General features: G+C 39.3%; 1 protein-coding gene across 5 annotated transcripts; it reads right to left on the reverse strand.

Moving 5' to 3' along the window:
- Positions 1–2,461: 2,461 nt before the first annotated feature.
- NECTIN3 (nectin cell adhesion molecule 3) lies at positions 2,462–72,430 on the reverse strand. 5 transcript variants are annotated; one of them, XM_075034106.1, is made up of 9 exons: positions 72,187–72,430; positions 43,721–44,059; positions 36,262–36,558; positions 34,276–34,393; positions 31,255–31,406; positions 16,978–17,116; positions 15,498–15,579; positions 3,235–3,297; positions 2,462–2,686 (listed from the first exon to the last, which is right to left on the reverse strand). In XM_075034106.1, the coding sequence occupies exons 1-9, from the start codon at positions 72,395–72,397 to the stop codon at positions 2,681–2,683; spliced, it is 1,407 nt and encodes a 468-aa protein (XP_074890207.1). In that variant the 5' UTR covers positions 72,398–72,430; the 3' UTR covers positions 2,462–2,680. The 5 variants fall into 5 exon arrangements, with proteins under 5 accessions (XP_074890207.1, XP_074890206.1, XP_074890209.1 ...); XM_075034105.1 differs by having other exon boundaries at positions 2,462–2,690; XM_075034108.1 differs by lacking the exons at positions 2,462–2,686; positions 3,235–3,297 and adding an exon at positions 11,022–12,202.
- Positions 72,431–144,179: the final 71,749 nt, after the last annotated feature.

A 144,179-nucleotide genomic window follows, 5' to 3' on the forward strand; every position in this document is an offset into this window, starting at 1 on the left:
AAAACTACTGTTGATGGGTAGTTTGCAATTCAAGCTTTCTGTAGTTTGTTGATATATAACTTGAGCAACACAGTTGGACTCCATTTTTCTTTTTTAAGCTACTTTTACGAATTCAAAAAAGCAAGTATCTTTGTTGATAGCATTTTTCCTTTCTCCTTCCTTCCCCCAAATTTTCAACTTTTCAAACAAAAATGTATCTGCAAATAAGAATAAAAAGCGGTAGAACAGGTCTGAATCCAAAATAATTTGGTTTTACATCATCTGCCAACACAATAGGAACTGAAACGATCACCTGCTCAATATCACATTGTACTAATTAATGTAGTGGAAGCATTCTCACAATAACACTCTTTTGAACCACCCTATAAGGTATATCCGGGTATTTTTTGTATGAAGTTTTGCTCAGTGATATTGATCAAATTACCTCAAGCAGTACAGTTCTTCTCAATGCTCTGTCATTCCATTTGCTTTGACATTTGGCCAAGACACTGTTTGTTTGCTTTTCATGTTCTGGCAGTAGATGTATTTTGGAGCTGCAGTAATGTAAGAATAGGTGAGGCAATGCTTCTGGAAAGAGGTAGCTGCTTAAACTGACATTACTGGAAAATATATTTCGGGGGCACAGAAGCCCTTTTTTAGGTCTCAAATACAGCAGGAGACTTTAAAGTTGAAAACAGTTGCTCAATTTATATGAATGTGCTTAGCCCCTAAAAGAAAAGCAAGCTGACAGTGGTTCAAAAAAAGCTTGAAAAAACAGGTTCTCTCCAACATTTGTCTTTGCCATTCCTTCAGTTATCAACATCCAGATCACATAACAGAAAGTTGCTTAGCAAGAGAACAGTTAATGTCTACTTGTACAGTGTCCAGAACATGGGCACCTAAGCCATAATCTTCTAGCTGCTACCTGTAACAAACTAGAAATATTTACCTAGTCCTATTATGGATAGGGATCTCATTAACTGTTACTATGACGGAGATTAATGCAGGGTGAATAGAGGTTTTATATTGGCATCCTGCCTGCAGCACGCACAACTGTACTTGCAATTCTATTGCTTCTACAACTATGACTCTTCCCTCTGAAAAATCTTAACATTTGCAGAGAAAACACTAATATCACAGATGTTTAATTCTGTAATAGGTAGTTTAGTATGACATAGCCGTTATTGTGTCTTCAGGTCATCTGACTGAAAATCATTATTCTGTACTTATGTATATAGAACACACGCAAGTCGTTTAAGTTTCTCTAGCAATTTTTAATCAGTGTCTTATTTCCTGCTGTCTTAAAATATTTTAAGATTGTCCTGTGAGCTAGCTTCAGCACTAATACATTATATACATATTTTTACTTGCTAAATATTTATTTTTTACTCCAAAGGAAAACATTTTTCTAAAAAGATCCTGAGCACATTTTTTCAAGCATTACCCCACACGCAACATCTCATGGGATACTGTTAGGACTGGTAACATCAGGACATGCTCCAGTTACTTCACACTACTGGTTAGGATTAAAAGAAGGTGCTGAAAACTACTTGAAGTCTACTGAAGCTTTCCTTTTCTTGCCAAGATATAAGAACACCTCATAGGCAATTCTATTGCAAACTGAAAAAAAACCAAAGAACATGAAATATATTTATTACCAAGCAAGACAAACTCTGCAACACTTAACATGGGAGTCATACTTGGAAAAATGGCTAAATGGCGATTTGTAGATAAGATGCAGCTACACCTAAGACACTTTCAGGAAGTTTTGTTTGTCTAGTCATCTACTGCCTGCAACTAAGCTTGACATAAACCTACTGTGAAATTACAACCAGCAAGTACATCAACTGACAGCCAGGATCAATATAAAACAAAAAGTTTCTGATGCAAGGAAATTATTTCACTTCTAACAAGGCGGGAAAACACAGAACATATGTTATGAAACAGCAAGTCAGTATTTAAGAGGTAGTCTAGTTGCTCATTTGACTGGGCGAGGTAGAGCTAGTTGAGAAATCAATAGCTAAGGCCAGTCAAAATGATAGTTATCCCAAGTTTTGCAAGATGCAAAAAAAAAAAAAAGACTCTCAGCCTGCGACTGCTTATGTCACCAGGGATTCAGTTGTCTTCCTCATATTTACTCACTTTTACATAGGTAAGGTTATTGTAAAAAATCCGTTCAGGGAGAGAATGCTTCCAGAAATAACCAGGGAAACAGCTTAACTACATTTTGGCACAAGTCAACTGATTCGTCTAATTTACACATCTTATGACTACGAAGGTTAATAAAGCTAAACGTCTCTCCTCTTTTGGCAGGTTGATATAGCTACAAAAACAAATACATACCAAAGACTAGAAGCAAGTTAAGTCTTAAATTCCATAGGGTTTACCTATATAAAAGCCTCCATGCAAATTCTTCCCACAGGAAAAAAAACCACAATTATTTTAGAGATGAAAACCAATGAGACACATCAGTCATATAGTCAACAGGTATTAAAACCCTTTTATCTTAAAAGTTAAGACATCTGGGTACAGAATCATACATAATGCTCCCTTGGATTGATGTAGACTCTTCCAAGTCCTGAGTTTTGCGGGTATCTGCTGCTCCAATTTTTGTAGTATGTTTGCTGATAAACAGGATACATATGCTGAAGACCTTCTTGTTCCTGTGGCTCTTCAGTCTCGCAAGTAAGTTGCCTTCCATTCACAGCTTTCTAAACACACACAAGCAGTAATGAATTTCATAGTTCCTGTATAGAACCTGCAACTCCTATTCTTGTTAAAGCTTTAAGCAAGCTAAAGGTGCGTGATCTCCAAAATAGTCCTATGAATTAAGAAACATGAACTTCAAAATTCCAATCACTAACAGATATGACAGAAGTATTAGTAACTATCCAGAGTTAACCTCAAACTTTTGTTTCAAAGTAAGTTAGATTTTAAAGCTCAATAAATCTAAAAAGCAGATCGCAAACTATGAAAACACCTGTCAGCACTTCTGTGCTTTGTTATTTTATTCAACAAAAACTTCAAAGCTGTAGCATTGGTGTATTTAAATTAGTCAGCTAAACTACCTAGGAAATACAGGATATTAAAATGATATTGACACATTCTACTTCACGGATAGCAAACCCACACATCCAACAGTTTTGACTAGGATGGACAAATGTAATTTTTACACAAAAACCATCCTTATAAGCTTATTTTAAGGCACAAGATGAAATCAAAGCTTCAGTCAGGAATTCAAGCCATATTATTTACCATATGCTGCAAGTTTCCAGCATCCTTCTCTCTGTACTGGCTTTGCAAAGCAAAATGTTCTTTCTGAAAGAAAAGTTACAGCGGAAACAAGTCAAAATCCAACACTGCAGAACAGGTTTGGTTTATACAAAAAGTCATCACAAAATATACTCTGCCTTGTGAAGTGTCTTAACTGACTACCATTTAGAATACTTCTTACAAGCAGAAAAAGAGATGCTATTGTCAATTTAAGAAGTGTTATTTAGACATTTAATTTTTATTAATTTTTACTTTTTTATTTAAGCATAAGCATGTTTAAGATTAAAAAACCTTTCTTTTAACATGACATTGACTTTAGATAAGCCACAGGTTAAAAACAACGTAAAATCCAAAATCAGTTATAAAGTTTTCACAAGCATCATATGGATAAGTGCCCAGTCTGCTATTGCACAAAAAATATTTAACTGAAATGGAATTGTACAATACTGAGAGTAGAAGGCAGTACATGGTTGTTTCTTAATTTGATAGAGTTAAACAAAGTTACTTCCTACTGAAAAATAAAAAGCTTCTAATGAGACTACCCAAAACAAATGAAAGAAAATGCTTTTCAGTACAAATTAAACTAATTTTATTTTCCCCTTATTAATTAAAGCAGCATAAATATATTTACAACTTGCTACTCAAGTTTGCTTTGCTGACTGATTTTTCCAACTGACAGTCCACACTGCCTAGATGTTTTACCATTAGCTTTTTCTGTGAGGCCTAAAACCTGTTCCTCAAAGTATATCGCTCCAAAATATTATTTCAGAGGCCTACAGCAAGGCCTGATAGCTAGATGTACACAAGGAACTAATTGGCATTCTACTCACAGGACAAGAGCTAACAGCAACCACAATCCTACCAAACACGTATCACATGAATGCCCTACATCTCAATGTCAATTGTAGGTCTGCTCCTATTGTTCAGCATGGCTTGCTAATAAAAACAGCCATATACACAGTAAGTTCTTCTGCAACTCACATAAGAGTCGATTGCTTGATTCATTAAGTCCGTTAGTCCTTCGGAACACTGGCTATGCTAGAAGAGGAAAAAAACCTAAACCAACTTACCATCCAGCTGGGTCCTGCTACCTGATTTCCCTCTCCTACTTACAAAAGTAGTCTTAGAAAGTCAGTGTATTCTGCAGTTATTTGCCCTTTGTTGGTTCCCAAAGAACAGTCCCACTACCAAAATCAATATAGTTTTACAGACTGCTTAACATTAAGTTTCAAAATTCTTTAGCACCACATAGCTATTACAGTAACAAAAAAGTCTTAAAGCTGACGGTGATCTAGTGAACAAACCATTTGAGAGGTGCGGCTATCACTTCACTTTTCAGTTAGGTCTCATAAGCCCCATAATAAAAGCAGAGGTTCTCAGGTAGCAGCTGGCCATGGCTTTCTGCCCTACCTATACCTCTTACATTCCATAACAAAACTTCCCGTGCGTACTGGGACTCTGTGACAGGTTTATGAGCTAATGCATTGAGTCTGAACATGCATAGCAAACACGAACATTCCCAACAGTGTGACCACACTTTGGCCTGACAGAAGTGCTTACGTTAGCCTTCAATTTGAGAGAACAAACGCCTATCAATAAAATTACAAGTACACAAAAGATGTAACATCTGTACATTATGTACTCCTATCCATTAAAATATATAAAGCTTAAAGAGAGAAGACATAACTTCTAGGTAGAAAAAAATATCTTTGAAAACTTCTCTACCTTGTCAACTATATTACTTCTGAAACAGTTGGTCTTTATTAGTACTCCTGATATTTTAAGGAGTCCATAGCTGTGGCTTATTTAGTATACACTTATTAGTAGCAACTAAAACCATATTCAAGTACACAAATGCTTCATAACCAGCTAGGCTGAAATCATCTAACTTTAAGAAATAATACCAGATGGAAGTCTTGCTCATTGTACACATCTGAAAAGTGAGCTCCATATAGCTTATCTATACTTAAGAATGTATGGTTAACATGCACATATAAAAGTAGTAAAATTTATTGGTAAATGCTATTGTTAGAAAACCAGCACTACTGGCATATAGATCAGCACACTTGCTGTGCTCTTGGAAGTAAGCTAGAAAAACACAGCAGAAAGGAACTTCTTCCAGAGTTCACCCAGACATTTTGCTGAATTCGAATCACCCATACTGACACCTTGCCTGAACAGTGTTTGGAGAGACTATTCAAAAGCAGCTTGGACCACAAACAATTTTACCAATATCTTCTCTGCTCTTCTATTAGCAAGCTTTTCCAACACCTAACACAAAAATCTAATTTTTGCAAAGAAGGTTTTTTTTTTTGGTGGTGTGTGTTGTTGGATTTCTTTGTTTTGCTTGTTTATTTGGTTTTTTTGTCTTAGCCGAAGGAGAGCAAGTAGAATTTTGTTCTTTGTAATGGTCCTTCACTCAGTGGGAAGGACATCATGTCCTCCAAATACTTCTTTCAGAATGGCCAATTGTTTCCTTCAGTCAGTACTCATGTACCAATCATGATTAACACTGTTTAAGTGCTCTGCATACCTTCTGATATTCTCAGTGCTTAAAGTAGCAATTTGGTCCCATCTGAAAAGGCAGACTACTGCTAAATTTGGCAGCTGTTGGAAGACAAGAATAGATGTTTATCTGAGTAATTCACCACACTGACCCAATGGGAGACGGGAGGCATCTAGATTTTGCTTAGATCTCTCCCTCACAGGATCTTGGGACTTTTACCGCTTGACTCATGATCCACTAGCAGCATTTCTCAATGAAGTTGTTTCCCCTACCCTTTACTCTGTAAAGTTCAAGCCCTCCAATCCATTCTCGTTCCTCAGTCATCTTCCTTCTAGACAAAGAATCAACCTTCTACCAACCTCCGAGATTGTTTTGGAAAAGATAGCAAAACTCCTGGAAAACAAGTAATTCCCATTTATGCTGTGTAAAGAACGTAAGTAAAAGAAGCTTGCTTCATAGTAACATACAACTAAGTATATCTGGGTCAAGTATAGGGAGCCTTCAATGACTATGTATCAGATTTTTTCAGAAAACAGACAACTCCACAGCTTAATACTGCTTGTTTTAGCTTCAGTCTGTCACTAGCCACTTTCACAGCTTTACCATTGCTTTGCCATCAGCAACCTGAAGGTAGCCAAGCAGGCAAAAAGCTGAAATAACATGACAGCAGCTGAAGACAACAGGCTCAGGTATAGCTAAAGGGAACAAACAGGTACCTTGAGGTTAGGTAGTCACTGGTCTAAGAGATCAGAGTGATGACTTGAAAGGTGAAGCTTTATGGACAAGCAGAACACAGCCTTAACAGTTGTAAGAATATGACAAAATGGAAGACATTTTGGGACAGACATATGGTGCCTGTAACTGTCTCTAAAAAGAGAGGACAACCGCACTGCAGCAAGAGCAACAGCATGAAGAAAAATCATCAATCAAGGCTAGCAAAGAACCATCACATCAAGAAGAGTTCCTTTCTGCAATGGTTCATATCAGAACAGAATACTAACAGCCTACATTGTGTACAGTTCATAATAAACCTCTTCAGACTAACAATAGTTGGATATAACAACTTCTTCACTACTTAAGTCAAACAGGTCATTGTTTTTGACACCTGCCTACATACATGAAGTTGCTGAATATTTCCATGCAATTAGTAGTTACAGCACTGATCAGCTTATACACATCTTGAACATGCAAAATAAGTTAGAATTTGAGCTAAGCAGAAGAGCCCAGACCTAGAACTGCCTCACTGCACAAGAGCAGAGCACCATATCCTCAAGAGGACAGACAGTATAAGAACCTTCCAAACAGACCAAACAGCTAAACTCAATTAACTTACTTACAAAACCATTTTGTGGCTGTTTATATACTTACCTCTAATTTGACTGTATCTCGGAGGAAAAGTTCTACTCATTTTGGGAAGAAATGCTTCCTTGCCCTTTTTCTGGGCTCCAGCTAATAAATACACTGCACACACTACACAGAACACACTTGAATGTGTATTTTCAAATCCCAAGGAACTCAGTTCTTTGTTAGGCATTTATGGTTTCAAACTATCCAAAGTGGTAGAAAGTATCTAAATGCTGCATTTTTTTTTTCTTCTTAACCTTAATTTTGAAAAAGAAAAACTCTACTGCAACTATACATTTGCATCTCTGAATAAAGGTGTTGTTTTCCAGGTAAGATTTAGTACAACTGAACACAATTCCTCCTGAGTAGAAAACCTTCCTACAACTGAGTCAGCTCACTGTCAGAGGAGCCAGTTTTGATTCCAATCACTTTATCTGTTATTTAAACCTTTTCAGGAAGTAACGCTTCACTAAAAATAGCATAAACTCAGTATTTTTACAGTTACACTAATGTCTAATGGCACTATGGGAAAAAAAAGGATGAACAACTATAACTAGCTGTCCCTTCTAGACCTTCATACAAATGAGACATTGCAGACTAGGAATTTTTCCCCCTTCCTGTTCAGTAGCAAAAAAGTTTGATTAAGTAAGAGTTTAAAGTCTCATTGAAGACAAACATAAATAAACCTCTTCCTGAATATTAGATGCAATGTCTGAAAATCCCTACTGGTTAAATCTTCAATGTAAACAGAGGTCTGCATGTATTGAACTAATACTGTAGTAGATGACTTGATATGTTTATGAAATTATCAAGAGCCAATACAGTACAATCATTTCAGAAATCACACTTTGATTTGTTTGCTTTCAGTTTAATTAGGTGTTTCGTATCCTGTCCAGTTCAAAAGCTGACATTTAATATATGAATATGTGCTATCCCTATGGATTTTCCATGTAACAAAAAATTCCTATTGACACTGAGTGGAAACAAAGCCTCACAGAGGCACCACAGAATGAATCAAGAGGTGTGTGGTAAGAGATCAATCATTAGCCCAGTTCCACCAGTCAAGCTCACTTATCTCTTCATACCTTAAGTGGCTTTCAGACCTAAGGAACCATACTGGTTCCGTATCGAAATTCCATTTCATTTTGGATGTATTGGCATAAATTTTGGATAACTCCTCTGTTTCTAAAAATCACTTTAACTTTCAACAATAATTCTACATGAGCAGTAGCTTACTTATAAAAAGTTAATATAACACCACAATTTTTAGATTAGACGGAGTTATATATTGATTATAATGTCAGCTACTTAACACAGATTTGAAACCTCCCTTTCCAAAAAATTTTTTTTCTCACCATTATGTTGGAGTAACTTTGTAAGTGAAATGGGCTATTTCCAAACATGCAGTTAATCACCAACTGCCTTGGTTAAAGAACAGTCAATTTTAATTATACCAAGCAAAGCTACCTTATAATTATGATTTAGGATACAGCTTACACCATGGTATCATTGCTCCTAATTAAGTTCTTCCCTCTATGCTACACTTCACTAATAGTATAGGGGCAGAATAGGCTAAAGAAACAGTTTTTGCACAACTGCATATTTGTTTGTTTTGTAATTCCTGCTCTTCCCAACAGCCTCACGGCAGTAGCAACACCACAAAGTAGCTAAGTTGCATGTCTTACAGCAGAAACCCCACCACCCCCAACAAGTATTCATACAGGTAGGTTACATTTGCAGTGGTTACACACCCACGTTCTTACCTTCAAAAATGTTTTTGAAAAGAACCCCATCTCAGCAATGTTTCATTTTCTCCTCCTTCCCCTTAACTTTTTACTTTTCCACATTCATTATTTAGTTCAACTTCTGAAGTAATTTTGAGTTACTTAACTTTTAACATGACCTGCAAACGCATTGTGAAACAAGTTAAAAAACCATTGTCTAATGTTTTCTTCTTTCTCCACTCCTCCAGCAGTTCTTTTCCACCATGTCATGGGCTTATTTTTCCAACTGTTGTTTGTCATGTTTGCACTCTTGTAATTCCTTTTAAAAGAAGTTTTTTCCCCCCCTGCCCTTAAAGTCACACTGCTTTTGCTTCTCAAGTCCTAGACTGCAATCTGCAGACCAATTCTGAGAATATGCTATTAACCACTTACCAAAAGGAGACATTGCTCTTTCATACCTGAACTAAGAGCATGAATTTACCACACAAGGCGGCAAAACACACACAGGGAACAAGAACCCCCACATCATCACCAAAGGCTAATATTCTGTGAGCAACAAAAATATGCCTGCTCAATTTCTACCAACAGTGGATTTGGACAAACACTGGAAACGAGAACAGGAGATTCAATTTAAACTAGAGACAAAGGAAATCATCTCATATAGCATGAAAACACAACACCTCTGCTAGAGAAAGGAGTTGTACCTTTTACTGCAATGGAGCAAGTGATAGAACCAAAATCATCAGGTTCTGTCAAAGAAAACTGGTGCTGAGCTACAGTGTTTCTATGCAAGATGACACAGTGTATCTGGGGTTTTGTGCTTCGATACTTAAAATAGTTTGCATTGTCTTTACATTTTGCAGAGTTTCATAAAAGCATTGAGTTTTACTCTAAACATGGTCCTTCTCAAACACTCCTTTAAAAGCCTGAACCAATTATCTCAACATCTTCATCTTACATTTTCTCATCCTTTCCAATTTAGAAATCTCATTACAAAAGCGTCCACTAATAAAAAAAGCTTCTGCCTCATTCTAGTCACTATCCAGTTAATGGTTTTTATCTATTGTAAGATCCTTTATCAATACAGATGAGTTTACCTAGGCACATTTTGTACTTCCTTCCACTCAGTCTTGTTTGCCTAAACAGCTCTTCAGTCTAAGGCAAATTATTACAATAATGCTTCCTTTTTCATCAAGGAAGGGACATTCCCACCTCTATTAAGACCATTAGGAAAAGAACTAGACAAGTTCAAGAGAGCCAGAATCTATAAATGAATCAATATAATGCTATGTATACGAGTACTGTGCGTGATCTTTTCACATTTGATCCAGAAGTATCATCATTCAGTAAATGGTGTTATATGCTTTTATTGTGCTAATACAATTTCACCATCTTTTCTGTTTTGAATAGGAAAACAAATATTACCATTAAAGAACTTTAGCATTTGTCTGGGTTGCTTGACTAAATACAAGAGGTATTCTTTTAAGTTGCAAGTCTAAAGTCAGTCTTGTCATGGCTAGAATTACCTGCTGGGCTGTATTTCCCTTCTCTGCTTTTATTTCTGTTGCTACAGGAAAGCCTTATTGAATTCTGAATGTTTCAAGGACTCTGAACATTCATGCATCGCATTATACAACACAATTATTTTTCCTCTTTACTTCAGAAGCACCTGTCAAGCTAGACTTCAGTTCTTTCACAATGCCAAAGACTGTCCATCTCCGTCATGTTTCTAGGCAAGAACTTTTGCTTCTTAGCGACATATTTTTTGAAATACAGTGAAACTAATGATTCAAAGGATTGCCTGAATTAGCACTCCCTCTCCCACTTTTATAAATATTATGCAACAGAGGAATTTCTCTTTAAGCCACTGGAATTCTTCCATTGCTCAACTTTCTCTTGATCTGCCTCAAAACTTAGCTGCCAAGCAGAGCGCCCTCTCGCACCAAGGACGTAACCTTCAGGCTGCTCACTGCCCTTTCACAATACATGCAAAAAATAGTTCTGAGTAACAGAATAGTACTTCCGTGACAGTGATTATTAAAAAAACCACCCAGACAAAAGCAATAGCTATGTTGCTAAAAAAGCTGATAAAGGTGAACCTACAGTCTTTGCAATTATCGTGGTTGAAGCCCAGCCAGCAACTAAGCACCACGAGGCCACTCGCTCATTCCTCCCCGCTGGTGGGATGGAGAAGAGAAAATACAACAAAAGGCTAGTGGGTCAAGATGGGGACAGGGAGGGATCACTCACCAGTTATAGTCACAGGCAAAAACCAGACTCAAATTGGGGAAAAAAAGACAAAATCAATTTAATTTGTTACCAATCAAATCAAAACAAGATAATGAGAAGCAAACCCAAATCTTAAAAACACCTTCCGCCCACCCCTCCCTCCTTCCCAGGCTCAACTCCACTCCTGATTTTCTCTACCTCCTCCGCACCAGCAGTGCAGGGGGACAGGGAATGGGGGTTGCGGTCAGTTCATCACACATTGTCTCTGCTGCTCCTTCCTCCTCAGGGGGAGGACTCCTCACTCTTCCCCTGCTCCAGCGTGGGGTCCCTCCCTCGGGAGACAGTCCTCCATAAACTTCTCCAACGTGAGTCCTTCCCGCAGGCTGCAGTCCTTCACTAACTGCTCCAGCGTGGGTCCCTTCCACGGGCTGCAGTCCTTCAGGAGCAGACTGCTCCAGCGTGGGTCCCCCACGGGGTCACAACTCCTGCCAGAAAACCTGCTCCATGGGCTCCTTGCTCCATGGGTCCACAGGTCCTGCCAGAGCCTGCTCCAGCGCAGGCTTCACAGCCTCCTTCGGGAACCCACCTGCTCCGGCGTGGGGTCCTCTCTCCCTGGGCTGCAGGTGGAGATCTGCTCCACCGTGGACCTCCCTGGGCTGCAGAGGGCCAGCCTGCCTCACCATGGTCTTCCTCACGGGCTGCAGGGGAATCTCTGCTCCGGTGCCTGGAGCATCTCCTCCCCCTCCTTCTTCACCGACCTGGGGATCTGCACAGGTGTTTGTTTCATTCCAATCTCCTCCCCTGCCGCAGGTTCCCCTTCTTGAATATGTTATTGCAGTGGTGCTGCCGCCATCACTGAAGGGGTTGGCCTGGGCCAGAGGCAGGTCTGACTTGGAGCCGAGGAAGCTTCTAGCAGCTTCTCACAGGAGCCACCCCTGTAGCACTGCCCCTCTCCCCCCCGGCCCACTACCAAAACCCCACCACACAAACCCAATACAACAGTAAATAAAACTATTTACACCACCATTTTTTCATTGTTCCACTTAATACTCCTATGTTTTGGACTTCTGCCTTGCTCTTTTAGGGCCATAAGTGAACAGTTCTTCTCAATTCTTCATGTGAATCACATGAATACATAAATTGGTATCTGCAAACACCAGTACAGAGAAGTTATGAGTACTCAGTTACATAGTACTTCTATATACACGTAGCTTATTATTTAACATTAGCACGTAAACACTAATGCAAACTTAAAGTATACTTAAAGCTTCCAAGTCTGAAGGAGTAACTACGAAAGACATTGGCTATCCAGTATTATCAAGTGTCTGCAACATCCCCCTTCATTTTAATACCAACACCCATCTACTCAAATATGGGTAAAATCTAGTTAAATATTGACTGCTGGGACACAAACAGGAGAGTTTCAGCTTATTCAGTTGCATCTGGAATACTTCACAAGATCCAAAAAAACCTACTGTGCATGATTTGAACAATAACTGTACAGATGATTGAAAAATGCACATTACATATAACAACCAGAATCAGCTTAAATTGAATCAATCCACTTACAATCCTCAATTACTGTATTCAGAAGACATCATTTAAGTTCATTCCCTCTTAACTTTACCTTGCACCTTCGTGCAGCCTATCATTTCCACTCAGATTGAATTTGATCATCTATTGCTGTTGACAATGCAGTGACACTTCACCTACAGTTCTTTTCAGTGTAACCAGAAGCTTACATCTGCACTATTTAGAGGCTCACCAGCATGCTTCTCATTTATGACTAGACAACGCAGTTCAAACAGCATTTAGAACATAAATCGTGTGGCTAGTACAGACTTTTAGTCTAACAGGACAAGACATAGTGACAGGCTGCTAACTTGCTTCTTTTACCTTTTTAAAGCTATTCAAGAGTTGGCTTATTACACCACAAGAATGCAACCAATCACTTCTTGGCTAAAGCTAGTATTTTGACACTTATTTCTATTAGATAAAGCAGAAGCTCTTGCCTCAAGCATAAGAAAAAGTACATGTTGATTATAGGTAGTATCAGCTAGGAAAACAGCCTCCAGCTCCAGTTCTTTTCAGTTTTGGACTTCCACAGAAGAGAAAAAGAACAGGTACACTAACAATGTTATGCCAACGCCATTATTTTTAAATAAAGCATAGTAAACATGTAGCCTGAAAAAGAACTAGATCTTTCTCTTCCCTTTCCCAAAACAACTTAAAACTGTATTTATCCAGCTTGAGGGAAATGAGTATTAGATTCAGTCTGTTTAGTGTCTTTTCTTTATTTACAAAATATATTTACATAAAGCATTTTATTATATGTTCAATAAAGACTACAGTCAGCTTCAGCTTTTCTTAGTTCTTCAGTATTCACTAAGGGAAGCCACAGTAAGCAAAACCAAGAAAGAATTCAGACAGAAGAGTTCTGAAGAAAACAATAAAGTATGCACTTTGAGTAGCCCTGTAAAGGATAAATAATTGCATTTCTTTTTGTTGTCATTTTGCTATCTAGCAGCACTACAGATGCACAAATAACACAGTAATCCGAATAACACAATAGTCCATATCTTCTGATTCTACAAGATGATCTTTTACTGTAATATGTAAAGCATAGGATTGTATTAACAGAAGCATGATTCAATCTTGCATTTGTTGAGTATTTTAGTGACAGAAGAAAGAGTTAGCAGAAGATGCCCAACCTGAGCATAGAAAAAGCAGCGTCTTCACTATCATCTTAGGTGTTATACCACCTTCGAGATCAGAAGACAAAAACCTATTATGCTTTTTGCCAACTAAATGTTTTATAACTTCATAATATTATAATCATCAGGCTGCTACTAAAAGTAGCAATGGATCTCAGAAAATTTTCTTGCTTCATTCAGCAACAATATTAGCAAGTATTACTCAATGGAGTATTTGTAACACAATATTCTTTTCATGTGTTACTTTCATGAGAAAAAGGAAAGCTTTTATCAGCAACTCATATTTGGTGAGCTTTAGTAACCAGCAATTACATTAAGAAAATCTACAACAATATTTTCAGCATTACTAAGAACTCTATCAAAATCTGTCTTGAAGGTGAATGGATAGGGCATCCCTCTATCAGAAAAAAAGGCTTCTACAGGTCCTTAAAGCTGCAAAGGTATACCAGAGCATTGGAAAAACAGTATTGCCTGAATTACCTCAGTCTTATCATTCAGCACATCAGTGGTTAGAATCACATTATTGATACAAAGTACTGAAGACAGAACAAAAATCCCATTAAGAACAATTACAATCTAATTATCAGTAATAGTGATAGGTGATGCAAGTTTTCTTCAGTGCAAGCAGAAATTTAAAAATCAGACTGATCTAATGTATACACCCCCCCCCCCCCCCCCCCCCCGCCAAATTATCACTTTAGGGGCTGCAGTCATGTTCTATAGTTTTCAGGAACAGACTCGTTTATTCTATGAAGTGTAATAATCGATGCTGTTAACTGAAGCCCTCTGCCATGAACAGGTCCCTTCTGTGTTGCCTAGTGCAAAAGAAACCTTCTGAATTCATCTGGAGTTTCACAAGCAGTTCAATCCAGTACAACGCCATGCTGTAGCTAAGGTCAGTCCTATCCTTCCTTGTTCCTCACTTATTTTAACTGTCTCATTTGCTAGAATTAACTTTCCAGTATATCACCTCTATGATGCTGTAATATCAGACTACACCCACACAAACACTAAATGCTGGTAAGGAACTTCATTGCCTATTGTTGTCTTGTTGGGACAGCATTACTTTAGATCACATGAAGCTACCCCTGAAAGCATACTAAAAATTCAAGTAACTGTCACAGAGTTAGTACAGAGTCTTTTGTTGCTGATAAAGATAAATTCAAGAAAAAGTATCAAATTAGAAGGTATATAATTGCAAGCATTTAAAAGTGATTTAGTGATCTTCACTGGGAATCAAAACCATACTTTGGTAGATGAGCTATGCCAAAGCCCAAATTCCAGTATATCCCCACCACTCAAACCTTAACAGCTTAAAAGAAGAATGGCAGTTGTTACTAGCAAGGAAGGTGATGATGCTAAAGTCACTTAAGTTTAGCAAGTATATTTGTTCCCCCATATGAAGATTGTTTTATAAAGCTATATATATTCTCTTAATCACCACACAATTTCAGCTATAGCTTTTTCTACTTCAAGAGGAGCAGAGTCTGTCAAACACTGAGACACAAAAAGGATCTATTTACCCATTTCCTGACCTTTAAGGATGACTTTAACACCAAGGATGTAAGATTCAGATATCGCATATGTAGGGAAACTTCTGGCTTGTGAACCAACAATTGAGAAACTCCATACATCACCAGAAAAGCAAAATCAGACTAAATTAACATAATAAAGGAAAGTTAACACTTCTCCTACCTTAATTTGAGATGTATATAACCTCTTACTCACCTGAAGCATAGCTTCTTTCTGTGGTACAGGGAATGCTCTCTCCTCACAGGAGGATGGTTTATGAGTGGGTGGAAGATCAATCCTGTAGTAAAGAAAGAATGAAATATGACATGCTATGTTTGTGAAGTCCAATTGAATGGTCAGATATTATTTATTTTAGCTGCCAAATCATCCAACAGTCAACATTCAGGGACACACACATTTCAGTCAGCAATGACACATATATGAAATATTGTAATGTTAACACATCCACCCCCGGCAATAATTCAGCCACACACTTTTCGTAGAAAAGCACCACCTATAACTTGTTTTTTAATGTGTAAGGTGTTAAGTAGACTGAACTCTACCACACACACTCCAACTAAGTAGGATTAGGGACTATTGGTATCTATCATCATTTCTATGTTATGAGATACAGCTTGAGCAACATTTGCTACTAGAGTCTTTCTTTGAAGAGATTTTGAGAAAGCCTTACAATGAATTATGACATGCAAGATTTCTCTATTGTAACTTTCTCAGTGAAAGCAAATGGTTATAAAAGAATTAAAATGCTTAAGACTATTCATATAAATTCTGTAGCTGAAGCATTTCAGAGAAACAAACAAGAAAACAATATTTCTAACCATGTTAGAAATTACTCAGTTGTAGGAAAACACTTGACTCATCTCGCTAGCTCAAGAGATTCGAATGCTGAAACTTATTTTATGCTAAACACTAAGTTATTTTATTCTACTCCTCATTAAGTATATGCAGACACGACAGACACTTTCATTTCTCATTCAGTTTCAGTGTTAACTATATATGGCATGTGTGAAAAGACTTGTATTTACAGATACTCAAAGCTATCATCACTCCTTATGCATGTTCCAAGCAGAGTCTAGACACCATTTACTTGAACTAGAAAATTTTTTTCAGACTTATTTTGTTTGCTTGTTTTTGTTTGACCATATTGGATGCTTAAAAAAGTAAACCACATGTCTGCACCAGAGACTTGAAGAAGCAACCAACATTCCAGAAAGCACATTAAGTCAATCATTTCCAAGCACACGTCTGTGGGTGCTTGCTTCATTTTACACATATATCAGGATAAGCCTTAGAGAACCTTCACTTCTGCAAAGCGTGGTCAATTTGTTCTCAGGTTAGACCTACAGTTACGATAAACTAGTAGTCTCTGGCATCAGTCAAGATGGACCTCTCCCCTGCCCTCCAATTCAATCAATGAGCATCATCTTCCAAAGAAAACCACCAAACCCTTCTGAAGAGATAAAGAACCATATTACCTCTGAAGTCATTCTTAGCTTCCTTTTTTTTTTTTTAGAAATGCAAGTGATTTTACATTTGTCTACTCTGAAAATACAGCCCTGAAATTATGACAGCTGAACAGCTGCTAAGGAAACTCAGACATTTAAATTCCTGTATAGAACAAATGCTTTTTGCATATTGCTTTCAATTAAAAAAAAAAAATCCAACACATACTCACACTTTGTCAAGATAGGATGGCCTTTTTTTCCTTGGGGTCAGCAGCACTGTCACAAAGATGGTAATGATAAAAAGAGCAAGGACTGCTCCAATCACAGCCCCTGCTACAGCAACAGAAGATGTCTGCTTAAATGGCACATCTGCAATGTGATAGCATAGATTACACCTTTAAGAAGTTCACATACTTTCAATACTCAGATAAGCTATTTCAGCATTGCTCTGAGAAGTGTTTCTTCCTTCCATGACCAAAGAGAAAGCCTCGTCCTGCACTAGCACTCTTGCAGTATTTGCTCCAGTCACCCAATTAAAAAACTGGTCAAACTGAGAGCTCATGAATCACTAATATGACTTAAAAAATTTCATTGACTACTTTTAATAAATACTAGCTGCATACTTTTATTTTTGATTTCAAGGCAAGACGAAGTTACAGAACACATGCGTTGCACTTACATGAGCAAATGAGGTGTTAATTCAAAAAGCTAGACAACTATGGCTTTACTAGCAATCTTTCTTTAAAGCCACTACAGTCTGCAGAAAGGAAAAAGGGAAACTTAAAAGCAGGGGAAAAAAGATATACTACTATGAGCAATGAACACGCCAACTCACTAATACTTTGCTTACATTTATCAAAGCAACCCCTAAGACCACCTATCACCTCTAGGACTTCACACTTCAATCTACAAGAAAGTCATTTTTATAAATAAGTTTTATCAAGGCGGGAGAAAAGCTTTTTTTTCTCCTTTTTTAAATAATTTTTCTTTTGACCTCAGCATTATCAAATCTGATGTTTAAGAACTCATACTAAATTAACACACTTGTCAGTCTTTGAAGGTCACCCATTTCACTATGCTACAAATTCAGTAAGTTTTAAGTCTCACAACACTGAAACCTGCTAGCATACTTGAATTCAGTAACATCACTGTTTCAAACTTGCACCAATAGGCCTATCAAAAAGTTGTACAATTAAAATAATTCATGTTACCTTCACTAAAATGTTTTCCTGTAAAATATAGGTAGCATATAGAAATAATGCTCTGATCTACATTGATTACTGGATCAGGAAGGTAACAACAAAGTAGTTTAAAATTAACACAGCTCTATACTTGTAACATATTTCTAAATGCAGTTTACTTCAGCTATTTTCCTTCAGAAATAATCATATGCTGCGTTTCTCCAAATACCACACAACCATCCTCTATTTAATATCTTACCAGAAGAAATTTTAAGAGCTTCTTAAGCTATATATTCTATCCACAGGTCAAAAAGCCAAAACTATGCAATATGTTTTATCAATTACTCATAACTCTAATGCTGTTCTGCCTGTATACTGGAAATCTGGACAAAGTCATCTTTTTCTCATCCCTCATTTAAAAAAAAAAAAAACACAACAAAAAAATCCCAAACCAACCACCTTACTTCCAATCTGATAAAGGGATTCCTGTCCTCTCACTGCACATGAAAGACCTGACAGCAATACTCCCCTGGGATCACTCATGCACGTATGTTTAAGTAGCTTGAACAAAACTGAAATAAGCATTTTTTGCGACTGTCTTAAAGTTAAGGGATAAAGTCATAGAATAACAACTTGCAGGAAGCTAATTCACTCCAGAAGACTAACGTAACACCTTCAGTGGTCATTGTTCTATTTCACAAAACAGCTTTCTTGGCATAAGCTCTATTTGTCCATCAGATAGCAGTCTATATACATAAGAACCATAATTTTCATTTTCTCCTGAAGAATGGGCACATGAATCAGTGAAAGGCTCACTTAACCACTGCATTTTAATTGGTTTAACTTTAGTTTACACTGGGTGTCCTCTTCTTGAAGTGAGAAAGTTGCAGGTAACTAGTACACACTGTTAGGTCCCAAATTCATGAAGATGCTTCAGTCTTGTGATTACAAGAGAAGAGTTTGACTGTTTCATACTGTACTAACTTTATAGTGCCTTTTTTTCTGGTGAATTCTGCTATAACATTAAAACACCATGAAGTATTATACTTTCAATGAAAGTTCAGCCATTGAATCCCATTTTGGGTGAGATGACAATAGCCACCTATTGACCTCTGAACACCAGGAAAAACAGCAAGATCCCAGCAAATGTAGCAATATACACAAACTGAACTGAAGTGCAATTATCACAGGGCTCACTTAATTTGCTTTTTTGACTTTGGTAAAAAAAGTAGGCATGAAAACTCTATCAAACCAGCGGAATGATCAGAAACCCAGACTACCATGCCAAGCTGAACAAGCCAAAGAGCACCTAAGATGCATGGTGCCAGCTAAGCAGCATTTTAACCACCAGTTGGTCAGAAATAGATGGGAATTGATTCACTCCAAGAAATATGGTTAAAGCAGAGCTACAGCAACTGAAAACAAAAAATGAAAAATTTTTTTTCTTTTTTTAAAGAATGTGAATCCTAGATAGTGTATCAGCTGTGGTTAAAGTGAAACTGGACAGCAACTATCCCTATTTATCATTCTCAGGGTTCATACTTCTTAAAATAGTTTCTAAAGACACTTGTTTAGGGTCTCCAAGAGGAAATGCTAAAAAGCCCATAAAGCCCATCTTAAACAGCTCAAATACTTTAGTTCCTTCTACCCAGCCTCTGGTTTTATCTTTTATCATGCTTTTTCATCTCCAATTTTAAGAACATACCTGTCAAACATTTTTGAACACTACCTACGTCCAGAACATAACAAAAAGTTTATTCACACAACAGCCATTTGTACTTACAATCAATTCTTTTTACAGCAGACATAATGTACAAAACATTGCAACACGCGTAAGCCCTATCCCTATTATCAACTTCAACTCCAAAACATTTCAACTTATTAACCCATAGGAATTAAATATATATATATTTTTAAAAATCAAACCAAAAAATCCACAGAGACAAAAGCAAGATATCCCATGTGGAGAACAGGTTTATGGTTACGTTTATTTCCAAGTAACACCATCTTTTAAAGATGATATATCAAATATTTTTTATTTGAAGAGAGGTATGATCTCTTTACTCCAGAAATAATTTGGATCAGAACCTTCTGCTCAAAATTTAACTCCTTCCCTTGTGTTTGCACTCAAACTACAGATACACACAATATCGTTTGCCATTGCTCTTGAGACTTTGGTCAATTCTATACCAGTACTTCATTAATCCAAACATGAACTTCAATTTAGGGATGCTATTCTAGTTGAATTTCAAATAAAGCCGTTGTTTTAATTTTGAAGACATGCAGTCATAGGCAATCACAGTGTATTGCCTACAATGCTCAATACAACTACTTTTGTGAAGCTCTAAATAGTGTAAGCTACCAAAGATCACGAGGATAGAAAAGAACTTCCAGCATGAATGCTCATGAAGCAGCCATAATTATGCGGCCTATTTCATTTTAAAGGTAGCAGAGATTTTTCCCTTTTCAGGTTTCAAATACTAATAGCCTCATCAGCTTCATTTTCTTGAGCTAAACACTTTAAAATGCCACTTCAAAGGATCTACCATTCTAATTATGAATTTATCATTGTTCTGTAATTATTTAAAGTTATTTCATTCCTCCCTACATAAATCAGCAGAATTAGTTTGGTGAACCTGCTCAAGACAAAGTAGAACTACTTTGGGTGTCAAATGAGATGTCCCACATACAATGCATACAATGTCATTTGACAGAACAAGAACGTGAACATGTTGTTAAACCAGTATCAATTATTTGCAGGGGAAAGAAATCCACTGCGGTACAGAGACTGTACAATTTATCTAAACTCACATTTCATAGATTCTGTAGTTCCACCATCAGAAAGTGTGTTTTCACTATATGAAGTAGCAATGCAAGTGCCCACTGCCCTACTAATAATCTGAAATTCTAGTAACCCTCTTCAAAGCAAGCATTGTAACTTATTCAGAAGCAGCGTAAAACCGCTGTTTTAACTTCTGGTCATAAAAATTCTAGCAAATGCTTTGACACCTCTTAGCATGCTTGATGTTTATTGGCACCCAGGAAAATAAGCAAATTCACATTAGCCTCCAGCTGCGAAATCTATTAGTTTTCTTCTTAGTTGTGTCCAATTCTCCAGCTTTCAAGTTCAATAGTAAGATTCCCACAAAGCCTCAGAAACAGGTCTCTAATATTGTACCCTGTATACTTGCAAAAAACAGTTTTGTATTCATTAATGAGTCTTGACATCCTGCCTAACAGGCCTAACAAAATATCCTACTGTATGTATATATACAGACACTAGCATAAGCTTTAGAAATCAATCACTATAAAAAATAATTTTTTATCTTATTCGAAGACAAGCCTTTGACCTGTTTACACAGTTACTCCTCAAAATTTTGTTCATAAGTTAGTTTCAGTGCAATGACTTCTTTTAAGTACATAGTTACAAGAAGGCTCATTAAAATGCTAAGAGGTATTTATTTTTGTGCAGAAAAACCTAAAAATAAAGCTTTGATTCTGCTGTAACTCATTTTAATTGGTAAAGTATTTGCTATACAGAAGCATTAAGTTTACCATGGATGGTATCTAGATTGGAGTAATTCACATAATCTGCGAAGTAGAAGCCCCCGAAGATTATATGTGATCATTGCCTTAGGTAAACTTCTTTTTAAATCAGAGAGCCAAGACAGCCACTTTGTATTCTTGAACAATTTTGAATGGCAACTTTAATTTAGCATTTTTTACCTCTGACATAGACCAATATAAGCACTCTGCATTAAAACTCAAATCTTAAACAGTAGTACAGCATTGGGAAAAAAAGCAGCTCAAATACATTTTCCCCAGATTCAGTATTTCCATTGTGTCAAGTCACAATATAAAAACCTTCAAAAAAAAATCAGTTTCAAAAAGTTTATTCCTCCTCTTGTGTAAGTATAAACAATCTGAAAGTGATCAGCCAATGAAATGAACTGTAGGTACACGTTTAGTTTTCAGTGGATACTACACATACCACTCCCTCCGAGATATTACCGAGCCATCTATGTGAGAAACAAAGTCTTCTTCATTGTCATCGTAACATTCACCACCCATATACTTCATTCCCAGTGTTCCTCCTTCATAGTAATCCATTGGTCTTTCATAACGTTCCTGGTACCTGTTAATATTGTCTATATTGTTCCACTCTGGTTTTTCAGGGTCTTCTAAATAATCTTTAGATATTAAGCTGTTCATTGGATGCTTTATTTCTTTTTTTATACTGTCAGGGTAAGAATCCACATCATCTGACTGAAGAACATCTATTTGAGACTCTTTTTGCATATCTGATGGCGGAATGTAGTTCTTAGCAAAGTAGTCACCACGAAACGTCCGTCTTCTCCTATAGCAGATAATTCCAACCAGAACACTGACAAGTATGAGGAAGAGCGCCCCACCCACCGCACTACCGATGACGGTACCCCAAGTGTCTTCCTGCATTGCTGGCAAGGTTGATGTTGGGAAATCTATTATTCTAGGTTCTGTTGCTAAACCTGTGATGCCATCAGTCGAAGGATGCCAGGGAATCGTGGGCAGTCGAGTGGTAGTAGTAGGAGGATCTAATGGAAAGAGCAAAGAAGTAGACAAGACACAGAAAAGGCACAGAATGTCAATGCAAGCTAAATCAGTTAAGGGTTTATAAGAAAGCAAAGTTGATGGGTATGTTCTACAAGAATAGTTTTTCATTCTCAAGTTCATGGCACTACAAAAAGTCTTGTACTTTCCACAGGCTTTAAACTAGCTTCATTGCATGTGGTTTTGAGCTACGCTGCAGCAGGATAGGAACTATGGGGAGAAAATAAAATAAAAATAATCTTTTAAGTAGGCATTGGGCCCTCCTCAAAGGAAGGAGATGCAGCTTTTCTGCTCACATGTTCACTGTTCTTAGCACGTTATTTACCTCCCCGTGGAAGAAAGCTGTCTATTAGGAAAAAACCAAGCACTCCTCTGTCTTTCCAGCTAGCAGTTAGAAATACTGGATCACATTAATTGCTTATGCCAGAGTCAATTATTCCACATTAAGTTCCCACTTCAGAAATTGTTCAGGGCACCAAGTATAAGAATGAAAAACTATGAGTTGTGTGCTCAGTCAGCAGCACGTGAACTACTGATTTTTAAGCTATTCTCTCCAAAAAACATTTGTTGCATTAATACAACTTACTCAGCTTCACCTTGGGATTAGTGAAAGAAGCATAGTTAAAAATGGCATGTATTAATCTCTAAATAACACTTATGTTGAACAAGGAGCTTTCAGGATTTTAGAATAAAACAACTGGAACATTTGAAGTAGAAATGGTTTCTATGCATTCCTCCTAAAAGCAATTTGATCCCTCATGCACAAAGAAATTTCCATATTCATTCTTCAATATAAAGTATCAGCTGATTTCATGTCAGGTCATGCAAATAAACAAGAGCTTGCCAGATACCAAGCTTCTCCAGCATTCAGCTTTTTCCTTTGTTCTTTAGGTCTACTGGAGATGTATGCGTCTGTATTGAAAATGAGGTTGCAAGTGGTGGGCTGATGACACTGAGAAAGCCTCCTGAGATTATCCCAGTCAATCACAATGTTACATGCAACTCCAGTTTCTATTTCTGTGCTGCAGTGAATAAAACCGGCTTTTTGCCTTGCCCAATGCAAGGTAGGTTTAAAATCAGTAAAGCAACAAACACTAAACATGTCATTATAGCTTGAATCTTTTAGAGAGAATATTACATGGATAGCCAAGTAGCTCATTATGTCATGTTATTTAGTTAAATGCCCATAAGCAAGATCCATGGAACTACCACTACCATATTACAGAGGCACCCTAAATTTACCACCACAAAAAGTAAAATAGATAGAACTGGAAATTTGTCAAATTCCCAGTTATTTGACGAATCATAACTTTAAAGATTCATAAATATGATCTTTAATTAATCTTACTACTCAGACGGCCATACAATTCTCTCATACTAGACAGAATTGCCACATTTGTCATGATCACTACAAATCATACTTCAGACTGCACCTCACTGCTGAAGACATTTTAAGCTTGACATAATAAGCAAACTGTTACACAGATTTTCAAAGCACATAATTATATTACTTGACTATGTAAAAGTGGTGATTTGTTAGGGAGCTATACATAAATGAAATTAATTTGACAGAAGATAGGAAACTGAACAAGGAAGATGCACTATCAAAATGAACAAGAGGAATTCAGATTATGATTTTTAGTAAAAACTGATTTAAAGTGAGTTTAATAATTTAACAAAGAAGTAGAGTTTGAGGAATCCAAGTTCCCATGTCCCACAAATCCTTAGGTCAAGAAGTTAAACTCAAAACCCTCTTCCTTGAAAACGTATTTGCTTTAGACACAAGATTTGTTAGCTTATTTCAGACAGTACCAGCAATATCTTCTGCCAGGCTATACATACTTTGTTTTTTTTTTTTAAACTGGCTTTGTAATTGTTCAACTATTTCCCTCTGATACTGAGGTCTTAAGTCCCATCCTCCACATCCACAATATAAAATACACATTCACAAGTATGCAGTATTTGCATCCTGGCAAGTTTAACCATAACATATGTGAAATAAACACAGTGGCATTTACACTATTATTAATATATTAAAATACCAGTGTTTTACAAAAAGCTTTTCCTGCAAAACTTGATTCATCCACCAGTTGTCAGGTTGTCCAGTCGCATTATCTACAAGCACTAATTAACATATTAATCTTAAATTCATTGCAAATGTAATTCTTCAGTGTTTGTTTACATGTATTCCTAGATTCTACAACCATGAATTCTTCTACTATCTGTGTCAGTAACTTTCATTGTTGAAGAATGACAAACTTAAAATCATCCCTCCTTGTTCATAAGGCCAATTATGACTAAGAACATGTGAATTTAACTTCTGATGTCACCCAGAGCTTTCTGAATGCAAAACTAGATTCCCCCCACCCCCTCCCTTCCTGCACCAAGCAAGTTGCCCAAATAGAAAACAACATTAAAGACCAGGAATGCCAGAGTTCCTTACCTCTAGTCCATAACTTTTTGCTTGCACATCACATCTTAAACGTTATCTCCAAATTAATAAAGTGCCATTCTTCATGTGTTGGTATGAAATACTATATTCTTTCATACCAACAAGCTGTTTAATTATAACTTTTCACATCATTGCCAATACCCATTTCTTTGAGTTCTTAATGCTTTCCACAAAACATTAAGCACATTGATTTTAAGTTGTTTCAAATGACACTTTATTCAAAAGTATCAATTTCTGACTTTTCTTTAACACTTTACTTATGACCCAATGTTTAACAGCTTTCATCACTTTCAGTGATGTAGGCTTCTGTTGTTGCACAAACCCCAACAACTTAAAGTACCCATGCAGGCCAGGGAGCTGAAACTGGCAGAAATTCTGAAAAATTTTGGATTTAGGTTAAATGCATTACAATTTCCATTTTTTTGTCTCTTATTATGTTCTGGGCCCTATTCAAACCCTTATTACACCTACCCTGTAGTAAGGATGAGGACAAGCGAAGACCCACAAAAAATTTCTTCTACTATTAGATAGCTATTGCCCTCATTAAAGCAGGATAGGAGATATAACTGAAGAAAGCAAAAACCTGTTTTCTGGTATGAAAGAGTAAACCCATCAGGTCCCACCATACATAAAAAGAAGCCAAGTTTTCCTAGTTTGTTTCAAAGCCTTTGATAATTTTCTGTCAAGAAAAGCAAGATTTGCTTTTTACTTCAAATGAAGCTCTAATAGCTTCTCAAACAAAGCACCACAGTCCTTGCACAATATGCTTAGTTTTCCATCTATTACTTATTTTGAGATGTTTCCCATGAAAGTCAGTACCAACTTTCAACAGCTTCAGTCTGATATTTTTACTTTTCCCTTAAATGACTATTCTGGATACAGTTTTCCCAGCTCTAGAAATAGAAACAACTTACCTTGGGCAGACGAGTTTCTACAATTAAGTTTAGTAGAGACACCTGACTACATGATGTGTCTTATGTCCCTAAACATCTTCCCCCCTGGATCCCCCTGCAGTACATCTTCATTCAAATGTCCAGGACCCATCTTTGCTTCCGTGGGAATTCAAAGCCAACAAGAAGTGTCAGAAAGATGAATGGGCAAAGATATAGACGGATCATCCTTAGAACCAGACCATTAGCTTCAAAAAATCTTAGTTTAAGTCCTGTCTTGGTATCAACAAGCACACCATTGTAAAAATCAACTAGAGCGCACAGTATTTTAAAACTGCAAACCATTTTGGATTTAGCCCACTGTGAAGTATTTAAGAGCTAAGGTGAACAGCTCTATAATAAGGAAGAAGAAAATTCAATACTGGCACACATCATCTTTGGCTAAAATTTATCACTTAACCATTACAGAAGCAAAGTTTTAGAAGGGAAGGTGCCTTGGCTAGTTGTTGTGTATTAATACAGACAAAGTCTGTCTAGTTTCAAAAACAATGATGAAGTCTAGTTCTCCCCATTTAAAAAACAAATGACAAACCCCACACGATTCAAGATCCACACTTTGACTCCCACATCCCTTTCTTTGCCATCTGCAAGACAAGGACCTGCTATCAATTACTTATAATCCAAAAGTGAGTTGGCTTTGCACAAATTACAAGATTTTTCTCTTCGCAGTTCTCATTTTACAGAGTGGAAAGTGTCTGCCTGTATATGTATTATATGTATTTTTGCACAGAGACATTTACCTCTGCTTCTTAAACTGCCGTTATTGCTATATTTCTCTTAGATGCTCAGTACCTAAAAATTTAAATAGTTGATAACTCCGTGTAGCTGGGCATTTTAAGAAAAGCCCTTGCAACTATTGAAAAACTAATGTTGCAACTCCCTTGTAACAACAGGGAAAGTAGCCTTTCCATGAAAGAAGGCTTTTTGAATGCCTGAGATTGAATGATTTTGAAATTTATCATTGTTTCTCCAACCATTCTCACTCCAAAGTCAAGTAGTGGGTAAGGACATTGGGTAACCCTCTCCCCACAACGCATCTTGTGTACACAGATTCCGCATTGGACTTAAACATTTTTCCATAGCATTATCTTCAGTTTGTTCCTCCACATTTTGGCAGCATGACAGATATGAAGATTGGTATTAGACTAAAGCAACTGACAATTTCTTTCACCAATCATCCACTTTCAAAGTTCAGTGTACTTCTGCAGTTTCTAGCTGGGATTTCCATGCATCAAGTAGACCATTTTGGCATTTCTTTGGGACTCAAGGAAAAAGCTGTTATTAACGTAACCTCAAGCTTGCAAGGAATATTCAGAAACAATATTGAAAGTTCAAAACCTGCTCTATGAGGCAACATACAAGTTAGCACTTAGGATATCCTGGGACTCACTTTTCTATACAGCAGAAAAGCAGTTTATCAATACCCCTTCTAATATACTTTAGAAAATACAAGAGTGCCTGTATTCACAATGTTCTCTTGGAATAGTGGCCTATATTTGAAAAAACAAAAGCAAAAACGACGATCAGCCTCTGTTACATTAACCCTGACGATATCTAATCTACAGGAAGGTGACTGTACTTACAAGTCACATCTTGCTAGAATTGCTGGATTGCTGGCTAACAAAGGCTGGGTTTACTTTTAACAAAATGTAGCCTCTTCCAAAGGCAGTCATTTGACAAGATGACAGAGGAAGCAAGTATTTTCCTATCTGAATGTGAGTCTTGCAGGTCACCTCTCTCTTGCAAACAGAGAAAGCAAAAGCCTCAGTAAAGAGTATGAAGGCGAATGAACACAAAGCCAAGAAAATAAAAGTTCAATTCCTTTTGCAAACAACCTGAATAGATCTATATTACAAGATGAAGTGCTTTACATATCAAGCTATCAGCTTGTTTTGGAAAACCTGTTGCTGTAGGGCTATGTCAGGAACTTCAACAATACTTGATCACCTCTGAAGTCCATGAGGAGCATGACTTGCTTTTGGCTGGACAGCTATACAAACCAAGTTTAACTTTACATCACTGAACAAGTAAGAAACAGCAAAGATAACTGTGCCCTGAAACCAGTATTAAAAGAATTCTTTAACTTCAAACACCATTTTAGTCTTTCCCTGATGTATCATCTCCTTTAACTAAAAGCTGGTGAACCTACCATTTAGTCCCTGTCAACTACTTCTCTTATATTTCCCTATTCCACTTCAAAAGTATCATCAGAAACGTTAGGAGCACAACAGAATTTATTAAAAATACAGTTTTATTTTTTAACAATACATATTAGGACCAAAAGCATTTTTTTGTTCAGCTTCCATTCCAATCCTACAACACATTTCAACTTAATAGTTTTTTCTAACAGTTAAAAAGCTTTACAACTACCAGCATCATGACTGTCCAGAAACATTAACTTCATAAATCCTCTGACAGCTTCATAATTAAAATTTGAAAGATGGCACGATCATACAGCTTTGTCTGCTAGCTTCTAAGTTTCACTTTATGGTTTTGCCAAGTTTTATACAGTGGAAAATACCTAACAGAAAAATAGGCTAACTAAAAATTATTCCTTCCAGTACAGCAGTGCCATGTTCACCATTACTAGATAATATCTGCTCAGTTAAGTCAAATATTGAGATAGTAAGCAGTTTGACTTAAAAGTTTACTACTTCCGTCTTATTTTCTGTACTCCTGACATGAGTCTATGTTCCCTCTGAATGATTACTATTTAAGATAGACATTTTTGCCATTTCATCACCCATCTTGCATCATTTTAAGGGCATTTCATTTAAAGAGCCAGTCACAATAAAAAGTTCAAGTCACAATAAAGTGTGCTTAATATTAATTTCTGAAAACAATACAAGTACTATACTTTGATTGCCTCACCTCTCATTTTAATCAAGTCTCCTATATACTAAAAGTTAATACACAGTGCTTTTAATCAGTTTGGTATATTCTTCTCTCAGGTATCTAGAGCAGAGTGCTGGAAGCTTGTCTCATCATTAAATTGATGTGTATGACTTTTCTGAGCATTAGTTTTAGTAATACAGCACCTGAGTTATTCTAGAGTTGCCTAAAAATGACCTGTATTTTCTTAGATGTTGATCATGCTACACACTCCCAAGATTAATGCTAAGTTTTTAAAAACTGAAATTAATTTAATGTCATGTGAAGTATTTGTTTGTAGAACGATGACCCTGTACGATCTCTAGCTAGCTGAGGTTCAGTTTTGGCACTCCCTAAAACCAGCTAAGTTTTGCTATTTGCAATTAAGTTGCTGCCGCAAAACAAAGTTGCTGAACAAAGCTGAAAAGCAGCACACATGTAAACAGCATCCATCAGTCCCCACCAAAGACCAACTACTACAGCTTAACTATCTCTACAGTAAGCTAGTTTAAGCTATGTTGCATCTGCCATAGGCTAGAACATATGCCATCGCCACAGCTCAATTAGCATCTACATCTATTCTGCTTTTTCAAAAACTTGATGTGTTCTTCTCCATAAAGGAGGCATTAGAACCAAGCACCCAGAAGTAACTTCTCATAGAAGTGACTTTCATATTCGTTTGCAACACTTAGGAGTTTTTTAATAGCTAGAATTTTATATAAATTTAAGTTGTTTACAAGTAATTCCACTGTCTCAAGCTCTTTAGAAGTTTCCAGTTAACTAGCTCATTAACTAGTCAGTTAATTAGAACTGACTAGTTTTCCACAATGGCCTGCAGTGTAGCTATGTCAGTCTGACTGAAACACCATCCTTTGTTCTAAAGAGGCAAATAACTCTCAAATATGAATTCTGACAGATGTGGCTTCAAAGATCCTGGACCTTCAATTTTAGTCTTAACTTCTCATTCTCATCTCAATCCTTAAGTGTTTGTATGTAGTTTTAAGTTTTTAGAAAGAAATCACAGAATCACTGAATCATTCATAGAATGTTTTGGGTTGGAATGGACCTTAAAGATCATCTAGTTCCACCCCCCCTGCCATGGGCAGGGACACCTTCCACCAGACCAGGGTGCTCAAAGTCCCATCCATCCTGGCCTTGAACACTTCCAAGGGATGGGGCATCCACAGCTTCTCTGGGCAACCTGTTCCAGTGCCTCACCACCCTCACAGTGAAGAGCTTCTTCCTTACATCTAATCTAAATCTATTCTCTTTCAGTTGAAAGCCATTGCCCCTTGTCCTATCACTACCTGCCCTTGTAAAAAGTCCCTCTATGGCTTTCTTTTAGGCCCCCTTTAGGTGCTGGAAGGGTGCTAAAAGGTCTCCCCAGAGCCTTCTCTTCTCCAGGCTGGGCAACCCCAACTCTCTCAGCCTGTCTTCCTAGGAGAGGTGCTCCAGCCCTCTGACCATGTTCATGGCCCTCCTCTGGACTTGCTCCAACTGGTCCATGTCCTTAAATCTATGGAATCTTATCTTAAATCATCTATGTCTGTATCCTGTAACTGGCCAACATGCACTCAGACACTTAGTTTACATTGTGGAATAACTAATGTCAAGAACTTACTGAAGAGCAGCAACACCGTACGACAGAATTAAGTTTTAATTTCCCCATCTGTATTATTTTCCTTAAAAAATGATAATATATTAGCACTTACTGATCAAGCTAGCTATTAGGTAATTTAGCTAATCCATTATGAAAACCTGGAGAGCTTTTTCACACTTGTACAGCACTATTCACATATACCCCTTTAAGTCACGCTGTTCTTTCACAAAGAAGGTGTCATAGTAAAACGTTAATTACATTTTATTAATAGATACGAGGATGTTTCCCAACAGCAGTGGGGCTAAACAGACACACAAATTTGTCATATTATACTAAGGAGATCAGCAAGACTTCTGCATGATATACTTAACTTTATGATTACTGGATATCTGCATCCTGAGAAAAGGAGACAATGAGTAACGAGTACAACGCACATATTCAGAACATAACCCTAACTTCCATAAAGCAGAGCATCTTTCACTTTTCTAAACGTAGTTGTTTCCCTCCCACTAACATCTGCTTTTTCAATTACAGACAAGATACTTTTTATTGCAGTCAGTATGTCTTGCCAAATACAAGTTAACACTAGAAAAAAACCAAAGTTCACTTAGGAAGAGAAAGCAACAATCTCAGAACCACTATGGGAACTACCTCAACCTTAAAAATTTCCACTGTATGTTGCTGTTACTGAAGAATCAGTTTAATCCCAAGTTTTACTGTAGCTCTCAAATCTGTACTTTAAACAGCTTTTCACACAATTAAAAGGCATAAATATTTTATGTATCAACCGGCTCTTCAGTTTGCTATTTCAAGGAAAAATATTCCAAGTTAAAGTACTGTCTTCGCTGAGAAGTAAGGCTTACCTAATATGTAGATAGTCTTCTGATCACTTCTCTGACCAAGGGAATTAGTCACCTTACAGATGTAAGTCCCAGTGTAGTTGTAAGTCAATGGGCTGCTGAACTGCAGAGTGTTGTTGACAGATAGCAATCCTTCAGGCCATTGTCCATCCGACCTAATACAAAATAGTTAGTTGTATTTCAACTGTGAATCTTTACAACTAAAGTCTAAATGTAACTAGTTTAAAATAGTATTTGAAATAGTCTAGAGATTGTCAGTGGGGTTTCATGAGATGTTCTCAGTGTCCAACTGAACATTTAGCATTTAATTTCTGTGCCAAATCCTTTAAATGTCAAATCCGCTGGCACTAGCAAGGTGTCTACAAATGACCACTACCACAACTAAGAAACCATTATTTCAAAAGAACTTGGAGGAACAATCCAACCCAAGCTCTAAAAACTAACAGTCAAACTAAGAAGCACTTATACTGCTGTCAGGATTATCTGCCTGCTCTTTTGCATCCAGCTGAGCTATCATAATTAATATTTCTGTCAGTACACACTTAATTTGCAGGACATTTTGACTAGGATTTCTGAGCAAGGGTTCAAGCAGTTTCTTCCCTCTCAACCTGCCTTTTGTCATCCCCCATCACTTTTCTATCTACAGCACTAAAACCTAATTTGGTGCTTGGTGATACATTTGGGAAAGAAATACTTAGAAGAAATTTGTTTCTAATCAACTGGCTTTTCCAAATCTATCATTTCTCTGTAGGATTTTGCATGCGATTGCAGTAACAATTTTGTAAGCACAACAGAAAAAGGGGAAAGGGCAAATGCACTGGAACTATTTTAGCAGAGCTGCCAACTGCCCCGTTAAACACCTGTCATTTCATGCCATTGCATCCCACTTTGCTTTTATCTAAGTAACTATTAACAGCTAAGCAAGACTAAGTCAATATTCAAACATGTAATCACCAGGTCTCAGTATCTTAGAAGGGTTTAGCAAGTATGATTTTTAAATAGTATCGAACAAAAAAGCCAACCCTGACACTTTTCAATAGGTACTCAAATGGGAAAAACCCCACAGTTAACAGTAAACGCGATCTCCAACAAATGTAGGTTCAAGACAACTTTACGATTGGTGTGCTGACAATGATTATTGCCCAGAATTGCTTCAGCCATAAAAGTGATTAAGCATGTACTTCATAATTCATAGTACCAGAAGAATTTATTCAAAAACCATGATAAAATAGTCAGTTGGTTTGAAAGCTCTATTCTAATAAGTCCTCATACATGCAACATTTTTAAATATTATTGACCATGAAAATATTACTATCCTAGCAAATACAATGTCACCTTTGCTTCCAAGGGATAAAGATTTTTTGGTGTGGTAGTTCTAGAAGCTATTATAATTCGAAACAAGTAAGATAGCATACAATTTCAATACAGCTAGCTTCCATTTCCTTAAAAGCTCAAGCTATCTTTCTTTTGCATAGAGGGGTTTTTTTCCCCCCTTCAAGTTCCTCATTCATCAGTATTACAACTTCTTAGATGGGTTTTGTTGTTACTCAAACAAAAAACGTACACCGGTTTTATTCCAGAGGATTAAGCTATTCTCATAGAAGTTAGTTCAGTTTTAACCTTAAGAAGTTTATAAGTGACCTCTGAAGCTTGAAGTGCTTCAAATATATTTAAAAACGTATATTTCTTCTGAAATTGAAAATAGAGGTTGTATTGATTGTTCTTACATACATCTCAAATTCAAATCAAACAACTGAGAACCCAGTTTATCTGAAGAAACAAGTGGTACTGCTGCTGAGAGCCTGACATGCTTTCTTAAACATAGGAATTTGTGTGTTGAGGTATCTCATCACACTGATTTTGAGCTAAGCATGGGATGGGGATGGCAGCCTACTGTAGCACGTAGGTAAAGCATACATTTTACTAAATCTACTTTAGTGTAGCCATGCCATTCTGACTAGAGTTAGCTGCAATACTGACTTAAGATTTCAATGGCTACTTTTAGGATTGAGTCAGTTATAATGATTTGTTTTCCTGTAAAACTATCATCAAGCAATTCCAAACTTATCAATACAACATTTTCAAGCCACATTATGACTACTGTTCCTATATGCTAAATCATATCTACCATTGAGAAGGTAGAGCAGTGGATTACTGCTTCACATCAGTTAATTTCCTGTGATCTTACCAACAGAGGCACTATAACATAGCTACATAAGAATTTATATTGTCCTTAGGGAAGTTATTCCCTTTGTTTCTACAGGCGACAAATCAATTTAAAATAGCTGGGTTTAAATTTTTTTTCCACAGGACAGATTTTGATCTATGGTTGCTTTTGTTGTCTTCCTCTGTCTCTTGCCCAAAGTACATCCATGGTTGCAAAAGCAAAGCAGTAAATTTCAGAGTAGGGCCCACCCAATCCATATATTCACAAAATGTGGCTGTTACCTAAGAATTTTTTTTTACTTTTTTTTCTAGACACACATGTTCAAGAGCTAGTTTCCATCACTATGCAAAACACCGCGTTTTTCTGTCTTGGCAACTACCTCAGCACTTTCAAAAAACGTGACAAATTCCGTAATTCAGTAAGCAGTATTTGCCATCTCAACTGTAATTTCCAGATTTTAAAATGCAGATACAGAAAAGTCTGTTCAAGTGTTTACAATCTACTTTAAATAATAAAAAAAACAGAAATGATGAAATAATAGTTGGATCTCTACTAGATTTATTGGGCTTTGCTCTATATACTGCAACACATGCAGTTTAGACTACTTTATTATGTAACTATAAAAGATTTTATCCTGAGAGTAACAACAAACTGTTCAGGCTTGTAAGTTTACACAATATCCACTCACCCATATTCAAACATAGACACATCTTGTATCCTCCTTTTAAAAGGCTGGATAATAACATTACAACACATTACAAATCACATACTCTTTGTTTTCAAAACAGGTGATTACTGTAAGCTAAGAGATTAAACCACTTTAATCATGTGGTAAGCCCCTTTTTATAAATATTTACCTGGTCCACATAAATTCCATAGGTAATGGATTTGCATCAGCATTACATCTGAGCTGAACGTTCTCTCTTCCAATGAACCAGTTTCCATCATAGCCAGTTACTGAAACTTCTGGGGCATCTGACAAAAAAAGATTTAACCTATCAACAATCACAATATTTTCTTTAAGCATGAACTGTGTGTAATGGTCAGCTCAGTGGAGCAGAAGGTGGTTTTGGTGGGGTTTTTTTTGGTGTGTTTTGTTTGTTTGAAATTTAAAACCCAGACAACAACAAAACACACAAAGAACACCAATACAGGTCCAAGCTACAACATACTATGCAGCAGGGGATTAGATCAGGAACAGTAAGTTGTTTTAATCAGTGCAACTGTCCCACTGCATGTTTTCAGCAAACATACAGCACTTTGGGGAAGTGAGAGGACTTCAAAAGAAAGGAATCAGTTTAAAGTTTCTTGGAAGCGAGGAATAGGAACTTAGAGCTACTTCTCACTAACAAGATAGAGCAAAGGATCAGAAACAGCATTTTGAAAAGCCAGGTAATTAGGAAATCACAAAAAAATTCACAGGTGCCAGTTAAAACAGTTAACAGTTATCCACTGGCATCATAACGTAGAATTATGTTGTTATGGCTCTAAAAAGCAAGGAGGTTACCTCAGATAAGCTGGAGAGACCCAGCTGAAATATTTAGAAGCCAGAGAACAGAAGAACGAGTATGATTTGGTATAAGCTCATACAGCAGAGATAGAGAAGTAGTTGCAAAAGCAACTGAAGGAAGACTAGAAAGCACAGACGTAAAACCTCTGCTTCTCACTTGCTGCTGTGTTGCTTACTACACAATTTTGTTAGAAGTTCTGAAACATGCCTTAGCACTGATTTCAGACAGAAATAAGTTTAAGACCAACTTGCCCCTCATTGCACCTTAAATATGGAACTTCATTCTCTCATTCACTGTTTTAGACGATAATGGGAACAAATAATCTTTACTTCCATTTCTGTATCAATGGCACTTCAACCTAGAACTTCATTTCAACATTGACAAAATAAAACAGTACTAATCACTTCTATGCCCAAATAAGTGATTCTTTACCAAACAGAACAAAAACAAACCCACAAGAGATTCTCATCAAACCAAACCAGCAAAATTTACTTTTTCCAGCCACTACATTTCTTCTAATTGAATTAACAGACTTCTATGATTTAGGAACTTCAAAGCAGCACACAGCTGAGACAGCACACCAAAGGAAGAACTTGAGAATAGCATGCTTTGATCATGTATGCATTGTGTAACAAAAGATGGATCACATGCCTAAAGCTTATTTGTCTTAACTGGTTATAGCTAAGCAGCCTTGTAAGCTATCTCACTTCATATTCATGTGTTTTAAAGCCACAGATTTGCTAAAGAAGCCTGGTACAGGTTTGAATTATATGAGCAATCTCGAGCTGAGTAACAAATGTTAGGAATGTATATGTTATGTTCTTGTTTCCTTCTGCAAATTAGAGCGGAAAAAGCTTAGTGAGTAATTTGAAAATAAACTTACTGACCCCCATAAGACCTACCTTCAACTTGTCATCTCAAACATGAATCTTCATTAGAATTATTTTTTAATACTGCTGAAATTGCAAGGCACTATAAACAGTTCACAGATCAACTGAGTTTGTTATTTTCTCTGTAATCTTTTCAATGCTAAATATAAACATGAAAAATAATGTTTACCCATGAGCCAATACCCAAAACAAACAGTAGAAACATAATGGTATTCTAGGTTTGTGACTAGATTTTTTAAATATTTTTTTTTTAAATACAGATACCCTAGGTTTCTACTCCTGCCTGACCTACCTCTTATCACATGTTTTTCTATACGGTTTTAATTTCCCTTTTTTCATGAAGTAGTTAAGTGCTCATCTCCCTCCTGCGGAAGGTATACACCAATGAAGAGGATGGTTATAAGATATATACCAAATAGTAACTACCTTACAGAATACTTACACTGTATGTCCAACACATAAGGGTATCTTATCTCCTTTTCCAAAGCAGGGTGCCTCACAATACAAGTTATACGTCTTCCTCTTGCAAATCGCGTAGGGACAATCATATACTGACTTACAACTGTCACCGTTTCATTTGGAAACAAAGTAGAGCTGGATTCCATTTCACCAAGACCTCCTTCCCAGTCAATTTCTGCAGCAGGTTTTCCAGTGGCTGCTGTACAAGTGGCTGCTATTGTTCTATTTGCACCATCTATTAGAGGGTTTGGTCCTTTTGTTAAGCTCACAACAGGTTCAACTAGGGAAGGGAAAAAAAAAGTAAATTTAAACAAGACAGACTCTACATCTTTGAAACTGTTGCTATATAAAAAGAGTTAGATAACATCTAATCCATTTGCAAAAGCCCATGCTAATCGGATATCCTAGAAATAAGATCATGCCATATCTCAGAGATGATAGCTATACAAAGCTTTGACCTGGTGATACTGTTCACCTTTGTCAGCTCAGTTTGGTGTTGCTTATTCACTACATTTAATGCACTGACAGGGAATTCCAACATGGTTAGGTTCAGAACACCAACTACAGTGCTTTAGTTCAGTGTCTGACAACAGACAGCTTAAGCTATTAGGTTGAAACTATACCATGATTTTTAAAAATGCTCAGATTCTGCCGCATATTCAATACTTAGAATATTAATCTATACTGTCAGTTTGTGTCATTTCGAAGCTACTTCATTCAGTGTTTTAACACACAACATTAAGGGTAAGCTTCTGTTGATCAGTACAATACAAATTGATTCCATGCTGAAAGTACAATTAAACTCTAAAAAAATATTTCTATTACATATACACACACATTACATATACATCTAATACATACACGCAAATATACAAAACATACATAATTTTTATACAAAATTTGTATGGTTTTGATATACAAATAAATTTTTTCTATATATATATTTCTATATATTCTTGTGAATAAAGCTCTACAGAAGTAAAAAATTTAAACTCAATACTATGTCCAGGACTGAAGAAATCTGCAAGTGGAAGGACCTAACCTCCTTATAAACCCATTGTTCACCCCAAAATTTTAGAGCCTTAGAGAACACTTCCTTCTAAAAGGAAGTTGAGTTCCTGATGTACAAATCTACTGTTGAGGGCCATAAACTGAAAGCTTTTAAAAAAAATTTCCTTCTTATTTAAGAAAGCTGTTTGAGCCCTGTACAAGCTATCCACCAGCTGCAGCCTCAATGAGAAATACGATTTGGTGTTTCAGATACAAACCAAGATTTTGCTTTCTAGGATGGCGCATTTCTATCAACACAGACATTTCCCCATAGCATACCAGCCCATTACATGACCCTTGTCTTTCCATCTCATGAGGCAGAGTCCTCTGAAGTGAAGTCATCACTATACACCATAATGCTTCAGAATCCACCTCAGTGGACCAGCCCTCACTAATCACAAAGCAGAGGCAACTCTTGCAACTTCTGTGCTTTTCAGTATCCTATAATGAGAACTCTACTTCACAGAACTTCTTTCCAAGAAGTTGAAGCTGACCAACATATCTTGAAATGAAATAGAGCAGAGTTCAAAATACCTGGCAAGACACTTCTCCAACTACCTATACTTTCAAGAGATAACTAACAAATATTTTCAGCTTGAGTGCATTCAATGCCAGAATCAGTTTTTTTGTTTTCTGCTCAGTCTAACACCCCTCATGACTGAGGAAGGTGGTTTATTATTTGCTCAATTACACAGAAAGGAAAGGCAACTACTAAATGGATAACCTTATAAAAATACGTGTTTTCTGTTCTATTCTTTGAAGTGCTTAAAGAATATGCCTCATTGCCAAATTGTAGGTTGGTTGTTTGGGCTGATACTGAGAGCGGATTACTATCTACTTAGTTTCTCTGAATGCCTACCCTCTGTGATTTGTTAGTGACCCTACTGTAAATAAACCAACAGCAGGGTTTTTCCACCAAGTCCTACATTCACTCTTCTAGAGCTGAAGCATCTCTAACAGAGCTGCTTTCAAAATTTCATTCCTTGCTCTCCAACACTAGCAACAACTAAAGCTTTCTGCAATAAGCTTGCATATTTGAACTGATGTACGTATGAAGCATTCTATAATCTGAAAAAAGCCTTTAAAACCTAGTATGGAGAACTTGACATCATTTAGCTTTGTTCTTTGACCCACAATTTTGTTTCCCTGATTTAACACATATTACCAGCTTGTTCCCCCGAAATCACTAGTAGTAACCTTTTCAATAGTTTCTGTAGTATTACTGAAATGCAGAAGTAAACACCCAAATTTACATTTAGTGTCTAAGAAGCATAAAGATACTAATTTTAGTTGTATCCTTCCCCACCCAATATCTCCATTACAGTGAAATAAATTAAATCAGCAGCTATCATTAGCTTTTCATGCCAGAACTTAGACCTAAATCATTTCAGCTGGAAGAAGTTTCATACATTCTACTACTTCGAATTTTCCTCAAAAAAAGAGTATACAACTCCAGAATTTTTCCTCTACCCCTTTGTGAAGGGATACATAGGTCAACAAGAAATCTTAAATAAGGTAGCAGAGGTCTCCAGACCCAAAGCAGACTACTCAGTATGCTGCTTCACTTACCATGCTTTTAGAAAAAAGTATCTTCAAGTATTAAGTGATAGTAGCCAGAGAACAGGATATAGACTCCTTTAAAAAAGCCTAGTTTCTGCTAAGATTATCGTTGTTAGAAAAAAAGCATACTTTGCTTTCTCAAGTGATATCTGAAATCTGTAAGACTGGCCAGTTTCAGTTCATTGTATAATTCTTAGTTTTACACTTGTCAGAAATAAACAAAGCTGAACTGTTCAAAACTACTCAACTTAATAAAAAATACTTATTCCCAGTCCAATGTGTTTTGGTGCTTTAGTTTTTTTATACTTCACATACGGTTCAGCTTCTACTGTCACATCTTCCCATAAATCATGATTCTTGGACTACACACCAACTACAAGATAACCAAACAGCCACATACTAAAAAGTGGAAAGCAACTGCTGTTACGACACTTCTATAGTCTATCCTTCGAGGATTACTGCGTCCCTGCAACTGAAGCAAAACCAGCAGTAACCCAGCTACTTATTCTACAGCCTTTCTAGCTGTTTCACTCATGGATTAAGACAAATATCTTGTGAACAAATCCCTAATTACAAGGGGCCATTGGCATCTCACCTCCCACAATGGGAAACAGTTTTACTGCTTTCAACCTGGAAAAAAAAGATTACCCAAAGTGTGGGGTTTGGACAGCTTTTTGGCTGGCTTTTTTTTTTTTTTTTTTTGAAAGTGTAACTTCTATATACACAGACTCTTGTAGCAGTCCTCTTTTGTCCCAGGACCATTCAGTGTGCCACATGAATCATACTGAAGCACGCCCTACAGACTTTCATTGCTCACGATGGTGGTGGTAGTGGACACACGAAGGAGGTTGGGAGAGCATTAAAGAAGCTGCTTCACCCAGTCAGTTGAAACATTATGCTCTATTCAGGTCAACTGAAAAAGATGGTGGGAACAATGCTTAGTGTGGGAAAGGAAGCCACCAATCCCACAAAGATCCAAAAGCAGAAGGAACCTGCTTCCACAATGTAAACATTCAAGGGCAGTTGCAGTTTCCCCCATACCCTTTAAGTAATCAACAGAATAGATACACTGACTGAATGGACAGAGGTTATCAAAAGGTCACTGCATATGGATCACCTCAGTCATATATCTTAGGAGAAGATTAGTCATGCAAATCCAAAGCAATATTACAGCATGAATTATATTCAAATTACAAGAAACAGTGGCTGAAGTATAGAAGCTAGATGTGCAGCTGTCTAGGAGCTCTCAACTAATTTGCACATCTGTGCTAGCCCTTTTACTGATTCATGACCACTACTTAATTTAACCTTACTTACTCTAGCTTTACCTTACATTCATATAGTCAGAGATCTCTCATTGCTCAAGTCCTTACTCTTCTTTATAGAAAAACTACATAATAAAGCATCCAGAAAAGAAAGAGCCTTAAATCCTATTACATGAGGTTTCCAGGCCTCAAAGTTGCTCTTGGTTTTAAGTACCTCATAAGCCTTTTTCAACTGCTTCTGTTAGTTTTAAAACTAATTTTCTTCTGCCACTGTGCACTGGAGGTCTGGATGAAATTGGCATTGTTACAACACAAACAGTATTATTTCCACTTACCATTAAATTCACTAATTCCTTGGCAACAGCATGACACTGGGAATTGTCAGCCCCTCCATCACAACTGACATTTACTTGAATAACTTCTTTCCAAAACAATACTTCTACTTTTTATTCTTTCTCCCCTCAAAGCCAGCAGCTGTAGATTTCTGTGTAACTTCTCCTGTTCACTAATTAACCCTGTAATATTGACTTTGGGTTTTTTGTTTCGTTCTTGTGTTTGGGTTTTTGTTTGTGTTTGTTGGGGGTTTTTTGTTTTGGTTTGTGGGTGGGTTTGACTTTTTTTAAAGACCAGTCAGTTCACTAATTTGTTACCTACTTGATACTTTTTCTTGCCCCAGAGTATTTTATGGTACTTAAGTATGTGTACATCCCACCAACTAGCACTTCTCAAACACGATTACTTTATCAGAACTGTCTGAGAAGATCCATTTTCCATATTGTCTGACATGCATCTTGCTTTAATTCATTACTGTAAGAATTTCTACATTAGTGTGTCTGGGATCTATTCATGGTGACAGACCTACACCTTTGACATTGTCATCTGTGCAGCTCATTCTTTACTTGCAGCATTGGTGGGAGCTAACCTGAAGAAAAGCAAGGTCTACTTTATCAATTCCCATGCTAAGAAAACTAGCTTAACAAGACAGTAGAGTCAAACTGAACCAAATATTTAAAATAGTTGTATACAGTGCTCAAGCTAGTAACATAAAAGTTATAGCAGTTCTGCAAGCTACCCTGTCACACACCATCTCTTCTGCCTTCAAACACTGTTTTGGCCAGTTTAGTCAGTGTCTTGAGAAACAGCTTGACACAAAATTCTTTGCGTTTTTTTTGTCCTAGTTTACAAGGTAAGTTTGAAGAACCAAAGTTTTAGACAAGATCAATACACCTGTTTGACCCAAATAGCATTTTCATATTTTCACTGTCTTAACCTCTTCTTTTACAGTGCATTTCCTTAAGACAGTGTGAAGCACTAAGTGAAGCAAACTGGAAGTGAGCAAAGTCAGCAAATGTGGTAAGTCTGTTAAGCTTAAGTAGCATAAAACAGAGGTTCTAAATGTGGTCTTAAGTGATCAGGGTACTGTGACAAAATACAGGACATTTTATCCTGTAGTTATTTTTCCCCTCCATTTGTCTTCAGTGTCTCTGCCTTACAGTGTACAAGCATCCACTACATGACTAAGTTAAGTATGTCCACTACATATAGGAAGGAAATGAATTCTTTGCTAAATAGAAACAGACAGGGATTAGGAAAAGAGGCAATGCTGCTTGGACTGGAAACAATTTCAGCCCTAGGACATGAACTTTTCTCTCCTCACTTAAAGGAGAATTTTTTAGAAGAGTGGGAGAATGCAGTTAGAATAAAGCTTATTTAAGTTATATCAGCTTTTAAATTTTGATTGGAGCTATTCCATGCCTTAAGACTCTGATGAGAGTGGAACTGCTGAGTTCAGACCAGTAAAGCTCAAAAGTTATTCAGTTACATGCATATTCTGAAACCCATTACTTCCCCAGTATTTTTACTGTTTAAGTCTCAATGTCAGTGTAGCCAAAAGTTTTCAGAAGAACAGAAAACATGCTGCTGAGGCCACAGAACATAGGTAAGTCCAACAGAGGATTAGCTACCCAGCTGTACATGCAAGCCAGGTAGCTGCTAACTAGGATGGAAAGGCATCTTTGCAAGTAGTAGTTGGGTTTTGCAATTCAGAGGTTGATACCAAGTCACTGAGAGGCTTACAACTATCATCAACAACCTACATCAACTAAGAAAAAACCCCTATGATCAGGACTACTGTATGCCTGAAAAATACTTCTTTACCTCTTCCAACTGCCATTTTTGATAATATGTATCTTATCAAGCAAGTTGCAGTCCTAACATTTTCAAATGCAGAATAATAAACACACGGGACATACATTTGCTTTCCTAGTTCCGCCCAAGGTTCTCCATAAACCTAAAATTTGAAGGGCAAAATGGACACATCTACTAGTATGACCTGAAAAAAAAGATCTTAGAAATAAGAACTGATGAGGAGAGATGAGGGAAAGCAGTAAGAACCTCCCACTGTATGTTCATAAAGCACAATAGCTGAAACCAGAAATCAAAAGACTTCTACAATAGCCGCAGACATAGCCACTTGTAGTACAGTACAGACAGAATAGAGATGGAAGAGAGCTACGTGCTTTGTATATCACTTAGAACTTCTTTGGTCAAGTTACTTGTTTCAAAGTGGATTAAGCCACTTGCTTTGATGCATTTATTTTGCCCCACCTTGTGGTGAAAACCAGTTTACATACTGTGCTACAGCCATCTGATTTACCTCACACAGTATTCTACTGCTGTGGAAAGCAGAGATCAAAGACCAAGAAGATCCTAAAAAGCACATGTTTACAAAAAAGAGTCATTGAGGACCACCTCAGCTGCAGAAAATATCACTTGACTACTTGCAGCGGATACAGAAGTAACTTACTCTATTATAAGAAGGTATAATACTACAAGGAGAAGGCAAGTCAGTAGGTTTTCAAGTTTCCAGACATAGTAATCACTTTACCTCATATTGCACTACCACCTAAGTCTACCTGTGCTTCAGTACTAGTCCTTTATGACAGCAATACTGAACTCTCAACAAGATAGACAAAATTAGTTTATGTGAAAAGCTGAGTCTATAAAAGCTTCACATTATGACTATTCACAATCAGTCAAGGGTTTAAATTCCCTCTTTTTTTCCCCATAGTTCCCAGTAGCAGTCTAAGCAGTTTTGCTTTAACATTTGTACTGTGCAAAGAACAGTTTACATCACCAGCCCCAAGCAGCTACATTAACTTATCATACTAGCAACACATTTATGAGGAAATTTAGCCAAGGTGGTAACTAAACCTGCGTTTGGCAGCTTCTCAGCACACACACACGGTCTATATTATCAGCACTCCCAGGTCTAAGTTCTAAAGCACTGCCCAAATATTTAGATTAGCACAATGCCTAAATAGTAACTGCTTATTTTTAATATCTGGACAATCAATGACCAAGTTCTAGAGAAGCAAGACCCAAAAGAAGTCTCCTCAATAATATTACTAAGTATACCAAGACACCTGTTAGGAAAGACTGGCAAATATATTTTTTGTATTGTCATTAGGTTAAAAGGTAAAATAAAATGTATTAATAAGTTTGCAGAATTTCACTAGCAAGTTTGTGCTATTAATTTCACCCCCTTTCATAAAGAGGTTGACTTACCTAATACTGTTACAGTTGTTGATGACTGTGTATTTCCAAGTGGGAATGTAACTGCCTTGCAAATATATTCTCCTGCATCAGAAAAGCTTACATTTTTTAAGATGATTGTTGCATCAGTAAGTGAGTAGTTTTTAAATGACACTCTTCCTTGGTATTCTCCTTGAACAGATATTCCATATTCAGGATGATGAACAGCAATAGTCTGTGAACTTTTACCATGTATCTTCTCCCAAGAAACTTGTGTTATTGTTTCATTTACATCAATTATGCATTTCAGTGCAACCTTCTTCCCCCAAACTGCTGTCACATGTGGATCAACAATTGGTCCAGCTAAGGCACCTAAAAACAAAGCAATCATTAGTTGGTACACAAGGTTATGCCTCACATTAAGCCTTCTTCAGTAATTAACTTACCTTTTTCAAAGAGAATACCTGCTTCTGAATAACAGTATTCTAGCTGATTCACAGCAGTGTGGAAACATTACAAAAGCATGCTTTAAGCAGAAACATTAAAGCTAGGTGTAGATCAACCATTCTTCAGAGAATACTATCACTAATACACAACTTTCTATAATAATGACCTGATAATTGTTTAACTGGTGTATCAATCTTCGGGGAATTTAACTAGATATGAGCATTGCATGTATTCACATCTATTGAAAAAACAGTAATCAGACATAGTACTTCAGCAGTCTGATTACTGATTCAGAGCATCAGGTAAAAATTTAAGTTAAATTACTGCACTTACTTCTACTTTCAAAAGATAACACTCCTGATAACTTAAGGAGAAATGCAGAAGTGAAACTCCTACCACTTACTATACCAGTCACTACTTAAAAAGCAAAGCAATAATTACAAAAACCAAAAAAACCCCAAACCCCACAAACTACTCCATCTTAACAGTGACAGTCGATCAGTATCCTAGTTTCCAATAAACATGTACCATCATACATATGCAATCTTCTGCTACACTGTAGTGCAGTGTCTTCACACTAGATCTTCCCTCTGTATTAACACAGTAAATATGCAGGAGTAGGTATAGTCAAGTGTTTGCTTAAGATTCAATGTATTTCCATTTAATACCCAAAATAGTTTTCCACAGTAGCAACTGCATTCTGAGCTCAGCATTTTACACCACCTTTTTTCAAGAAAGGAAATCCACCAGGACAAAGCAGCAGCTCATTAAACCCCAGGTTCACAATTTCTTTGCCAAACAGATGCTCTAGCAACTTTAATCATCTGTTCTCCTGGAGTAAACTAACATGATGAAAAAGACTCAAAGTCTTAGTCTGCATTGTATTTCTTTTTATTGTGCTTAAGTTTTAACAGAGCCATTTCAACTACTCTGATTTTCTCTTCAGTTATCAAATCAGTACTCAAGCTGTTACTGAGGAAGTTCACCCATGGAACAAGATTCAAGTATAAATTTTAGCAGCCTCATTTTCACAAGCACAAAGAGGTTGTTCAACTTGAGACATTATCTGCCTTTTCAGTCAACAAGTTCCCACGAAAGAGAAACCATGTGTTCAGGAAAAAATTCTCTATATACCTTTATGCACAAGTCCATTGTTAAAAGCTTTCCATTTCCCATCAATTGATTTTTCAGTATTCAAATCATAATTTAAGCCAATGAAGTCACCTAAACAAGCAATTTAAAGATTCAGCTATGGATTTCTTCAGCATAAAACTACTGACTAATGCCAATAGTATGAAAGCATTAAGTTGCACAAATAAATCAAAATAAACCAGAACTTCATACCAAGATAGTTGATATGCCAGTTACTAAGATGGGCTGCTAAGGGGGAAAAATAGCCAGGAAACTCAAAAAAACGAGTAAGTTTAATATAGAGTATATCTACCATGACTAATCCACAAGTAATGAAAGAACATTTCATCTACTCTCCTCATGCATCTTTAATACATACTGTTGAGACAAACACTGGAAAGAGGGCAACTATTTGAACACTAACTGAAACACACAGAATTCTGCCCAAACTTTGTCTCCACTTGCCATTGCTACATTTAAGCATAAGGTCAGGTGTTCCTTAAAAAGTATTTAACTATTGTTTTCTACCTCACATGGAAATAAGGCTCACAAGTTACATTACTGCAATGTATTTCAGAATATACATCTTCTGTAATGTCACTTAAGTAAATAAAACACATACTTTTGTTCAGAAATCAGCAATTTGCAATATTTAAATCTACTGGATCTTAACCGGTACTGAACTGTAACATAATGATCAGCTGTATCCGACTCCAACAAACTTCCTACAGAAAAGCCGTACAAGTAAACTTACATAAAACCTGCTTGGACTTCTGGGAAGTTAAACTGAACTGGAAAGTCACCCTAGTTTGCAGAACACACAAACTATTTTGTTTCCTTTTATTTATCTATTTATTTATTTTTACAACTCTACTTCCAATAATTAGAGACTTTTGCTACAAAAAGATGAACAGAGTACATTTAAAAAGTCAGTACTTGACTAACAGTTATCCCTTTTTTGAAGATGTGAAAATAAAACATTTTTTCCACCAAGGAAGACTTCTAACAGCTCATTTTCACCATGAGAACATTATGTTCTCACATGAATTGCATGAATATTTTCAGAGGGGAAACTTTTTTTTTATTGCTGCTACTTTTAAGATTTACAGACTGAACTGAGCAGGCCTTACATATATTTATATATAAACACACTCTTGCAGCTATAGATCATTAATCAGTTACATCTTATTGTTCATTCACCTTCTCCAATTAAAGAAGTAGAGCCAATAGATCATTATACCAAATCTTCTGATATATGTTCAGACTCCAAAGACAGAAAAAGCAACTCATCTATGCTAATCATTTAACTTGAACTTGCATATAATTTATATAACAGTATATATACTCCAAAGTTTTTAAAGTTCTAAAAATAGTTTAAAGCTCGACTGAGAACCACCACATCTTTATTTTGCAATAGCATCTCTGGTTTTAATCTTCAGCCAGTTATCATTATTTAAGTAACTTCTTTTGGTTGCTGAGCAATCAAGCTAACAGTTCAGGCTAGTAAGTTAATTACTATGCTAATATCCAGAGCTCTCCGAGACCCAGGACTCTAAGATAACTATTTCCTTTGACATGGAGACTTCCACTTAAGAATCAGGTTTTTTCTCAAAGATTGTAGTTGAAGAATGAGTAACAGCTACATGCCTACTCCAAAGTAAAGCTTTAGAGGTTTACAATGCACAAGATTCTGAAGAACAAGACACTTCAAGGCCACATTATTCATCTCCTTAACTGATCCAAGGCACTGATGCATAGGACACATTTACCATTTTAATAAAGCCTAGCTCTCCTCCTCTCGAAATCTAATACTGAAATCTGACCTTCTTTGCTTCAACTTTGACCATATTGAAGTCTGCTTATCACCATTTTCAACTTGCCTTAAGTAAACAATTCGTATCCACTTACTAATCAAGATCTTATTTTGTAACTTCTTAAGGCAAAAACAACATCAGGAAGTTTTCTTACTTTTTTTTTTAGATTTGACAAAGTTTCTTGTGGATTTTTTTTTCCCTCTTCTTTCTGTTCCCTTGGAAGACAGAAAAAATAGTTTGTCTTCCCTCTCATTTCCTCAATCATGTGTACTCTGACAGGTTGTACATTCCAGCACAGCTTTGAAATATGGAATGAGGTTCGTGCTTAAGCCACTTAATTGAACACACTGTCAGATGAGTAATTATTGTAACCCACCAGTAAAAGTTGAGTAGCTAAGTCCCTATGCACTGATTTTTTTTGATTGCACAGTGATTCAATCCATGTTGGTAATACTTCACATCCAAGTCTATCACAAAACTACCTTGTGTCCAAAGCTAACAGCAGTTAAGCAGGTAGATAGTCCTCCTAGTTGATCTACTTGACACACCTATTTTCCAATGTATTTGCCAACATGCTAATAAAACTCTCAACCTATTGCACATATAACACTGTTAGTTGCATGCAGACACTGACAGTCCACATTTCAGCTTCTCAAACTGCAACAGTTCTTCTCTACCTGTAATTTTAACAGCCAGGAGGACTTTTAAAAAAGCAGTCATTTACTATTCATGGCTTCACACTTACTTATTAATACCATGAGACTGCCCTACCTCAACTTAAAGTCTTAAGATAAAATAATTTCAAAGCTGATTATCTCATTTGAGAGTGCAGGGAGGGAAAGCACGATCATCTTTCTTCTATCTTTGGTAAAACACCTTCCAGAGCAACATGGCTTTGGCCTTTTTGAATTCTGACACCCCCTGCTCCCTCCCCAAAATGAGCTGCAGTACCTCTTCATTTTCCCACCATCCTTGACATCACCACACAGACCAGATTTCAAGGCCCAGTACTGCAAATATATCTCAGTCCAAATTGTACAAGCTATTGTTTTATTTCAGATAAACACTAGATTTCATAATTTTTTCCCAACAAAATTTTTATCAGGTTTACATTGTGTTCACTAGCTCTTCCGTTTCAGACCATTGCAAGAATCTTATTCAACACAGCAAGGCACTGACCATTCTCACTTAACTTGTCAAAAAGCAGTTTGAAGAGTAAACAAAATAGAAAAATCCCTAAAACTCACTTCTAGCATTAAAAGTCATAGAACTAGGAGCTATCAATATTGACCATGATAGAAGAAGCTGTTCACTAGTAATTCTTAATCAAGCTTCTCTCACTAACTGAAAAAAAAGATACTGAGGAAATATCAGGACTTGAAAACATAATGACCTTCTTAAAGTAATCATGCTACGAATGAAGACAGTACTCCCCATGCTTCCAGGTTTGGTATTTGTTGTAATAAACAGCAAATCTAGAGATTTTCTATGTGGAACAGCCATGCACAAGTCTAATAACAAAAGCAATCGATTTTGTTACCTGCTATAGAACCCTGGCCTGCCTAACAGCACACCACTGGCAAGACTGAGAAACCACAGTGACACTTCCTAGCCACTTACTTTGCACCAGCTGTCAACTGTTTCCACAAGACAATAAAGCCATATTGCAGAAGAGCAGAAAAACTTAAGTTCTTCCATACATCAGCAAATTATTCAGCTCATGGGTATATCTGGTCTTAACACACACTAACACAGGGAACCAAGAAGAGTTCCAATCAAGAGCAGAGCAGAACAACAAGAACATCCCATTTTGATGACAGCAAGTTACTATGTCAGCAGAACTTCCATGAAACACTCTTAAGGTCAGGCTAAGCATTCTTAGGTCAGTTTAATTTTAGCTGACATCTGAAAGCTTAGACTCATTCTTCCAGCCTGCCTTCTCCAGGATCAGCACCCATCAGGTACCTAAGAGTGCCCAACCTACAAAAACTCACTTGTTTTCTTCCTGATTTAGCCTTCTGAATTGGCTCATTCCCTGGTCAGTCAATCACAAGTGGCAATACAACAGAGACAGCAAGAACACAGACACACATTCTAGTGGCATTTTCAGATTTATTTAGCTAGAGAATCAAATCACTTAAGGATACTGCAAAAACCAAGCCTGAAACCTCAACTTGAGGCTTTATAAAAATATATGCTTAAATTACTGGAACAAAGTCAGTATGTGTCTTTTGAGTACCAGAGCACAAACAAATTACTGTGTCAAAAAAAGATCAGAACCAAGGAATGGAAGGGATTCAGATTTAATAGTAAAAAATGCTTCAACACTAGCTTCCAATCAGAATTGTTAAATACTTAGAAAAAACTGCACTTGCATCAAAGAAAGAGTATTATAACCTAGGGTTGTTCTCACTGAAGGATCTGCTTTATCACAACCCTTGCTTGAAGTGGAGTGCTAGTTTGTCAATGAAGTTTTTGGGGCAAAGTGGGCTGTGAACAGGGCACGAAGTTGGCTTCTATAAGCATTACATTTACTAGACTCAACTCAAACTCCTTTTTTTCTATGGCACTTTTTGTTTAAAAAAGAAGCAAGCCAGAGGCATATTATTTCCATCTTAGAAGAGTAATTCTTAAAACCTTGTTCAGTGTTTATCACAACAATGTAACAGGCATACAAAAGCCTACCAGAAGGCAAAAAATTCTGGTGAAATGAGGCATAGTAATTGAATAGTCTGAAGTTGAGACTACTCAAACCCTCTTAGCCTTTCTCTGCATTTGCCAGGTATCTCAGGCTGTTTTTCCATTTTATTAATGTCCAAGGGATTAATCTTTTGAATCCAGAGGTCAACTTTACCTGATACCAAAAGGAAACTAGGAACATGACAATTGTTTAAATAATGACGTATTCCTAGACTTCTCCCATTGCATTGATATATTACTACCATGGCTCATGTACATTCATCACTTGGAAACGCATCTATAACTTCTGAATGTTACCTTTTTATACCTACAAATGGACCAAAACTAGGTTCCAGCCTTAACTTTATCTAACACTTAAGCAGCTTTCCTCTAGGTGACTATAGCCTACATGCTTACAAAGGCTAGAGTAAGAGGAACATCATTTTTAGTTGAAAATTGTAAAAAGAAGTTGCACAAAGGTAATACTTTTCAAGCAACCTAGAAGTTGAAGACATTGGCCACAAGAACTGGTCGAGTTTGAGAATGCATGAAAAGATTAGTCTCTTGATTTCAGTACCGTCTCAAAAGTTAACTGTTGCTGAAGCAGGGGTTTTACTCAAAACATCAAGCTCAAGACAGACAAATTCTCAGTTACATGCTATCATAGGATGTTCTGCAGAATTTTTAAGTACTTTGAACCTCTACCTGCTCTCCTAAGGGTAGAGCTAACAACATATCACACCATTGTACCAAGAGGCTTGTGTTACTCAACTACTTCATGCCCCACAGCTGATGGAAGGGACAGCCAATTACCTTCCTCTAGTTGCTGAATCAATATGTATATCTATATATAGATAGATATTAAGGAATACTGACATTTGTGGGGAAGGCTACAGCTATCATTCACAAGATAGCACCCAAAGCCCACAGAGAGAAGAATCACACTGCCTGTTAAAAGGCCAGATAATGCAATACTGGACCTAATACTCTCATCCTAATACAAATGGGTCAAGATTATAAAGTATGCAAATCTCTACAGTACCACAATAAACACTTATTATGAGGAAGATTGACATTTTCATCACAGAAAGCAAGGAAACAAGATTAGAAAGAGGTATTGTACTCCAGTGCAACACAAAGTCAAAGAAAAAAGTAGTTAGAGTTTAACATTAACATAGTTTGAGCCCAACTCATACAGTCATGAGCTGGAGCTTCAAAAAAGCTCTGCACCTCTGCACTTGAAGTCAGACATGGCTGTGACCCACTATTATTATTTCACAATGCCATTTTCTTCTCATGTTAACTGGTGCTTCTGTTCTAGTTTCACTACCTCCACATAGAGCAGAGACCATGCCCCTGCATACTCTGCTTCCTACCATGCTGCACAAACCTTGAGTATCTAGCAGCAGGAAACTAAATACAACCTAAGACACTAGAGAAAAGTTTAAAAAAGGTTAGGCTCATGATTCAAATTGAGTTGTGAAGGACACTCTTAAAAAGCCAGTTTTATAAGGTTAGAGCTTTAAATCTAACTACTCACCAAGAATGCTTACAAAGTCCCATGAACTTTAAAACTTCATCTGGAATTTCAACTTATTAGCATCAGCGCCTGTTTTACACACTCTTACATTATAATCTTCTATGTATGTTAACACAGAGCAAATTAAGACATTCATGTTTATCCTGATACTAAGCATTCAGATGTTTACAAGACATGTTGAACTAATAAATGAGGCAAGCTATGAGACAGCTGGAAGTTCTTCCATAATGAACATTCCAACCTCTGTTTAACCAGACAACCCTCCTAATCCCACCCGCTTTAAAAGGAAACAAGCAAGACAACAAGGTACTTTTTTCCCCCAACAAATGGGTCAGGCTCAAATGCAGGACTGGAAGAGAATATCTCATCCTTAGTCACACTCCCTCAAAAAACTAGTAGTAAGAGTAAACAAGTAGTTCAAAAGTTACCCATAGAAATATACACCACTTCTCCCTAAACACCACAAAGTGTTTCACATTCCATTTAAATAAATTTAAATCCCCAAGTACTGGAACAATAGGTATAAATACACTAAACCAAAAGCAAAATAGCTTGAAAAAAGCAGTTATTCATGTAACTAAAACCTTTGATTGGAAAGTTTGTTAAGGAGTTCCAGACTATCTTCAAACTATTTTGAAACACAAAAGATGAGTCAATAGTTCTGACAAACCGAGCTGGAAGACAAGGTTAAAATCCTCCTATATGACACCCAGTTTAAACACATAACCAAAATATCTAACATGCAGTGGGAGGTCAAAAGGAACATCACACTTCTGTATCTTGGTGGGGCCACCAACTAACTGCATTAGATGTTAGTGAAGTTATGTACATCAAATCTTTGACAGTCAGCCTGAAAAAAGCTTCAAGCTCTAGTGGGTCCAAATTAGAATAGTAGTCAGTAGAAACAAGTATAAGTAACAGATACAGGATGTTAAGTAACTGGTTAGAGAGCAAAGACTGTTCTGAAAGTTACAGCAAGTATGAGTATACGGTGATTATGTTTCAAGACTTAAAAGTGCCACTATAGAATATGCTAATATGGAAGTAAACTCTCTACCCAACATCAGTGAGGCTCCATCTTGAGTTGTTCAGCTTGAACATCATACTTCAGGTATTAGCCACCTAGAGAGTCTGAAAGCAAACAAAGTGTGCTCAAAGGCCTTAGAAAACATGACCTACAAGGAAGGACTGGAAGAACTAATCATTGCTCTTAAAGGCGGCAACCCAATAAAGGTCCTGAAGTACTTACACTGCAAAAAGAGAATACCTGCACTGCTGAGTATGCTTATGGAGGTTAGGAAGGAGATAAACTGAAGCAATAAAAAAAACAACAGAAAAACAAGCAACAAAACACACTGAAATCAAGAAAACCTTTGCTGCTAGAGAAAGTGAATGCCTCAAATGAACACCCTGACCAAAATGGTAAGACTCCACAACCTCTAGAAAGGTTTTATGTTTAGTTATAAAAACACAGACATCCAAACCAACCTAAGCTGATTCTGAACTGGGGGTAGAGATATGATCTGTTCAAGGATTTTGCCAGCCTAATTAATATAAGATTATTAACAGACCTTTTTAGCAAAGTAATAACCTGGTCTTCCTTCAAATTCTTGCTAGCTGATACAACACTCATGCTGATGAACTCCATTACAAGCTCTTCTTTCAGGAGCTTATTTGCAACAATCCATTCCACACACTTATACCACTTGCTCCCTTATGACCTTTTGGTTCACCCAGACCTTACTACTCAGCAGATTTCAGACTACATTGCTTTTAAAAGTCTTTTCATTCCCAGTCCTCTTACCAGCAACCTGCTGATTCACATTTTTCCACCTGTGATTCAATACTACCCTCACTTGCTTTGCAAATCAAGGAACAAAGACAGTTATATTTGAAGGGATTAGCAAAAACAGAAAGGAATTATCTCAGAAGACATCTAGGATGGCCAATTCATTCAATTTTCAATGCTCAGTTAGCAGCACTTACAAAAAATTCTGAACCTAAAAGTTCTAGGTTCAAGAGCACCAGTGCTTTTAGGTAACATGTATTTACTTAAGACAGAACACAACTACTTTTTTCATCCTCAGGTCTACTGCATTTGGGGTTTAACTTGAATATTATATTCAACCTGTTCAATTAGACAGCTGTCTTCTCACCAACTGTTTTTGACCATTTGCTGCTTCCATTTGTATACTTTCCAGTTACACTTTTCAGTAAAAGTTTTCCTCTTCAGAGGGACAGCCAGCTCACAGCAGGTAAGTCTTCTCTATTACTTATTTATTGTATTCTCATCCACAAGCAGATATTCAGCTTTTGCAGATATTCAGCTTTTGTCATGTATTTTTTAAAAGCTTTTAACTCTTCAAAGCTGTGTATATGAATCCACACAAAATCTCTATTAGCATCAGTTTGTCCTCAACTGAGTCAATGTGACATACTCAAATCACTCTTTAGAGACTAGTTTTCTCATTCTCAAGCACAAATAAGACTTGTAGAAATAACAGACAGCCTTCAGCTTTGAGAAAAGTAACTCATTCTGAGCATGATCATTAGTAAGTTATTTTATAAACTGATGTTTAGACACAAGTTTAGCGTTGCTTTCTTAAAATTTCTTTTAAAAGCTCCATTTCTTCATTTTTTGCAGGGCTGTAAATTCAAGATGACAACATAAATTCCACTTATGAGATAGCGTAACACCTAATCACTTAGTTTTAGTCAGCTAGTGCTTCAGCTTTTCTGCCTTCTATAAATCAAGTACACAGAGCTTCACGTGCCTTTAAGTCAGTCCCATCACCTACTACCAATCGCCTTTCATGATACAGAGACAATTATGTACATTACAAAAAAATCACCACTTTCTGGACATCAATTCATTCTTACAAGGTTTCAATTCTAGTATGCTCTTCAGAGCTAAGTCTAGAAGTTCCAAAACTGGCATTACTACGCTTTAAGTTCAACGCAGATGCCAACATAATATCATGACAGAGGACATCCTTCAAAACAGTACACTGCCTAGTTCATACCTTTCACATGCAGCTGCCTTCATACAATACCTCTGGCAAAGATAGTCTTCTTTCCTCTTGAGTGTAAAACTGATAAGACAACACAGCTTCCAGTTGACAGTCCAAACTTTAGAGATAAGCACAAGACATTCAAGCTTCTATAAATCACCATTATTCTACCACATTCAGAACTGTATGCGAGATGCTCAGCTGAGCCACTGAAGGACAATCCAGTGGAGGCAAGGCTTAGTGTAGGACTTCCCTTCAGGTAAGAGCAGCACTCAAGTCAAAGACACACCTGACTTGAGCAGGATTGCCTATATAATTGACTGTATAGATGAAAAGAAGGCATCAAAAGATTCAATATTTGATTACAAAAATAAATGCGTGACCTGAATATTTTATGTAAGTTATTGTAGAATGGGGCAGGGCAGGGGGGGCTAATCACCTCTGTAGCCTCACCTTTCAGTAACTCTTAGATAAAATGCTTCAAAAAAAAAAAAAGGGAAGACACTTTCATCAAGATGGCAGTTCTAGATTGAGATTCCTTCCCTGCACTCCAGATATACTTCTCCATCACCTAGAAACCTAACAGCATAACTTGTCATAATAACAATTTGTGCTCTTACCAAGGAGAAAGTTACCAAGAGTCACATCAGAAATATAAGCAACAACAAGGTCCGAGCGGGGGGGGACACAGTTTGTCAGGACAAACATGCACTCCTAATACTTTCAGCCATCCCAAGCCTCATCTGACCTGTCAGCTTAACCCTCAGTTGATTTAAGTACTGATCCATCTCCTGTTGATTTCATAAGCTTTCTGCATCCATAGCATCCTACGGCAAGGAGTGCCAGCAATCTTGCCACCAGTTCTAAAAAACACCTTCTTAGCTTGCAACTTGCCTCCTCTTAGCTTCATTTGACAAACACCTACTTCTTGCACTGTAAAAATTAATCTCTATACATGTTGTTGACATCACTCATGATTTCCACAGACTCCACCATGTTCCTCCCTCTCTTCCCTTACTCCCAAGAAATTGCCTCTTTTCTCAACTGAGAAGTCTTAGCCAACTTTCATACCTTTGATCCTTGCTGCCTTCCTCTGAACCTACTCCAAACCTAAGGTGGTTTTGGGGGGTTTTTTTTGGTTGGTTTTTTTCCCCCCCCTCACTTTTAGGATCAAGGGACCAAAATTGAACAGAAGTATTTGAAGAACAGGCAAGCAATCTAATTACATGTTAGCACAGTATGTTCTCTTTTGTTCTTTTACTCCAACGCTTGATTTGTCCCCCCCCCCTTTTAAAGATAACACAGAAAAATCATCAGTTCACAGAACTGACCATCACATACCCAAGGCCTTGTTTCCAACAGTCAGCTCAGAAGCAATAATACATATGAAGTTTACTCCTTCCCTCCACAAAGGCGGCCTCATGGGCATCACTGAACATTTATCTACACTGCAGCTTGTTTCATTGCTCCATCGCTCAGTTTCATAAGGTCCTCCATAACTCTGTAACTCATCTTTATTCCAACTTGCTATCAGCAACAAATAGTTATGTTTAATTAGGGCATCTGATACTCCAGGGAATGAAATAGACAAGATCCTACTACATCCCCCAGAACGACAGCTTCCACCATATGAATTCTCTCCAGAAAAAGGTCCTTGCAAGACTGCAGCGACTGCTTACTGAAGGTTTGGTCAGATAACTATCCTCCCACACTTCCCTCCAGACTCCAAACCTCTCTACACCTTATTTGGAAAACCAATTTAATGCTATTTAATGCTATCACAATACTGACCAGCTTACCTTTTTTTTTTTTTTTTGAGACGAAGAAGAAACTTGGGGCAGATCAGGCACTATAAATATCACACAAGTCTGAAGAGTTATTGCCCATCACTCCCACTTCATTTCAAAAATCTGGGAGTTATCAGTGACATAGCAGCACGACCTCTTCCACCTAGCCACAAACTTGCAAAAACATGGCTTGGTAGAAGTCACACACTAAGTCCAACAAACAACTTCCCTTCCAAGTTACATGATTGTTGTTTGAGCACTAGCAAATAATAAACTTGCCACTACATAGACTAACAGAAATTCAACAAGGCAACTGCAGTCAGAATCCAAAAATGCAATACAAAGTGATCAGTATAGGATTTTTGTCATTGCTGTTTGCTATCTTTCATTATAAGGTAGAAAGTCACTATTCTGCTACACAGCAATAGATACATACACTGCCATACTAATCATAAGGATAACTGCAATGTGTATCTTGCTAGATTACCTAGAAAGCTCATGTCTACCCCAGAGTGTAAGGTATTAGCAGCAAGACATTCTTTACCCAATCATTCTGACTTCATCTGTCAGACCCAGGCATTCAGAATGCTCAAGTCCCAGGAATCACTATTTATCAGTATCAGCTCATAGAGAAAATGCATTCACAGAAAGCCTGTGATGTCTCCAAAGTGTTCAACAGGTCATCTCCAACACAGGTATAAGCTATATTCATCATTTCTAACCAAGATACCTACCAATTACCACAAATACAAGTGAACTGCATATAGGTTTCTTCATAATGCATTTCTCATGGGCAAAGGCAAACAAGCTCTAATGTTGATTTAGAGAATAATGATTTCATGTAGGTAAGAGGCAAGGGACCTCTAGAGGCGATGTAGTCCTTTTCAAAGTAGGTCCAGTTGTATCAGACTGCTTGGAGACTCATCCAGTCAGGTTTTGAATATCGCCATAGAATGAGATTCCTCAATCACTTTAGGCACCTGCTCCAGTGTCTGATCTCCCTCAGAGAAGTATTTTTTTCTTACATTGACCTGGAATTTCCTCCACTCCAGCTTGTTCCTGTTTCCTCGTGCTGCATCTCTAAGGAAAATCTGGCTCCATCTTCTCTGACACATTCCCATCAGCCAGCAATAACGTCTCCTTCCCCTCAGCCTTCCCTTCCCCAGGCTGATCAAGCCCAGCTTTTGCAGTCTCTCCTCAGACATCCTGTGCTCCAGGCCCCGACCAACATGGTGGCCCACCACTGGGCTTGCTCCAGTACTTCAGTGTCTCTCTGGTACTGGGGAGCCCCAAACTGGACACAGTGCTTCAGTGTGAAACAGACATGAAGGATCCCTTTCCTCAACCTGATGCCATGCTTAACACAGCCCAGGGATGAGGCAGACTTTCTTTGCTGCAAGGGCAAACTGCTGATACATGCTCCATTTGGTGTTCACCAGGACCCCACATCTATACCTGTCAAGCTGCCTTGAACACCATTGCCTGCAATCAAGAGGCTTCTTCCAGGTGTCTAAAGAAGGCTTCATGTACTTTTTGATCAGGCCAGCAGCAGCAGACACGTAATAGCGTCACCTGTTTTGCTCTGTCCTCTTAACATTACCAATAAGCTTTTAGCTGGCTCGTCACCTGCTCAAGGGCAAAGGTCCATCCATTCTATCCACTCTTCTGTACAGCACTATCTTTCTCACCTTCCGAGCTTGTCTTTCCTGAAAGGTATGAATCCAGCTAATTGCACTACTCCAGTCATTGAAGCTATCCCACCACATTGCCAGAAGCCCAATGAGGTCGTAAGTCTGTGGTTGTGCACAGTCCTCATTTGTGCTGCCTTCACAATGGAAGGGGAAAAAACCTCTTCCATCATGTCCCCCTGACACTTCTTTATTGCTCCTTATAACTTCTCTTCAGATAAGAGAAAAATCCGAGGACATGCCAACATATCTAGTTTAAAGCCCTCCTCACAAGTTAACACTATTGGAAAAGAAACTCCCATCTTTGTCAGACAGACCCTGACTGTGGTTCAGCAGTTCTTGTTCCTCAAGGACAGCTCAGTGGTCAGAGAATTCAAAGTCCTACCTTCAACAACAGCCAGATGCATTCACTCCTACCTGAGCCTTTCTCCCTCGCTGGGACAGGCACCCAGGTTGTGGGGTCTATACTCATGTCCTTCACCTTTTCCCTCACAGTTCTTTAGTCACGCTCAGAGTTACCCTTGGCAGAATCACTGGTGACCATACGGATATATGCAAAACATAGCAGTCAAAAGATCAGACTTAGTCTCTCTGTAACATCCTGGATCGAATGGCCCTGAAAGGGGGAAAGTTCTCAAGACATCAAATCAGGTCAGCAGATGGGGTGCCTCCAAACCCCACAGGAAACTCCCTCTGGTAACTATCACTCTCCTTTTCTCCCTATGCTATACTGCACTTCTGACTCCACTTCTCCATATATTATTAACAATAGCTTAAGCTTGCCTTAATCTATGGACTCCAAGAAACAATTAACCATCAATTTCTGGATTGCACAATTACTGTTTAACTTTCTTACGTTCAAACAAAAGGTCCAATAAAAAGTGATCACAGTTCTAGGAAATGTAACTTAAACAAGTTGTATTTTACCTACTCAAAAGTAGGCATAGGAGGGAGAAGGAGTTCTGAACTGTGCTGTCAACAACAGCCAATAAAGTCAAAGTGAAGAGTACACAGATTGCTTTCCTTTGTCTTAGGCAAGTTAAGTTCATGCAGTATAAACACAAGATAGTTTAATAAATCAACAACAAAAAAAAACCCAAACAACTTTTAACACCTACTACCAGAAGTGCTGGCTGCTATTGACAAGACAAAACGATGGCCATTTAAAGCTGTGGCATATTGAAAAGCAGTGTCTACTAAATTCTTAGTAAACTTAACCAAGAACAAAGTTTTAAGCACAAATAACATCTCCTGACTTAGAGTAACTTTAAAAAAAACCCACCCAAAACCAAACTACATAGGGCATTTCAGCCACGTCAAGGGGAACAAGACCAATGGAAAAATACTGTTGTATTAAGATGCTTAGTTGTCTTTAATAGGATATTACTTTTACATAGGAAGATTAAGAAAAATTAAAGTCAAGCAGAAATGGACAACGTTCAAACTTTAAATGGAGAAAGGAACATGGCACACTCAGAGGGACAGCCCACTGCATTTGGTTTTGTGAGTGTACACAGTCCTTACAGAAAGCTCAAGGGTAAGTTAGCAAAAAAATCTGTACAAGCAAAAAATACTGAATTTCTTAAAATAAGCACCTAGGTATGAGGATTTTGGGGGTTTGGGTTTTGGGTTTTTTGTGAAATTAATTTTAAGGAAGGACCTGAAATTCTGTTAAGCATACAGCAACAGTTATAAGCATTCAGCATTCCCTGCCCCCACAACTGCACCTCCTACACTGAAATTAGAAAACCATTAAAAACTGGTCCGGAGCACTGACATGTGTGAATGTCCTAGATGAAGGAACAAGACCTTCAATCCCTAGCAAAGCCCCTACTCCCTTGAGCAGGCCACTCCTCCACTTTTTATATGTCTTCCCACATATCACCTACTCTAGAAAGAGCTGAGGTCTAGGGGAGGAGAAAGGAGGTTGTACTTTGCACTACATAAAGTAGCAAAGTCTCAAGTAAGATCAGGAAGACAGCTAAACATTAACTTCACATTTTCAATTACTTGTAAAGTTTGCATGTTTGCCAATATTTAACAACTGCAGCCATATTATGAAATACAGAATGAGCATATTTTGCCAGGAGCAGCAATTCATAAAATCAAATGCCTAAATCTCAGCTGTCCATGACAAGATCTGATGAGTTACCAGTTTCATTACAAAGTTATGCAGATGCCTGCTGCCCCCTGCATTGCTGACACTGCTGGCTTTTTTTTAGCTCTTAAAGGCCACCCTCCACTGCAAGCTATTCCAGGAAGTTAACCCTTTTTGTCCAGGAACTGCACCAAGACAGCAGGACTAGGTAACCAATAGCCAGGCATATTAATGCTGTATAACAGCTGCTCAATTTACTGCCAAACTACATTTTCAGTGCCTGTCACACTGTCACTCAGCTCTGTGCTGTAAGGAACTGCTCTTACTGGTTGCTTATTGAAGTAACAGAAGAAATGCAGGCAACTCTTCCTTTAAGAAGTTCTCTAAAAGTTATTACTTACATTAGGAGTTAACAATGGGATCCGATTTTAAACTAAGCTTTTAGCAGTCAAATTGCTTTATAGGAAAGACTTGTTTAAGACTTTACTTGGACATTTTCAACTTAACAGAAAAAGACTTCCAACTACTACTTTTCTTCCAGGGCTAGCAACTATAGTATACTAGCTCCTGCCTACCCATGCACAAAATGAGGCTCATTTGGACTGAAAGGGACTTCTGGAGGTTATCCAATCCAATCCCCAACTGAAAGCAGGGCCAACTTTGAAGTCAGATCAAGTTGCTCAGGGTCATACCATAATCAGGTTCTGAAAATTTTCAAGGACAGATTCCACAACCTGTTTCAGTGCTTCATTCTCAGTGTGAGAAAACATATTGCTAACACATTATTAGAAATTCCCTTGTAGCTTGTGTCTGTTGCCTCTTATCCTTTCCTTGTGCATGTGTAAGGAGAGTCAGTCTTCACTTTCTCTCTCACCTCCTATTAAAGTCAGAGCCAGCAATTAGGATTGCCCACTTAAGACTTTTCTCAAAGCTGAACAAACTCACTTCTCAGTCCCTCTTCACACATCCCGTGCTGCTGACTCCCTGTCCTAGTGGCCTTCCACAGACACCTCAGCATCTGCCTTGTACTTGGGAGCTCAAAGCTGGGCACAGTACTCCAGATGCAGTCTCACAAGCTCTGAGTAGTAGAGAATTATTGCTTTTTTCAACTGGCTGATCATGCCTAGTATGCTCTACACCTTTTACACCACAAAGGCACATAATGACCCACAGGGACCACTATGTTCTTTCCTGTAAAGCTGCCTTTCACCAGTTAGCACCACATCTACACTGCTGCGTGGGATCATTCTGCCCCAGAAAGACTTGGCATTTGCTGTTCAATTTCATGAGGTTTCTGCCAGCTGTTTCTCCAGCCCACAGATGTCCCACTCAGTTAGCCCTAGTCTCCAGCATATCAATTGCCCCTCACAATCTGGTAGCATCCACAAAATTGCTTAAAGAGCATTACTGACCTGGAAGAGGGATTGGGATGCATACAAACTGCCCTGCACTGATCCTTAAGGGCATGCCACCAGTAACAAGCCTCCAGGTGGACTTCATACAGCTGATCAGAACCTTCTGAGTCCAGCAGTACACAATTTTTCACCCACTTCATAATCCACTTACCTAACCATATCTCACCAATTTGGCTACAAGGACATTTTAGGAAAACTTGTTAAATGCCTCTCAAGATTAATAACACTCACTGTTCTCCCTTTGTCCACAGTCTTGTCCTATGTACTTAAAGCAATCAATTCAGGACCTCTTTTCAGAGCAGTCTCAAACTGTGGAGACACCACAACTCCTCTTCCTCACTTCATTTTTCACCTAATTTGCAGCTACATCAATTTATCACATCTAAGCCATGCCTCTTCAGTCCTTGAAAACAGAGCTGTAGAGTAGCTATCAAAATGCATCACCAAGGGAACTTTCACTAACAGTTCCATGGAGTCCCATAGTTCTCACCTCCTTCTGTAAGGCAGAACACTCTCAGCAAAATCTTTAAAAGATCTTACATGAAGCTTACACACAACTATTTCTCAACAACAGATTACATTCTGATTTCTCAGAAGGTAACATAAGTTATTAAACATTCATGTGAAATCACTGATGCATCAACTGTGATAATTAATCTGGTTATAGTCAAAAGCCTTACTATTTTATAGCCATTGACCTTAACAGTTGTCTTATATGTATAGAATCATAGAATGGTTTGCGTTGGAAGGGACCTTAAAGATTGTCTAGTTCCAACCCCCTGCCATATAAGCTATGTGCAGAAGCTTGAACTACTTCTGATACCACTGTGTAACTGCTGAAACGCAGCTACACAGAACTTACTATACTTCTTTCTATACAGGATATCCTGGATAAATGGGTATATCGCACTTTCTAGCTAGTGGAAGTAGACCATTTCATGCTACCTCAGCTACCAATAACACATGAAACTTTTGACAGGATGCATTTAAATCTCCTAAGAAGTGATTAATGGTACAGTCACAACTACCAAGTTATCATGGTTGATTTCTTTAGATCGATCTATAGTGCCTCTTTAAAAGAAAGTTTACCTTTTGAAGTCAAAAGTGCGTTGTTTAAAGCACAGAAGTAGCATCACTGGTGAAGGGCTAAGCAGTGGGTTTTTATAATGCAAATACTATCATTCTTTAAAAATATGTTCAAAAATAGGATTAAGCTTAACAGCTCTTGATCTTTGCTCCTCTGACCTCTAGTAATAGTCTTTAACAAAGTTGACTAAGTATATTTTTATTATGGCAAGGGCCAACCAGTGATGTAGAAGAAATTAAAGGAGGAATCTGGGGAAAAAAATTATCCCAAGTTAATACAAGTCAAAAGCTTTGCTCTCTCAGTTGCTCTGCTATTATGAAGAAGTTCCTTGCATTTGATGTAATTTAACTTATGCTTGACTAAACTGACTGTTGTTCTACCAGATTATGTACACTGAAAAGAAATTAAAGGTAGTTGCCCAACTTGAACATAATCTCAACTTTTTCATATTCCATCTCCAGCATCCCTTCATCCAATAGGCTGTTCTTAAATGCACTTGTCCCAGCAACAATTGGTTTTCAGCTTAACCATATGCACCATGGGTGGTATTGCAAGTGAAAAAGAAGCAACAGAATTGGGCAAAGAATGCCCCCACAAAACAGGATTAAGAAAAAGTAAGTCAAACACTAATTTGTAACCTTCTAACTCAAGGGCTAGTGAAATTAACAGATCCAAAACTAATAAAATCATCAAGCTGGCTCAGTTTGGTTTTTCCACTCATCTGTACACACATCAGCTATGGAGACCTGTTTGACTAGCCTTTATTCACCTTTTAGCAAATGTGGTTTTTTGGCAGGAGATTGCCAATTCAATGACTTCAAATTCTGCATGTACCACTGCATTACAGCGATAGCACTATGTCCTGGTTTCGGCTGGAATAAAGTTAATTTTCTTCTTAGTAGCTGGTATAGTGCTGTGTGTTGGATTTAGGATGAGAATAATGTTGATAACACAGTGATGCTTTAGCTGTTGCTAAGCAGTGTTTATACTAATTTGAGGATTTTTCAGCTTCTCATACTGCCCTGCCAGCCAAGGCTGGGAGTGCACAAGAAGCTGGGGGGGAATGCAGCAAGGATGGCTGACCCAAAGGGGTATTCCTTACCATATGACATCATGCCCAGTATATAAACTGAGGGGGGAGTTGGCCAGGGGGCACCACAGCTCAGGGATAGGCTGGGCATTGGTCAGTGGGCAGTGAGCAATTGTATTGTGCATCATTTGTTTTGTATATTCTATTATTTTTATTATTTTCCCTTCCTTTCCTGTCCTGTTAAACTGTCTCAACACACCCCCCCAATTCTCTCCCCCATCCCACAGAAGGGAGAAGTGAGCTAGCAGCTGTGTGGTGCTTAATAGCCAGCTGGGATTAAACCACAACACACTAGCACCTTCAAAGTATTTAAAACAGTCACTCAAGCAAAACATTCTGTTCTGTTCAAACTAATCCCAGGAAGATATTAAGGACAAGTTTAAAAACTCTCATATGCCAGCTTTGACTAATAGAAAAGGAGAAAACAATGATCCCCTGTAGACATTTAAAGGTATCTTAAATGCCAGATAATGAAAATCTGATGTGGGAGGGTGGTCAGGGTGGGGTGGGGGGATCAGCAAGAGCCATCTACTGCTGCAGGTAATCCTAGTACACCAGTCAACTCAAAACAAGCTACACTTGACTAGCCTTCACATTGAGAATGCAAAACCATGCTATTTTAAGGCATTACAAAATTAAAATTGCTTTACTTCTGCATGCTACTTGACAATCAGCTGAAAAGAAGGAAAAATATTGAACAGAAGAATGCAGTAGTGATAAAACATGATAGTCTGGAAGCTTGTTACTTTCCAGTACCTGAAATAATAGTGACATTTTGATAACATGCTGATGTTAAACTTCACCTATTCAGTTCCTCACACTTGGGAAAACAGAGGTAAAAGAATAGAGGACAGAAACAGAAGTTTCAAGACTTTGAAAAGTTTTTTTTATTCTTGCTGCTAATTTTATTCTATTAGTAACTCATGGACAGAAAGACCAATTTTTGAGTTCACATTTGAAACAGTCCGAAAACTAGAAGTTAATTACCTGAAAAGAATGAGAAGAAAAATAACTCTTGAAGCATTCATCTATTGGATAATAAAAAAAGTTTGTTGGGTGTTTTTATTATGACTTGGAAGTTGCTGTGCTATGCCTTGAATCTCTTCACCGTCAGCCTGTGTACTGTTGTGTAGTAAGCAACCACTGGCCTAGCTTTTCCAGAACCAAGGTAAATATTGGCCACAAGCCCCCTCAAGATTCTTACTTATACATACTTACACCTCATTTTAACCCACTATTTTACAACTTCACTGTCGTTTCACATCCAGGGGAGTAAGACAAGCTCTCACCTAACAGCTTTTTCATCTCTCCTCACTTTATAGACACAGTTATCGTATTCCCTGACATTGTCTTTACCGTACAATTCACTCTTTAATTGCTTCTGGACGAGGGGATCGAGTGCACCCTCAGCAAGTTTGCAGATGACACCAAGTTGGGAGGCAGGGTCGATCTGCTGGAGGGTAGGAAGGCTCTACAGAGGGATCTGGACAGGCTGGATCGATGGGCCGAGGCCAATCGTATGAGGTTCAACAAGGCCAAGTGCCGGGTCCTGCACTTGGGTCACAACAACCCCATGCAGCGCTACAGGCTTGGGGAAGAGTGGCTGGAAAGCTGCCTGGCAAACAAGGACCTGGGGCTCCTGGTCAACAGCTGGCTGGATATGAGCCAGCAGTGTGCCCAGGTGGCCAAGAAGGCCAACGGCATCCTGGCCTGTATCAGAAATAGTGTGGCCAGCAGGAGCAGGGAGGTGGTCGTCCCCCTGTACTGGGCACTGGTGAGGCCGCACCTCGAGTCCTGTGCTCAGTGTTGGGCCCCTCACTACAGGAAAGACATGGAGGTGCTGGAGCGTGTCCAGAGAAGGGCAACCAAGCTGGTGAGGGGCCTGGAGCACAAGTCTTATGAGGAGCGGCTGAGGGAGCTGGGGCTGTTTAGTCTGGAGAAGAGGAGGCTGAGGGGAGACCTTATGGCTCTCTACAACTACCTGAAAGGAGGTTGTAGTGAGGTGGATGCTGGTCTCTTCTGTCAAGTAACTAGTGATAGGATGAGAGGAAATGGCCCCAAGTTGTGGCAGGGGAGGTTTAGTTTGGATGTTAGGAAAAATTTCTTTATTGAAAGGGTTGTCAGGCATCAGAACAGGCTGCCCAGAGAGGTGGTGGAGTCACCATCCCTGGAGATGTTCAAAAAACATCTAGACATGGCACTTCAGGACATGGTTTAGTAAGCACAGTGGTGTTGGGTTGATGGTTGGACTCAATCTTAGAGGTCTTTCTCAAACTTAATGATCCTATTCTAGTCTCATCTATTTCCTTATATTTTACCCACATTCAGCTATTCCATCTTTGCTTTCTTAGCTGTTCTTGGGATTTCTTCCCATGTTTACATGACACTCTTTTCTAGGCAATCCATCTGCTTTCTAACCAGGAATAGAGAATATTGTTAATGACCCCTTTACCTCTAACAAGAAAGGCTGATCAGCCTATCTCATGCCTAACCCAGTAATTCATCATCATCTCCATCCTCTCAATAAAAATACATTACTGCATTTCAAAGAGCTATGCTCTGAGGCACTGAACACAACTGTCCTTCAAATACATACTTTTCAAAAATCTTGTTTTACATAGGCTAACCTTACCAAAAAAAACCATACAAACCCCCAAATAAAACCATAGAATGGTTTGGGTTAGAAAGTACCTTTAAAGATCATACACACCTCCTCCTCCTCTTCAAACAACAAAAACCAAAAACACATGGCATAAAATAATAATGAAATAATTGCACCTATAGCTATTCTTCACTAAGAGAATCTGGCCATTCTGTTAGTATCCAATTATCAGGTCACCAAGAAAATTCCTCACAGGAACTTCTGCATTAGTATCTACATACCAGTCATTACAGCACTCATCAGGATAAAAGAAGAAAGTTCAAATAATCCTGACTGAATACAACACATCCACTCAAAGTTGGAAACAAGCAGCCTAAGTACAAACACAAACAGTGCTAGAGCAAAGTAATCCGTCATCACACAGCTCATCTTTAAGAGGCAACGTACCCGGACTCCAGAGCAAGCAGACAACACAAGCAATCTCGGCACTCTCACTTCTTCACAGACTTGTCTAACCAGTCTGTAGCCACATGTTCTGATAAAGAACTCTGTTTGGACAAAGTTGCATTCAACCACAAGACAGCAGGTCAAGCTACCTCTACAGCAACAATATGATGTAACATGGGAAGGAAAGTAATACTCTTCAGCTTTACTGCTCTTTAATAGATAACCGAATGAACACTAAAAAAGGATGACATTTACTAACAGCACTGCAAGTAGTTGGCACTTAAGATTACCTTCTACCAGTCTGTATACCAGGTTTTGTATTTCTCTTACCCAACTTCCATTCACTACTGCTTTTGCTTCAAAAAATTGAGATTTAGACTTTTGACTCTAAAGCTTCTAACTCAATTTCACTTTGAGCTCTACAAATGCTACTCATTAGCCCCACACACTGCTTACTGAAGCAACACACCCCTAATGCCTTTTCCCTTTTCACAGTAGATGCATTTACACCTGTGAGTTTTGCATACCTTAAAAGCTCTAACACCAGCACCTGAAGGGTAATCAGCTGGTACAGATGCTCTGCAAAGGCAACATATTTTTGCTTCTCCTGCTACAGAACAGTCCTTTGTTTCCCAATATCATCCTGGGAGCAATACTAAAGGGGATGAAAAAGTGAACCACCTACATTTGACCATATTTCTAAAGAGGATACTTGACTCTAATCTTACAGGAAATAAATCCTGCTAGAGCCCTCTTTTGTTCAAAATCAAGCAACCTTCATATTCCATAAAATTAAGTTATTTAAGGAGGCAAGAGAAACACATTGTTTAAATCAAGAAACTGTTCAACCTTGACGTACCACAAGCAGCTACACAACCATCACAATTCTTTTATAATACTCAAAGCATACAGATCTTAACTCAAACAACATTACACTTCCATATACATATATGGGAGTCCTTGCACACCAGAAACTCAAGTGTTAGTTGGCATACTCGCTTTTCATTCATCCTAAAATTTATGACTACTGTAACCTGCTTTCACCCTATCCATGCAAGTTTTATAACCACTTCTTTCAGAACTACTCCAACTTGCACTATTTCCATGCAGTGCTACAAATAAATCGAAACTGTCTTGTCTGATATTTAAATAGCAGTCAAGAATTATAAGCCTATACAATATATTTTATTGAAATGTTACCATCTACTTTTTGTTATTTTGTATTTATTTTACACAAGCACCACAGTTTAACAGTGATCTTGAACAGGACAGACCTACCACAATGAAACAGAGCTAAAAGCTGTTCCAGAACAGCACACCTCAGAGTATATTGAGTTACCCTCAAGTACAGATTGACCAAGTTCTGGCTTCATTTTTTTGCTAATTATTAAACAATCCAGGTTTAACCCTCCCTCTATTTGAAGTTACTCTCGTTATTTCTACCAGTGCAGTTGCTCTGTTTCTTCACACAGCAGTTTCATACACTGCCCTACCTACTACATATTTCAACATTTGCTTCTCTCCAACTTCTCAAATACCTTCTATAGTATTCCTATTCCTTCTCCTACTGTTGTCATATTGGCTCACCTAACGCCTTTTTAAAAGTGCATTTCTCTCCATACCATTTTCAAAAAAAAAGCATATTCAGACATGAATTTCTAAACTAATCATTGCCTTTACATACAATGAGGAAAAAATGTTGTCTTTTTGAACACTCTACCACACTTTCTCATTTCCAAGATAGTAACCTGGTTTGGTTGACTTCATATTTTTGTCGCAACTTAACATGAAAAATCACAAAAAAAAGTTTTTAGTCAAATAGCCTGTTCCGGTCAATAGTTACTTGGGAACTTCCTTTTTTTTTATTTGCAACTCCACTTTTGTATATGGTACATTCTATACTTGAAATATCTGCATCTTTGTAATCCAACCCTTCCAGCTCCACTACAGCCTGGAGTTCTGTACTCCAGGCTGCTTTAAGGAAAAAAAAAATCAACAAGAACTTAAAAAACATATGCCCCATAAACACTTCTTTTTCTAGACTTACTGAGAAGCTTAACGTAACCAACAATTCAAATTGAAAAAACCCCCCACAATTATTTCCCAAAGTCCCTGAAAAATGCATCTTGTATGTTTTTCCTTTCTATTCACCTCACTTTACAATTTGACTTAGTTTTTAATTCATGCTTACGTTCCAAAACACTCTGCAAAAAAACACTGTGTGCAAACTAATGAGGCACTGAAATTATAAGGAATTCATTATTTAGTAGCACACAGCTCCTCATATACAGCATAGCTGAAAAACACTTGCCACAATGTATACCAAGGTATTTTATAAAGGTTATGATGATGTTTCTTATGGATGTCATATATCTCCCCTAGTTCAAAGCAACACTACATTTGATCATGTAAGTTTACTACATACTTCATTGCATCACGTACTGTTTAACTGAGAAGTAGAAGAATTACTTGTACCTGTAAGCTGAACCTGATAGCCTCGCTTTCCTAAAAACAGCAGTATTTATTAAAGCAGGTCTATTTTTATTCAAAAATCCCAAAGTTGCTGTTATTTCAGATTCCACATAAATTTTCTCTTTTCCTTTCCCCTTCACTTTTTTTGTTTGAGCGTTGGAGTTTTTTCATAATATTTCCCTATGGAATTATAGATCAAATAAACCATCATTTCCAGCTGTCAGTCACAATAATCGCATAAAAATTGATGTGATTTTATAATGAAGTTATTCTACTAGGTTTGTGGTTTGGGGTTTTTTTGTGATGCCATTTTCAATTCCTCCTTTTGCTAGCATTATCAGAATTGACCAACCAGTAGGAAGAATGGTGACCAAAAGTAGTCAGCAGGTTTAGGTTCCATCAACATCTAATCATGCTCAAAATGTATTTATGAGTACTCTTGAAAGCCTTAGTCATTACACGATTTTCCCTTCACACTCACCTGTGACAGAGATAATGAAAACAATTGTGGGAAATTTCAGGGGGAAAAGAAAAGTAATCTAAAAACTAAGATACTGACAAAAAAAACATCTTCCTCTGCTCCTTATCTCACAGTCCGAAAGTCACTAGTATTTTTTTAAGTTTCCCATTTTATCCATAGATTATACTTCAAAAACTTGCACTTGAAAAAGAAAATTATTTCAACACAACATTCCCACTTTTGGCACATGTTCTGAAGTGTTATCAGTCAAGTTCACATATGCCAAAAGGAATCTGGGAAGACTGACATCTGAATTACACTCATTAAGACTAAAATAGTAAACCACCGCATGACACGGCACACGGATGCTCTTAACTTCATTGTTACTATTATCTTCTCTTTTACATGTAAAAATAGCTTGGCAAGGTTATGTCAAGTCCGCAACTTCACCTTTTTAAGCACAAAAGAGCAGAAATCACCCTGAACAAAGGGAGGGGGGAAAAACTGCTAGTGCAAGAAATTTGCCAACCCTATGAAAACTAAGTCTTCAAGCCTTAAGGTTTTGAAATGCGGTGCCTTAATATTGAAAAAGTCGCTTTACCACAAATAAAGCCAAATACTGCATAATAAGTGTTTGTTATCAACTAAGAGCTCCAAAGTTTTATGCGTGGGAAATAAAACTGTTGGATGTATTTTAAAGAGGAAGAAAAGTACATCTTCAACACTTTTTAAAACATTCAGCCAAGTAGCTCTAGAGAACATATAAGAAAGCAATAGATCTTGTTTCAGTTATGTCAACAGCAACTTAGTTTAGTAGCTGATCTATTAAAACAAAAGCAAGCCATCAGTTTAGAGACTTAATCCTGTATCCAGGACATACTCTATGCAACACAGAAAAATTTCTGCGTGAGCAATTCAACTCTTGGACCACTTCACTAACGTATAGTTCATCTTCTCTAAAGCAGCATCCCAGTAATCTCTGGTCAAGGAGACAGTCACCTAGCCCCGTAGAACTCTTGTGCCATAAGAAGTATTACATTTGTTACTCAGCTTGACTACGACCGAATCATCCCTCCCAACAAAATTTATGTGAGCACATTAGCTCTCAGTAAATTGAAACACTAACAGGTTCACCATCAGGACAAGGAATGACAGCGAACTACTCTTACTCCTCCAAAATAAACCCTATGTGCTTAAAGACCCACCCTTCTGTGCCTTTCTTTAGGGACAGATAGAAGAACATAGACCATTTAAGAGGGTTCTCTCAGCAAATGCATGTGTTTAAGCTTAAATTAGTAATAATCATCTTTTCTGAAAGCTACATCATTGCCAGAGGGGGGAGACTATTACATGCAAGAGCTCAATCTTACAGCAGCAGTGCCTCAACTCCCTCCCTGAAAAAGCATTTCTCAGATTCTATACAACTGCTTTATGGTGGCATGGCTTGCAAGTCTTGGTATTTTTATCACATGAACCTCCAGAGACTACCTCCTCTAACTTGTTCCTCCTTCCTTCAAGAGGGAAAGGACATAGCGTATCCTATAATAAAATATCCTTGCCAACTATTCATTACTGCATTGGGAATACAACAGCAGAATGATGGTTTTCAATGTGCTCTTGCCCAAGTCGACTTTTTTTTTCCCCTCTCATCTTCCACTGCTGTAAAAAATGACACTACACAGCACGCAGTGAAAAAAAAAAAATCCTGCTCTGATTTAGTTTCCAACTGCTACGTCGCTTGCTTGTTTTCCACAAGAAAAAGCACGGGGGGGTGGTGGTGGTGGTGGATGTCTTTTCCTACGAGTGGTCACGCCGAGCCACACGGTGGCCCCGCACCGCAGTGCCCCCAGCAGCGGCTGCTCAAGAGGGGGGTGATGGCGAGTACACAAACCCGCGCTCACCCCGGGAGAGAGGAGCGATCCCAAAACCATCAGCCCGCCGTAACTGGCGCCGATTTCACCCTGATTAAGAGGGAACAGCGAGGCAAGCCAACAGCACCAGAAGCAAAGAGCGTACTATTCCTGCCCCGAGGTACACCCGGGGAACAAGACGACCCACCCTTCTGTCCTTCCCACCGGCTGGGGGGCGGGGGGGAGCAGCCGTGAATTCCCGCAAACAAGCGAAAGCCCGCCGTTCAGGACGGGAATTACGGCGGAAAACCTGCCTCCCGCCGCGGGGAAGCCCCGGCCCCGCCACCGGCCGAACTTCCCCCCCGCTGCCCCACCCCGGCCGGGCGGCGCGGAGCCGACCCCCGAAGAAACTTCGCGGAGGCGCAACGGCGGGCCGAATCCCTCCCCCCCCGGCCGCTCGCGCCGGTAACGGAGGGGCCTCCGCCGCGGCGAACGAACCCAACGGCCGCCGCAACGGCCCCGCAACGGCCCGGCCTCCCGGGACGCCCGGAGACCTCCCGGCGAGGCCGGCGGCGGCGCTAGCGGCGGGGTTCTCGGCTAGAAAGCGGGGGAAAGCGCCCGGGGCTCTCTCCGGCGCGCTGCAGCCTCCGGTTCCGACCCCCCCCAGTCGGTCCCGCGATCCCGACCACGTCCCCCCCGCCCTCCCCGTCCGCAGGGCGGCCGGCAGGCGACCGCCAGCCCGCCCGGCGCGCACGCAAAGTTTCCCCCAACTCGGCCGAGTCCCCCGGCGCTGCCGGGGCTCGGGTTTCTCTCCTCCTCCTCCTCCTCCACCCGCCCCCTCGCCCTGCCCCGGCCGCCAACGGGAAAAAAGTTTCACTTACTGCAGCAGAAGCGAGAGAAAACCAGTCCCAGCAGCCCCAGCCCCGGCCCGGGAGGTACCGCCGAGCGGAGCCGCCGCCGCCGCCGCTGCGGCCACCACCGCCGGAGGAAGGCACCGCCGCCGGCCGCCGGAAAAAGTTCCCGGCGGGCGGGAGGAGCCGGCGAAGAAGGGAAACCGGCGGCAGCCTCCGCAGCGGCTTCGGCCCCTGCCATGCTCCGGGCTCGGCTCCCAGTCGCCGCCGCTACGACGCCCGCTCCCTCCCTCCCTCGCCCGCTCGCTCCCCGAGCAGCCGCCGCCTCCCCGCACCGGGTGCGTGTGTCACTGAGCAGGGAGGCGCTGCGCGCCGCTCCCCGCCCTCCTCAGAGCGGGCCACACCACCCCGCCGCGGGGAGGGGGGGGTGGGCAGAGGGAGGCGTGTGCCGCTCGCCTATCTACCTCGACCCCCGCCCGCCCCTTTTCCACCCGCCGCGGGGCAAGTCGCTTCGCCCCCCCCCCCCCGCCTCTCCCGGCCCGCTCCCTGGACCCGCAGACTCTCCCGCGCACCGGGGGGGGGGGGGGGGGTAGGGGGTGTCCCCGTGGCAACGCGGGCAGCTGGTGGGAGGGTGTGCCACGGTGTCCTCCCCCGGGGGGCTGTTGGTACGTCCCGCCCCGCCCCCTCCCCCCGCCCCGCCCGCCACCGCCCCAAGCGTGGTCAGGGGGCGCCGCGCTCCCCGCCGGTCCGGCCCGACTCACTCACCGCCCGCCCCCCGCGCCCGCCCTCTTCCCCCTGGCGCCTCCTGCCTTCCCCGGCAGCCTCGCCGGCCTTCCTCCGCCTCGCCCGGCCCGCTTCGCCCCTGCGGGGAAGGGAGGCTCCGCCACGCGTCCTCCCAGCCGCTGTCCGGGAGAGGGGAGCCGTGCGGCCGAGGCATCCCGGCCGCCCCGGCCCGGTCGCTGCCCCGCGGCCTGGGGACCGGTCAGCAGCGCATGCCTCGGGCGGGGTCCCCCGGGGCACTGACCGCAGCCCGGTCCGCCGGGCGCGGTCACGGGCGTTCCCGTTTCTCTTCCCGGCCGCGGTCGGGGCCGCTCCCGGGCTCCCCCGGAGGCGCGGGGGGCCGGCCGGCCGGCGCGGCTCCCTCCTCGGCGGGACTGGGCCGTTTCCCTTCTCCACGGGGCGCCCGCCCGCCCGCAGCCTCGGCCCCGGGGTTTTACTGACAGGAAACTTTCCCGCCGTCGTCCCCCGCTCGCTTGCTCTGCCGTTGGCGAACCCCTCGCGAAGAGGCGTGGGATGGGCCGCGCTGCCCGCTCGCCACCCGCTGGTTTCCACAGCCCCCTCCCGGCGTGGCTGGGGTAGGCGTCTCGGCAGCCGAAGGGGGAGCGTGGAGCGCACGGGTACGAAAAGATGCGGAGCCCCCATCCTAAGGCCGCGAGAGAGGACCGTATCCGAAAGGCAGACTCCGGCACAGCTAAGGGGTCCGAAACCACCTGGGAGCAGCGTGAGCCCTTGCGCAGAAATCGCCGAGGAATGCCAAATGTGGCCCCGCGCAGCCCCCGCAGAGGGGCCTGCAGGGGTCCGGGGGGCAGCGGGGAGGGTTTTGGTCACGCCAACGCCTGCACAGGGATCATCGGCCGTGGCACGGCACGGAGCTTTGCTCTGGGTAAGGCTGTCATCGGTGAGGGCAGAGCCGCTCCGGAGGGAGCGATGGTGCCCCAGCGCAGGTGGTAGGGCGAGGTGGCTGCTCGTGAGGTCAGGAGGGGATTCGTGCCTTTCCCCAAGGTCCCAGGAGTCCGGCGAAGGGCTGTCTCAGAATTAGAGCAGGCTGTAACCAGGTCACAAAACTAAAGGTGACTTTTTCTGGGAAATAGAGTTTCTTTGCTGCATCTCAGCACTGATCTGAACGTCAGTGTTGTGAGCACAATGTCAACGGGTGTATCCCCAAATCAGATTTTCAACAGAAAAATACAGATGCTCAAAAGAATTGGGGTGAGGCTCTTGCTGCTTTACGATGTAGGTGTGCTTTTTCATTTCAGATGAACTATCCTTACAAAACTTCAGGGAGAATACTGAATAGCTGTATATACTATACCTGCTGCTGAGACGTCTGCTGGGAGCAGGTTCCATATAAGCCCCACATTTTCCACAATACAGTGCAATATTTTGTAATTTCCTTCAATGGTGGCCATGAACAGCAGTTTCTCTCAGAGCTACGGATGGCTAACTTTATCAGATGCTCACAATAGTATGTTCATCTGGTCTTCAGCTACACTGAATGTTTGCCAATTAACTGGCCTCATTAATTTGTAACTGTGAAACAAAACAGAATTCAGGCGAAGAGTTCCTAGAGGCAAACTGCTAGCCATGATGGACTTTCGACGTTCATCAACATTTTGCTATGCAAACCAACATAACTGACAGGACTCTCAAAGTTTTGTGAAATTGATGTAATTCTGTAAATCTAATCCTCAACTAGTACAAAACTTCTTATGCCAGTGTGCTGTGGGACTGGGACTCAGGATTGCTCAGGTGATACACAGGATCTTGTCCAAAAGTGCATAAACAGATTTGTATGACAGTTTGTTTAAAGGCAAAAAAAAAGAGGTTTTCCCACTCTGCTGATACTTTTGAAGCCTGGTCTTTTAGTCAGTTGTTAGACTCTCTTGCCGTTTTGATTCCGTGGAAACCAATACCTTCCACCATGCCAATAAACCTGGATAAATATAATACTGAAATAATCATTAGAGCCCAATTTTTATTTATGCTAAGAGCCTTTTTACATGGGAAAATTGATGAGCATAATTGTAGCAGAATAATTTATACTGGTATGGCTTTGCTGATGTAACATTCCAGCTAGATGTTTTAATTGGGCGTAATTATTCCATTTCCCTGCATAGGCAAGTCCTATATAGATAAATCCCCTTTTATAGTTAACAGTCGAAGCAAATTACATCTCATAATTACATTTACACCATGTTTAAGGCACTCTTAGGATGGGCAGGAAATATAATGGGGCCACAGTGTAATTGAGAGTGCAACCCTTAAAATCCTATTTGTGACAACTGTAATCAAATTGTCATCTGCTATAATATTTTCATTTCTTCTCATTCCAAAACAACAAAAGGCATTAAGTCTGTTCAAAATGAAATGTTTTGAAGGTCTAGCACCAAAATATGTACATCGATTCATGCAGGCTAAGGAAGCAAATGCAGTTTGTCATATTTAAACAGAACTGTGCCCAGTCTGTAGGTAACATCTTCCAGTGCCAGATTCAGCACTGTTGTAATCAGGCATCCTGGGGACTTTGTGATACAAAAGGAAATTTGACTTCATGTTATCAGGGCTAAATTTGGCTCCTCAATGCTTAGAACACTCCTGAAGGCATGATGCTCCAAACAATTAATCTTGCATAATATTGAATAAATGCGTATAGGACACACTGGCTCACTTCTTGTAAATCTGTTGTTACTGGCATATTTTTTTCATAAAAAGATGGTTTTCCACAGTTGGCAGCAGTCCTGTTCAAAAGCATCTCTGAGCTGCAGAAATACAAAAGACTGTACTTTATTTCCAGTCTGTATTTCCCTCTCTTTCTGGCCATTGTCCACCCACCTGCCCTTCCCCCCAGGAAAAAAAAAAAAGCCCTTACCCTTAATTTAGACTGGGGTGTTTGGCAAGCATTTACTTCTCCCTTCTTAACCCTTTTGGTCATTTGAAAACAAAGTCCTGAAGCAGTGTGAAATTAACTTATATGCATAACATTTGAAGTGACGGCACAAATTCCCACTGGAATGAAGGGCTATTCACTTCAGTGGGAATCGGCAAATAGATCTGTAGCAGAACAATGTGCTCTTCTGAAAACTCTCGCTTCCATTCGAATGGATGGGACGGGGCCTCCCTTGTGATGCTTGCGCACCACCACCCGTTATGACCCTTTAAAATAAAACCACACCAAACCAACCCCAAACAAAACCTGCCTTTTTTTTTTTTTTCCACGGGCTTCCAGCTGGATGAGATATTTAGCCTGTTGTTACACAGAGTTTCTGTGATTTGCTAACAGGTGGTTGTGTTTCTGTATCGTTCCTCCAGCTGAAGTCAGAATAGTTGTGTCTCTGGGTGTGCCTCAGCAAAACTGCAGCCGGAGTTACTGATTTCTGTGCCGTACGGAGAAAGGTGCCTGTCCAATTCCTTGTCTCGAAAGCCACAGAAAAGCATCTCTGTAGGCTGTGCAGCAGGCATGATTGACAGCGGTTCCAGCAAGACCAAGGAACGTGGGCTGCATATTTATGTGCATGCGTTTCCTGACCCAGCGGTGGACTCGGTGCTCTGACCGTTATGAACGTGTTTGCAAAAGGCCCAGACAACACCCCACAATGCAGAGAGTTTGGCTTATCGCTGGTAAATTATGTTTTGAATAGTGTTGGATACAGTTAGGATTTGGGGGGGGGGGGGGGGGGGAAGGATGCTCTATAACCATGACTGTTATTAAAAAATGACTAAGATTAAGAATATGGTGTAAAATTGGATTATTCTCATTTTTCCCAGCTCTTTGCATACAGTATAATGCAAAATGATCTGGGTTGTCATCTCATAGAAAAATCTGTCATAATATTTTGATTCAAATCATAAGCGAGCTTAGCCAAGAATAACATATATACAGTCGCATGGTATATGATATTTTTAAAATCCATTTGCCCTGTACTTTGCTTATTAAAGATGACATACTTAAATCTTGTTTCAAACCAAGACTATCCCTTTAAGGAGAAATCTGAGTGACTGACTCCCTCTTCATTGCAAAGTACAATTAGAAAACTGGTTCTCTTGCACGCAGAGTGGCCCTGCTCTCACATATTTGTGCAAGAACTTTTATGTGTCTCAGAAAAGTCCCAAAGCTCATGCTTTTTTCACAAAAGAGTAATGCAGTTACTGACAATAATCACCCTCCAACATTATGTTTCATACCCATGGTCAGGAGCATCATCCAGCCTACAATGCAACTGAGATTCCTTTTGTCTCAGCCAAGAGGTTTAAGACTCCCAGCCGACTGAGTAAATTCCTCATGCATTTCTGACAGAAAAACAATAATAGGTGAGGAAATGGTACGGTTTCCAGTTAGATCTCTCTGTTTGCCACTTACCTCATTGAGAAAGAGGACAGAAAACTTAAGGATTCCTCTCAGAAGAATATTTACCAGACAATGCTTCCTCTGTTTTCTTTCTGCTCTGCTTCCCTTTACTGTAGTCTCTTGCTCTCCTTCTGTATTGCCTTTCTCGCTTCCTCTTTAACTATTTATGTATACTTCTCTTGAATTGTGATATTTTATATTAAATACAAACCACCCTTGATTCGTATGTGTCTGTATGGACAAATGCGCAGTTTGCTTATTTTGTTCTAAAACTACCACATTTCTTTCTAGGCACAAGCATTAGATACTTGAGCAGAAAGAGAGCATGGGAAGGTGAGAGAGAAAAAAGTGAAGGGAACGGGTGGAGAAGAGAGGAAAAAGAGAGAATGAGCAGGCGAGGGCTGTTACCATGACGTTTCGGAAGCACGGTAAGTGGTATGGTTAGAGAGGAAAAATCTCCAAGGACTGTACCCTGATCTATAGCTGGGGAGTAGCTGGTGTAGCAGAGGGAGGATGCTAAATCTCGCTTTTTGTGTCACTCCCCCCGGGGCTGCTCCCTAGCCAAAACTGTTGGCCAGAAGCCGAGGGTGTTGCCGGTCTGCTTGGGTGCCAATTGGACATCCCTATACTGCAGTCCCACTTCCCTGCCCTTGGCAGTGGTCTCTCCAGTGGCCAAAAAGATGCCCCCAGGCACATCTCCGTGGTCTGGCGGATTTCCCTGCACGAGGGAGAGCCGCTGACCTGCCGCTTCATCCAGCCCCTGCGTGGTATAGTGGTGGAGGAGGGATAATTACCCAAGATAGTCCTGGTTTGGCTCTGTAGGAGGATTCTTGCTGTCCCAGTAGATGGTTGTCTCACGACTAAAGAAAACCGAAATGGATCTGCTTTTCTACAGGGTCAAAAAGAAGAAAGCTGACTTCTGGAAAAAAATATTATATCCCGGTGAGGTCACAATTTTAGACTGCATACCTACATTTCAAATGATATTTTCATTGTCCCGATTCACTGACATGATGCCAGCCCCAGCAGGAGGTTAGTTCTTGATTCGAGGAAAAGGGAGTTTTAACATTCATTTTAATGAGAACCTCTATTCATTTTTAGTATCAGCACTGTTACACCAGCTCCACTTAATTACGGGAGAAGAAGCAGGTTTAGAATTCCCTGGAGGAACTTGCTGTTTTTTCTTCTCAGACTTACTCTCTTCATCTTCTCAACTGCTCCTCCCTTAGTCTTTTCATTTTCCTGGAGAGTGCTTATTCTTATCCTTAGAAATGAGCACGTCTCGGCAAGATTTTAACTCCTATAAATGGTGTAATCTTGTTACTTTGCCTTTCTTCTTTTCCACTGTCTTTTCCTCTGTGGACTGATTGATAAAATGCAGCAGGTTTTCCACGATATGATGAGTGGAGTACACGAACCCAAAGGTGGTGCCCGCCTGTGTCCTAGGGATGTAGCTTGGGTATGTAATATACGAAAGATGCATCAAGGTAAAGTCACAAGGTAACTGCAGTAGCATGCTGTATTCCTGCTGCTTACATCCATGTTTTGTACTTGAAATTGTATAAACTTCTGTGCATTCAGAAACCGGCATAAGATTGAAACATGCCATGGGTCACTAAGAAAAAGTCATCTTATTATTCCTGGAGGTTTCTGCTGCATGAAGCCTGTGTACATTGCAGTTTTGATTATGTCATTTTTTAATATCTATAAAAATTAGTGTCAGCCTGAAACTAAATGAAGTTTTGAGTCTCTGAATAATTTTTGAGCACATTTTAAGTCACTTACAGATCAAGTCTTTCAAAACTTTAAGTGGCAAAGGCAAATGCGTATTAATTTTAGCTGGCTATTTTTACACTTCTATATGTGTAATTGAATTCAGAATTTGCCCTTCTACTTTCAATCTGAAAAGAGTAGCCCAGAATGCACCTACATGCTTTTGATCCTTTGAAAAAAAAACCCTGTAAACTGGAGGAACCTTATTAAACTTTAAAAACAAGTCTCTGTGCACAGAGTGCTTCATTTCAATACAGCTTTTTAACAGATGCTGTTAGAAGCATACAGAAAATCTCTAAAGCTCTGCTTTAACCTAAGCATTCATTGGTCTGTCCGAAGGTGTGTCTTTACACAAAGAGAAGTACCCTGGTGCGCATGGAAAGTGTTACTGAGGTTGAAATCTTCATCTACATAAATATCTTGCACCACTTCAACTATTCCCATGCACAAGAGAAAGATGCCTTTATAAAGAAATGAATACCCTTATTCCTGTAACGAAAAAGAGCGCCTTTATTGATAATAACTACACCTAAATTGCAGTTATGTAACTGTTTTACCTACAAGTCACCTCATGATCAAAACTGTTATGTAACAACGAAAAAATCTGTGTAGATTAAAGGCACATGAATAGTGGATTTTTTTGCTTTGGTTGTCCAGCCAAAATATGGGAAAAATGTAACTGCTGTTGTGCCAAAAAAAATATTGCTCATTTTTTTGACTTTTACAAACTTTTCTGACCCCTTCAAATTAGGTCATTTTCTAAACAAAAGCATCATTTAAATGTGAAGTATCAATGTCTCATTTTGGAAATATTTACTGTTTCATTGTTTCAGTCCCCCAGAATGAGACTTTCTGCCATTTGCTGGAAATTGTCCCAAATTCACAAATGTTTTCAGATTCTGCAAAAATGAGGTTTGGAGTAATATTATTTGGGGAGGGGAGGCGGGGAGCAAGGGTACACCTACACCTTATTTAAGAGTTCACAAGGCCTGAGAATTTTTTTCCTTTAATTTATAGTAATCCACTCAGAAAGGATTAAGTGATCCAAAACAGGCCACCCTGCAACAGAAATACAAAAGTCCTCTTTTCAGCTTACACAAAATAAATCAGTTTAAAGGAGTATTTTATGTGAGATGTACAATACTGAAGCACCTGACGTTCTTCTAATGCCATCCTTTAGCAGACACAATCAGGAAGAATACAGGCCTAACTGGTCAAACACACACGCGTAACTAAGTATGAGAAGAACCCAATTAAAAGAAAGGAAACTTGCTCTAAGTTGCATCTACTGTAAATACCTTGAGAAACAAAGGTCGTGAACCATATTTCTCCTGCCCACAAACTCACACCTGCTAATGCCTCATAAAGTTTGTTGCATCCTCAATACTATCCTTCAACAGCAGGTTCCAAGGCCTAATTATATATTTAATTATCTATTTTTTATCAGCTCATTTACATCCAAGTACATTCAACAGCATGTCATCTGGGATCAATTCTTCAACAGTGATTTTATTATAGTTTCTATATAATGTTACTTTGGTATATCCACCCTGTTCCCACCCCTGAGCATATGGTGTCTCTTTTTTTAATATGTCTGAATTAGAGAAAAGTACCAGCATTAAATATGAATCTCTTGGCTTTTGACAGTTGCCAATCCTAGAGTTGTTTGCAAATGTTTTTGGTATCAATTTCACTTCTGTACCGCAAGTGCTTTGTTAACATCTGCCCTGCAGCGGATGATCATTTTTATTTACTGATTTATTTGTGTATCTATATTTTGGTGTGAAAACGTAGTCGTAACTTTTGGGGCTTTAATTTGCGGAAAGAATAGAGCAGAGTGAAACGCAGTCAGTCACGCTTTGCACTTGAAAGGAATAATGCCATTATTTCTTTGTTTTCTACGGTAATCCTAGGTATAATAGGTAGAATGGCAAAAATAAATTGAGGTCTTTGTTGCAATTCTCCCTCCCTCAGCCAAGGAGCCATGCTTTCTCTCACGTACATCGTCTATCAAATGTTGTTTAAGGATCTTTTTGCACCAGCTGCTATCCTGTTTCAGTTTTTGCTTCAGCTAAGCTCTCTAAACAATTTGATGAGCATGAAGAACGATGCCAACCTGACAAATCCTGTTTTTCGGATTTTTCTCCCAGAGTTACCCGGTCGTGAAGCACCACGACGGTGGCCGTGTTCACTTTTGGGGTAGTGAGAGCCATCAGCCCCATTGTCTTGTGGTTCTGCAGGGCAGAAAGCAAGTTTGTGAAGTTGTATGATTTTTCTGTTAGACTTTTCATTTATTACCTGTTTATAGTTATATGAACACAAATACTTGTTAATATTTACAATTCGGTTGTGTAAATGACTTCACGTGGTTCGGGAAGGGCAGCATCCAGTTCATGAGCTGCATTTTCAGAGAAGACTCCATGTTCCCACTATAGACTTCTGCTGTTAGCCTTGAGTGGGCTGGATATTTAACTTCATCATTTCAAGCTGAAATGGCCATTTTATGTTAGTTTTAGAGCTTCTTTAATTTTATCAGTTATGTTCTTCCTCTGCTTGCAATCAATTGAGTGAAACTCACAACAAATAAAATAGGAAATACAGAGAAGTAACAGACAGTTCCTACCATCCTTAACCCCTGCCACCCCAAGTCTGACTCTCTTGAGCATTTCAGAAACTCACGGTTTTCCATGAGCTGAATAACAGTGCAATGCTTTAGAAAGGTTTTACTAGCATGGGGTTTAAATAAACTGCGTAAATAGTTGTGGTTATATGAGTAGCATACTGATTCTAACAGATCTTGTTGGGGAGAGGGGGTATTCAAGAATAAATGCCATCATAAAAATTAGCCCCCCAAAACATGTAGAATTTCAATGAGAAAGCAAGCACATTTTCGGCAGGGCAGAAAATATTCACACTTCAATTGCACAAAATCTATAACCAATTGTAATCAAATTTTCCATGGATCCTTGGCTGAGACTGATCTAAAATCCTCAGTCCAAACCCTGAGAGCTGTTTTTAGCTGCATCGTTTGTTGGTTGTATCACTTCAGTTTCCTGTGAAAAGCCTTCATCAGGGTTGTAAGCTCTTGGAAAGACAGATGAATAAGAAAGCTTCTCCTAAATCAGAATGACTTGTATTCTTGTTGATAATATTCTTATTAATAATCTTAGAAATGAGGAAGGAAAATCACTTACATGAGACAATAATAAACAATTTCACTTGTAAGAATATGAACCTTGTGTTAGGACTGAGGTGTTGGCATTCTGGTAGGTTGTATGAGAAGAAAAGTTGATTTTGGTGCTGCCTCTGCCTGTTCGGTCAAACAGAAGGCATCGCACTCTCTCTCATATGTGTGGAAAATAGTATAAATTATGTACTGTGCAACTTCTTTCCAGGAGGAAAAATGCTATAGTCCTTAATTTCAGTGTATTATGAGCGGAGATTTATGCCATTAAATATTTATATGTCCTTGACCAGTAATACCTAAGTATGTTAAGGGCACAGAGGTAGAAGACAGAGTGATTTATGGTTTTCTAGTTATATGTTACTAGAGGAATATTTCTTGTGTTCTAAGCAAAATAGAATTATGGTTGCAACCCACTCATCATTCTAATATGTAGCATTTTTCTACCTATGTATGGATATATTTATCTAAATTGGTATTTTAGACGCAACATGTCTTATGAGTGACCTGATCCTGCAAAGACTTATGCATATGCTTTATTTTATATGGCTGGTGTGACCAAAACTATGTCACTGACACATGTGTAGTTCAGTCTGTGTGTTAACCGTAGCAATATAGAAGCCCTGAACTAACTTGATCACAGAGAGTTGGGAAATATCACCAAAACTATTTTTTTAACCAGAAAATGTAGGTGAATTTAAATCAGACTTTCTCACAAGAGAGTACGCACCATTTTCAAAAAGGCTGGAATTTCTGGTGTGAGTGAGAATCTCTAAGACTGAAAGTTAGCTGAAACATGTAAAAACCTATTTTCTGAATTATGTTTACTACATTAGACATCTTTAGTAGACAGAGAAGACAGCGTGAGCACTGATAAAGAAAGAAGTCACTAAGGTACTGATGTGGGGATATGCTCTTGGAGACCCAAATGCAGAATCTGACTCAGGCAGGAGAGAAACCTCAAGCTGGGAGATGAAGGAATGTTTTCGGTGAGGTGCTAGAAGGCTTGCTTTTAGATACAGCTATAGACCACTCACGACTGTTAAGTGTAGACAGCTTGGAAAATGCCTACTGGATTACTTTCATGAAACAGAAATACTGTTTCTTATTCAGCTGCTATGACTGTGTCTATTGTTCCTGCTCCATTTTACAGTGAATATTTTTACATCCTTTATTGTTATAACAGCAGGGATAGATAATTTTTTTTCAATTACTGGAAAAGTCGCTGAAAGTATGGTTCTAAAGTGACCGAAATTGTTCACACCAATGAGTGTAATTTGGCAAATAATTACAACTGAAAAAATATGGAAGCAGTATAAAAAGACCTGAAATGTTTCATTTCAGAAACACCAACTGCTTATTTTGACATTTTTTTAATGAATCATTTTGGCTTTCCCTTTCAAACAACATTTTTCATTGGTGAGTGGTCTATATTTTTTAAAGACAAAATAATTAGAGGTACATAATCTGAGAACAAAATGCAACATTTCAATGAAAAATACACAGAAGAAGTCCATTTCGATTTCAATGTAGAAGATTTTGCCCCCGTATTTTTTATTGTAATTATTTAACTAAAAAGAATCATAATTTGCTCTGCTGTATTAGTAATGACTGTAGGTGTCAATAACCCAGCGTATGGATATCAATTTAGATCCAGTTACATTTTGGAAGGAAAAAACCCCAGAACTGTGTGACAATGCAATTAATACGGTTTTCAATGTTCACAGGTAACACAATGAAGTAAAGGTGACTACACCATGTGTGAATGCGTGACCAGCCTAACTAGGTCCTGAGAACTGAAGTGTATTAGAGCAAGAAATGAGGCCGGGGCTCTGAAGAGGCCTGCCTTAATTCACCCCGTCCTTTCAAAGATGTACAGGGTGTGATGAGGCAGCTTTGCAGGAAAAACCTGTTGTGGTAAGGACCTCATCAAGAGCCCACAGAGTTCGTTGAAAGACTGGTGTAAGGGCATCCTGTACAGATAGATATTAGGAAAGGCATAGGCTTGCTTTATTTCCTCAAGTCTCGGAGATCTGCTGAAGAAGCAGAATGGGACAGCTACAGCAGCAGAAAGCTTGTTGCACTCAGAAGTGGGTATCTGGAAGATGTGTTTGAAACACAGCAGAGCCCCACTTCAGAGCTTTGGCATGGAAGTGCGACACGCATCTCTCATAAATTGGGCAAAGAAGAGTTAAGATGCATGGCACAATTCCAGAGTGTACAAGTGTTAACTATTAAAGAAGCTGTGCTGATGCAAAAGAAAAAAAGGATTTGGACCATGTTCTTTCACTTATTTTTTTCCGAACTGATGTAAAGCTGATCCAGTGAAACCCCACCAAGCATCTGTTGGCTCCTGGCTGCAGCACAGAAATCCTCAGTACAAAATTCTTCCCCATGAAATGGTGGGGTTCCAGCCTTTGTACAGAAGACCTTTCTTCCACCAGTCAGTTAAGAGCCACCACACTGCAGAGTTGAAACCTTTTCTCCTATATTACAGCAAAACATAATGATTTTGTAACTGCTTAAGCAAGCACCTCTGTAAGTTGAAATGGCTCTATATCCCCTTGGGTTATCAATAGTGAATTAAAGTTTGCATGTGCCAACTTTTTCATAGTTGTGTGAAAGGAAATCAGAGGGGAAAACTGAGGGGATTAGTCTTAATACCTTAGAGCTAAATAAATATTTACTAAGTTTGATTCTGCCATCATTTCATGGCCAATGCTAAGTACAAGGTGACTGCAGGACTGCTGAAAATATACAAACAATATTAATCTGCTGGTTTTTTCCCCGTTTTGAAATGTATCATAGAATCCAATTTCATGGCACGCTTTGATTTTATATGTGTCCCTTCCCAGGTGAAATAGCCGTTTTTTGTCACTTGTGACACTTTCATTTCTCATATGTGTTTCTAAAATACAATGCTCAGGTTCCCCAGTTAGATATGCCTTTATGCAAAACTATGGCAGAGATTTACTGCTGCAGCAGCTACTTTTTGACTCTATCAGGCAGCCAGCTATTTTCTACAAAATCCTTCCTGTTACAGGATTCCAGACTACCCATAGATCACTCCAAACAAGAATGTGAACATTCAAAACCAGCTCTCCTGCTAGCAAAAAGAACTTCTTTGTTGCTCTCCATATAAAATTCAGCTGGTAGTTAATCAGTTTCATTCAGAGTAGATAAGTAATGATATTAAAATACCCATGTAGGAGTAAATGTGTAACTTTCTGATACTTTATATGAGTAAAATTCACTGGAGTAATTAAAAAAACATAGAACAATTATTTTTGCACTGTTCGCTTCCATGTAGGTTTACTGTAATTCACAGAATTTGCAGCTGTAGGTAAGGATGATATATTCGTGTGTTGTAAAGTGTAGCTAGCACCTTCTACTGACTAGGTTCAGGCTTTTGCAAATGAAAGAAGTTCATGCCTCTTCTTCTTTTGGCTCCAGACGATTTCCAAAGTCAGCTGAAGGCTTTAGACATAATCCTCGGGGTAATTAATGGATGGAGCCCCAGCAACACAACAGATCTGGTTTCATCCTTTGAATGGCTGAGGCAGCTTCTTCCTCCTGGGGCGAAGGAGAGCACCAAGCTACAGAAACTGCACTTGCCCACCTATGGACTGCATCCCTATGGCATATCCAGCTGCCACTAGGAAACCTTGCAAAGGTGCTTGGCAATGCGGACGCAGCTTATGGCTAGCCTCCTTTCGGAAGGTTATGACAACCTCCCTTGGAAATACATTATATGGCTTCATGGAAGTCATGTAACAGGTGATAACTTCTTAAAAAGTTTAGTAATTTTACAAGGAGTGCCGCCCCCAACTTAACCCTCCAGGAAAAAAATTTCACAACAGGGTAAGAAAAACCCGACTAAGGGCTACTAAATTGTCACATGGATTGTGCATAAAGACTCCAAGGCTCAGGATGACACCATGGACACCTAGACGAAGTGTCTTGTACAAGGTGTTCTTGGACTTAAAAAGCATAGGGGGATTAATCTGATGAAAAGTAAATTTATTATCGTCAGTCTGGATTTCCTTCATAGGCAGCGAAGAGGAGAAGGCACTTCTGTGGTGCAGTTCATCTCATCGAAAGGTGGACAACTAAAATAGGGTAGACGAACATACCCTTAGAAGTGTCTGCTTCTCACTTTGAACAATTAGAAAGCCTGAGCTAACTAGCTCAGTTGTAGACATGTACACTACAGGCATATAAATTAGGGAAAAGGAAGTCCAGTCCTTATGAATATACTTTGGACTAAGATTCATCATAATTTATGCAAGTCATTTACATATGAAGTTTACATCTTTTTCTAATGAACAAAGTATGCACCTCAGCAGACTTTATGGGACTGGAGACAAGCTTAGTGCCCTCTGCGCGGGTGTGAAAAGGAAATTGAAAAGTGTTTGAGCATACTTTAACTGAAAACTAGCGCAATAGCTTACAAGGCAAAGGGGAGAGATATTGCACACTCTATGGCTAACTCCGTTACAGCCCTCTTCGGTCACTACGAGGTACATGCGTTGTAGACTGTACTATAATGCCGTTTGTAGGCACCATGCTTGTAACTGAGCCAGACTCAGAACAGCTGCAGAAGGGAAAGAGCAGGATTTCATTCCATCTGGTTCCCAGCACTGAATCTTTGAGCACCTCCGTAGTGGAGTACCAACTTCACTAATTGCCAGAAGCGACTCCTGTTTTCTCAGATGCACAAGCAATGCAGTGGCTCTACCTTTTGGAAACTCTCAATTTGCTTACTTATTTTCACTTTACTGAAGTTAGATTCCGGTCAGGTTTTTTTCTTATTTTGCTGTCCCACTAGAGCATAAACAGCATTAGCATCCAGGGAAGCTATTGAGACCAACGATTTCATGGACTACACAAAAAGTGACTAACAGCCTGGTGTTGAAACCTTGGAGGCTCTAATAATCATCAGTCTCAGCCTGGTGCTAAAACCTTGGAGGCTCTAATAACCATCAGTCTTCTTTCCATGCTGAGGTTTTCTCTGACGTGAATCCCAAACATAACTATGTATATGCAGATTTGTATCCACATCTTTTAAAATGACACACCTTCAGGGGTGTCAGGCTCTAAAGGACACACAGGCTTGTTTGGATGTTGGTATAATGGCGTGTGCTGTTACTATTCTCTCCATGTGTATGAAGACATAAGCATATACATGCACATGAGTTCATGTCTAAAATCACACTTTCCTGAGGTTTCCCCTTAACTAATTATAGAAATGGTGCTACAAACCCATTTTCCACTCTAAGAATTCTCCCTTCAGTGGCATCCATCTCAAATGTGAAATCTGGATGGTGTTTTCTCTGTTTTCTGGCACCCCATGAGGGAATTAATTTACAAAACATACCCCTACATTTTTAATCCACATGACAAACCCTTTAGTTCCACCGGAGGATGAAGTTCACGAGAGATTAACATTTTTGAGACCTATGCACATGGACATACCATCACAGTAGTTTTTTTATTGACCTTCTGCTGATTTCTTTTCCAACTTAGTGCCATACACAAAAACGCCTGGCATGACACTGAGTTGTAACTCCTAAACCTGAGCCATGTAAGACTTGTCAGGTTATTATGAAAATTTCATATCCGCATCAAACAGTAGTGATTCGGTATCAACTCACTTCACTGACTGCTTTAACATCTTTTCTGGATTTGCTGAAAGGGAACATTTTCCCCATTTTACCATGATTAAGATTTATATTGAGATGAACAATGGTATGTCTTGACATTTTGATAGGGTGCAGCCATTTTCTGTTGAAGAACTAACTACCAAAGAAAATAACAGAAAGCAGAATAATAATTAAAAAACTTACCAAACTACAACGAAACATGGTGACATTTCAGAGGTATCTAGTTCCTCAGCAGTTGTCTTCTAAGTTATGAGATCAACTTAGCAGAGTTAAGACTATAGTGTTGGAAAGGGTGGCATGGTTGAGATATTTTAAAAGAGGTAGTGAAAATTAAAAACACAGTGGAAAATTTGAGAAGACTTCATGGAAACAATTTTTTCTAAAATAGTATTTGATCAGAATATTGAGATTTATGCTTGTAATTAATGTATTAGGTACTTTTATGATCATTGGTGACCAGAAGCTTGAGTTTTTCAGACAAGTTTGTCTGGAGAGCATGGCAACTTAAGCAGAAAAGATGTCCTGTTGCCATGATTAAGAATTAATTAAATATTGACTTACTTAGAAAGACATCTTGGTTGAATTTCTTATAGCTACTTAAGTATGCTATAAAATTTTTTATCCCATTACTACTTATGGTCACTGCTTATTCCGGAACCTAAAAGGTAGACTGAGGGGGGAAAAAAAAAAAAAAAAAAGAGAGAGAATGCTGATGTTTAAATAGATGCCATATTCTCCCCAGAATTCATGCTAAATCAGTATCATGATGAGGTACATTAAAATCATTTTGTTATGCGCATCACCGCAGATGCTTATTTTCGTTATTGCAATTTGGGTCATTACTTCTTGTGCGTAGCAGCTAAAATCTTTATTATTTAAGTGATATTCATTTAAAAAAAAGAATTTTTAAAATGGTTTCTTACTGTTCAAAGTACTGACTATACAGAATTGCAAAGTTCCACACAGTGATGGTAAGTGAAAATAAGAAAGTGTTTTAATCATAAATATTATGGTGAATACCTGTGTCAAAACTGTGAGTCTAATTTGTGTTCCTCATGATGATGTAATATGTGGCCAAATTACAAAATTTCCAGTTTGAAAATGAAATTCAGTGTCTAGTATGGCTTAATGCCCATAGGTATGAAAGAAAGAAAGGCAGTTCAAGAATTCATTTTGCATTCCTTCTGCAATCCTTGTGCTAAAAAGCCAGACCTGGAAAGCCATTGCAGGCATTAGACTTTCAGTGCTAGAGTTAGTCTTGATATTTATCATACCTCTGAAACCACATTGATATAATTTTGAAGCCACATCAGTAATAAACATAATCCCTATCTTGGATATTTTAAGTTCTATCCAGACTGTAATTTACACTGCCATCACCATCAATTATATCACAGTTCTGTCCAGGACTTCAGAATAAGTGTAGGAAATATAAACCCACACTCAAGCACTCTATAGAAAAACACTTTATTATCTTGCTATTCGCTGACACCCAGGAGATGTACAAAGCAGCTTATGCGGTGTGCAGCAGCAATAATATTTGCAATATTTTCTGCGGCATGGAAGCATGGGAGTTCGTGGGAGGTCACCTTACTCTGTGGTGCTGGCAGGGAGGAGGGGGTGTCCCACACCCAAGGGCCAGAACAGAGAAAAACTTAAGACTCTATCCTTTGAAACTCTCCTGCGAGCCATAAATTTGGGAACCAAGCAAAGTGGAGAGATCTAGGACTTCAGCCCTACAATGGGCCATATTTTTGAAGCTCTCCTACAACTTAATATAGTCACAGAAAAGACAGTATCCCACACGCACACACTACAGATTATAATTTGAACGATGTTTCTTGCAGAACTGGTGCCTACGGAAAGTAAACCTCAGGTAAATTCTTTACTAGGTGAAAATCACTCCTGTTCACCACTCAGTTTAATGTGATTGGATTTTTGTGATGGAACTTCCTTTTCTACCTTTCTGTGGGAATTTGGGGTGGGGGAGCACAAAGTGACCCAGTATAAGAAAAAGTACAAGTAAAAGAGTGTAAGAAAAAAAAAAGATATTTAAGCTTTTCTGTGCTAGAAGTCAGGGGGAGGGAGGCTGCACGTGATGCACATATGCACATACTCACATTTATTTATGCAGATAATGTAGACGTAATTTGAGATTTCTCTTTCACCTAGCAACATTTGTATATAATTCTCACATTTTCAGTATCCATGTCATTGTAATACCATGCTAATTCATACTTGGTCTCTGTATTATGAGTCACTTCATTACATCTCACTGAAAAACAAGACTGACCCATGTTTGCGTTCCCATGACTGAAATAGCTTTGGAATCTGCATGCAGGCTTCTCATTGTCTTTGCTTGCTTTTGTCTTCTCAAACTCCTAGTAAAGGAGATTTTTATAAACTGCTCATTGTTTCCTCTGTGCCTGCACAACATTGTACCAATATTACTCAAGAGTTACAGACAACTTTAGTGAATGCATATGTACAGACCTCTAGGAATTTCTGATCTTTGTCTTCTGTTGCAATTTGAGCCTGCACAAGTTTGTCTGACATGTGAACTGTGCAAAATCTTTTCTGAGCTTTTTTTAAGCTCTGGTTTTGTCCATGGGAATGTATGGCATTTTATTACTTCAGATGTGAAGATGTTTGTTATAACAAGGACAGAAAAGCAGAAACTAAAAGCTTGCTGAAAGAATGTTAGTTAACTAGCTAGCTAGGACTCTGATCTCCTTCACTTATACCAATCTTGAGTATAAACCATAAAACAAGAAAAAGTTTATTCATAGAATACAAACACTAAAATAATAAAAAGTGTCTTTTCAGATACACATTAAGGTCTGCTGTGTTTTACTGAGATCATGTTCGTTCCAGCAAACTTCATGTTGTTACCTAAAGTGATTTAGTAAATCACTGAATATAATTAATCCATAGCTGGACAAAGGCGAACGTGTTTAGAAGGTGAGGTATATAGCTTTAATTGATTTCTTCTTGTATGTCTATGTTGCTGATGGTTAAGGTGAGATAAGAATCACTTCCAATAGGTTTGTGTTTTCAATGAATGCATGGATCCCATCATATGGCATTGGCAGTAAGTAAAACAAGAAGCTGATGCCATGGTCTGAGAAATCACACATAATGCTGTACACAGACCGTACACAGAAGGTGATGGCTGCAGGAAGAAGGAATGAAGTGGAGATATTCCCCAAGAACTGTATCAGGAACCTTTTCATCCAGTCCAATGACGTGCTTCTCGCTGAAGTGTGTTCCCCTAGAGAATTATTCTTGCTTTTATCTGAGTTCAACAATGTATTTTAATACTTTTGTTAGTTAACCATAGAGTAAAATATCACTAACCTTCCAGGAAAGCTATTGGACGTTCTGATGGACATTCATGTAAAAAGACAAAGCTGTCTGAATACCAATGGTTAAGACTTCGTAAGTAAACATTTTATGTTGTTTTGATAAAAAGTAATAATATAATTTGGAAATAGGGAATGTTATTTGTCTACATCTGTATTACTTGAGCCACTTTAAAATTAAAACAAGGTATCTGATATTGTGAGCTGCAGATCATTTCCACCAGGGAACCAAGTATTGTACATTCCGGTGTCAAGTGGTCAATATTGAGGGTATTTAAGAGTTTGCAGAATCTGGACCCAAGGGAAGAGGTTCATGTTATTTTCCCATTCACTACATGTTTCCTCTCATGTTAGAAGGTGGCTGCCCCAAAGAACATTTACTGGAATATCTACAGATGAGTTATAGCATTGCTGATAGCTTTCAGTGAACACTGCTGTTTTACAGTAGAAATCCTGTAAAACTAGGATAAAAGCTTTGAAGATAAGAAAGATTACTATGGAAATGACATTATTTGGAGAGGAAGAAGTAAATGTACTACCATAAAAACCTTTAACGATGGTTTTACATACACGCATATAAAAAGAGGAAGTGCAGCCAGGATCAGTGGGTGCTCTGATTTTGGGGTTTTTAGGTACAGAGTCAGGGGTTTAGGTACTGATTTAGTCACATCAGTTTAGATTCTCATTCATGTAAAACAGTGTAGTTTTGCTGGAATAAGTGATACTACATTGAAATATATAGAAAATGCCTTCTGCCCTCTCTCCCTCTCCTTCTGCTCCCCTCCCCTCCCCCCGTCTTCAGACCATTTTCTGGATGGCTCTTTTTAGAAATGTACTCATTATGAAATATGAGTATCAAGAGTAATAGACTTTATAGGATACTGTAATTCTCAAATAGGAAGAAGCTAACTTCATCCTAATAAATCGTATTGCCAGTAGAAAAATGATCAGACTGAATTTGAGTTTTCTTTTGGCCTTGCGGAGAATTGAAAGATTCAATATGTTTTTAATTAAAGCAGCCTAATGGAAGTCCAGATCATGCTCTCAATTCTTTCTTTTCTCAAAGCAGAGGAAATAACAGGTATGCTGGAACTGTGGCCTGCCGGATTATAAGAACTGAGAAAAACAGTGGTTTGAGGGGTCTCTCCTGATCCAGCTGAAGATGCTGTTGCACGAACCCATGCAAGAGACACCCCCATCACCAGCAGGCAGTGACCGGTTGTCCTGTTTGGAAGATTTGATTCCCCACGCAAGCCCAACCCTATGCCAAGATCCCAGTATGTAATTTTTCCTTTTAACAAGCAAGATGTCCAATGCTCTCTGTGTGTGCATTAGTCAGGGTGTGAATAAAGAAGAAAAGAGCTGATTTCCTGAAGTCTTCTGGCTAGTGAGGGCTAATGAATCCGAAATAAGCATGGCTTCCAGCCGCACGGAAAGCAAAATGAGTGCTCTTAAGTCAGAGCTCCTCTACCTCTTCCCTGCCAGCTCGGCTGGTTCCCTTCTCCCTACCTTCCCACTGCTGCGTGCTGTTTCCAGAGGCAGTGGAGTTTCAATAAACGCGTCCTGCAGGCCCTCAAACCTGCCTGCCGGTGTGACTTTGGAACCAACCGTAAGAGACCTGATTTGATTATGCAGCACCCGCTGGCTTGTAAATCTAGGACTTTGACCACTAAACTGCTTCCCCAGCTTAACATTTTCTTAGCCACTTTGATCTTTGTAGGCTTGGGATCCCTTTACTTAAGGAGCTAGGTTGTCCAGGAATATATGTCTATTTGTAACGAGATCCGTTTTCAGTCTTCAGACTGAAAACACGAACACGGTATTTAATGCAACACAAGGCAGAATTGCTTTTTATTTAAAGAAAAAAAGGAAAAAGAAGAGAAGCCTAGGCAGTGAATACAGAAGTGGTCAGAGGGCATAGGCTCTGTTAAACAGCTTCCATCTTTTGGCAGTCAACACGCGCAGGCCGGAGCTCCAGTGCCTGTAGTTTGTATTGCTTCTCTCAGGAGCCTTGCCACTGAGATTGCAGGCGTTCGTAAGGAAACGCGGTGTGCGCTTTTTCACAGCTGAGGGCAGAGCAGGCCCCCCTGTAGATGGTGATTACAGGTTATGCATAACTGAATTTGTCGAGTACTTGAGGCTGTTGTGAAGTGCTTTAAACTTCTATTTCAGGGTCGTACTTTCCTTTCAGAGCAATCTCTAAACCACAGAAATATTAAATAGCCAAATTCAATAGCAGGAATTGTTCTTTCCAGAAACTGCAGCTTCACAGAGATTAGCTCAGTTTGGCCTCTTTTTTTGTGTGGATCATAATACTGTGGTATATTACAGTGCTGAAAAGGCAACTGAAATTGAGAAGATTAAAATGGTAGCAACTAGGCTGAATCCTAAGAAATACCAATGATCTAAACATGTCAGTTACTCCCTCTAGAACAGCAAATCTCCGTAGCCCATGTGGGTGTCCCAGACTTCAGAACACTGGGTCACTGTTGGGGAGATGGGTCAAGGGAAAGGTAGAAGGTTTGCTTTCTACTCTGCTGGAAACTACGGGCATGCTAGTGTTGAAGACATAGGAGTTTTGGCACTTATTTAGGAAGAAGTAGAGAAATTATGAAGAACTATGTACCTAAGACACAGGAGGGATTCAAAGGGGATGCCAGAAAGATGTGAAGTCAAAGCAGTAGTGCTTCCTCTCCACCAGCTTTAGACACCGACACCATCTGTACTGGGGGCATAATAAAGCAATTGCTGTGATCTTCCAGAAATTATTTAAATAAAAAGAATCAGGGAATAAAATAGTAACAGAGTTAAAAACAAATCAGCTGGAGGAAAAAATCACAGAGGGCCTGATTTCCAGTCATGTGCTTATTCCACTCCTTAACAGCATAAAAGGTCTGCAGAGTAAATGGGGGTTCGGCGTGAGCAGTGCATACATCACGGCTCATGTGTATTATTTGAGAGCTGGTCTTACGGTCTTCTCTGGCCAATTTAATAAATAGCGAAGTGCAGAATGCTTGGCATAAAATGTAGCACCATCTGTTCTCAAAGCATGGATCCTTGTCTCAGGGAAGGGAACTGCTGTTGTTTTTCATGAGAAGGTAGTTAGTCGCCTCGCTGGAGGTGAGGCTGACCTGGAGTTCTCTGAGTATCAAGTACGGTAACAGTTTTATCATTCTCCACACCATTCCTTGTCTGATAAGCCCCAGAAGTTATTTACAGTTCAAATCATTCCAAGGTCGCTGGCTATTACAGTAAGAGAAGACATTGTGAGGCAATGCAGATTGTACAGCATAGCAGCAAGTTCCTACAGGTAAATAGAAATTTCTCCAGGTTACTGTCCTGTGTTGGCCAAATTCATTAAAGAGAAGGCTGGACTAAAAACCCTTCGGGGCAAGGGGTCACGAGCTGAATTCAATGGTGATACAAATAAAGTAGTCAGCTTTCTTGGAGGGCACCTGCATTTATTCCATCTGAAAAAAAACCCTTTTCCTGACACTGCTCAAGCACTGATCCCTGTGTGGGTACCATTTTAATCAAGTTATGTGCGAGCAGTCTTTGACTGCGTGCACTCCCAACTCATTCCTCAGTTGCCTGCTTGATCTCCATTAACTCTTCCTCTAACTTCTCTTCTGACAGTTTGTGCTTTGGAAAAGACAGAGAGAAACTTTGGCTCACAAAGATCACCTGAGTCTCAGAGACCCGTATGCTTCCCCTTAGCCACGTGGGTGGCTACAAGCCTGTGTATACAAACCATCACAGATTTCCTCCGCTCCCCCCATTCACAGTGGGTCTGACTCCAGCACTTTCTATTCCTCACCTCACCAGGGTCGTGGTCCTGGAACATACTTCATCTGCACCATGGTATAAAACAGACCACTTAATTTTTAGCTCTGTTTTCTATGGAAGCAGGATAATATAATCCCACTGCATTTTTCCCTCCATTGAGTATATTTGAAATAGTTGGCCAATTTCAATAATCTTTCATAGAGAGACAGAGGCTTAAAAGATAGTTCAATTCCTACAAATGTAAAGAAAATAAGTGGTCACAGAGATGAACAAGATCCTTTTTATGCCTTTTTATGGTAAATGCTACCGTTTAAGCTCCTATCTTATTATGAACATGATAATGCACACATCAGGAGGTGTGATAAATGTCCATCCAGGGCAAAAATTTCACCCTGAGCTCCGAATAGAAAAGCCAAAGACAGTCAACCATGAGACAACACTTCACAGAGAATGAAGCTTCATCAGTCTGATGCTTGTGGAACCTCCTGTGTGATGGATTTCTCACTGGGGACCCTCTCCTACCACTGTGAATTTCATCTGATTTACCCATTCCATGGGTAAATAGACATGAATAAATGGCAAGATTGTGAGACAGCCAGCCATATGTAAATCCTGATAACAACAGAATAATAACTAGTACTGAAATGTATTGGTTCTCAAGTGTTTTTTTAAACTAATAGCCAAGTTAACAAGCCTTAGTGTTGCAGTCAGTATCTACATGGCCTAAGTGAGTGGCGCTTGTTTTGCCACCTAGAGTATCAGAGGGACTGCGCGTAGTATTTTTCAAAGTGTTCAGAAATGTACCAATTCCTATGGTATCAATTGCTCTAGAAGATTATCAAGAGCCTTCTATCCTGAAGTTTTTAGCAAAAGAATTAAAAGATCTGAACCCTCATGAGTCCAAAAATTCTTTATTGTTTAATACCATAATCTTCTTGTTATAAATAAGGGGTCCAGTCATACAAAATAATCCAAAGCCTTTTGCAATGCATAATCCAGTGAAAAGACTCAGGTTTGGTTCAAAGTTGGCTAAGCTGTTTGTAGCAGGTAGGGACAATAGCAGGATTTTAAAGTGGTCAGCTGTTTGAAAGATCCTCTGATAGAAATTTGTGGAGGAGAGCAGTGGTTCACTGTCTAGGGAGGACTTTGTGGAAAGAAAGTGGTTCACATCTGTGCATTTAACAAGAAGCATCTCTGGACTGAGTGTTTTATAGACTGCACGTCAGGAACTGCAACACCATGTCCAATTTGCACCTCCATTTACATAAGTTTAAATACAAATGAAATCCCAAATCATCATAAGAGCAGCAGCTGAGGATGAAGCACAGATAAGCCAAGGAAGGGTGGACAACTGTCATTAATATTCACTTATCTGGGTTGCCAAATCACCACTTTTAAACTAAGGGTGGAAAGTCAAACAGATGTTTAATTGGGCAAATAACTTCACTGCTTTCTTATGCTGCTGAAAGGAAATTCAAAGGATTTCCACACATTAATCTTTTAGTTAATCCAAAGGAAATCCTTGGATGATGAGAAACAGTTACAAAGTGGACCTCAGGGATTGCCTCATGTAAACTGCAGGACTGATCCAGGGATTCGAACATGGATATCACATCCTGGCTAACCATCTATTCAACTGGTACTTAAAGTCATCCTGCAGCTAGTTACACTGAAGGTTATTCAGCATGGCTTTTAATGCACTTGTGTGGACAATGTCTCTATCAAAAGCCTCTATCAGCTATTTACAGGACAATTATATCTGCTCTTCAGACTTCTGTGTTCTCTTTTTCTGGTGCTCTTTACTTTCTCCAGCTGCTTTCACAAAGAGATGTTCAAACGCCGATATGTAAAAGCAATATGTTAATCTGGACCTTTAAAGGATTGTGGAAGATGTGCCCAGATGCAACAACACCAGTGTAATCCCTAGTATGAAGGCTGCCAGCTTTTCATTGATCATATATATCATGTTCAATAAGGCAGGTCTGCAGCTGGCTTCATAACTCCCATGGGGTCCTTTATAGTGTTGCTAGGAACCTGTAAGTAAGGTATCATGTCATAATTTGCCAGAGAATAACAGTGTGTACAATGCTTCTTGTCTACCAAGGACTGAATTCTCTTTTTTTTGCTGTGGTCCCTCAGCACACCTACTGTTGACTTTAACTGGCTGAATGTTTTCAATGATTTTCAGACTGATTAGCATTGAAAAGTGTTGAACTGGACATGGCTTTCAGGTAAACCTTAGAAATACATATAAAAAAAGCTTCATAAATTTTTTTTCAACTGAGGGTTTGTGCCAATGATGTGAAAAGTTATGAGTCAACAAGGAGTGATAATCTAATTTTTCTCACATATAGATGCATCCTAGGTTTTTACGCAAGCCAAAGTTTAATGGGGTAGAATAAATTAATGGCAGTTGTCTCAGAAGAACTAAACGATACTTTCTCTATTCTGGTTTTGGTTGTTTTTTTTTTAATATTTTCTCTTAATCTGTCAATGATTCAATATTGTAAAAGACTTTTGCCCTCTGGTTAGCAGGGAAGCCTACAGGAACTTTTATTCTCCAGAGAGCAGTGCAAAGAAAATGACATTCAGGAAATAAAATAGCCATTTAATTTACTCCCTGAGCTTGTTGTACCTCACCTATATATAGACAAACAAAGGAATATTTAAGGGAATATATTAAGAGGAAGCAGTGTAGGCAAGCCTAGGATTTGTCATGCATTGTGTTCCCAGGGGCACAAACTTCAAACAGGCGAAAACTTTACAGATCCCTTTGCTTCCCCCCTCTCCCTTCTCCTGCTCCCCCCTCCCCACCCTGCCTATGCTAGACACCACACAGAGCCAGGGCAGCGAATAAAGTCAGTCCTTTTGACCGTCTCCCAGGGGAGAAAGCCCATTGCATTTTAGGGGCGAGTTCATCTCTTTCCCGCTGACACACCTGAACAGGCTTTACCTGAGGAGAGGGAAATGAGAGCAGTGTGGGAAGCAGGTTGGGCTGGGAATGGAGCCCTGCACTGGGGAACACTGGTCCGAGCCTTGCCTTCTCCCCCCCGGCATTGCTTACGGAGCCGCATTGCCCCCACTGCCCCCAGACTCGCTGGTGGGGTTGCACCGCAGCGTGGTAGTGACTAATTTTTCTCACAGATAGTTGCATCCTAGGTTTTTAACAAGCCAAAGTTTTAAGGTGGCTTAGCAGGGGGTGAGAGAAAACCCAACTGTTCAGAGGGAGGGTGAAGGATCAGAGTTTTGCTGCACACCCACATACTGGTACAGCGGTGTAATACACTCATAAATAACCATCTGAACCAGCCCAGCTAGTTCAACAACAAACAAAAAGTTGTTACATTGTGTTTTTCCCCAAAGCTTTGCTCTAGACTCTTAAGGCACCCACCCAGACTCCGACAGTAGATTTTGTGGCCAGGCTACGGCTGGGCTCCTAAATCTGTATTTTGGCAGCTAGCTGGGAACTGACAGAGCACCAATAAACCTCACTGAAGTCATTGCCTTTGAAAACCAGGCCTCCTTCATTTCTGTGCTGAAAATGATCTTAAAAGCCCTCGCTTAAGCACCTGAGATTGAAAATATTGTCTAAAGGTTTTACATTAACCATAGATTAAACAGAACTGTCAGCCAGCAGCAAAATAAATGAAAGTCATTCCCCGCTCTGACCAATGTTGCTTTTTCTCACTTAGAAAATACCTGATTCATTGTTTTCATGCGCCCCCTGAGCAGTTCATGTGTTTTCAGAGCCCAGGCTTGTTTTCCTCCTGCACCTTTCACAGCTGCATTGAAGCTGTGTCGTCAAGGGATCAGCCAGGGCTTATGCACTCAGTGGCAAAGGCAGGCAAGCAGAATACAGCAAATTTTTTTTAATCCTCCTGCCCTGTCATCAGTGTAGCAGCTTTTTCAGATCCTCAATTGTCTGCATTCCTGTGGAAGGCATACCACAATCAGAAACCACTTTCTTTCTTTCTTTACCTCAGTCCAAACAAACTCAGCCTAGCTGTTCATTTTCTCTCTCTTCGACCAATATTAACTTTAACGTACATTGCTGCCTCCTCAAATCTTTGTTTCACTTATAATTTCCTTTGTGTTATACCCCAGAAACGTGAACTTCTAATCTACATCTTGCTTTAATTCTATTACACTTTCTTCTTAACACATGTGATCCTAATTCAGTCCCCTTATTTTTGGAACTTTCTAACTTTCCCATGCAACTCATTTAGATGTCATTCATCATTTTCTGACTCATTTTTATTTCCCTCTTTCTATCCTCCTTTCCCTATTAAGAGGAAAACACAAGAAAAAAAACCCAAACGACAATTTCAATCAAAAAAACCCAGTCATTTATTTTCTAGTAGGTCTTCATGTGAAGCAGTCAACAGAAAAATGTCTGGTTTAAGTGATGGAAGCATCATACATCATCATGCAAATGAAGTGGCATGTTTGCTTTGCAGTTGTCTAATTTTAACCTTTTCTTCAGTCTGGGAGGACAAACAAAAAGCCGTATGTGAAAATGAGAATAAAAGGCACCTTTTCCTTTAAAGTCTTGTATTGGAATGAATGTTAAATACCAGTTCCCATCTCCTGAAAGCCAGCTTCTAGCAGGCAGACAGCCATTTCGGAGAGCAGCACGCTTTGTAACAGCAGCAGCAAAACTAGGAAAGTTCCCTGCAGCTCAAAACAAAATAACAAAACCTCTATCTGTATAGGTATGTTAAAGTGATGTTGTTGAGAGCAACAGCCTGTGCCACCTTTGGCTAGCAGGGTAACATGCCTTTTCCACTCAGTGCAGAAAACAATACAAAGAATGAAACCGCAATACCAGACTGCAAACAAAAAGATCCAGCAAAGCATGAGGAAGTGACTGACTGAAATTTTCAGAAGTGCCCAAGGACTGTTTCAGCAGAAAAACACACACCGAGTGTGGTGACACATGACAGAGCTGACTAAAGATGAAACCGGTGCCCATCTTCTCTATTTTCTCTTGGGACCTGCGGGAAGCAAACATCATTCCCGTGGCAGAAATACTTATCCTAAGGGCGGCAATAAATTAGGCCTCCAGTGCAGCGTCTGCCACGGGACATCCCCAAAGCAAAGAACTGCTGCAAAGCGGTCTCTCCGTGGACATTTCCCTTACTGCTAATGAGGAATTCCCCCTGTCCCCCTGAGACCCCAGCCCGCTGTCCCAGCCTGCCGTGATGCCCCGACCGCAGGAGATGGGGCAAGCAGCCTCTTGGAAACAGCTGCCTGGGAAATGATCTCCAAAGTGAGCGGCACGATGAAACAGAACTGCGCTTCCCCTCTCACATTTATTTTTTTTCCAGTCCTGTGGATTCATCAGCTTCGTGTTGGAAAGCTGCTCGGTACTCACTGGAGGTGGTACTGTGCTGATGTGCCTCCACGCCAAATATGCTGAGGGAATTCCTACTGTGAAAAAAATGAGCTAAGGAGAGGACAAAGGAGCACACATATGTATTCCTAATAAAAATATAAACACCACAAGTCTGTGGGCTGATACGTTTGAATCATATTGATTTGACAAGTTCCTGCTGGCAGTAAGAATGAAAGAGAAGTCGGTGAAGTGGCATGTGCATGTGCTTACAAATCATTTTTTAACCATGTCAGACGGCCTCAGGCTTCTCTTCTAAGGATGCCTATTTCTTTAGCCCAAAATGCGTCCAAAAGTTTTGGGAGAGGGGATCAACTTAATAGCTTCACAACTTGCAACTATGCTTAACAACTGCCAATGTATTCAGCAATTTCAGACCCGGACAGGAGATCCTCAAACTTCTTGCTCGGTGGGTGACTTGGCCTGTGAAGACTTACAGCTCCTGCCCCGGGACAGGGCTCTTTCTAGGACTCATTTAGATGTTTTCACTCATACCCATTTTGCCCTGCTGAACTGAAACTTGCTAATTCCATTTCTTAACAAAACTTATAGTCTTGATCGAAAGCTCAGCTATTTAGATCATTACCAAACCATTTACCTGACTCATGCAATACAATTATTTCACTTAACAGCTACCGAAGACTAAATTTTGAAAAATGCTATAATTTCATAATCGCTTTAAACTGCCATAAATGAGTCCCACAGCTGATAGAAGCAATCACACTTTGCTCCCAAGCCTGGTGGTATTTCTGGCACACAGAGTCAGCATTCGTAGCTCTGCTGTTCTGGGGTAAGGAGTCCAAGCCTGAAGCCTATTCAGGACATAACCTTGGGTTCAGTGCTGCCAAGACCTCCTTTTGACTTCACAAAATTTCAGACATGAAAGCGGATGTGGGGGAAGACAGGATGAAGCCTTCTGCCAGATTTTGATTCAATTCAAAATCTACTTCAGATGGCAACTGATACAGAACTTAATTTATAACCCCAGACTTGGATCTCCATGCAACTAAGGTGCATGGCAGTATTGCTTTGTATATTTATCTCCGTTTATCCTTTTGAAACATTTGTTTCCATTCACTACTGACGTAATTCATGTTCAAAATCCTTTATGATGACATACATCATCACTAACACAGCAAACATAATGTCCCATACTTGGGTTCAAAGCTCAAATATAAATCCCCTCTCCAACCTCTGAAGTGAGATGTACAGTCATGCAAAATTTAGAAAATCCTGTCATGGGTGATTTTGTTAATTTTCATCTAAGCATCTCAAGGAAGCCATCAGCCATAAGCATATAAATACTTCACAAGCCTAAGGAAGGAAAAGTGAGGAGTACCATCTCTCTGATGTCTTTACAAAAGCTTCACCAGTGGGTCCAGAGGAGGCTACATCAGTACCGCTGGTTTAACAGACACTGAACATTTTGCAGGTGCTTGTCCCTTGTTAGGTTGGACTTTAGATCTCTCTTGAGCTTGGTATGAAAGAACCAGCAGGCTCAACAACTTGCACAGCGAGTGTTAAGCAGCTAAGCCTTATTTGCTCCAATAAACAAGCTTTCTATAGGGAAGTCTTTGGTAATGTATACGCTTCCCAGAACTCAAGGAACAGGATGTGCTTTTGGATGCCAAAAGCAAGTCACTGGAAATGGCAAGTAGGCATTAATTACTGTTGTTAGCATGCTGAGCACATCTACTACCTTTTACAATGTAAACAACTGAAAAATGAGAAATTAAGTAACACTCGATGAAACCTGACAATACATTACATTTATATGACATTTTTTTCTGAAACACTTGTTGCATCAGAGGTTTATAGGCCAGACGCGGACTACTTTAGAACCTTGTACTCGTGACTCCCCTGCGTGGCACGTCTGTCCCCTCAGAGCATCTCCCTCCCCTGCTGGATTTCCAGATGATCCAGAGCTACCACCCTGCTTCTAGACTGCTTTTCTGTCACCAGCCCAGTGGGGACATCTTAAGTTAGCGGGATGCCACCAGTGAGGGCAAATTCACTCCTCTCAGCTGCGAGCGGCTGATGTTAGCAACTCTGAGGCTATTCTGATGCACTAGGGTTGAGATCAGCATCTGGATGGGGCAGGTCACGAGGTAGGTTCAAACCTATTTCAAGCAGGTTGAGGCTATATTCCCCTTTCTGCTGTTCTGTTTTTAGCACCTTGTGACTGGTGTAGAGGAGTTCTCTGCTCATTTTTTCAACCTCTTGTCCCCGTTCTAGTAAGCACAGCTCAGTTTTACTGTTGGCAATATTACTATTCATCACATTAGAGGATGCTGAACAGTAAATTAAAATATGTATGTGTAGGCAACCTGTGACTACTTGGAATGCACAGTCCATAAATGTTTCTGGACTGGCCCTACAGATAATCCTACTTCAGACAGCTGGAAACAGCTGCCCTGAAAACAGAACCTTATCTGACAGTGATTGCTAACTGGTGAGTCAGTTAGTGGATGGTGTTACATCAAAGTGGATTAGGGAGGAACAAATCTAAGGTTTGCCGATAGGAATGGAGATGAGAGACAGCAATAAAAATGGAATAGACCAAGAGAGAATGGATATCAACCTCCAAAACACTGAGCAACAGGCTGGCCAGGCATGCTGTGTAAGAATTAACAGGCTGACTAGTCTTGCAGCCAGAAGATGTAGAAACCCTATTTTTTCTAGGGGGATTAAGATCAGATAAAGTAGTTAAGATAAGACATAGTAATATTTGGTGTTTCTCTAAAAGAAAACAAGTACATGATGTTGCTTTGCAGCTAATAAGGGTTAGGAGCCCTACATGTATCCCTGAAAAAACACCACCATAGGAAATGAAGTCCACCCATGCGACTGTGTTCCTGGTATTACTTTATTATTGGGTAAAGGACACGTCCAAAACACACTGCTTCCTAATGCCAAATTAAGGTCTTAATTCAATATCGACTCAAGGAAATGTGACACCTGCTGAAGCAAAAAGTCTATTTAACATACATTCATAAAGATCTCCCATCCAAACTCGAATCCTGCCCTAGGCTGCCAGACTTTGAGATCATAGCCCATCTCACTATGGGGTACAGAAAAAGCTATTGCAAAGCTTAATGCTGCTGCACACAGCGAATGAATCACACATTCTGGTCATTTGAGTGGGCTGAATAAGGTTTGTTACATCAAGATATAGATCTCATTCTTCCGAACAAAGCAAAACATTTAATGAAAAACTGACGTTTTCTTAATATAAATGAGTAAGCACAGTAATTTGCACTTATATAACTCTTTTCATCTCCTCCAGAGCTCAGAGCTTCTTAACAGTGAAAGGTGATTTTTTTCTTTACATACATTTTAAAGGAAAAATTGAACCACTTGTAAATGACTTGCACAGAGTTGAGTCAGAGCTCAGGTCAGTCTCCTGCTGTCATTGTCATACATTGCTGCATCGTCCTCACTACCAATTTAATAGTTTACTGTTTGGTTTTTTTTTTGTTTGCTTACAGAGGATAAGTTTACGACAGTCGCAGAATGATTTGTTACTTCATTATATAGATTTATCCTGGAAGCTTTGGAATGTAAAATAATTTCTGTAGTATCCAGTATAGTTAATTTACAAATACTTAGGGCCAGCTTCATCAGAACTAGTAGAGGATGAACAAAGAACATGGTAGCACATATTTTTCTTTTGGCATCAACACTGGCTTACATAGCTCTCACTTTGTTCTCTCGTATAATTTTTTCATGGCACTCCATTTTTAAATCTGGTTCACTGCACAAACAGACGTTGATACACAATGGAGAGAGTGGGATGTAGGGAGGGAGTAGCAATGGGCAATGAGAACTGCCCTGGCCAGCTTTGCTACTGAAAAAAAAAATCCATGAATATACCACCAGATTTGCTGTGTCCCAGACATATTGGTTATAAAATAAGTATATATTTCAAATGCTGAACCCGGATATCTCAAAGGTTCAATAAAAGCATACAAAGTCTTTATCTTTAGGTTACTGGTTCAAATCACAAGTAAAAGATCTGAGGTCCTCTTCTTAGCGGAAGAGTGCTAATAGCACTGGTTTTCACTCTTCTTAGTGCTCTTATTAAAGAGGCAACAGCAGAGGGTATGCATTACCTGCTCTGCCCTAAAGGCGGGTCAAGGCTGAGCACATTGGCAGGTCTGTGTACAGGATGCTGTTGCTCGCTTTGTCCCTGTTGAATAACTAGGAAATTAATCCCTTGGGTAGTGAATGTGACACCTCCCGACACCACAGATTCACACGGGCAGATGGGGGGAAAGAACACAAAGTCTCTATGGATTCACACTGCGTAAATCAAAAGCCACTCAGAGGTAATTTGTATTGGGCAAGCATAAAACTGATGCAACCCAGAGTCATGGCAGCTCCTAACTGATCGATAGGATTATTCAGTAAAGCCATTGCAAATGTCCAGCTTTTAATTGGTGCATAAAATTTTATGAAACCGGATCATCACATAAACAGTAACAGCATGTAAAAACTACAACAAACACACCGACAACAGCTTAATAGTAATTCTGACAGAACATAATTCATAAGAACCTGTTTACCACTGATATCCTTCATGAACTTATATTGGAAATAAAGGCTATTAAATTGCAGTCAACCCATGAAATTATTACTGCAAACATTCATTATTTTATGAAGCAGCTTATTGACATTCCTTAGCCTGTGGAAAGAATTATGAACTCTTGTTACACTAGTACACCGTAGCTTGGCTTTAGATTATAAATTCATCACTGTGTTTATAAGCTCTCGCCAGTGTTTCATTGCTTATGTGTAAAATGTGTACACATTTACCAGTCTTGCTAGAATCACAACTAGATAGAAATGATTATGTTAAAATGCCAGGGCTTGGCATTCTTTCATGTGCAGAAACGAAGCTGTAGCTCTGCTGAAGATGAATTACAGGACTGCATAAAACAAGGCATACTTTTTTCACTGTGTTAACAAATAAAGCAAAACTTAGTGCACGAATAACTATACCGTGCTGGTAACGCAATCTATAGTCGTATGAGTTTTATTCATGGGTCAGCATTACTGAGCTCATTACTGCGAGCTCAGCTACCCTGAAGGGCTGACTATTGAAGCCTTGTCTACAGATGCTCATGTAGCTCCGCTGACAGAGCCTCTCATGTAGACCCAGATCAGGCAGATGATAGGAGATGCTTACCATTGGCCAAATTTCTCTGGCAGCTCCCTGAATTATATAAAGATCTTTTCTTTTGGAACAACTGCCCACAGTAATGGCTTTACTGGCATCATATCTACCAGAAGAAGTCTCGTTTCCACCTTGGCTTGAGGGTATCAGCAGAACTTTCTGAATGTAGACCTAGGCTGACCTAAAGTACTGTAGGAGACATTCCTGTAGGGTATGAACCAAATCATAGGCTGGATTTACCTCACTCACGGTCTCTTTGGCTTGTTTTTAGGTTTTTCTAATCAATGTAGTTTCCATTGTTTTCCTTGGCTATCTATGTCACAACTGCACTTGGCTGAAGGGCTGGGTAGTTGTTCCTGTTTACTTAGCTTAGTTTTTACTTGCTGTTATTTGAAGCTTTCCTTTCCATCCTTCAGCAGTTCTTTGGTCTCCTTGAAGTTTAAACCTGTGCATACTTGAAGCGCTCTCAAGCCGGTGATGTTAGGCTTTCCAAAGTTCTCACAGTCATCAGTAAATAAAGTGGCTCTAAATATTCATAAGTGGGAAGACAGAAAAAGTCCAAAAGATCGTAAAGATTCGCACTGGCTCTGGGGATCACCTTGAGGAGATCTGAAGAAGGAAGCAAACAGTAATGGTTGTTCTGCCAGCACGGACATTTTTGTATCATGTTCCCCTGGAAAAAAAAACCCCTCTCTTCCTAGAGCTCGTGAGTAATCTCACAAGCACCTCTTATCTTTATCCCCTTTAGAGGAAAGTATCGTGCTCTGTCATACACCTCATCACTGAGTGGCAGGAGATGGTGCTGACCACTGTGTTAGGCATTTTCCTGTTCTACAAGTTGTTTGGTTATGCTTTTCATTAAACAAAATTTCAAATGAAGTCCACTCAGAAGAGTCAGTTTTGTTAAGTAATCTCTTTGCCACACTCTTGCTGCAAACAGATGGATTATCAGTGATGTACAGTAGTAAAACACTTTTCTCATCTTGAGTTTTGTGAGATACCATATGTGCTCACACAGAAAATAAAAGACAACACATTATTCCAAGAGTACTGGAGACTTCATTGATGTGAACTGATAAATCAGTCCTGATAAGAACAAGCAGAGCTCCAGTCCAAATGGAGATATTCAATTACATGTGATTTTCACTTGTCAATGCATTCTGACAGACCCATTTAATATGTCAATATCTTTTCAAAATGGAATTGGACACTACTGACAGCATAAATGACATTAAAATTTTTTCTGATTTGTGTTGCTTACTTGGTCTATGTAAGTCTTGTGAACTTGGGGAGCTCTGCTTCTGCTAATTTGGGAAGGATATTTACATAACATTTGCTTTTCGTGTTGTTAATCAGGGACCTTAAAACATGGTTGGTAATCTGCCTGGGAGATTTCTACATGGCTGATATTCAGACAAGGAACATGATATGATCTGTGCATAGACAAAAACTTGCAGCTGGTTCAGGGCGGAGTTGAATAATATTCCTCATCTTTCAGACTAATTGCAACAGAAATCTGAAAAGAGGGGTCTGTAAGCTCTCGTCGCTCACACCTGACCCCTATGCAGTGCAAGAAAGTAAGTACACATTTCTCCAGTGTGACAGGAAAACAGACCAGCAGCACTGACAGTGGCGGCTGCCAAAGTTAGCCACGCTGAAGCCTGTTATTTCCAGTGATCCTCAATTCCGGCTCCAGCCTACGGCAGGATGCCAAGTTGGCCAACGCTTTGACAGGGATCTCCCTCATCCTTCTCCTCCTAGCACCATGGAAGAGCCAGGACAGCTTGTGAATGAGAAACCTGGATTTTATTTAAAAACTAGAGAAACCCCAAAGTGAGTAGGCAAGACAGTATGGAAAGAAAACAAAGAGAGACACATCCTGTGCCCACCACGTTATGAGGAGCAGGTCTGCCTGCCCTCCTCGCTCTTCATCTGGCTACTTTCGGGTAATTTCCAGGGCTGCAGCACTGTGCCCCGGGAAAAGCCTCCTTCTCCATTGCCTCCTGCCCGGCGTGCTGTGGTTGTCCCCGGAGCAGCCGCCCAGCCTCTCAGCCCGAAGCCTGGGTCTCTTTTCCCCCTCTGCCCCCCAACCCCAGCACCGGGCAGCTCCTCCTTCCCAAGGACTGCCTCATACCCCTGGAGGAACATTACACTGCACAAACACGTGTAATTTTGGATCACATGGGTGAAAACAGTGTAAACGTAAAGGAAAACCATCCACTTCGGCAAAGAAAACTTTTTAGATGTGTTGAATAGTTTCACTGTAGAGTCAAAGGTTTTCCGCAGGCATAATGCAGGGGATTTTGATACACACGTATGTCTCCAAATATGTGTGCAAGTACTCTGTGAGTATTCCCACGCGGAACTACACATACAGATGCAAACTTCTGCTTATAATCTGGGCAGACAGGCAGGAGCCCTCTCCTAGTCTTTCCAGTGATTTGAACTAAGCCCTGCTGAAAGGCACCTTACGAGTGGGTTCAGTGGTGCAACGTGGACTTGCTGCACCTCACTACATGGGAGAGCAAACTTGGATGGGCTTTGCGTGAGGGCAGGGCAAGGTCCTTTCTGCCAGCAAAATACAACCTTTCTATGCCCCCAGGTATTAAAAAGGGAGCCAGAAGACTTTTCTTACTTACGAATAATGTCCCACATATGAGGTCAATTTTTAGATACTAAGGTTTTGCCCACTATTCTAGATTTTGTTTTAAACTGCCCTTTTATCTCATTCTCCAAGATATCATTTTTGTGTGAATGAGGTATCCTCCTATCATTCTCAATTATTCTGTGATAGAGTAGTCCTCTTTCAGTTTCTTAATTTTTTTATTTTTTCCTTCAGTCCTGTCAGTGAATGTAGTGTGTGCACTGGTTGAAAGGATCTGTGTTTCTCTCCTGTGAAAGGACATATTGCCTATTATACTTGTGCTCAGGTGACTTTCTCCTCTAGCTGCACATGTCCAGAAAAACTCAAGGGACAGCACATTTGAAAGGTGAAGTATTTTACTAGTGAATATTTGATATACTAGCTTTTGAGAGGTAACTGTGTATGACCCTTTCTTCCACAGTTGAAGACCACTGGCACAGTGTTACTGGCTTACTATGTGAAACACAGAATCCCACATTGGTTTTGATGTACAATTTTCCTACCCGTAACTGGGGATAAAGCAGCTTATCTCCTCCTGGGAATCACTTTGAGCTATTTGTACAAAAAAGTACATCATTAAGATGTTGGCTTATGAAAATTTTAAATAAATTTCTATTTTCTTTATTTAAAAAAAAGCCTTTATAACGTGTATCAGTTGAAGTTTAAGTCACCATTTCATTTTTCCAAGCAAACAGAAAATTCAGGATATCAGAAGTGCGAGGTACTTGCTTGTGGGTCATGGAGATACCTGGAGTTTGGGGCCGAGGTGGCTAGCTAACTACGGGCAGCGGTGACAAGCACACACTGCCATGGCTGGGGTGGGCTCCCCACCATCCCCACTGGCACCCCGCGCTGGGACGCTCCCTCAGGTGCTGCAGCACACGGTACCCCGCCAGGCTGAGCACACCTGAGGGACTGACACATCTCACGTGGCTGATGGAGACAGCAGACGTGAAATCACCACTTTCCCCAGAAAACCAGACCAGCTAAAACATAAATGACTGGCAGAGAATTCAGTGATGCTATATTTGCAGAATTATTTTTAATTGCTACATTAATCAGGAATGCAACTCAGTTTTCTGACCTCACTTATTAGTTGTACAGTCATGTAATATAAACTGGAGGTGATTTAGTTGGCTCCATAGTTTGGCTTTCAAGATGTAAATATTTTGAAATTTTGTGGTGAGAACCTGTGTTTGCAGTCTGAGTTTGTTTGGAAAGTATGTGGAATTTTGGGAAATATATCCTTCAAACAGACAGTAATGTTACCAGAATCAGAAACATATGTAGATTTTTGCCCCAAGTTAAGGATGTGTTTGGGCATGTGTGTGTGTATATTTCAAAGACTGTCACAAAGACATTATAACTGATGTCCTTCTAATACGTTTAAAACATTTTCTTATGCTCTGTGAATTTTCCTATAAAAACAACAAAGCTTCTGGTGAGATAGCTATTTGCTCAAACATAGAAGTTAACAACAACAACAACAACAACAACAACAACAAAAGCATTATCCTCCACTGGAATCAGAAAGCAAAAGCATACATGCACACTTCATTCTGAATATATTGCCTCATTCTCATTAGAAGTCAGCTGACATTAGAGTTACAAAGTGGATCCCAGGATGTGCTACTACAGGGAGGCTGCACCTATATCACTAAAAATCAGACACAAGAAGAACACCTTTTTGAGTGAGGACAGGTGCAAAAAGCTTGTTTGGACATAGCATGGCAGAAATACAATGATGACTTCTTGTTCTTTTCCTTAAAATTAATAAAAAGAACTTGTTTCTCTATTTCCCCTTGTCTCAAAGTTTCAAAGCCTCAGTCTTGAAACTAAAGGTGTGGTGAAGAGATTTGGGATAGGATTATTTCATTTCTGGCAGGGTTTGTGGTTTTATTTTTCTTTTTCTAGAGATTAAGATTTAAAACTGCTCATTTACTTTTCTTATCAGTCTTCCTCCAGAAAAATGAGACGCATTAGGTTTGGCAACCTGGCCACCAAAATCTTAATTTTTCACCCTTGTAAATTTTACAAAGCTAGACCATGGTGGCAGGCCTCTCTAATGAAAAGATGTTGATTTATTTTCCTCTCACTGCAAAGGCTTTTATTTCGTTTTCTCTTTTTCTGGGGTGATGTGCAGGCCAAAGATTCATATACCAACATTAAACTGCAAAAAATGAAATGAAAATATTTCTATTAGAAAAAGAAGAAATAGTTTATCTGTTAATTTTTATTGCTGCATGTAAGCGAATGCTGACACAGTTGTTCTTTTGGAATGAGGGATTAGGTGCTTAATGTGAGTCTGATGTGTAAACTTACCTAGTGCTCCTCAGAACTCTGCTGAGATAACAGAAAGAACATTGCAGCCCCAGTCCTATCACCTTCCTAAAGTCTTCAAGCAGTTCCTCATGAACGAGCTTACAGCTTGAGTTCATCTGATAACTCACACATGCTGACATTGGCTGTACAAATACTTTGCTAGTAATACAGCTTCATTTGGCTAAAGGGAAAATGATGCCCATTTTCACTGTAAAATGCAACTTTGTATATTATACTTTAACAGCTGGTGGCATATCCCACCACCCCATTAAAAGTCTAGGGAGGTACCGAACCAGGTCTACAGTTAGCTGTATATTTTGTGCAGAGGTGAGGGGATAAGAACAAAAAGTGGGTTTCCAAGAGAAACAGGAAGAAAAAGAAAAAGGAAGGCAGGCATGTATTTTGTGTGTTTGATTTTTTCTGGTTTTGACAGGGAATAGCCTATTGCCATTCAATTGCTAGTTAAAAGTGCTGATATATTACCTCACACTTCAGTACTTTATCACGAAGTGACTGGAAATAAATATTGCAATACTATTCTTGACAAAATGCTGGTTTTATTTGAAAGTTGACTACCTTGGTGTAATGGATGACATTTCACTGAACACTAGAAATTTTTACTTGAAACTCCCTGGCTTTCTTAGGCCTCCTACAAGTAAATCATTCTATAGATTTATGGTAATATATAAATATTCAATAATAGATATTGTTTCCTTGATTATTAATGAGAAGTGTGAACTATGAGAGGACTTTTGCAAATTTCCAGGTTAACAAGTCCTAGAGAAAAAACGGTTTTAGTAATAGATTCCCTTCCACCCTTCTGGTAACACTAATTCTTTTAAATTCCCTAATGTGTACCACAGTGCTCCACCGTGTCACATATTACACACATGACTTCTAAAAACCCAGGTATTTTTCCAGTCCTTGATTATCTTGGTAACTCTAAAATAACGTAGATCCCTTCTTAAATGGAAAAAGAGGGGTTTTGTCCAAAGTATGAGAGTTAAATACTTTCAAGCTCTCTCTAATGCGTGATATGAGACCTAATCATGAATAAACCCTAAAAGAGATAAAACCAAGAGGTCAAGTGGTCAGGCAGTTACTGGGCATTAGCATATGCCAATTTGCACTGCTCACCTGGAAGACTGTTGAAGCCACGTCTGTGTTAGTGGATGCATCCCTTTGATTCACCTGTGGAACAAGAGGTGACAGCACTGCAGATAAACTGACAAAAATTGACAAAAAAGCATCTGTAGAGAGAAGGCCACTACAGCCCACCAAACCCTTTCTGAAACAACATGGGTAACCAGGTGGCTTCCAACCCGCTTCAGTCTTAAGCAAGATGTCAGAAGGACAAAACAACATCTTATGTCTATTTAAGAGGGACAAAGAGCCCTGGTAATCTTGTTTTGATGGTTGAAGAGAGGCTGATTGTCAATTGCTGGAAGAAAGAGCTTGCCAAATGATTAGCTTACCAATCATTGTATTTCTGCTGAGCTGTAATATGACACAAACTGCAGAATGAATACACTTTATAACAATCTTGGAGCCCACTACAAAAGAAATTTCACTATTAATAAACACCCCTTCCTAAAAAGCTCTTTAAAGTCCCCATTTCTTCTTTCAAAGCAGGTGAGAAGCTTGTTTCTCAGTAGTGGGAGCTGAACTATCACTGCTTGCATTTTTTTCACAAGACTGGTGACATGCTATAAGCATAGCTATCAACTGGCCCAGTCATATTTGATGCAAAGATAATTACGTTTATATGGATATCTTTAATGGTCACTTCCAGCTCACATTGTTGATCTGGAGCATACATAATGTTGATAGCTAGGTTTGATTAAAGCGTGGTTAGCAGAAACAGCTGGATATTAGTCAAAAGCAGTAAAGATGAAGCCAAGCTGAATGGAAGATCAAAACTGAACCTGCAGGATTGTTCACAGTGCCGCTGTTTTTATGAAGGGAACAAGCCTTAATAAAAGACAGGGGCCTTTACCTGCTAATTTAAGGAAACTTGCACTTCAACATATAAGTTTACCTCTGTAGAGACAAATAGAGTTATATCATCAAGAGAAGCTTTATCTTTTCATTTATTGGAGGTAGGGGAAGGGAAGGACGTGTTATGGAGTGAAACAGTTAAGATTACACTTTGGTTGCACCCAGTTTGCGCTGGAAATACGAAGGGGACTCCTGTGGTCTTGCTAGTGTTGACTGACCCTTACTGTGACTGTGTGAAGGACTGAAAGAGTTAATGTCTCAAACACTGTGGTGGGGCAAGTTCTGTGTAAGGGCGAGCTCTGCCTAGCAAGGAACCATGCAGAGCCAGGAACCCTGGGTGGAAAGCAGCCCATCAGCACAGGGCAGTGGCAGCAGGAGGGGGAGCCCAGGCCAGAGGGTGCCCAGCTCCGTGGTCTGGTGTGCTGAGTGGGGCTGCTCACCCTGCATGGCCAAAGATCATCTCTGCAGGGAAGGGAACTTACTCCTCAAATGACGCCCACAGACCCATTTCCCAATAGCTCCCAAACTGCTCATGACACCTAATTAGCCTAATGACTTCAAGTGCCCACCCAAAGGAGGGGCCATGATGATAAAAGAACACAAACAAGCCCCAGGTGTGTGCACCCACCGGGACTGGACCCCTCAGTTGACTGAACCAACGCTGGACCCAGGGCTGGTGTCATCTTTCTCCTCTCTTTCTTTTTTTTCCATAATCCCTACACCTCACCCCTTTAGACATAACCTGCTGACCAAGTCTGGGACTAGGAGTGGATCCAGCCACCCCTGGGCTCCTCTCTGAGGAGTCTGGAAAACAAGGGGGTCTGCTCTGAACCTCCTGACCCAACGGGAGGGATCTCTCCTTATTCCCCAAGTTGATGTGTAGGGTTACCACAGGTTACAGGGTTTATGGAGGCAGTTCCATGCCAACTCCTGGTGTGAGAAACCTCACAACCTGCTGTTATACCTCCCAAGTTCAGTTTGCTTCTGCCACGAATAAAATGTTTAACTGATCATTTGGTGTCATTTCACCTTCATTTAGCCCAAGGGAATTCCAAACTCAACACGAGTCCCTGGTCTGTCCAGCCCGGGTCATGACAGAGTGACTAACAGATATGCAGTTCTACCACATTCAGTTTTTCTGTACCCTCTCTATGGGCAGAAGCTTTCATCCCATAAAGTAAAACGATATTAATTCTCCTAGCAGCTGATCAAGGTAAAATGTATGCTTAACCTGTTTAGCCTCTTGCTATTGAGTTGCCAAGACAGATTTCCTAAAGACCTGGCTTGGTCAGAGCCAAATGGAGGTCAGCATCATCATGTCTATGCACAAGAAAATATAAGCTCATACTGCTATAAGCTACAGGGCATATTGTGTTTATTTGCATGCATCCTAGGAGTATGATCAGTAGGCAAATTAACTTTAATTAGTAAGCTTGTAATATGCCTTAATAATCTCCCTAAAATTAATTCTGTCTCATATATCAGTAGTCAGGCATCATTCCCATTTAAAAAACAAACAACTTTGCACAGGCCTACAATGGACTGTGAAAAAAGAAAAAAAATATTTCCCTTTTCAGGTTTGTTGTGTAAGATATATGTAAATATTTTTAAATGCAGTTGACCATTGACATGACTGTCTGCAGTTGAAGGACAACTTTCAAAACATGGCTTAGCTCAAGGTTGCTTTATGAATATCTACATCAATATAACATCATAAAACTATTTTGGGATAGTTTACCAGTGACCTGAAGGAGAAGGTCTCATTATTTTCTACCATAAGCATAATAATCTTCTAACTATGAAATTTAAGAAGAATTAATTTTTTTTCCTAAGATTTTACCCACTCTGAGCAAAAACTCAGTTAAGTTAATGCCTGTATTTATACCTTCTTGAAGAAAATCCCTAACGATCACCCTAAACAGCAGAAAGAGGGACTGCAGTCATATATCTGTACTTGACTACACCAGCTCTAAGGTGATTTTACTGTGAAACCAGAGCAGGTTCCCAGCATCCTCAGTGAGATATAGGCCTGACATAAGACATCTATTGATGCTGCATAAGATGTGCCTAACTTTCCTGCAATCAGATTTTGTTTGATTTTGCTGTGTAGACCTAAATTCCATTTGGGCAGGAAAGCCTGTGGCAGGGAACAAAGTTACTCTTTCTTCTTCCCTGGATGGAGACGGGTAGTTTTTTTTTCCATGTCTGAGAACTGTGGCTCATTTGTTTGAAGGACATTGAAAGCAATTGGTTTCTTACCATGCTTCTTAAATGTGGGAGTAAGTTGCGATGAGGTAAAATGTAAAATATACACAACTTCAAGTTAAAATTTTCTGACTTCTTTGTTAATTATTAATAGCATACATCTGGAAAAGAGATCTGCCTGCCAGTGGGCAAAGAGCTTTAGAAGACAGTACTCATCTTTGTCTGTGCAGAAAGGGTGCCCTGAAGCTACTGATGGAAAAGAGCCACGAGACAAGTGATTATCAAATATAAGGGAGGGATTGTTGGCTCAGGTTAGGCTGTAGTTTAGGAGCACAATGTACCTGTTACAGGCTGATCATGGTTAACAGCTTAATAACCTTACACTGCCTGTTCTAGGACTAGCAGGGCAATACGGCCTTCACTTGCTTTTAAAATTTTATTCTTGCTAGGAAATCAGCTGCAAGATAGATTAGTTTTATTAATAGAGAATTGTAATTCTTTGCCAAAAGGCTAGCTTTAGCAAAAAAAAAAAAGGTATTACAAATTTAAACTAGCTTCAACAGAAAACAAAAGCATAGTAATATGATGATACATCCCAAGTATGAACACAATAAAATATTCGGTGCAGATGACGTTTTAATATAGGTAGTAAAGAAATAAACTTCACAGGGTGGTCTTGGTACTTCTGCAAGCATTAAAACATAGTACTAGATAGAAGTGCATGTTCATTTCATTTTATATAAGGCTTTCTATGGCCAGAGAAGGTCACCGTGATTAAGAAGAAATGGGATGATGGATAAATTACATGGAAACGATGTAAAATTTAATTGTTATCTCTTACAACCTTGCTCAACCCTAGTTCAGATTCACTTATAGTTCAGCACCCACAGTGGTAGCTTTGGTGTGGAGAGACAAGGTTAAACTTGCTCATTTCAGGTCTGAATACAGGGAGACAAAAAACCCTCCAGTGCTTTCCAATATTAGAGCTACTCTAGAGCTCCCACCAGTGCAACTCAATGATGGGAAAAGGAGAGGGTTCATCATAAATGAAGCCACAGCTGATTCAAGTATTTGAGCTATAGTATAAATAAGGCAATCTTTTAAAGACAGCACAGCTATTAAACAGTAATGAAGAACTGAAAAGCAACTCTGCATAATCACCATTCAGCTAAATGATGATTTCACAGATGGAAGAACAGATGAAATTCAGCCAAACGATTTTAGGGGCAAATGAATAGGCAATAATGTACTTAGGAAGCATTAGCCTCTCTTCATTCTCAGAGACAGTGACCCATTGTTCACAATTAATAAACCCTGAGGCACAAAGGGGACAGAGATAGTGGCTGCCTAAGATCTGTTCAAATCCACACAATAAAACAAGCATAGAAAACCGTACGTTACTCTGCATCTTAACATAAAACAGAGCCTCGAATTACTTTCATGCATTCAGATTAAAATGCAAGCCCAGCTAAATTATGACGAGTTATAACTCTCCTCCTGGATGTGCTGAAAGTCACTTTTGCCATAAGTTAAAGGATCATTGGTTAGGTAGCAGTTTAGCTTTCCTTTGCTCACAAGCCTTTCTAGGGCTGGCACAAAGAAGCGTGCAAAGGAGTCACCAGCCCTTAAATGCCAGCTTGTCCTTGAGAGCTGAAAACTCAGAAAGAGCACACTATTACCTGGTAGTAGTAAAGCAAGTTAAAAATGAGGAATGCGTTGCGTGGCAAGCACCTGAGCCAGTAAAAACCTGAACCAATGGCTTCAAGAGATGAGTGACTCTCTTCATTTTGACAACTACCATATCAGCAACTTTGAAAAAGGAAAAATGTCTGACTGTAAATAGGTAATACCACTGTTAGGAAAGGCAAATGCTAATAAGTCCAGTAGTTCATATTCATAAATGAGTTCAGAGACAATTGTTACAACTTTTTTCCTCTGGGAAACCCAAAAGAAATTGTCCTTTCTTTTTTTTTTTTTTTTTTGGCACGTAGCAATGTAACTGTTACTTTTGTCTTGGAAAAATAATTACATGTTCTTTCTTTTGAGGATGTTTTACCCTCTAGTATGTGTCAAAAGCTAGTTTTTGCACTAAGGCTATCAGGTTAGTGGTCCAAAACCTGCAGTACAAGAAAAGAACAAATAAACCTTTGCAGTAGTTGATGTATGGAAAAATTTGGTTTTGTAAATGACTACCATTCAAAATATTTTACATTTCTGCATTAAATTTGATGCTGCGGGACATACTCAATGTAACTTTAGAACTACTATGATATTCTTACACATCTAGTCTTGACAAGCAGGATTTCTTCCTCTGCGGTTCTCCACCAGTTGTTTCTGTCCTACCTCCATGGAAGTTCAGACCTGTAAAATTACAGATATAATGGAGAAAAAGAATAGGGAATTGATGATGCTTTGTTTGTTAAATACTAGAACTACAGGTCATCTAATTAAATCATCAGGCAGTGTGTTTAAGAAGCAATCCTAAGGAAGTACTTTGTGGCACAATACAACTGAAGTATGTAAGTCAGTCATTTGCACAGGACGCTGTAAACAAAAAAAAGAAATCTATATGGGCTCAGAAGGATAGCCAAAGTCATGAAGGATACCTCTGCTGGACAGAAGGTCAGGCCTTGTGATGAACAACTTGCGCAACTGAGCACTGGGGGACCGTTGCTGATTGCAGTTTTCTGGTTAGGGATTGAATCTAGGAGGCTACAACCAGAGGGAGTATTGTGCTATACTTAGCCTTTTATTATTTTCTTTCCCTTGATGTTTTCTACTTAGTCAGTGTCAGGTGGTATACTGCGTGATGTGTTCTTCTTGGGTTTTTAATCCCATCTTAGGACAGGATGACCCTGGTTTTGGGGCATGCCCTCTTGCTGGTGTCTTTGTGCAGTTGTTGCATCCGTGCCACAGTACGTGATGTCTGTTTTCTGTGAGGGATTGGTCCCATACTCCTCTCCCTACAGGCAAGGAGGCGGCCAAACTGGGCATTCATGTTGCACTAAGTTTGAAAAACATGCACTAGAAAAATTTGGGACCACCACCCTAGCGGTGGTACCACCCTTGGGGCACAAGCAAACAGCCAGAAATTAGTGGTCTGCATATACTAGCCCTTAAATAGCCCATGACATCCAGTCTTTTTCCAGACATGAAAAATCTCTACAGGTAAGCAAAGCAGCTTATGGGATGGGGATGGTGACAATGCAGTATAGGAAGATAACTCCTGAATTGCCAATAGAGGAGCAAAGAAGCAACAAAATTAATGTGTCGTTGCGGCCATTGAACCTGACTTGCCTCTGGTAAAGCTAAAATGTAGAAATACTCGCTGAGTCACTAAGACCTGAAATGTGACCTAGAGTTGCAAAACGTTCATGCAAATGTTCTACATTATTGTGTAAATATGGCAAGTCTGTGACTAGGAAAGCTGCAGTGTGCCTACTGCAGTGTTTTAGATGGATCATGCTGAAACCATTGCTTGAAATCCAGAAGGTTTCCAGAAGTCATGTAGGACTGAAAGAAATTTTCTGGGAAAGGGAGGAAAATCTTGGGGAAAAATTGCGCAATAATGACTCAATAAAACTAAACACTAAAGCTAATTAGCTATATTTCATGTGCACAAAACATTTCTGAAATAAGTACCTTCTTTTTGCATTGTCATAGTGACAAATATAGCGGGTCGTTATGTGCGTACCAAAGATGGAGTAATACTGAATGCCAAGATACTTAATGTAAGTTTTGCTGGTTTTGAGTGATTTTCAGCTTTAAAAAAATGGAAAAGCAATGTTGGTGCTGGGGGGAAAGGTACTGATTTTTTTGGCTTATAGACAAAGAGGTGTCATTTTTGTAGGACTTACAAATAGTATGTACGTAGCAGCAGTATGGGCATGCAGATAAAGAAAAAAAATTCTTTTCAGAGATAAAGCTTGTGAAATGAACATGGCATGTTAGGCATATTGTGGTCTAGTTAGCACAGCACTGTATTAAAGATTAACCAAATGTGTCAATATATATTCAAACTTTATTAAAAATTCTGGTGCTGTGCTGTGCTGTAATGAATGATCAGTACCCAAATAGCAGACATCTCATAAAAAAAGCTTTCTGTTCCTATTTTGGTAATGCTAGTATACCTCATGTTTCCTTTTTTAACTTCTCTAATCTGAGCATCTCTGAACAAACTAAAACTTGAATTTATTGTGTTCATTATGATTTTTTGGAATTGAAGATCTTTGCAACTTAGTATTTCCAGTGTACTTTCTGAGAGTATTCCAATTACAAATCACAGTTTCACCAGAAGCTAAATATCAGGAAAAAAATTAGTCTTTCCCTCCCCCAAATGACATGAAAAACTAGAATTTCCTTCTGTATTCTTGCATCTCCTGAAGTAATAGAAGAACCATGTGGTTTGGCTTTTCTGTTACTTAATAAGAGCAAAAAAATTACTGCTGCTGCTGCAGTGAGGGAAAAGAATTGTATGCTTTAATGCCCAACAAAACATCATGAAAAATGTGCCGTAATGCTGTAAAAGAGGTTAAACTGAAAGATTAACATACATTGCCCTCCCATCCCATGGAGCTCTGAAACTTAAATGTGACTTTTTGTGTAGGCAAATTCTGGGAAAGGTTAAAAATAGAGCTTTGTGCATGTAACTAACACAAAAGTGAAACAAATTGACCATATTTTAAAGAGCAGGATAGAGCAGGAGAGGGCAAACAGTTTAGACTTCAGGTGACAGAAGAGTAATTTTTGTCAAAGTTAAATTGCCAAATTTTAACTGTTGAAAATGACATACCTGGAGCAATGCACACTTAAAAGCTGCTAACTCTGACAGCCCTAAAAGCTCTACAGGAGAAAAAAAAAATGTTTCTAACTTTTATGCCATTAAGAAATCTATGAGGAAACTTAATGAGGGTTGACTACTAATGGGGGTAGGTAGCTGACTGTCTTTGGGAACGTTAATGTCTAGAAGCACTGGAATGGAAGAGGTAAGGCAATTTAAATTGGGGGTCCTCTTGTGTAAGCACTAGCCCAGGCTTCTGGGAAGACATGACTGCCAGGATCCAGAGGCAAAGGAGCTTAGAGAGTTCACCACGTCACTTGCCTTCATGCTTCGAGCATCACAGGAGCACCTTTGTGCGGTGCCAGCACCCTCCGTTCAGCTGCGGTCTTCCGTGTCACTTGCTAGCTGCTCGGGCAGAACCCCTGGGCTATGACGTGGATCCAAGTCCACCCCAGTCTGTCTCCTCTGGCTTGGATAGCAAAACAGCCTGGCTAGAAACCTTCTCAGAAAAAAGGAAAAAGTAAGGAGTCAGGCTGCCTGTGGAATGATCCTGTATCATTCAGGTTGCCAGAATATGCCAATTATTGTCATTTAATGCTTGGCATGAAAGCTGTGGGCTGGGGCAGAAGAGAAAATTAGGCAAGTTCCAAGATGATACATTAAGATCTCCACTAAGAACTACAAATCTATGTTCTGCAAAGAGATATAGCCATTTATTCCAATTTAAACACTAAATTCATTGTTCTAGAAAAGCATAAATGATTGTAGGGAGCTTGATGCAAAAAGAAGTCATGGTCAGGTGTCAGACCACCAAACAATGCATATTCCACCATTATTCTCCAGTTTATTCAAGTGTAATAGATCCTGTTGCAAAGTTTAGTAAGCAAGTAGACAGAATAGCGCTGCTGGAAAGCAGGCTCTTGATCCTGGCTTAGTAACAGAAAAGTTAATCAAAGAAACTGAAAAACTAGCTGAACTGGTTTTCCAGGGCACATTGTAAACTGAGAAAAGTGAGAATGAATAGAAGGGCTGACCTGGGAGTGGGAAAGACAAAAGAATGGGAAATGTAAACCTTCAGTGTTTTAGCACACACAGAGACTGCGCGATATGCAGTAAGACATTGAACCCATAAGCTATAATATTTGTACACAAAGTACGTAGATGAATATGGCATGCCAGGCAGGGGTGAGGAAGCCGGCAGAGGGCATGGGTGGTGTTTTCCCAGCGTGGCAGCTGGGTTACGAGAAGGAAGCCCCACCTGCAAACTGGGCCAGGAGGAGTGAGAAAGCGCGCCCTTCGGTGCTGGGTGGGCATCAATGGCACAAGGGAGCTGGTGTGAGGGCCTCGGTTCTGGCGGTCTAGAAGAGTGAAGAAGAGTTTATATATCCCACAGGGTCCTGAGCCTGCCGTCATCCTCGAATGAAGGAGTTGAAGCTGACAGAAAAGGTGGCAGGGCTGCCAGATGAAGGACGCTCAGTCAGTTCTGCCATGGAGAGTGTTTGGAAAATGAAAAGGTGCTACCAGGAGGGGGGAAACTGCTTATTTTGTTTCATGCTTTCTGTTGGAAACGTGTGGCTCCGCATTCATCCTTCATACAAAATGCTGCATGTATAATCCTGATAGATTTATGGAAAAATGCACTTCTAGTGAATGAGTTCAAATGCAGACATGGTATGTTTCCTGTCAAGAACAAGGAATTTGTTGCTCAGAGGCAGGCTATTTTCCATTAACCTTGGAGACCACAGAGAGACAGGTAGGGAAAGTTTGAAAAGGAGGTTACAAACCACAGAATGAGCTTCTGTAATGGTATCTGACTTTGTGGAGTCCTGATACATTTTTATGGGAATCTTTTCTCTTTTTCCTTTTATTTTAAGGAAAATATGACAATTCTCATTCAATGAGAATCACCCATTTGATTTCTGTGTGGGACTTCAAGAGTTGACTTGTTCAGAATACTGTTTTGCTTGTGTCTACATCATGTGGGTGAGGTCTATTTGTATGAGGGATACCTAGAATTGATGTTATAGTAAACACCCGTTGTACACAAAACGTTACCTCAGTTAGTGGAAACAGGCAAGGTAACTCATGCTTCAGCTTGGGATTAAACAGGAAACTCAAGTAAGGGATAAATGCTTGATAATAGCCAACTATTTGATACCAGAAAAACAACTGGTATCGCTTTTTTTAAAGAAAATGCAGAGTTCGAAACTGTACACTAACACAGACACTTATATACTTTGATTGACTAGGCATCACTTGCATTTGACAGGGTGTGAAGTGTAATGGATTGACAGAATGAATAGTTCTTTAAAAAACAGCACCTTTATGATGTAAACTGTTTTTGTAGTTCAAAATAAGGGTTTGTATGTTAGTGCTTAACTAAAGATAGAAGAAGGTAAATGGAAGAATAGCCTGGTAGTAACCTTCATATAGCCTTGGACTTAGGAAAGCGTTAAAGTGTCAGGCAATAGGCCATGCAGTGACAGCACACAGGAATATAAAGTAAGTTTTTCCTCTGGATACTTTTCTTTAAAGACTGAAACAGTGATCCACATCAGAAGTTTTAAATTGACCTATCAAGTTCCTATTAACTCTCTAAACAGGACACAAAACATTTTCTTGGTCTATTTGAAAAGGAATCATTGGATATTCATTATTTGCCTTGGGAAACATGTAGCTCACTTAGAGGATTTGCTTTTTTACAGCACCTTGATGTTGCTGAGTTGCATAGAGATTTTCCTTCACAGGCATCAAAGACGATTAATGAAGCACTTTTTTTGTGAAGTCTTGTATGCAAGGAATATAATATACAAATCTTTTTTTTAGAAAGTACTTCTACCATAAATTTGGGTGCTGCTATCAAGAGAGAAGTATGCAATTCTTTCTAAAGAAACAGTAAAGGTTAAAACCCCCAAATCTTACCAAATAACCCATTGCCTTTCCAAGCTGGGTAAGAAATTAGGTGATGAAGCTGGACACTTGATAGGAAAGTTTTCTTGAGCCATTTTTGTGCTGTAGTAATGAAGGAGTGAACATGGGTTATTGGTAGCACAGGGCAGTTGTCAGTGTGCAAGACAAATCAATGAAATCAAAAAAGTGCAGGGCAGGCAAAGATAGAAATTAATAGAAGAAATATAGAATAGGTAATCCTTACTGATGACAAAATAATGGAAAGTGTTAGAAATGTCACAGGGAGTTAACGGAGTTCTGCAAAGATCAGTTGTGGGACCTTTAGTAAATGTGTATATTGAATAAATTTGGCAAAATGACTAGGAGCTTGGTTTTGAAATGCACTAAGACAAAGCTTGGAGGCATCTTTAATAGAAAACAGAAGTGGAATATTTTGCACAAAATTGATATAGCAAAAATGGAATAAAGTTCACAGCACAAAAGGCAAGGCCTTGTACTTACATGACAGGCAATATTGTAAGCTGGTAGTCTCAGTCTATTATGGCATAAAAGGAGAAAAGCCTGGCTGTAGCAAAGGTTATTATAGACAATTTTAGAATTTGCCAGGGGTGTTCCTTGTAGAGAACGAAACAATAAAGGCACTGTATTTTGTGGTTGGGAGACTTCTTCAACCTCATTTAGAGAAACTCATGCGCTGTTGCTTCAGAAGGTTGCTCATTTACACAAGGATAGGGATGACCAGCATAATACCTGGGACTTTTATTTCATGTACTGATGAAACCTTTCAGAAATAATAGGATTATATGTCTTTAATATGCTATATTTAAAAATATACCACAAGAGAGAATAGAGACGAGAAGAGAGAATAGGAATGTTTTCTGTCCTTCCTATATGATAGCATAAGCTGAATTTGATGCCTGTTTTTCTTTTATGACAAACATGCTGTAGAACATAATTTTTCCCATGGTTTACAAGAAGCAGGTTGAAAATAATGGGAACACAGAAAACGTATCAGTAATAATAGATCATCTAGTAACCTGGGTGCCACTCCAATCAGTACATGTACATTGGTACTGCTTATTTCTTACTTAATTGCAAAAGTAAAAAAACCATGATCAGTATTAAAATTGTGTTGTTTTTAACACTGGAAATTTAGAGGACACTTAGCCTTTAGCAAAGTCATGCTTGTGCTCCATTTCAAGGGCAGGGGGACAGATATGGCTAGCTGAAGCCTTCAGCCCCTTACAACAGTCAACTTTGGCTTGTTTAGTTGCAAATGCTAGAGATGCACTTTTAAAAGCCATAGCCATGGACATAGCATTCAATAGCAATGAAGCAAAATTCTCTAGGTTAAAATTTGGTTTTAAATAGGATGTGATTAGGACTGAAATATACAGAATAATTAAATTGGGGTCCCCTTTTTCAGACAGCTGTTTGTTCTTCAGCATCCACACTGCATACTTCAAACAATATGAGATTTAAGTTGATTGATTGAAGTGTTCATTTGATAAAATACAATAGAAAATGAAATTACAGGCATCAGAAAACATTTAGGCACCTTTAACCATTAAGTGAGAACTGACACAAACCTATAAGATAAAAATAGGAGAACAATGAACAGAACAAGAGTAATTGGTTTTTGTTGAGAGGAAATAATAACTAGAATTGAGTAGCCAGAGTAGACATGTATTGAGGTGTGCCATGACAGCCAGGATGCAAGTATAAAATAACAAGCAAGAAAGCAATTGCTTTTAAGGAGGATTGTTCATTGGTAGATTCTTGCAGCTGACTATTTAAATGTTGCGTGTCCTGCTGAATTGCCACCTTTCTACTGAGGATTGCCAAAGAGGAATGAAGCAGAGTGAATTTAGGATAAAGGAAGATAAGTTCCTGGAAGGCAAGCGATGATTTGAAAGGTTAAAATACTCCTCAAACAAATCTGTTACACTGGCATAGCTCTGTGGTATAAGGTTCAATTGTTGTGAGTACCATGTTCTTGCAGACCCCTACAGTGGAAGGAGCTATGTGAATGCAGCAGCTTAATGAACAGAGAGAGGAAGGAGATAAATATCAGGGCAAGCACTGCTGGTGTGCTAAGAAACTAATTACATCTGGGGGGGACTGTAATCCAGAATGGTAAAACTCTAAACTAGAGAATGCCAGATAGTCATAAAAGATGTGGTTCATACCAGGGTATATAGGAAAGGAACCCAAACCATCAGGGGTATAGCCATATCTATCTGAGACATGAAAACTGGGGATCACAGTTGTCAGAAATGGAAGTGTACAGTGTTTAAGAAACAGCTGAAGAGACAAAAGAGGAAGTTACTTGAAATACAGCCTATTAAAAGTTAAAGACTTCATGGTTAGTTAAATTACTCTAAATTACTGAAAGATTAAGAACCATGTTTAAACTGAGTATTTGTCTTTTGCACAAATACATTAACTATAGCCAATTAAATTTGCCTAATCAAGCTTAACAATGCTACATGCTGTTTCTCATTAGAAAGTCACTATTTTAAAAAAAATTGACTACTTGAAATGTAATGGTAAAGAGATTCTGTATGGATCTCCAAGGGTGCAGCCATCTGACTCTCTGGCTTAAGAGTAAGTTGATGTCACTGCCTAGCATTTGTCCCAGGCAAAAGAAATTTTTGCTGTTATCTTCTTTCTGCAACTGAAAAGCATAAGGAAAAGAACATCTGCTTTTTGTAAAACTACGAAAGTGATAAAAGTATCTCAGGTAATACTACAGCACTTCTGCTCATGTTAGTAGTACCGGGGCTGAGAGTCCAGCCTTCTTATGGCAGGTAATGCTTAAGCCTCAGAACAAAATTCAGCTTGAAAGATGAGGGCTAGACAAATACTGCAAAACCTAGTGGGAAATCCAGAGAAGGGCTAACTACACTTAGGATTTCTGAGCTGAAATGAGGATGACGTAAGAGGATACACAAGTTACAGCTCTTTTTAAAGGTGTAGGAATTATTATGGTCTTTATTTCAAAGTGCCCCACTGCAAACACGGATTAAGACTGCAGGATGCTTGCTAACAGCCTCAGGAGTGACTCTGCTTCCCAAGAGCATGCTGAGTTGAAGATCTATGCTTATTCCTAAATACAACCTGCTGGAAAGGCAGGTAGCTTCTCAGATATACTTTAGGACTTTTATTGTAAATATAAAATACAAACTGATGAAGTCAGCAAAACTTATGTTACTTACTCCTCCACATTAGGAAGAAATCCATGTTACTTCCCAACTCCACTGTATGAAATTACTCCAAGGATCAACTCCATAGCTCCTGTGGTGAAGCAAGCTGGTGAAGGGCAGGGGCAGATCTGTCAGGAGCAGCCCACTGCTCTTTGCTCATGTTCTGCCTATTCAGAGCTGGGAGGAAGAGGGACGTCTTTGGATTTTGCCACAGCCACAGCAGCAGAGGCTGCCTGGAGACTTCCTGGCACAAGTGGTCAAATTCGTGATCAGTCTTTTCAATTTGGTGGTAAAATGAGGAGGTGTTTTAGGGACCTGGGAAGGTGAGCTGCTCCCTGTGCCTCTCCAGGGATCTCTTTATGGTGCATTGCCACAGGGATGATGGAGAGAGTGAGGCTGAGGACCCAAAGCAGACCTTGTTGGCAGGTGTATCAGTAGCACCTACCTGGGGAAGGTGATGCCAATGGGAGACCGGATTTTTAGAAAGAGGACAGCTAGTCTCCATAATCTGATGTAGGAAGGATACACAAGAAGGACTTTCATAGCCATGTATATGAACAGGAAGCAAATTTACAGGCATTGACAACAGCATAAATTAGCACCTCAGCTCCCTAAAAATCACAAATAGCAGTCAGTTCTGACTAATGTTTTTCTTTCCTTGAGCATCAGGTGCCTCTTTCAGTTAAAGAAAAAACAAACCAGCAAAAACCAGACTCTAACCGCTATCCTTCATCCTCACCCTATCCTTCAGCATCAGTCTAAGATGCTGAAAGTGTATCTTAGGTTGGACTCTACAGAGGAAATAAATATGTGGCCCAGAAGGCTAATAGCTGGAAGATCCTTCCTCCCTGTCTCACTAGTTTCAAGCTTCTGTTGTGCTGGCAGAAGCTACTAGAGCTGGTACACTAACCCTAGCAAAAACACGCTTGGACTAGGAGGGCTTATTAGCATAGAGCTGAAAGGAGGTATGTTACCAGAAATAGCTTCTGACACTATGAGGTGGAGCTGCCAAAGAAGTAATCCATGAGTATGGTGCAGTTCATAAGAACACATCCTTCCCCAACACATCCGCTCCTCTGCTCCCACATTTTGGAAGAAAATTCTGCCTGCAGCTATGCTAACAGTCCTCAGTAACCCTTTCTATCCTACTCGTTCAGTGCGAGTCCCAAGCTTTTAATGAAGAACCAATGGAACAAAAAAAATCGGGGGTCACACAACTGTCCAGAAAGATCTGAAAGGTGGCATCTGAATCCTAAAATACAGCCCTCCTGAATGAATTTTGAGCACTGGGCTACATCAGATTAGGTGCACAAATATGGTCTTCATACCTAAGAAGAGGAGAAGCATAAGGGTTTTTTTAGCCGTGCTCCTGGTTACACAGCAAGCATGTTCAGTGTGAGCACCAATGGACAGTCTTTTAGGTAGTACCTAAATGAGCTGCAAAATTTAATATTTTAACAATTAATATTGTAATATTATTCTAAAAGTTACTAAAAGAACAGAATATGTTTGTTCTGAAGGAGCAGTAGTGCTTACTTTTTGAGATTTTGCCCAAGTGACGAGTAAGTAGTTGAGCTGAAGATCAGAATTATTCATGAACTTTTATTTCAGAATGATCTTGTCCCTTTCTGGAGAGACAGACCAACCTTTGAGAGCCTCTAATTTGTTTTGAGTTGCCAGTCCTTGAGGGTTTGCATTTTGTAGTGGGAAAACAGAGAATGCTTACTGCCTGTCAGTTTTATTTTAGTCTGTTTTATACATTTACAGAAGCTTACAGTAAAAACCCTCACATTTCATACTAGCAAAGAGAAAGGATTAGATTCATGATTACACAGATTAGAAAATATTGTCCTTCTGTTATTGTGAGTAAAATCATCACCTGAGGCTCGCCCTTGGGTCTGGTGAGCAAATGAATCATTTTCTGACCTTTTCCCTGCTTGCTGGCCTGATGGACACTGCTATTTTTCCATGGATATTTTTCTGCAATATAAAATTTACACAAAACTTTTGACTGTGCCTGAATTTCAGTGATGTCACCGGGCTTCTCTGGTAGCCTGTGATAAATCTAAAGATGACCATCCTACCGCCTGTGGACATCAAGTCCCCTCCTCAACCTGTTCAGGTCTTCAGACCTCAGCAACCCTATAACCGTTTTGGATAATTATCCTGGTGTAGCTCTTCGGAAGCCTTGCTTGTAAAACACCTAAGTTATTTCTCTAGAGCCACTGTATCAAAAACGACACTGTTGACAGCAGTTGTGAATCAGTGGTAAGCTCAAGTGAAACTTGGAAGTAAAGCAAAGTCTGCTAATGTGGCAAAAAGTCAAATGAGCCAAGGATTGTTTATTGGCAATTTAAAGCTTAAAAGCTTAAATGAGGCCTGTAATCTGTACTTTTTGTAGAAAGTACTGCAGGTCATACAAAGTGAAGCACTTGTTTAACAGGTTGGGGTTAGTTAATAGAAGTAAAACTCAGAAAGCTATGATTTTGCACTGCAGTTGTGGATGCTTGCCCACTTGCACCTTTAGCCTAGGCAGCCTTTTGTGATAGTCCGCAGCCCTTTGTGATAATTCACAACCTTTCTGGGCTTTCATAAAACTCACTTTGGCAACTGAAAGCAATCTGGAGATTGGACATGTTTGAAATAAGCTCCATCTGCTTTCACTTTATGTCCATGTTGTTGAATAAAGATAAATAGATAAATTTTTGTTAAAGAAAGAAGCTTTAAATCCATCTTGCTATACAAACCAAGCCAACTAGACTGGCTTTGCAAAAGCCTGAATAGCCTTCATATAAGAAAGCCAAGGGCAAGATCAGGTTCACTTGTGCTAGTAATACAGACAGCACCAACTGCCAGAAACATCCTGCAGTAAAATATGTTCATATACAAGAAGAGCAGAAGAAACTAACACAGAATTTCCTATTGGTCCTGATCACCTTCAAAAGTCTGTGGAAATATGAACTGCCCTCATACTGTGCTCATAGGGTAAAATGAGAATGCTTATAATAGACATTTTGATAGCTTTCACTTAAAAACCTATAGCTATTAAATGTACCAATAAAAATGTTAAAGTACTGGAAGCAAGCAAATAAAGTGCATGTAAAGAATTGAAAAAGAGGCTTCAGTCTGTGAAATATAACGTATAAATAACTCTAGACCAAGTGAGCAGGCACAGAATTGAAACTAAGACAGACTTGACAACAGCTGTGTTTATGCTTTTACAGGACTATAAGTAGGCTTGATTCAACTTAAATTTTTAATGAAAATCTCCTTAAAATCAAATTCTGTTTATGTTTGCCAATGTCTACTGCTAGTTATGATTTTTGTTAACTTCAGTCTCTCCCTCCCTCCAGTCTCCTCGATCTGCAGCATTTGCCAGTGGGGTAAAGAAAAAAGGAGGCAGAGTAACTTGGAGAAAAGCAACCAGCATATTGTCTCACAGTTGTTCATTCAAATGTTTTAATTGTCTTAATAGTGGAGTTTTAAGAAATCTCGTAAACAAAATCCTACCAAGTGTATAAGGAAAGAAATGAAATCTACATGCCATGCATGCAGGAAAGGCCATGTCCTGTATATGTCTTTTAATGATGAACTGTTTTAAAAATGAGCTATATTACTATCATTTTTTTGCTATAGTGGTGGTGAAACTAAAGGTCTCTTGTTGTGTAAAGTCTTTTTCTCTTTAACAATGCTGTGATAATCTGGCCAAGTCAGAATAAAAACAAAATATGACTGCTTTCATCCATGTTAGAATAAGCAATAAGGAGAACAAAGGAGCTAGTAACCTTTGTAGAATACAAGTTAATCAAGGGATATCTTGGATCAAAATAGTTTTTATGACCTTCACTCTTAATTTATAATTTCTTGGGAAAAAAGCTGGAGTAATGAAACATTAAAAATATAGACAAGCACAATATAGAGCTATGTGGAAACACACTTTTGAACTTTTGACTTCTCTGATGCCTTTTGTTTGCTAATCCATGTGTCAGAACAGCGTCCAGGATTTCTGAGCAGAGTCCTGGGATTTAGGCACACCTGAATGACTTTTGGTCGCTGTGACCACATGCTTTGCATGCATAACAAGTCTGCATCTCAACTGTTTTATTTAGCACTTCATTTCACTGTGTGCGATGGTCTTTAGAGGAGTAGTCAGCTAATTTGGTATTGGCTACCTTATGCATTCCTGGCAATCCTTGTATAAGGGCCCACAGTGCATGGCAGTATACCTGCACTGAGTTAGGCACCTCTATACCCCCACTGTACTTGGATCATTTTGATAACATGTACCTGGTTTTAATGGTAGGGGGCTGCTAATAATATCCATTGGGTGCAGGTAAGCAATGGACTGATAACCTCTGTAACCAAGAGCACGACACCCGGCCGTGCACCAGGGCTCCCTGTGATGTGCACACCAAGGTACTTTTTTGGTGGAGAAACTGAAGAGTAGTCACTCACGCAGGCATGTAAGCAGGAGATTCTCTTTTCAAGGTCACTTTTAAACTTTTCTTTTACACCTAACATTCAAAAGATTGCAACAGGACGTTTAGTAATGCTTTTAATACCAGGCAGTACCATAAAACACTAGAGATCTGTAAATGTTAGCCTAAGCTGGAAAACAACAAATAACAGCACAAAGGGATGCTTGCTCTTCTCTTCGGTGGTTATTCTGCATATGCAGTTGTTCCACCGACAGTACCCGCAGTGCTTCAGTCCCAGAAGCCAGAAGTGAAGCCAGCTATGTGCTGCAGTGCAGTACAACTAATAGCAGCCTTGCCATGGCTTGTTTGATAACTGTCAGGAGCCTGCGTATAGTCAAGAGTCCCTTCCCATCTGCTACCTCCTGTATGAAGTGCGCAGCACCTCTACCAAAACCTTTAAGCCATATAGCTTTATTTGTAATACTGATTCATTTATAGCTCGTCCTGAACAGCATGAGAGCTCCTCTTTCTTCTCCTGACACAATACAAGAGACTCTCATTAAAAATGGCACCAACAGTGAAAACGGTGGAAGATTTTAAAAGCAGATAACTTGACACTTATCCACTGCCTGATGTGTTTTTTCCCCCATATATAGCAGCTCAGGAGACTATCTCACCAGCTAGACACAGTTTTTCCCTGACTAGCCCATTACCTTCCTAAAAGGAACCTTTCATGTCCAGAACTCTTTCATATTATGTTGTCTCTTTTTTTTTTTTTTTTTTTTGTCCCTGCATTTATGAATTCAGGGAAGATATGGAGATAGACTTGACACTGTTTCTTTTCAGCTGTCTGAGCAGAGTTTCCCAATCTCAGGAGCTTTTGTGCAGCTCTGCAAATCTGGAGCATATTTGTGAAACTGATTTGAGACACATTTTCTAGGTAAACTCTGCAACAAGCCAGTTCACCCTGACTTACTTATATTTCATTGCATTGTTATTCTGAAACAAAACACTAGGAGGTATTTCTGGGCATCACCTGACAGCATACTACATTCCTCCAGCTCCACATACTTACCCTGTCTTTAATACACTGTGGCTGCATGTGCAGTGGCACAACAAATAGCTTGCCTGATGCTGAGCAAGCCTTAGAGTAACATTTTCATACACAACTTTTATTCTATAATTGACATACAGTTAGGAATAGACAGATAAGTAAATATTCAGGACTTTTGCTTTTTGTTGGAGTGGAAGAAACAATTAAGAGTTTACTGGTGAGATTCATTCCTGGGTTTGATACTTAGCAGTTTTCATTTAAGGAGCTAGCTAACTTACCAGTTTCTCAGTCCTGTGGAGAGATTTAATAAAGAATACTTTTATGAGCCTGTTTCGGTGACAGGTATAATCTCTTAGTTTAATTTTCCAACTAAAGATATTTCCGCTGCTGGGGCCCCACTGATCAGGTATCTGATCTTCAGTATCAGCATCATTTGAAATAGCATCACGTGGGCTTCTTTTTCCTGAGTTGTAAATAACAAAGAGAGAAATAGAGCTAGTCAGTTATGTGAGCCATGACTCAGCTGTGTTGCCCAAATTAGAGGTGTGTTAGTTCCATTAAATAAATGACCAATTTGGCCAGTTTTCCTGAGCCTTTCCCATAGTTGAAAGCATGTGTAAGAGAAAAGGAGTGAGGAGATAAAGCATACTTTGATTTTTAAGGTTGTATGTATAACTTCAGGCTGTATGAACAGACACTTTAAGTGTTGAAATGGCAGAAGATATTCCCATCCTTTCTTCCAAACTGTAAATAATCTGACTATCAGAACCTTGCTAGGGAAAGGCTGAAAGCTCCTCTCATGCCCAGTTACAAGGAATATTTTTCCATTAGAAAAAAAGTTTTAAATTGGAACGTCACATTAGACTAACTTTATCCTAGAATTTCTACTACCTTTTTTTTTTTTTTTTTTTTTCCATATCAATACATCCCCTGCAGTAGCACGCCTATATCACCATCAGGGAACGATTTGCATGATCCCACTGTGCTGACAGATTTGACAGACCTAGTGCACTCTATTTCTAGGGGTTTCTTCCTCTCCCACATGCAATAAAATTGCACTGAAAAATGCAATTTTTATTCAAATAGTTTCCAAAAGAGTCTATGCTCCTGTCAATATCACTGAATTAACCTCATTTCTAAGCTAGATTTTCCCTATATTTTGCTCCTGACTTTTGTAATTTCTTTTTTCTTAAAGGTAAAATTTAATACACATTTTCTATCCCAGAACAATTTAAATTTACATAGTTCTAAACAATGGTCACTTCAAGTTTTGTGATGGCAGAACCAAACAGGTTTGACTAAGATTCCCAAGATGGGAGAGGAAAAAGTGCCTTATATCTCCAGTTATAATTGGTTGTAAATCAGGAACCTGGTACACAAATTCAGCTGCTATAACTTGTGTTTTTCGTTAATACATGAACATCGTCACTTGAATTAAATGAAGAGTTCTTTTCTTCATCTTCCATCATGCTTTTCAGACACTTTTATCACAATCTGTTGCTTAGACACTGGAAACAAGAATACTTTGTCCCAGTTAGGAAAATTTAATAGATTCTGCTAAGTATTTCTTTGTCTTCCCTGCATCTGCTAAGAAATCAAATTCTTTGCTACTCATTCTCAAAAAGCAGTATCATTGCCTTTTTCCCAGGCTCAGAGTTAGTTACATGGCTCAGCAGTCCACAGAAAGAAATGGAGGCCACTATTTTTCCATTACACTTTTGAGTCATTTGAGGACATCATGGAAGCTTTTCATCCCATTTGAAAATAAGGTGTTGAACCTTCACTCCTGCGTGTTTTGATGTGGAGGACAGATGCCAAATGGAGGCACTGGAATCAATTTAAGAATGCAGCAGAAAGGACATCTTGAAAAGCTGAAAGGAAAATCTTGTTTCTGGTGCTCTGTCTCTCCTTTAATTGCAATCACCAGTCAAGATCCTAATCAATGCACATAAATTGTCACAGGAATACAAGGGCTGAATTTTTGAGTCTGCAGTTTGGGGATTACATGGGCTTTATGAAGAATTAGTGCTTATAGTTATTAACTTTTCCATTAGCATTCCACCTCAAGGCTGCCCAATGCATTCATCTTACTAAAAAATTGAAACATTAGACTGATAAAATCAGACAACTTGTGTGCCTATTCAGAATCTTGTGTTGCTTTTCTAACTCCTTCCCCAAAAAACCTTTAGGTGAGCTCACTGACCATGTCTATTGGTTTCATGGTTATGTCAGCTCTCCTCTACTTTTCAATAAGCAAATATTTGTCATCTGCCAACCTGGACTTGAAAGCATAGTTATCTTATTCCGCTTCCTTTCCACTTCCCTTTAACTTTTGGCTTAATTTCAGACTAAAAACTGTTTACCCAGCTTTACTCAAGTGGATGTCCCTTCAGGTTGATTCAACTTGCCAAATCTTCACAGTATTAATTTCTCTTTTCCAACTTGAATTCTCAGTGCTATGCACTTATAAATACTTATTTTATTGCCAACATCTATTAGTAGACTTGTGATTCCTTTGCAATCTGAAGATAAAAACGTTTTGGGTTTGCTTCCGTATTACTCCCACTTTGAAGAAACAGCTCTTATCTCTGGAGACCTAGAGTTTCACTGGATTATTCTTCTTTTATCTTTCCTTCTGAGTGCAATACCAGATTTTTATTGCATTAATTTTCATTGTGTTCTCCACAGTAATGCATTCTTTCAGGAAAGTAGAAATTATAGCTGTGTTGATTTCAATACAATAGGTAGCTCTTTCTAAATGTATCTTATCTTCATCATATTAAGGTAAGTGCATTACCTCATTTACGAGTGTTTAATAAGTGAGGACTGTAAAGTCCATTTGAATTTCATATTTGTGCCTCCCCTGAACTAGCTTAATTATACTAACATCTGAAGGCAGTGCCCGCTTACAAAAGCTAGTTAATGAAATACTGATATTCCAACTCCTAGAGAATAAGCAACATAAAATTCCTCTCAGAGCAGTCTAGCAAAATTTTAGTTAAGAATCTTCATATCAGCCCATTCCTGAATAAAAGCCTTCCTTTAGTTCAGTGATTCTAGTGTAACCAGACTACTTTAAGAGAGCATTCTGTACTTTTCCCTCTACAGAATTACCTTCATATTATAGCCTTTATGTTCTGTACTTTTCACGCTTGAGAGAGTCATGGGATGACTTTAAGAAGGTGACCCTTTAGAAAGCTAGTAAACTTTCAGAAAAGCCTTGTTGTATTATGTTAACTTTGGCCTATAATGAAGGTGCTTTAGCACCAAGGAAGTGCTGTAGGCAAGGATATAAAAAACCCCCACCTTGTTTTCCTACTGTTACTTCTAATCATTCATTCTGCTTCCTTATAATATTGACTCCCTGCACTTTCCCTCCTCCTCTCACAACACAAACATATGCGCACACATTTTATCTGCTAGTTGTTCAAGATTTTATTTAAAAAACTGTGGGCTGTAGGATGAAGGATGGATGGTTAGAATGAGCCACCGCATATCAACAGCCCTTACCTACGTGCCTTGGGAACGCGATGCTTCCTGAAGCAGCTAGGCTGGCACGAGGTGCCTAGCCCTCCTTTCGTTAAACCCTGACAGCGGAACATGCCAGGTGTACTGTTTTGCATTTACAGAGGTCCCTCGTCTTGGAGAGCAGTGCTGTTCTTGGTACATGAAATTCTGTCAAGGACTGAACCAACCAAATAGCATAAATGCCTAACATAACCTGAACTGGTACTGCAATCTCTTCGCGGCTGTGTGGACAACTTGGAATAAAGGTAGACTGTATTCTACCATAGTTGTGAGGGTACCTCTATGGCTATTTTCCACTCAAGTAGTTGCATTACTACAGCAAGCTTTTTGAGATGAGCTTGCCAGATTAAAAACTATGAAGGTCTAAGTTCATGAATATCTATTATTAATTCATGTATATTTTTTAACTGGGTACACCCACAATACTTAATGAGACTGGACATAGTGAAAAGCAGCTGCTCATAGCTGAGCTGTAGTATGGACACTATCTGTTCCTATACCTACACATTTATTGTTTAAGATTGGCAAATGAGCCTGGTGAACTGAATGTCTGAAAAGATTACCACTGAATAAGTACACCCTTTCCTAATGGAGGAATGCAGGAAAATCAGGCAGTGAAAATAGTGGCTAATAGCCTGTCCAGAAAGGAAGAGAAAATCTATTTGGAGACCACTCCAAGCTTTCAGATAGTAAAAACCACATGCAAGTTAATGCTTTTTATAAATTGGGCCCAGCTTCTATTTTAGTTTAAGATCTTTAATAATATTAAGTAATACTGAAAGACTTTATTGTTCATTCAAATGCCTTAAAAACTGTTTGGCTATTCATATAGTGCATCCTAAAAGCTGCTATTTTTCAGTCAAATAAAATAAATAAACTTTGGCTTTCTAGCTTAAAAATGTAACTGATCTACCTGGTGCTAAACATTACAAGAGTACCAAGATTTTCAATGCCATTTATTAATACATTAAAATCACCTAAAATAGAGTACCTATAAACCAGAGAGCTATAATAGATATAATCAACCAAAAGAAGAGTGAAGCAATCCCAGGCATGCCATTAATAAATCATGACTTCAATTTTATTGTAAAAAATTAGCTCATCATTTCAAGTTAAAAGATCTAAACAGAATTCAGGGAGGTTTAACATAATTCAGCTGCCCACCAAAAAGGGAGGTTTTCAATCAAAACCTCCTCTTAGATATGATTACACTGATTTATAACCAGATTGGAGCTGAGAAGAGTTCAAGGTAGGTCAGCTTAAGCTGTGGACATGAAGGAAGCTGTTGCAAAACACGTTAAGCACATTACCTTTGGCCCTTGTTATCTCAGGCACGGGCTAATTGAACAGCAACTTCCCTGAGCTCTGGGCCTTTCTCTCAGGTGGATGAGAAATAAATTAAGGGAGCAAGGTTTCAGAAAGATAGTAAGTTATTAGGCTGCAGACATCTGTAACTTAGAAGTAAATGAGAAAAATTGCTAAGCCATAAGAACACACCGTTAAGAAGTGGAATTTTAGAAGAAACAGAGAGGAGCCAAGCCCAGAAAAGAAAATGCAAAAATAAGATGAGATCTATGATACAATAACCTTTACAATGAAGTGTTAGTTATTCATCATTACACTGGTATGTTTGGTTTCTGTGAAAATAAGTAGATAAAAGAACCGAATCTGCTGTAGAATAAGAAATGTACTATGCAACTTGCAAATTGTTAATTATAACTGCAGTGCTGCAGTGTCACAATGTTGTCGTGTCAGCTGTCCTCCTAAAAGAAGGTAAATGTGGGAAGAAGTAGCAGCATGCCAAGCATCCCTCTGTATATGAAAGGGGAATCAGTCTCTGACAAACTTTTAAGAGTATTTCCTTGGCATACTAACAAATGCCAAGCAGTGCTTGAAAATTTGTTTGCTTCCATAGCAATGAAAACCTATGCCCCCAGACAAATGGGAGCTATAAAACTGGAGCTGGGGTCCCATTCTAAAAGTAGCCCTCTGCAGAGAGACTGCAGTTGAGTTGGTCATTTGTTTCCATGGCTGAGGGATGCCTCAAATGGAAATGATAGCTGGAGCTCAAGATTAATGTTGGCTATATATTTAGGTTTCTCCTAAGTGAAAAAGCACTTTAAGGCACTTTTGTAATGTTTCCAAGTTGTGGTCAAGAACTTGGTCCCTTGTTTCCTAGAATAAACGTAGCCTTAAACGTGCCTGGTGTCAAATTACCTGGGGTAACCTGACAAGCAGAGTACATAACATTTACATTAGCTGTTTCTAGAGAAACATGAGTTTTGAAGAAAATGGCTTTGGCTGCTTGTTATCTAAGAAAATAAGAGAACGACAGGGCAGAGGAGTTTTCTCACCCAGCTATGAGAGTGGGTGCATCCTGTGTCAGGATACGGAGCACTGTTTTTCCAGGTGAACATTGCCTTGTGCCTTCTGATAAAGGCAACTAGTCAAGAGGTCTCCAGGAGTCAAGGAAATCTTATCTTACCCTGTGATGACTTGAAAGCTTCATGACTCTAGAACTTCAAATTGCAGTGGTCCATGAATAAAGAACAATGGTTTAATTAACTCTTGATTATTTCTTGACGCAATTTCATGGAAAAAACCACTATCAGCAACTGACATTAAAGTAGTATACTATCTGGACAATTAAAATGAAGAAACTATGCGAGTTCTGGCTGTTGTCTTGATTTCTGAAAAATACTGTCCATGTGAAGCATTTAAAGCAATTGCCTTTGCCAGTTAATAAGCTGGGTTGCATAGTTGTCAGTACATCTTGCAAGTAGGTTAGTAATTGTTCTGCTATTTTGCTACAGCTGAACATTAAGTGCTTTATGCTAGCTCTTTGTCTTGATTTAGTCTGACAATTTTAATAGCAACCCAAAGCTTAGTGTATCATACCCCTTGATGAGAATGTAATACTGGCTTACAGGCAAGTTGGTCCCAAGAAAGTTGCTAATGACAGAATAAAAATACCAATTAAAATCTTCATATTTTTGTCCTATTATACTGCTGTGCTTGTTATGTATGTGTTAATGAGATGTCAGCTGACAGAAAATTCCGATTTAAAAGTGTAACCTGGTTAAACAAACAAACTCCTTTCCAACTGACAAAGTTCTTTTTATTAGCAAAAGATACCACCTTAACAACTGCAGGAAAGGACAATTTTTAGATTAAAGAAATAGAAAATCATTCAGGCTAACAGAAAAGACGTACAGCTAGAATTGCCTGGGGAATAATTCATGCATGTTCACCTCTATTTATGACAATTTGAGCTGGTTGCTTTCAAGTCAGCCTTAGCAATCTGTAATCACAAACTCTTTTGCAATATAGCAACTACTCTTTTTCTTCTCCACAGCCTTGGGTGAGTTTGGTTTCAAAACTCAATCTAATGTCCAGTTTTTTTTAAAATTGTGACTATGAATGAGAATGTACTAGGTTGCTAAAGAAATCTTGAGAATATTGCAACTATTGTCTTCAAGTTGCAAATGCATTGTGACTGGAGAAAACACATTAAATTACATCTTATATTGCTCTAACAAAGATTACTTTTAGAACAAACCAGAGAACATAAAAACGCGATGTCATGAACAAGCATTAAACTAAAAGGTTAAGATAAAACATATTATGTACAATGCCTAATTTTTGAACATACTGTGCTTCAATCAACTGTCCCTATTCTTTATTTAATTCCCTTGACAGGGGCACAGAGGAAAACAAAATTAGAGGGAACACATCAAACCTTTTCATCAAAGGGTAATTTTCCAATGGTAATAGCAAATCTTTGACATTTGCAACATAATATATTAAAGTTTGAACTGGATTTTTTGAAAGTGATTTTTTAAAAAACTACTTTTATCACTAACACTTGGAAAAGGGATCCCACCAAAGGAGAGAAAATCCAACCTGAAAAAAAGTTTTGATTAAGTTTATTAAAGACTCAGAATTGCTAAGCTTTGTATGCACTAGTTGAGTAAGAAAAATTTGCACTATCCAGATAAAACTAGGTATTGCATCCAGGCTTAAAGAGTGAAACGCAAACAAGAGTGGCATATTAAAAGGCTGTTCCCTTCTAAAATCAGCATCACGTAGGGGCAAGTGCTACTGCCCTGAGCATGAAATGGGTAAATGATGTCTCATTAAAGATACATCTGCTCAACAGATAAAGTAAGTGGGGAAAGCAGTTCAGTTTGATGAAAACATTGCACCAGGTGGAAGCCAAGCATTCACCTCTTGCAGCACAATCACATGTCCCAGAGACTTTATGTGCCGCAATCTCCCAGGGAAATGATTGCAGTGGATAAAAATATATAGTGCATACAGTTAGTAGCTTTGGACTATGTAGAAGTTACAGGAACATCCACAGCAAGGAATTGCTGAAGTGGTTTCTTTCCAACTGTTGCTCATTGTTAAGCAAAGTAAATGAAATATGAAATAGTTATGATCCTTGGTTTTGCCCTTTCCTTTTTCTTCCTTTGTATTTTTTTTTTGCTTTGATATCCACTGATGACCACTGTTAGAGACTGGATGCTAGCTTAAATGGACCCTTTCTCTGAATTACTATAATCATGACTCTGTTCTTTTGTTCTCTTGTCATCTCTGTAGACTCAGATCTAGTGGAGTCTGTAGATTACTGGGCACAGACTTTACATCCACGGTTAGGCTTAAGAAAGTTGTATGTTTTTTCAGAAGCACAGTTTCACATAAGTCATTGAAAGGGTTAAAGATGATGCTTTCAGTGTTTTAAACTGAAGTGTATATATAATGTCTACGTAGGGATTCCCAAGTCTGCCTCGATCCTAAACTGTGTCCTGGAGTAGCATTGTTTAGATTTGGATTCCAGTAATTTGTTGCTTCCTCTCAGGAGAATTATCTGTGTTAAAGAGACTTTATTTGTGAGACATGGAAGCCACAGTAAATTTCCTGTGGTACATAATTTTTCTCAGGTAAACTCCTAATCGTGTGACCTCTCTGCTATTCAGCTGTATGTGAAATCTGTGAGGTAAGCTCCTACTTAGGTACGGCTTCAGATTTGTTTTTTTTCCTATAATGACTGTTGTACAAGCTGGAGGTGCTTTAAGTGGAAGAATTTCTGGATTGGTAGGCGAATAGTTAGCTCTGAGATACTGTCACTATGCAAACTAATGGGGAGCAGGCATGTTTTATTTTTATCTTGAAGAAGCTTGCAGGAGGCAACCCTATATCCATGTAGTAGACTAAGAGAGCAAAATGACCTTGTGTCTGACTGGGCACGAATAATACTCAGAAACAAAAATGTCATTAGCTTGTGCATGTCTTTCCAAAGAAAATCTGAATTAAGAGTTCATTCTTCTTGTCAGCAGCAAGAAACTACTGATGGAAGAAGTGTATACAAATACCAGGGCTTTTCAAAAGCAGATTTCAAATCTGAGGTATAGTAGGCCTATAGGGAAGCTGGACGGGCAGTGAAGTTTCTCTTCTCAGTCACGTAACTAGAAAACCACTGGCAACCCTATCTAAAATTAATTGAAATCTCTGCTAACGGAGGTTCTTGGTAGTGCTGGAGATGAGCAAGGATAGGAGCTCTCTCAGGGCCTCGCAAGCGAAGATGGAATTACATTCTTGGCCCCAGCCCTGCTCAGTTATGTACTGCAGACATCACTTCTCATCACGTTTGGCACTAGAAAGCCTTTTTTCAGAGCAGCAGGGGCAATGATACTGCAGTCCTGCCAGCCTGTGGGCACGCACTGCGATCTCCACCTGGGGAAAGCCCATCTCCATCGCCCACGGGTGCAACAGATTTGCTCGGGAACGGGATCTTACAAACACTTACCCAAACGGTGTTGTACCGTCAGGTCTGTTGGAGCTCCTGGAGCTAACCCCGGCACGGCCCTTCCAGTTACCCCGTCCTCACGCTGCTCTGCGCACGACCTCAGCCTGAGGTCTGGCAGGAGACTACGTTCCTTGGGCAGCTGCCAGGGATATGTTCTCCGGGAGATGGGTTTTCGCGGGGTTGCAGGTCCCCTGGCCGACAGCCAGGTGTGAGAGGAAGGCTGCTGACGGTGGAGGGGTGTCCCAGAGCAGCGTGCTAACACACCACTTCTACGGGACGGTTTCAGCAACTTTACCGAAAGACTGTTGCGCGCTCCCGACGCTTGTAGTTGCAGTCAGTTCCCCTGCAAGCTACTGCCACAGGCCTGATGTTTTCAACTTGTGCTGGGAAATATTCCTTTATTTACCAGCTCCTTTTTCTCCCTTTCTCCTCCTTTCTGTGTATCTCTACAGGGCCAGGGTTTAAATAATTTATCTCCAGAAATATTTGCCATGTGAAGTCTCCTCACTGGCAGGGTCTATGAAGAAATATATACACAGAGAAAGTTTTTTCTGCTGCAAACTCTTACTGGTAAGTTCCTGAAGCAAAATCAAGAAACAGAGGTGGAAACTAATAACTGGAAGTTTAAGCTATGAATTTTTCTCGTGCCATAGATTGTTTGTTGAAGCTTGAAGAGTTGAATCTTTTACGTTATGCATCATATTTTCTTCTGAGCGATAGAACGAGCAGGAAAAAATAATCAGTTCTGCTTCCACATGAGGTGAGTCTTTTGATGAGAGGTGTTCTTAGCTGACTGCTCAGACATGTTCCCAAATGATAAGAGCACAGATCAAAAATCTTACACAGAAAATGAACTAGAAGGGCCTTAGGACCAGAGTAAATACTATCTCACTAGAAAATGAATTCTGATAGGGTCCTATCAACTTTAATTACTTTAAGACTATTACCCATGTAGCAAGCTTCTCTGGCATTTCTAAGGAACAGGTACATCTAATAAATGAAGAACTTAGTAAAAACTATTCCCTAATTACACTCATTAGAGAATTTAAGCTACAAGAAAACCAATAAAGCTTCTGCTGTATCTCACACAGGCAGCAATTAATGAACAGTTATCTTAAGTCTGAATTAGCAAGTACCCTTTGCTTTCTTGAATATGATACCTTAGGCATTGTTTCAATGAAGGAAAATCTTATACATATTCTGATTAACTGCATGCTAGTCCTCAGTCTGTAATTTGAAAACCATGTTGCCATTAATTAATGATGCATTGGTGTCAGAAAAATAACAGATAATGAAATGAACATATTGAAATTGTACATGTACTAAAGAAAGGCAAAAGACAAGTTACAGACATGTTCATTTGGATTAATTATTTTTTTTTAAAACTCCACAAATGAAATAGTGCATGAAGTCGCTTGCTGTCACGCAACTTACTACATTGAAAGTTCTGTAGTAAAAATGAAGCATTTTATCTGCCTTTTCACACCTTCTTAGTCATTGTCTTTCTGGCCTGATTTTTGTCAATGCAACTGTATTCTCTAGCAAAGATGGCACATGGAGGGAATATTTCTGTTGTATGTCAAAGGAGTCAAAAAGAATTTCTTTAACATTTCTGATTTTTATGTCTTTACCATAATGTACCTAAATTCTCTGCCTCTTCCGTCTCAGAAAGGGGCAGGATCCTGTATTGCATCTTATCCCCAACCAAAGCTTAAGGCAGGCAGGACTTCAGTGTTAACATATGTTTGAAATGTTGTCACTGGGTAGCAAAAAATGATTAGATTTGTAAAGAAATGTTAGCTGCACTCGGCAAGAAATTCTTCAACTAATTAGACACCTTATGTCGTAAATGCAAAGTTAAATACTTGAGTTAAAACTTTGATCAGTTAAATACTGATCAAAAGTGTCTTAAGTAAACTGTTGAGACAATCTGATGCTAAGTATCATATGAACGAATTACACGTGTTTTGTTTCAAAGATAAGAGTAAATAACCTCTCACCTTTTGGTTTGATAACCTTTCTCCTTCTCAACAAAAGGTCATTTAAGGTTGCTGCTCTTACTCCAGTTTGGTCCCTCCTGGAAGCAATACAGACTTCAACTCTTCTTTTTGGAGGTTATCTAAGACTGGTGCAGGAAAGGGATGAAAAGGTCATCCTAACCTTTTCATCCCTCTGCTTTGCCCTGAACTGAGCACTATTTTGTCACTGGGCTATATAATTAGGTCCTCCTTCACTTCACTAGACCTCAGGAACCCTGTTGTGCTAACAACAAACTGAACCATGTTTCCAAGGAAAGCTTTCTCTCCTGCGTGTAATGTCTTAATTAAAAAATGAAGTCATTCTGAATCTTAAAACTTGGACAGGTTTAATTTTGATCACAAAGAGGGATGCAAAAAGAATTGCTTTCTTCTATAGGAAAAACCCAGAAGGTACTGGAAAAGTGTATTAATCTGCCTCACTGGAAAAAGGCCTCTGAGTGTTGAGAGAGAACGCTCTAGTGTGATTGAGAACTACGGTACCACTTCTGTAGGTTTCATGGTAATTAGAAAAAACAGTGAAAAGTAGTATTCTACTTCCACAACTGCATATTTTGAAACTGCTAATTACAACATACTAAAGAGTGAAGGGAGCAGTCAACCAAGGTATTCTTTGTCTAATATAGTCCTTTCTGGTAAAATATTAGGGACTGATTTCGCAAGAGAAATTGAAATGACACTTTAGCAAACACAAGCCAGAGTAAAGAAACTATTTATGAATACTATTGGTAATCAGTGCTGGAGGGAACTTATTTTTGTGCTTATGTAGTTGACAAAATGCAGGCCTGGTGCAACAAAACCTGAAAACGTTCTTTGGGAGTTCTGTAAGCCAGGATGGTAGCACCGTGGTTTCCATTGCTTCCTTCACCCTCCATCACCCATACTGAGAGTCAGGACACCTTTACACCGAGTTATTAATAAAGAAAGAAGGTATAATAATTACAATCAACTAGAGACTTATAGGTTCTTACCCTTACATTTTAGGACTTATTTTTTTTAGTAAAATCTGAGTGTTATGGATGGAAAACCACGTAATATTCAGCAGAACAATATAATGTAAACAGAAAAAAAAATCCTTTTAAGGGAATACTTTGCAAAAGCTCTATACTTGAATCTCTACAAGGCTTAGAGAGGTATGCACAGAGAGTGAAGTAAAGGCTTACAGACTGGGTTTCTCAACCTCTGTCTGCTATGTGAAAGAACACCACATAGCTGTGCAAAAAATGTCCTGAAAAAACATACTGTTAGGTAACAAGTCTATGCTAAAGAACACACAGATATTCTCAGTCTAGATCCTGGCATAATGTTTAACAGAGTCTGACGTGGAAGGGCCTGCTGACACTAAAATTTTCAGCTGTAGCTTATGGAGATTTACAGCTTCTGTTCTTGGTGCATGGGCACAGTTTTTTGCTCTTCATGTGCAGCAGGTGTGATGTGGGAAGCACTGGGCCCATCTTTTTGGTCCTATCTGCACCTGCAGATCTGCAAGGGTGAGCTCAAAGATGGTAATGCATCATGCGGGAGGGTGGAGGGAGGAGTAATTATCCAAGTTATAATAAATTAATTGTGGCAAGAATAGAACAGAAATAATAGAAAAAGACAGTCTAGGGCAAACACTTGCAGTCTGGGGAATTGCTAGAGATTGGGGAAAA

This window comes from Buteo buteo, chromosome 8 (assembly GCF_964188355.1).
Source record: "Buteo buteo chromosome 8, bButBut1.hap1.1, whole genome shotgun sequence".
NCBI lineage: Eukaryota > Metazoa > Chordata > Aves > Accipitriformes > Accipitridae > Buteo > Buteo buteo.

Bases quoted from the DNA above. Each gene is read 5' to 3' on its own strand.
- NECTIN3 (XM_075034104.1), bottom strand. From the start codon at position 72,397: ATGGCAGGGGCCGAAGCCGCTGCGGAGGCTGCCGCCGGTTTCCCTTCT. The intron at 44,060-72,186 runs GTAAGTGAAACT...CTTTGTTTTTAG, and splicing joins TTTCTCTCGCTTCTGCTGCA to GTGCCTTAGCTGGACCAATT. The intron at 22,503-31,254 runs GTAAGCCTTACT...TCTTTCCATTAG, and splicing joins GAAGACTATCTACATATTAG to ATCCTCCTACTACTACCACT.